General features: G+C 47.0%; 1 protein-coding gene across 3 annotated transcripts; it reads right to left on the reverse strand.

Moving 5' to 3' along the window:
- Positions 1–1,970: 1,970 nt before the first annotated feature.
- Positions 1,971–74,866, reverse strand: MACROH2A1 (macroH2A.1 histone). 3 transcript variants are annotated; one of them, XM_088475081.1, is made up of 10 exons: positions 74,736–74,866; positions 74,144–74,226; positions 55,956–56,147; positions 46,462–46,568; positions 36,540–36,737; positions 34,004–34,114; positions 26,293–26,392; positions 9,939–10,028; positions 5,440–5,614; positions 1,971–2,722 (listed from the first exon to the last, which is right to left on the reverse strand). In XM_088475081.1, exons 3-10 carry the CDS (start codon positions 56,125–56,127, stop codon positions 2,557–2,559), a joined length of 1,119 nt encoding a protein of 372 aa, XP_088331207.1. In that variant the 5' UTR covers positions 56,128–56,147; positions 74,144–74,226; positions 74,736–74,866; the 3' UTR covers positions 1,971–2,556. The 3 variants fall into 3 exon arrangements, with proteins under 3 accessions (XP_088331207.1, XP_088331208.1, XP_088331209.1); XM_088475082.1 differs by lacking the exons at positions 26,293–26,392; positions 74,144–74,226 and adding an exon at positions 21,985–22,075; XM_088475083.1 differs by lacking the exon at positions 74,144–74,226.
- Between the last annotated feature and the right edge of the window lie 69,313 nt (positions 74,867–144,179).

Raw genomic sequence — 144,179 nt, forward strand, 5'->3', positions numbered from 1 at the left:
AATATTTGTCTCCAATGTGGCTGAAACGTTCTCCTTGTTCCACATGAGAAATTTAGTCATAAATGTTCTTCTCCTTTTCCAACCACACCAAGCACCACTCATTAGACTGTAAACTCCACAAAGTGCGGATATTAAATAGAGCGAGGGTACCGGGGACGGGCAAAGCAGAAGTGGAACTTCAAAATTACTTTGCTGGAACTTTGCGCCTCTTGATTGTGCCACATCCATGATTATCTTTCGCCGTAACCCATGGAAACGGGAGTTGTTTCCCCCGAGTAGAGCAACGATCACCCACCTGGCCACCCTGAATTGTGCGAGCTGACCACTTGCTCCTACGGACACTTATCATTGGATGATTATTGTTCTACCCGTGAAACAACTACAGCATTCTCCTATCAATATGCTCTTTTACCTCCTATGCCTGGTAGGAAGAAGTGACTTTTAACCGTGCACAGCGACTTCATGCTATATGGAATGGTTTTTATATCTGCAATAAAAGGTTTTGCATGTTTTAGGGATAATGCACCTTCTATTTTTGCCTGAGCCCTATGTGATGATGGAAAAAAATTGGTGGCAATCAGGATTAGTGGAAGCTATATAAAGACCTTTCAACATGTACCATTTATTCTATGGTCTAGTAAGCATATTTTCTTAAGGGGCTGTGGGGTATATGTAACAAAGGGGTCTATTTACTAAGCAGTGCGAGGAGACAGAGTGAAAAGTGATAACGTGCCAAATCAGCTCCCAACTGTCATTTTTCAAACACAGCCTGTGAGATGGCAGTTAGGAGCTGATTGGCTGGCACCTTATCACTTTTCACTCTGTCTCCTGATACTGCTTAGTAAATAGACCCCAAAGCCTTGGAGAGAGATAAAGTGGAGAAAGATACCAACCAATCAGTTTCTGTCATGTTACAGGCTGTGTTTGAATAAATGACAGCTAGGAGCTGATTGGTTGGTACTTTATCTCTCTCCACTTTATTTCCCTCTTAGTATAACTACCCCTCAGTCACAATGGTCATTGTACTGCAAAACAATAAGCCTGGTAATAGTGTTGTACATAGTTCAGAGTATGTACCATACAGTGTCTCTCAGACAGATGACAAGATATCACTAAATGAGACTAGTTATTGTGTCCTTTGGACAGACATCGTAAGCATGAACACACCAGATATGTATATAATAATCAGGGATGATCTTCCCGTCTGCGACATACGCAGTGGGAGCCAGGGGGCCCCCCTCCCCCCACTAACAGCTGGAGATGTAATAAAAGGACAGCGGCTAGATCCGTAAGACTGGCCGAAACATCAGGCCTGATGCAATGCTGAACGCTATTCCGCTGTACACGCAGTTCAGCGGTTATCGCTAGTCTGCGTATGCATCCCAGCCGCATTGCGCTCACACTGCAAATAAATTGTGATCGCGCATGCTGTGAGGATTCATTGGCAATTGATTGACAAGAACAGACCATTGTGTGGTTGGTTACGGGGAGTTCCGGACAAAACGCAGGCGTGTTGGGGCTGTTTCCTGGGCGTGTACTAGCCAGCGTCTGCGATCGCGCACGCACAGAATGAACCTCCAGCATCTGGATTACCACAGCTATTCTGAGCATAGACAATGCTGCGTTTGTGTACACAATTACGGGCAACTACGAGGGCTCCGGTGGGTGTCTCAATACAAAATCTGCCGCCTGTGGCATTAGCATATTTTAGCTACTGCGATCCGTGCGAGTAATCAGTCGCCATGCATTACCGTCCCATCTATGAATCAGGCCCACTGTCCCCTGAGCCATTTGCAATGAATTTTAAATGAAATAGCATAAAATCTAATTTCACAGCAACAGTGTCTCTTCAAGTATATACTGTATACTGCCTTATTAGTTATACATTGCATCACTGTAGCTACTGCACACTTAAACTTACTAAAATCAGTTCCCTTGTGCTTGTAAATGATCCCTTTTAGACTAATGGGTGCAAAATATTGATAACTCTTTATTCAGTCAGGGGAAGTTACACAACAGTGAATCAAGCACTCTGCCACTGCTTTAATAGAAGAACATATTCATGTCCTACTGCAAAGATAATTGAAGACAACATTGTGTTTAAATCTGTGATTGTAAGACATTAGGTCAACACAACGTAGAGATCGTTTTTCTACAAAGAGGAGAAAAATATAGAACGCCACGTAATATACAATAAAAGCACCACAACACATTTACAAAATTGTTCTTTGTCTTGTCCACATACAAAAAAAACAAACAAACAATATACTCCCAAGAACAATCTGTATCATTTCATACCTCATTAAAATAAAACTATAAAAAATCTTCTAAATTAACTACGTTTGGACTCAGATATAGTGCATCAACAGAAGACATGTCGGCTATCGGTGCCGACGTAAAATATTTTATAAAGGTCAGGTGGAGTCCGCACTTTCCCCAATGAGCAGGTTTTTTTCAGATCATGGTGCAGTCTTGCAACAGAAGCTAAAGGTTGTGTTTTTAGCTGAAGGGAATAGTTGGGTGGGACTCTGGGAGGGGTTTGCTAGAGGGATAGGCCTAGTTGGGATCTAGCTTCGCCATTTCCTGCACATATATGCCTATGCTTTCGCTGTCAAAAAGCACAAAGTAAACGGTTTTGATTGAAGAGGACATCGTGGATACAAAATAGTTGGAAATAGCTTTCAGAATGAGCTGGGCAGCAGTCTGCTTCGGGAAACCGTTCCTGCAAGACATACAGTATAACATTAGTATGAAGAGCTGGCAAAAAAACCCAAAAACTAATAATTACTGAATAAACGAGGACTTTAACTTTGCCCGAGATAAATTGTCAGGAAAGAGTTGTACAGTCTGCTAAGGCAGAACCTACATTCTGTATATACCATTAATTTTGGTGGCTGACGGCCCGATTTAGAGATGGGCGCAGTGGCACAGCTGTATATGCAAAAGCCGCAGAAGGAGTCTTGAGTTAAAAGACGCCCCACTGCTGGTATATGTGATCCACTGCTACGTCCGAGGACTCAGCATCGGATTAACTGCGTGACCATTGGACATCTCAGTAGCTCTCAGGTTACTCAGGATGTCCGGTTAAATCGCGCTACCCGGGGCCAGTGAAGCTGCGTCCTCTGGCTTTGGCCTGAAGGGTAGACACCTCGTTTTCTGTTTACGCTTCCTGTATGGTGTGGTTTTTGGGGTACTGCGAGCAATATCGCAGCCCCAGATCTGCACATTTGCAGTGCGACTTCTGCACAGATCTGAAAACATTGGAGATGTGCGTAAACATAGGGCTTATGTCCATCTCTGAATTACATAATATCGTATTAATATCAAGCTCCCTGGTGTTACTAAATTACTAAATTGTATAATATCTATAGTGAAAATAGCAAACAATATGATTTACCAGATATGTTACATTAGCCTGGGTGACATACTATTTTGGATGTAAGCGGGTATTTTGTAGCATATACTGTAACATCACTGATATTATTGATACAATAAGTTTTGTGTTCCTAAAATAAAAACCCAGCAAATGAAACACATTCCCTCATAGTTTCCTTGGTGTAACTGCCATCTCTTTTTTTAGGTGGCAGTTACACCAGGACCAGACCACAAACAGAATACTGTAAGTAAAAGGCACAAATAGTCTTTGCAGTTATTATATTCCACTAATATTTGGGTTATCGTTAATTAAAACAATGCAGTGTATAATGTTTTTAGACAAGGGACTCCTTTTAAGATGTTGACCTTAGATTCCCAAAGCCGCTTACAGCTCCACCAGATTTGGAGAGTCACATTTATGATACCGCGGCATTAACACAGGAGGCCGCACTCAGACAGGGAAACTGCACCTGCCTTAGGGCTGGTGCAAGTTTCCATGGTGCGACCGATGGTGCAGTGGGCGTCTCAGTTTTTAGAAAATTGGCCGTGCCTTCAGCATAATACTCCTGAGCGCCTGCGTCCGACTCGGAATCAGGCACCAAATGTGCAAGTGGAGCTCTCTAGTTCAGCAGCAATAGGAGTCTTGCTCCACTCCAGGCGGGGGCTATACGTAATAACCTGCAAGTTGCAGATAGAGGTCCAGCAGAGAAGGGCCCGTAAGTTCTCAACAATTTAGCCTGCAGATTTAAAGTGGCAATAAATTAAAAAACAAAAAGGTTATTTTTGATTTTTAAATTACTGTTGCTATAAATCTACAGGCTAATTTGCTGACATCCTGCGGCTGCCTGCAACTCGCCTACGCTTATTTTGCAACAGAGCAGAGACCTCTAGGCCAGCTAGTCTCCACAATATTAAAAAGTGACCATAACATGAACCAGAGGTTCCCAAACTTGGTCCTCACAGCATCCTAACATTTCAGGTTTTAAGGATATCCATGCTTGACCACAGGTGACTTAATTAGTACCTCAGTAGCGATTTAACCGCCTGTAATCAACCATGGAAATCTCTAAAACCTGAACTGTTGGGATGCCTTGAGGATAGAATTTGGGAACCTCCGAGATAAACTGAGGTTGGTGGCTCCAATTATGAAACACAGTTCACACATCTAACCTGTTATCTATCAACTGAATGTTTCCATTTATTTAAAACAAATACATGTGTGAGAGGTGTGAGAAACATGTCAGGGGAGGTGTGATTGGCAAGTGGGGAAGGTCTGAGTGGCATGTGGGTCTTTTGGAGGGTATACAATCGGGAAACCGGCTGCCTTAATACCGACAGCCGGCTTCCCGACTGTCATATCCCGGCGAGGGTGAAATGCCGGGCGTCTAGATGTATTCCGGGAGCCACGAGCGGACAGCCGCGGGTGAAGGAATATTAGGTTTAGGGCACCCGGGGTGGGACTTAGGGTTAGGCACCCCCCCTGGGGGACTTAGGTTTAGGCAGCGGGGAAGGTGGGGGTTAGGCACTTGGGGGGGAGGTTAGGGTTAGGCACCCCTGAAGATGGTTAGGGTTAGGGGGTTAGGTTAGGTTAGTTTATACTTGCCTTAGCGACGATCGGGATTTCCAGCGCTGTCAGGCTTCCGCTGCCGGGAACTCTGCTTTTGTCGGTCAGGCGCTGCCGGGAATCCAACCGGCCATGCGGCCGGCGGTATTTCATACCGATTCTCTTTCGGAGGCACCTATGGGGAGGTCTGAGGGGCATATGGAGGGGTATTGGAGTACAAGTGGGACCTGAGGACTTTTGAGCATCAGAAAGTGTCTGGGGAACATGTGGAAGGCCTGATTAGCATGGGCTGTAATTTTAGCGCAGACGTGAAGCAGTGATTGGTGGGTGCACACATAATTTTGTTGTTGCTTGTCATATTCTTGTAATGAGTAATGTGCTGGAGGTCAGAAGTATATCAGGTTGCCAATCACTGTCCTACAACAACGCCACATTCATTCCATGCCAATCTAACGCTTGAGTGTGACTGGCACCAGTTATTACCAGTACATATTACCCACCTTCCGCTGCCGATGGAAGGGAAAGCAATGGATTTGATTTTCTTCTCGTCGGCCAAAGCCAGGCAGTTCTTAACGGTCTTTTCCAGCAGTTCTTCGCACTTGTCTGAACCCCAGCTGGGGCTGTTGCAGTGAATGACAAATTTTGCTGGCAATCCATGGCCCGAACTCACTGCGGCTAAACGCAAGTAGAAAACAAACACATCGGTGTCAGACAGTGAAATCTTTCATCTTGCTGTACTACCTCGTGGGCGTTCCAGGAGCATTTCACTATCGGCGAGCATTTACTAACTATATTATAGTCCTTAGTTGTATAACTCTGTTCTTCGACATATAGACAAACCGCACATAACATCTTTTTCTAAGCAGAAGTATGTTACCATAAAACTATAAATACTTTTATTCTATGAGCAATATCACTAAATACATTAATAAAAGTAGGGTGCATTAAAAATATTGAAATGAGGTATTTGTATGATGGGGTCTCTCTACTGACACAGACACGGAAACTCTATTTCCTGCTCCAGAGAATAGAAATGATCGAGATCTCTCCCCTGACGGACCCAAGATGTAATACAAAAACAGGGTGGATTGTCGCCATCCCAACTTCCTGCATATCAACCATTTGAGGTCCCTACTTTTGTAATAGCGCTATCTGGATGGCATGTTAGCTGGATGATACAATGATTGCTTGGGTTCACAATGTGAGTTGTTGCTTAGCTCTTAATACCTGATTCATCACCGATTACGCATGCAATCGGCCGATTGTTGTGTTCTGCGCATGTATCGCAGTGCGCGAACACTCCGCTGCGATCGGGACTGCAATCGCAGTGACTACGCAGACCCATCGCAGAGTGATTGACTGGTAGTGACCATTTGGGGGTGATGACTGGCGGGGTTTGGTCGGGGAAATGCAGGCGTGCCAGTGCAATATAAACGCTGTCACAGGGGTGTGCATAAATTAGTCACTGCAATGCCATAGGCAGCATGGGCTCTCACTGCGTGCGATGAGGTTAGCAATTTATCAGTAAGGGCAGACCTTGTGCAAGTGTGCGTGAGGCTGCGATGGTACTTGATGTTACTGATGGTTTCGCAGACTTGCAAAGTATTACGGATGTATGTAAGGTAAAGTGAGCATCCTTGTGTTTAGCTGAGACACTGCGATTGCAATCGTTAGCATATCTTCGCAGTGGGACTGCGTGCATAATTGCAGTTGCAATCGCAATAGCGATCCGCAATGAATCGGCCCTTAGACTTCAGTCATCCAGTGTGAATCAATAGAACAATTTTATGTGCCACACAGAGTGCAAGGTATATCAGCCTATATCAAGTCACAATACAAGCTTCACCAAGGCTTGAAACAACCGTAGAACACAATGAGGTCTAGGTACTGGCTAGGGCAAACAAAAATGATAAAATAAATACCCTACCACATTATGGGTATTTCAGCAACGTCGGACGTTATAGTCTTTCGCCAAGGAACGTGGTCAAGTTTGCTACTGATTTTAACACACAGGGGGTCATTCAGACCCACTCGCGAGTGGCAGTACGCTCGCAAGTGGGTCGATGTTCCCCACTGCGCATGCGCACGACGGAGGGAGCTCCGTTGTGCGCATGCGCGAGACCCGGGGAGCGACGGGCTTTCCATCGCTCCGGGTCTCGCACCAAAGGGGGCGTGCTGTCGATGTTGATTGACAGCACGCCCCCTTTGGTGGGCGAGCCGGGGGCGTGGCGGCCAGACGGAGGTGTTCCCATGGGAACGCCTACCGTCTGAAGCCGGCCCCACTGACATCACTAGTGATGTCAGTGGGAGTGATTTTGGCTCTGATAGAGCCAAAATCACTCCAGGGCTTGTGGCAGGGAGACCCTACCGCAGGGTCTCCGTCGCAAGTCCGATGGTCGCGATGGTCAAGACCATCGCGACCATCTTTTTGGCCGCTCGCATATGCTGTGGGTGGTCACCCACAGCTATACGAGCGGCCAGGAGGCCGCTCCATTTTCATGGAGGAGGGCCCTGATTTAGAGCGAGCACTCTGGTCAGAGCGTTCGGCTCTGAATCAGGCCCCCAGTCACCAAGGTGAATCCAAATAAAAGATCCAAAAACGTCCCTTTTTAACCAAAGTTTATTTTCCCTTGTTCCATAAAGCATAAAGGGTCGCGCAGAACAGTGTTTTAGCAATGATTAAAAACTAGCGAGATTTGCTGCGCATGAAGGCTTCGACTTGCCATGAGATCTGTTTACACACACAGCAAACAGAGCTCCAGCAGCTACAAGGAAGCCTCGGACTTATCAGAGTGTGACAGATGTTCTTAAAGGTTTCTAGGTAGAAGAATCATATAGAATGATCGACTTTCGACGATCAAAGCAAAGTATTTTGCACAGTAATACAACGTATCAAAAGTGATTGTGTGACTTTAATGTCCTCTTAGCCTGCATAAATTTTTTTTTTTTTTATTAGTCATGCATCATTACTCGTTGGGAGTAATCTATCCTGCATCCGCAAGCATAGATGAAGTAGACTTATTGCAGCCTTACAGAGATCAACATTTAAATTTTCTTAGCAAACGCGGCTGTAAGATATGGTGGAAACAGCCATACTCGCGGCTACGCTTCGCTGTTGTGTGTCATGATACATCTGCAGCTTTAACGTTAAACAGTCCAAGGCACTGCTGTGCATTAATACTGCAATATGTGCAAGTAATTGAAAGCCAGTGTTTTTCAGATCAACATCGTTCAGGAGGTGACCGAAAAAAAAAACCCCTACTTTAATTTGGTATGAACACATACATTCCTCCTGGGTTATTACTTTTCTTTTGCTCAGCAGACATAAAAGAGCCATCGTCGAGGACCAAAACTGAAGTGATTGCAGGAAAAACCAAGGTCACCTATAAATTTCATAAGAGTACGGGAAGTACCAAGAACAATCTTGCACTTGGGCGTTGCTCCCGAACATATTGAAGAAGTTGAGCTCTGGACATTTGCAATTTGTCCTAATTTATGTTCCACTGTTTCATTTGGCATATGGAGAATGTTTCATAAATTCAAGAGAATCTAATAAAACAACCTGACATTCCCGTAATCAGATGGCGGATTATATGCAAAATGTGGCCGGAATGGCAACTTAAGTGTTTCACCTTAGCCCTGCACTTTTACTCTCCAATTAGACTGTAACCAGGGAGAACATCGCTGGAGTTTTTGATGTCCTTAACAAAAATAAAGTGCACACATTTGGTGAACTTTGCAGGGTAACACCGAGGGCTAGTGACTTACAAAAAAAAAAGCCATTATCACAACTATAAAATGACTTGGTTTAAAAGGTGCACATGTATTCCATTGCTTCAAAGGGAATTTCAAACTCTATTTAAGAACTTTACCAAGCCCCCTCTCTCTCCAATAACAGTACTTGTTATATTATGGGGGCCTGTTCCCTGAGACTTCTGCCATTCTCTCTATATACATTAACGGAACTTTGGCATCGACGCATAGCCGGGACCTCTACCAATCGCTACTGAAGCTGCTAGAGTCTCTCTGTAGCAGAAGAGATACAGGGGTATATATTTACTAAACACCAGGTTGTCAAAGTTGGCAGATAGATTTAAAACTGGAATAGAAATAAATGTTTGCACTTAATTATAATACCGTGTTAAATCTATTGTCCAAAAAAACCCAGCTTTGACTACCCGCTGGTTAGTAAATAGGCCCCACAGAGAGGAGACTCTGAATGAAAGACTTTAAGCTGCTGAGTCAGATCTGTTCTGCTACGGAGAGAAACAGAACAAAAAAAACAACTTTAAACAAATGTAACAAATATTGCTTTACATTAGTTTTCTAAAATATTGCTTTCAGGGGCTTATTTATCACATACATACTTAATGACTGTACGGTACTTTGGGGGACATGTATCAAGCCTGCTAAAGAGAGAAGTTGCCCATAGCAACCAATCAGGTTCTAGATAGCATTGTTTCAAGTAAATTCACTAAAATGATAGGTAGACACTGATTAGTTGCTATGGGTAACTCTTTAGGAGGCTTGATACATCTCCCCTTTTACTTTCTGCGCCACATTTGTACATATAACTCTTTAATTACATTATTTTCATATATATGTATCTGCATGCAAAATGCTACGTTACAGGGGCAGTGGCTGTGACACTGTAACGTAGCATTTTGCATGCAGATGCACCTGCAGTCACACACACAATATAGGCATGCCGCATATCATTTTAATCAGCAGAAGCTGCTTTTGTTGATAAGACACATGTGAAGGTAAAAAGTTGCACGTAAAGACACTCGGCGCTACCGAGTCACGAAACGGCATGACGCCACTAGAAGCTCTGTTTACTGCGCAAGGAAGTAAGATGTATGTGGACACATCTGTATGCGCAGATCCACTGCGTGCACAGAGGCGGCAGCAGCGGCGGCATTAGTGTACAACCGTGAACCAGGACTATTATCAGCTCTTTGAGGCATAGTAAAATAATCTATACGTGTAAAACACTTACCGCCAGCTATGTCTAAAGGGCCATTCTTCTTCTTCAGCTCAATAACCGCCTCCATGAACTCTTTTCCACCTTTCTTCTCTAAGGCACTGCCTAAATGAAAATAATAGATTTATCGTACACGTACAGTATACATTACTTACTGGCTCATCTTCTAAACACCTTCTCATTCACCTCATTCTTTTTCGCGTTTAAGACTTCAAGATAAAATCAGAGCCAGAATGGTCATTTTGGTTTCCCACAACTACTGGATATGGATGACTTCATGAACTGAATTTACCCCCATGGTGAGTTTTCACAGGAATAACACAAAAAAAAAAAAAAAGATTTATTTGGGAATTAATGTGGAAGCTGCAAAGCTCTAAGGCTGGTAATTAAACAATGACAATGGCTGAGTAAGCGGGTTTAGTTGGTTTTGTGAATATGGTCAGAAGACTGACATGCTTTGCATGTCGATATTGACCACATAAACATTCCTCATGTCAATACTGATGAAATGTTGACTTAATTAGAATGTCGACAAAATGTTGCTGGTGGGCCAGCGGTGTCTTCTGGGTCCGGGGGTCAGCTGATGAGGACTTCCGGATGATCCTGCTGTGAGTAACGCTAACCCCTAACCCTCCCCCTAGTGCCTAACTTTAACCTCCTCACGCACACCCTAACCATCCCTATAGTGCCTAACCCTAACTATGCCCCTAGTGCCTAACCCTAACCTCCCCTCCTGTAGCCTAACCATCCCCTAGTGCCTAACCCTAACCTCCCCTCCCACAGCCTAATCCTCCCCATAGTGCCTAACCCTAACCTCCGATAACGTAGTCTAACCCTCCCCCTAGTGCCAACTCTAACCTGCCGCAGCCTAACCCTATCCCTCCCTCTAGTACCAAACCCTCCTCTCCCGCAACCTAACCCTAACTGTCGGCATTCTGAGAATATCTGTATTTCACATGTTAACATTTAAACAATGTCGACATCATAACTGTCGACGTTCAATATCGACATAATGACTGCATCCTGGTTGCAAGTGCAACCAAAATGGAACAAAAAAGTGACACTTTATAGGCAACAACCAATATTTAACTATTTTTGTTATTCTTACTCACAATTAAATAATACTTATATTAACACTGGTATGCCAAACTACAGAGGTATGTACTGTGTATGGGGGACTGTACCCTCTACTAGGATTGTTATAACTGATATAGCGAGTGCGTTATTAAAAATAATTCACCAGTCTTCCCAAAGGACACTGAAATGATGATATCAGGAATCACCAATTAAAAACACTGACATCAGAACCTAACATTTACACATATATTATATACAGGTCTTTGTAAAATACATAATTGGCGCTAATAAAGGTATATAGTATAACCTTACATCTGATTTATAGATGTGTCCACATACATCTTACCTCCGTGTGCTACAAGTCGTGTTAAACATTACGCCTGGGCACCATACAACTCAGTGGCGTCAAGCAGCTTTTCGTGCAACTTTCTTCCTTCAAATGCATCTTATCCACAAAGAGATGTGAATAGGACACACAAGCAGCTTCTGCTGATTAAAATGATATGCAACATGCCTATGTTCTGTGTGCGAAATGCTACATTACAGTGTCAGCGGCTGCGACACTGTAACGTAGCATTTTGCATGCAGATACAGCCGCAGAACATAGCCATGCCACATATCATTTTAATCAGCAGATGCTGCTTGTGCGTCCTATTCTAATCGCTGTGTGAATAAGACACATTTGAAGGTAAAATGTATCACGAAGAGACGCTCAGCGCTACCAAGTCACGCCACGGCACGACTAGAAGGGCTGTATAACCCGCGAGGAGGTAAGATGTATGTGGACACATATGTAAATCAGAAGTACCATATTTTAAAAGCCAAACACACAAGTGTACAATATGGGTGTCTTATTCTTTATAAACTGGTAGTATTTCTAATTAATAATGAATGAATGACATCACTGAGCACCAAGTGCTTACATCATGAAGCAATCTTCATCAGGATACTAGATAACTACAGTGGGAAAAACCTTGCTTGGCTCAGATTGTATTTTGTCGTTGAAACTGATTACGTTATCGTCATATTAAAGATCAAATTAGCAAGCTGATAGACATGACACAGAATAAATAACATTCTTGGATTTCTGAGAATAATAAGCACAGAATTATCGGTACAGGGAACACTTTAAAGATTGTTCGACATTTTCAATATACAAAGTCACAAAAAGCTGAACCATAAGGCTTTAATAAAACATGCAGAGAATAATTAGTGCAAGGTTGATTATCTTTTTTTTCTTAAAATGAGATACTGATAGCCAAGTACAGGGTGTTTCACTCGCTATTGGCCCCAAAGTTTTTCTTATAACTTTTAAAGTAACTGACATCATTTAGTGAAATGTGACAGACATACCTTGGTCTATGAGAAACATGAGGAAGTCCTAGCAAGTGTTCGCCATTAGCATCCAGGCCGGCTGATCACGCATGCGCAAAGTGGAGGTCAGCTGTTCACCACCCTAGTTAGCGGCGCAGTGGAGCCGTGCCAACTGCCAGTGAGGATGACAGTGAGGATGGCAGTTGGTGGGGTTCCCCTATTTGAAATTGGACTGCGTTGCAGCCCCACCCCTGAGAGAAAACCTTCAACAGGAAGCTGAGACTGTGACTCCCAATATGCTGGATAAAACCTTCCATAACATGGAGCGACGCGTTCAAACTTTGGGCGCCAATAGTGAGTGAAACACCCCGTTGTAGTAGACAGAACAGTTATTTGAGAATGAAGTTCATGAAAATGCATTAAGCCATTTAAAATGTTAGATTTAGTTTTTGTACAGGCACACTGCAAGAGGCAAATTACACAATTATTGAAACAAAAAGGAAGCAACCACTGAACATAAAACGCGTTGGGTATCTTTAGTCCAAATCATGAACAAATCATGCACATTAATTATTGGCAGGCAGGCAACCAAAGATCAGGCTGTATACACTACTATTCATCATCTATCATGTAAACGAAGAAACTCGTCCAACTACTAGACTTGAGATCAGCACATTCATTCGTAACCAGGAACTGCAATGGTGTCTCATTCAGAAAGCCAATGGCTGATAACTTGTAATGCAGAATTACCACTGGATACTTTGTCAGTGGGGAAAGCCAATTGTTTTTTATAAAAAAAAAATTAAGTGTGTTGAAATAATAAAATATCCATTTTACTAAAAAAAAAATGTGTGAACATTGTTCTAGTTTGAAGTAATTATATATTAGATAACTGGAACATGTTGAACAGATAAATCAGATCTCCCAACAAATTCAGGTTAGTAGTCACAGCACTGTTTGCATGAGAAGGGTGCAAGGCTCTGCAGAAGAGCTGGGCCACCCCCAGTCCCTAACCTCATAACACCCCGTAATTGCTGCTTGCTCTTCAATTGAACAACATTAAAAGGACATCAAATGCCCAACTGTCCCTGATTCAGGAAAAAAGTCCCTATAACCAGGAGGACTGCACCTAAACCATGACTGACAATAGCTTATTTGGGTGTAGTAGGTATTACCGCCGCCCGCAAATCCTGACAGCGGCAGCCCGGCAAGGGTGAAGATCAAGATGGTCCCTAAGGTAAGTATCGCTAACCTAATTCTACCCTCTAACCCTCCCTTAGGGGTGCCTAACCCTAACCTCCCCCCCAAGTGCCTAACCCTAATCCCCCTTCTAAGTGCCTAAACCTAACCCCTCCCTTCCCCACTGCCTAAACCTAAATCCCCGAGGGGGTGCCTAACCCTAACCTCCCCTTCCCCTAGCCTAAACCTAACCCTCCCAGGGTTAGACCGTCGGCTTCCAGACGACATCCCGATTATTTGACGTTACTTCCTGATGCAACAATAGCTGCAAATTCTGGATAAAATACTATACAGGAACCTTAAGCTGTGGTTTCAGTTTTGGACAGCTGCCTTCTCTGACATGTGCATAGCACAGGCTACATGCTGTCTCATTAAGGGGAGATTTATCAAAACCTTCTAAATGGAGGGCGGTCCATAGCAAATCAGATTCTGGTTATCAATTGATGGACTGTACTAGATAAATGATAGCTACAATCTGATTGGCTGTGACTAGCAACGCCTCCATTTGTCCTCTTCAGAAGGTTTGATCCATCTCTGCCCATGACATGAGGCCAGAGTTCCCTATCTGAATGTTACGATGACTGCGGCATTTATTGTATTCCTATTAAAAAGAGCTTTTCCACTTACAGGCCAAATATTTTAAAAGAAAAAAAAAGGGTCATCCGCAGCTGATTATCCTGTAAGTGGACACACGTGTGTTTATGACAGTCACTAAAAAAAAAGAAAAAAATAAAGACACCTCGTTGCTATTCATGATATGTATGTATTGACAGATAGGCACATTTCCCTTTAAAAATAAAAGTAATTAGAAAAGAATTCCTAGTTTTGATTTTATCTGTATATTTTATTTGTTATGAGGATAGCGATATATACAGTATGTCAATATATATATATATATATATATATTTATTTATTTATTTTTTTTTTAACAGTATGGGCACCTCCCACTATTTGATGTTTGCAGAATGATCGAATAAGGGGAAATGGACAAGTTAAAATCTAGCAACCAATCGGCTTCTAGCTAGCATTTATCAACAACATTCTATAAAATCATAGGTAGTAGCGGATTGGTTGCTACGGTCAACTCCACATGTTCACTTCTCCACCCTTTAGAAGGTTTGATAAATCACCTCCTAATAAATCTGGTGCACCAAGTACTTTGTTAGAAAAGGGATGTGCTTACGTACTTGCCTTGTATAGCAGCTGCAAGGACTTGTATCACCGTGGAATATACATTCCTACTCCTTTGAGAACATCAACATCATCGCTTATGTAAGAAACTGCTTTCAAAGGTTACTGTTGCCATTGAAATGTGGTGCAGACAAAATTTACAATGTACTTTGGGAAAAGTGGACACCTGCTCTTTCTATATTCTCGGCAAAATAGGTTTAACACTTGTACGGGGAATTATTTTTAATTACTATTACTGGTGCAGGGTTTTTTTTATATCCTTTCATTAGAAACTCTAAATAAATATAATGATTTATTGGAAAACCCACCATGGTGAAAATAAAAGGGGTTGTCAATAATTTAAGTACAGTATGTATTTATATAAATGAATAAAAGCACAGACGTGAGTAAAGAAAACAGCTGGGTGAATGACCCTGTTTTATACGGAGGCAGCAGGTCACACACAAATAGCACTGAATTTGTTAATTCAGAACAAAATTATCAAAAATCGCATTGAAACCTGCAATAAAAAATTTTAAGCAATTTCATGCACTAAGAAGAATTCATGGGGAAATGTGTATATCCAGATACTCAATGCAGAGAGGGTCTGGAAAAGCCTTGCAAAAACTGGCTTAACCTCTTTTTCCAGCCAGTGCTTTTATCTAATAGCTCAGATTTTCCTAAACTCCGCTATTACAGTCCAGATGCTAATAAAGTCACCTGTGCTCAAGCATGGATATCCTTAAAACTTGTACTGTAATGGCAGGGTTTGGGAACCTCTGCAATAGGTTCTTCAAGCGTAGTTATCTATGTAACATGTTGGCTGGTGTTAGGGCTGCTTATTCAGTTTGTTGGGTGGCAGGGAGCATGACGCCCAATTTTATTGTATCTTTTATATCGCTCATAGGGCCTGATTCAGACCCGTTCGCAATCGCTATGCGCTCGCAAGCGGGTCAATGGCCGGTCAGTGCGCACTGTGCGTGCGTGAGCCCTGGAGCCAGTGAGAGATCACTCGCTCCGGGGCTCGCAACAAACGGGGCAGCTGTCGATGTTGACAGCTCGCCCCGTTTTGTAGGCGGGGAGGGGGGGGGTGGCTGGTCAAATGGAGGCGTTCCCGAAGGAACGTCTGCTGTTTGAGGGCAGCCCTACTGACATCACTCGTGATGTCAGTATTTGAGCAGGAAGCTCACTGGGGCTTGCGGGAACGAGACCCTACCACAAGGATCTCGTCGCAAGCCCGATGGTCGCGACCATCACCTGGCCGCTCGCAAAAGCTGTGGGTGGTCACCCACAGTTTAGCGAGCGGCCAAGAGACCGGCTTGAAAATAAAAAATGCCCTGATTCAGAGCGAGCGCTCTGAAAGAGCGTCCGGCTCTGAATCAGGGCCTTAGTGCGTGATCTGTTAAACTAGACAAAGTATTACGGACAGGGGAGAGTTTTACTGCTTTTTGATCAAGTGTTTTATAAAAAAAAAAGTATAATAACGTCCAAACGCAGATTAGTGAAAGGCATAAGGCATAAAGATATCACTGTATAAGGATATGTTTATATTAAAACAAAATTGTTTATTAATGCTAGCTTAAAATGTGACAGGTTTCTGCAGTCAAAATATATTTAAGAAATAAAATACAGCACATTACAGCGGCTAATGATACAGTGTAATACCCCGAGTGTATTCAGGCCCTGATTCAGAGCCGGACGCTCTGACAGAGCGCTCGCTCTGAATCAGGGCCGTCCTTCTCTTTTCTTAGAGCGGCCTGCTGGCCGCTCGTATAGCTGCGGGTGACCACCCACAGCTATAGCGAGCGGCCAAAAAGATGGTCGCGATGGTCAAGACCATCGCGCTTCCGACGAGACCCTTGTAGTAGGGTCTCGCTGCCTCAATCCCTGGAGTGCTTTCTCTATCAGAGCCGAAGGCACTCCCACTGACATCACTTGTGATGTCAGTGGGGCCGGCCCCAGACGGTAGGCGTTCCCATAGGAACGCCTCCGTCTGGGCAGCCCCCGGCACGCCCAAAAAAGGGGGCGTGCTGTCACTCACCTTCGACAGAACGCCCCCTTTGGTACGAGACCCATAGCGACGGCATGGCCGTCGCTATCCGGGTCTCGCGCATTTGCACGACGGAGCCGGGTCCGTCGTGTGCATGCGCACTGGGCCACCATCGACCCGCTTGCGAGCGATTAGCGCTCGCGAGCGGGTCTGAATTAGGCCCTCAGAACAAACATACAGTAAATGCAAACTACTTTTTACAATCGTAATTTACAAATTCTAACGTATTAACTTTAAGCAATTTGTATTCTCTACATAATTATGATACTCACTCTGCCATGGCGATTCTGTACACAAGCCCTGCACGGGGTGAAACGCGCGTCAGAAGTCACCGCAGGACCCGGTTTGCGCACACAGGACTGCACTTCTTTGACACTTTCTGAACATCCAGGTATTCTAGACACTCTCTCATCTGGTCCCCTGGGTCACCCTGCAATGCTACGCAACAGGGGACTCTAAGGGGTTAACTTTTATACAGACAGCAGAAGTGTCTTTTATTTCTATACTTCTTGCCCTGAAAAAGCATTAAGAATTCTCTCATCCTTCATTCACTGTCCATGAGGCAAATGAATGGAAAGCAGAAATCCTTGGTAACCTAGAACAGGACACTCTTTAATCGACTGCAGATACACTTATACACTTTGCATGGAGGGGATGTTTGTCATTATGCAAAACCTGTATTGAGAGGGATCTCAATATCAATGAAGGGCTTTAGGTATTGCTTCTTATGATATGTGTCTTTCGTACAATTGGTTAGACACATGGATTTGTACTGTGGAATCCCTATGTGTCATTAGGGGAGATTACTATAGCTTTGTTTTCTTATTGTTCCCTCTCTTATAGCAAATTATCACATTAATTGCAAAATGAAGATGATGTTTTGTTCCATGGAGGTACCTATTTAAACACACGAGATCATATTATGGGTTGTTTGACATTGTTCACATAATCTTAATTTCTGTGTACATTGTTTAAAGCAGTGGTCGGGGAACAGGGGTAAATTACCCCACATGGGGTAAAAATGAAATTCCTGGGGGTAATGGACGGACTATGCATGCCCAGCTGTGCCGCAGGGAGGCTCTAAGCCAGACGCCCGCTGAGATGTTATTACCATTACTATAGGGGCATTATATGGGGGCACTACTACAGGGGCATAACTATGGGGGTACTGCTACAGGGGCATAACTATGGGGGCACTACTACAGGGGCATAACTATGGGGGCACTACCATATGATTTCCTTCCTTTGAAATCAAGGGGGTAACGTTGGCGTATCTAAATATATTTTGGGGTAAAAGGTAAAAAAGTTCCCTGACCCCTGCTTTAAAGGGATGCAGTCAGGAAGCCGACGGTCTAAATGCCGAAGCCCGGCATACCGAATGAAGGCAAGCCGGGCGCCAGACGCGGTCAGCCGTGGGGGGGGGGGGTTAGGATAGGGGCTCCCAGGGGGGACTTAGGGTGAGGCACCCCCCCGGGAGGGTTAGGGGAAGGCTAGGGGAAGGGGGGGTTAGGGTTAGGCACGCCCGGGGGAGTGTTAGGTTTAGGCTGCGGGGTAGGGGAGATTAGGATTAGGCACTTACAGGAGGGGGTTAGGCACTAGGGTGGAGGTTAGGCACCCCTAAGGGAGGGTTAGGGGGGGGAAGGTTAGTGATAGTGGGGTACTGACCTCCGTCGGGATCCTCACTGTCTGCTTTCCAGCGTCGGTATGACATCCGCCGGGCTAACGTCCGGTGTTATATCATACCGATTCCCGTTTAAAGATGGGAACTATACATAGGTATCTAGGAGGAAACACATATTTCTCTCTCCCATAAGATTTGACAAGCTGTTTGACAAGTATTACAAGTCTTCTCCTTCTAATCATCTTAGTTTTCTTTAATAGTTGATAGCAAGGATGTTCAGTCTCCTGGATTACTTTATATTTAAAAATGTATATTGTACAGGAGTAATTTTACAGTGTCAGATACATTGTTTTGAGTATTTTCACCCTTAGTTATTGAATACAGCATAGTCTGTTTCATTGTGTACATTGACCAGATATTAATTATTTCGGCTCTGGCTAAATGAACCAGCCATGAATAAGATTGTGCGATTGGTCCACTACACGCCCGGCGAGGCAGAGTAATAGATCTTCTTTTTCTAATCCTTATACATGGATTAATCATATTGATTGAATTGGCGATTATTGCTGGAATTAAACCCCTTTTTTTAAATGATTGGCATTGCTGGTTCACAGCGCTTTGTACATTTGTACCAGGCCCCAAGCTTCCGAGGGACCCTGGAGGCTCTGGTCAGCCTGAGATGCTAGACAAACATTCGCCATACTGAAGGGTGGCTGGCGGGGCAACTGGCGAGATGCGCAGAGCTGGAGGGCTAGCGTTCATGTGCAGGAGAAGAGCCAAGAGTGGCACAAATGAGACTGGGGAAGCGAGCAAAAGGGGGCTGCTGAACAGAGGAGAGGAACATGGTATTAGGAAAGACAAAAAGGAATAGCAACGTGGAAATACCAGTAAGAGAGAGTTGTCGGAGCAGCAGTGGGATAACTAAGCAGAAACAGAGCATATATTGTAAACTGGTGCACAGTGTGGCACACAGTATGAACTAGGGGTGCACAGTGTGGCACACAGTATGAACTAGAGGTGCACAGTGTGGCACACAGTATGAACTAGGGGTGCACAGTGTGGCACACAGTATGAACTAGGGGTAACCAGTGTGGCACACAGAATGAACTAGGGGTGCACAGTGTGGCACACAGTATGAACTAGAGGTGCACAGTGTGGCACACAGTATGAACTAGAGGTGCACAGTGTGGCACACAGTATGAACTAGGGGTGCACAGTGTGGCACACAGTATGAACTAGGGGTGCACAGTGTGGCACACAGTATGAACTAGGGGTGCACAGTGTGGCACACAGTATGAACTAGGGGTGCACAGTGTGGCACACAGTATGAACTAGAGGTGCACAGTGTGGCACACAGTATGAACTAGAGGTGCACAGTGTGGCACACAGTATGAACTAGAGGTGCACAGTGTGGCACACAGTATGAACTAGGGGTGCACAGTGTGGCACACAGTATGAACTAGAGGTGCACAGTGTGGCACACAGTATGAACTAGGGTTGCACAGTGTGGCACACAGTATGAACTAGAGGTGCACAGTGTGGCACACAGTATGAACTAGGGGTGCACAGTGTGGCACACAGTATGAACTAGAGGTGCACAATGTGGCACACAGTATGAACTAGAGGTGCACAATGTGGCACACAGTATGAACTAGGGGTGCACAGTGTGGCACACAGTATGAACTAGGGGTGCACAGTGTGGCACACAGTATGAACTAGGGGTGCACAGTGTGGCACACAGTATGAACTAGAGGTGCACAGTGTGGCACACAGTATGAACTAGGGGTGCACAGTGTGGCACACAGTATGAACTAGAGGTGCACAGTGTGGCACACAGTATGAACTAGGGGTGCACAGTGCGACACACACTGAAAATGTGGCATACAATGCAAACTTGGGGCACAGCATGGTAATCAACGCAAACTGGGGGCAAAACATGGCATACAAAGCAAACTGGTGGTACAGAGTGGCATATGTGAACTGTGGCATACAATGTGAACTGGGAGCACAGCATGGCATGTAACACATACTATGGGCAGAGAGCAGCATAACATATAAACTGGAGGCACAGTGCAGCATACAATGTGAACTGGAGGCCCAGCTTGGCATATAATGTGAACTGGGGGCACAGTGTACAATATATTGTGAACTGGGGGCACAGTGTGGTATATAATGAAACTGTGGGCACAGTGTGGCATAGAATGTAAACTGTGGGCACAGTGTGGCATAGAATGTAAACTGGGTGCACAATGTGGCATATAATGGGAAATGGGGGCACAATGCGGCATATAATGGGAAATGGGGGCACAATGTGGCATATAAATTAAGGCATGGGGGGGGTAAAAACATGTACCAGGTGACTGGTTGCCGGATCTGCGTGTCTTAATATTAAAATCTAGAGGAAATGTATGCTAAATATGTTCTCTTAAAATGACATGATTACAGTACGGTGTATTATAACATATATACTGAGAAATTATTTTATTCTACTCTTCTCTACTGCGTTGGCTGAACTTCTCCACAACAACACAAAACAAATAATCAAACAACATGACTAACACAAACATAACTTGATCCATTTATTTTCAATTATATTTCATTTTAGAAAAAAAAATTAAGTTATTTAAAATGAAAACAAACACACACATGTATAATAAAGCATCATTTAGAGGCATCCATTTATACATTGGAAAGTAAAAAATGCATAATATACTCCAATTAAACATCAGTTCTACAATCTCGTTTGTTGTAAATGATTTACCATAAAGTAATTTCTCTGTGATAATATACATAGTTTGCTTTAATTATCTAATTTATATTAAATGCAATATGTAAATGGCATAGGATGCAGCATATGCGGAATACTTTCTTTTGATTGGTCCAAAGTCAGTGACTTAGGACTTGGGACAGACTTTAACAGAAATATGACAGCATGTGGTGTTAAACCTATAAATGATTTCTCTCTAAAAGGAGCTGTTCTGACATTCAAGAACCATCAAAAAAGTACAGTTCCGCTAATACACCATATAAAATGTTTTTTGTTAATTTAATCTAAAGTAAAATAATTATTCATTGCAAAGCTAGTCTACTGCAAGGATGTACTAGAGATTGTAAAATTGGGAAATGATTAGTTAATTAGTTAGTTAGAAAGACAAAATTGAAGTTCACCCTTCACCTACATACAGTATACTGAAGGCAGCCATTTTGAAGCAATCCTTCAATTTTCACAAGCAACCATTAACATCACTGAGGTGTTTTATGAGGCACACATACAATAGAAGGCAGCCATTTTGTAGGCTGAGCCATTATATCCAATTGCTGTCTCTAATATTGCTTTAATTACCAACGACACAAAGTGATGTCTCTGGCTCGAGGGAACTGAAAGGTTGAATTCGCATGAGTATTGGTTCAGCCCACAAACAGGCTGCCTCCATTTTGTCCTTTAATGTGATCACTGCTGGATTAGGTCAAATGATCTTAAATGCATCAATGAAATGCAGATTGGATTAGCCTAAAAATAAAGCAAGATTTTGCTCTGAATTGACCATGCATACAAATAAGAAGCGCTGCATCACTAAACTTTTCATTACCTACTTCACCACCGGTGTAGATGTCAGAGCCTGTCGGATGAACGACAGCATCGCTTTCGAGGGTGGCAATGTCAGCCTTTACAACTTGCAACTATAATAGGCAAACACATGTACGTCAACCATGTAGGATAAGGAACACAATGCAACATAAATGATTTCACCTCTTGCCGTGTATTCCTACCTGGAAGTCTCAGGTGGGGAAAACTTGAGATATAAGAATGAGCAGAATTGGAATCCATGGCAGCCATTTATACCATTTTCATGTCCATTTGTACATAATAGTTTGATTTATTTTTTATTGTTATATTGATAAAAAGAATACAAGTATTGATTGCCATGTTGGTCCCGGAGAAAGGTAAGGTGGTTGTAGCATATTATTTTGATAGAACACATGATTTTTTAAATCTTCTGTTTCCCGTTAAGGTGAGCCAGTCATCATATATGAACAAGGTTTGTTACTCAACAGTACATCACACATTAATCATGTGTTAATCTACCAATTAGTTCCAGAAATGTTTAATTTTCTATAGCTTCCCCTAGTTCCTTACCAATAAGACAGGCAGGCTGAGGAAACCGTAAACGCGCTGTGTTTTTGGAGGGGCAGCAAGTATAAGGAACTAAGGTGTCTATGTACTAAGCAGTGATAAGTGACAGAGTGAAAAGTGATGTCTGTGATAAGTGCCAGCCAATCAGCTCCTAAATGTTGCACTAAAAAGAGGCGTGCAACATTTAATATAGTCATAAATCAGGAATTTCAGTGGGCAGATGCACTAAGCTCGGGAAAGTGAAAAATTGGAAAGTGATAAACTAACAACCAATCAGCTCCTAACTGTCATTTTTCAAACACAGCCTGTAAGGTTTTTAAAAAGTGGAGATTTGCCCATAGCAACCAATCAGATTCTACTAAACATTTATCTTGCACCTTCTGAGATAATAGCTAGCATCTGATTGGTGGCTATGGACAACACCTCCACTTATAAAAACCAGCACTTTAGTAAATATTCTCCTTAGGAGCTGAGTGGCTGGTAGTTTATCACTCTCCAATTGATCACTTTCCAGAGCTTAGTACATCTCCCCCATAAGACACAGTTTTATAATGTAATGGAAGCCGGCAAGGGTGTCCGTTCTAAAACTTGGCACAACCCGCATGGGCCAATCAGATCCCGTAATTTTAGTTGTATATGTTAAAAAATGAAAGCAAATTACTTCTAGGGTTTTATTATTCAGTAACAAATCTTACGTATTACTCCAAATCGAGGTACCATGGATTGCGTCCTCACCAATAGAATGTAGGAACGCTTGAGCTTGAAGGCACAATCAGAGAACCATCCACTGGAGTATGACCCCTGGTTAGTGCTCATTAGCGCCTCTTGTAAAAATGCCGCTGTCTAAGGGATCATTGATCCATATGAAAACCGCGTTCCCTAGTTCACAGCACACTGACTATTAATCGTCAATGCTTTTGAAATACTCCATGTTTAGACTTGTTAGCGTTTTACTGCGCGGCAAGTTGAGAACAAAGAATGGCGAAGGCCATATGGAACAATGGTCCCTCAGAGAGCCAGACATTACAGGCGGTATTAATGAGCACTGGTCGTGGTAATTCTCCAGAAGCCTGATGCCTTGTAAACGGTCCTTCTGCCTACTGAGAGTTGGAGCCAGGACCGGTGCAGTACAGCACTGCATAAAGAATTACCGTATTTTGGACATAACTGAAAAATTAAGCTTTTCTAGAACAAATAGCAAGTCTTATATATGTACATTTATTTATTATCGATCGAGTAAATCTTAACTATATGTGACTGGCTTCTTTAACAGTAGTGGGATTTAACACAGTTTTTGACCGTTATATTGATAACCTAAAGGCACCGCCAAGTACAACCACCTTTGTCAACGCAGTTAGAAAGGAAAATTAAGATAAGAATTGAGTCAGTGACCTCATCAGAAGATGTTTCTCAATGTTCCTCATTACATGTCATTTATTAAAAATAAGTAAAATAATTATAGATTCCTCTGATATTGAGGAGACTATTCAAATGTTTATACCACAAACGTCTCGTGTTTCTCATTATAATGGCCAAACAATAAGTGGAGGGGCCTGATTACTGAGTACTTAGTTTACAAACCAATAAGTTATTTGATTTTTAATAGAGATTTCCAGACACTGTTTAATGAACATGATCTTTTATATATTCACATTCATTATTCATATATTTGGTTTATACTTTACTTTTACGATAGTGTCACAATTTAGAGTCGTTTTTAGGGCAGCTTTCTGACCCTTTCTGGCATTACTTTTATACCATAATTATAAATAATGCTAAATGTATGCAATGAATATTGGTCACAATACGTGTGGTCTACCTGTCCATAGCGACATTATTCTGACATAATGTATAATTCTGTACATGTACTGCATCTAATCTTACCATGTACCAAATACATGTAAGAACACACCAACTGGGGTACACTGGAGATACCGCCACTACTGGGAGGCGTTATTAAATTAAATAATTTAGGGGGACATGTATCAAACCTTCTACAGAGGACAAGTGGGAAAGTTGCCCATAGCAACCAATCAGTGTATAGCTAGCATTTATAAACTACAGTCTCCAAAATAGTAGCTAGAAGCTGATTGGTTGCTATGAGCAACACCTCTACTTGTTCTCTTTAGAAGGTTGGCTACACCTCCCCTACAGAGCTTATCAGTAGGATGAGGAACCCACCCATTCCCCCAAAATAACTTCTATTTTGATGCCTGAGGAGGTAACAAATTTGGGGAGATATACTAAACCTTGGAGAGACATAAAGCAGATGGAGATAATGTGCCAGCCAATCAGCTCCTCACTGTCACCTTACAGGCTGTGTTTGAAAAATGACAGTTAGGAGCTGATTGGTTGGTACTTTATCTCTGTTCACTTTATCTCTCTCCGAGGCTTAGCACATAGACCCCATGGGGTTCCAAACTATGAAAATGTATTAACAAACTAATTATTATTAGATATGAGTTTGCTACATCATATTGGGGGAGATGTATCAAGCCTTGGGGGTCTATTTACTAAGCAGTGTTAGGAGACAGAGTGAAAAGTGATAAGAAAGTGATAAGCTACCAGCCAATCAGCTCCCAACTGTCATTTTTTCAAACACAGCCTGTGAGATGGCAGTTGGGAGCTGATTGGCTGGCACCTTATCACTTTTCACACTGCTTAGTAAATAGACCCCTTGGAGAGATATATAGTGGAGCAGTTTCCCAAAGAAATTAATCAGCTTCTAAAGGTGGGTATACACCTGAAAGATATATCTGCAGATGATGGTCGTTCATACACACTGAATGACCATCATCTGTGCTGCAGCGGGTCCCGGTGACTTGGGGGCGTGGCCTAATCGTGGCATGCGTGTCCACGCCCCTTTCGAGAGGAAAAATAACAACAAAAAAAATAAAAATATTTGCGGCGCTGGGGATGGGGGCGCTGTGTGCCCCTCAGCCCGGAGCACAGCCAATGGGGGGCGCGATCAGCGTGATCGCTCCCCCCTTTGTCATAGGAGACTGCTCGGGCTGCTGCTTTAGCAGCCTTGGACAGTCTATCAGGGCAGCCCAGCACACAGTAGCGTGTGCTGGGCTGCTGTGGATAGGGAGCTGTGCCGGACCCGGGTAAGTAGTACCCGCTCGCGGCTCCCCCCCCTCTGCAACCCTGTGTACGGGCAATTGGCTGAATTATGTTGTTCACAGACATATCGTCTGTACACACTGGCCGACGGGGGCACGATATATTGGCCGATCTATTGATCGGCCAATATATCGGCCAGTGTGTACCCAGCTTAACTGTCATTTATCTAGCAGAGACTTAATGGCTCATGAAATGGTCATTTCCTGCTTGGAGAGCTCAATATGTTATACCAGGATAGTTTATATAGATAAATTTGTAGTTGCTACACTTCTGTTTTATTAATCGTGAAAAATCTATTTATTACATGGCTGTGCACAATTTATTCCCAATGGACGGATTCATTAGAGCGCTCCGAGTTATGATAGCGGCCAAATCAACCTTCCTGGGTAAGAATAATGGACGTTTGCTATGCCTCTAGTAATAGCAGCATTGAGAAATCATCTTCTGAGAGACAGAGGCTGCAAACACATAACATAAAAAAGACAGAACAAAGCCGCTAACGGTGTGAGATAATTATAGAAGGAGAAAAGCCCAAATGAAAAGGTTGGAATTGATTTTTTAAATTTATATTTTTATTTTTTTTTGGAATCTATAATTATCGCTCAACCATCAGCTATGACAGAAACCGAGCCCCATTTACCTATATCGTCTTTGAGGTCAATGTCAGCATTGGTAGGGTTGATAACAGCCTCCACCTCAAATCCGGCTAAATTACTGATTTCGCTGTGAATAAGGTTCAGCTGCAAAGAAAAGCACGAGCGGGGGAAGTAGTACAGCAGCGGGAAGAGATCAGGACAGCAGCAAAGTGGCGAGACACAGAGCTCGATGCAGGACCATCAAAATTAAAATGGAAATATTAAAATACGAGTATAAAATAACAGGTTACACATACAAAGCTGTAGTAGTTAGTGCTCTCTGTTTAAAAGCAAGTAATTCCCCCATGCGTGTGCTTATACCTTGATTATTATTTTTTGTAAAACAGTTAATCAGACCGTTAGGGGTCCATTTACTTAACTGCAGGTTTTTAAAAGTGGAGATGTTGCCAATAGCAACCAATCAGATTCTACTTATCATTTATCTAGCACCTTCTAGAAGATAATAACTAGAATCTGATTGGTTGCTATGGGCAACATCTCCACTTTAGTAAATTTACCCCTTAAAGTTTTCCTCATTATTATCAGTTTTCCACAATGCACCCATTTATATTAATACTATTATTATTGTCTACAGCTGAACTTTACATATTCTTCATATAAAAGCTTTTAATGAACAGTCAAGATGCCTGGAACTTTCATAGACCCGTGCCCTAGAGAGGACCTCATTCAGAACTGGACGTAAACGCAAGTCCATACTTGCCGACTTTTTCTATGTCCTCTCCGGGAGATACCTGGAGAGGACACGCATTTGGCCACTACGGGGGCCGGGCTCCTGTGTCATTAGGTCCCGCCCTCGTCATGGCAAACTGCCACGGATTGCGTGATCGTGAGGAGGAAGAGGGGTTAAAGGACACGGTTTAGCAACATTTAGCCCCGCCCCCTCAATCCGGACCCGCGATTCCCGGCAATTGTCTCCCCATCCTGCCTACTACACTGGGAAGTGGGTGGGATGCAGGAGATCGGGACACTATTCTGGGGGTGTGGGGGGACTCCCTGAAATTTTGGGAGAGTAGGTAAGCATGCGCAAGTCGCAGCATCTTCCTGCAACGCAGGTCTTTTGCACTGGTGACTTAGCCGCAATTTGCACTTAACGCACCCTGCGCCGAGGAGGCCGGGACAGCGGTTGGAAGGAGCGTGTAGATGCAGCCAAATAATAACGGCATGGTGGAGCAAAAATGCATCCCAGGATGTCGCAAATACGGCTGTTAGGAGAGGAAAGACTTGTGGGTACTCAACCCCTGGAGCAAGTTGCAAGCTGATAATGATGTCACCCGCTGCCCTCATCCGATTTGACAAACCCGTCTAAGACACACCCAATTATGCAAATATAGAATAACTGCAGCTGCTGTGATCTAGTAGCAGCATTGTAGTCTAATGAACATGATTCAGCTTTGGAAATAGAGTGAGACATAGCAGTTAACTGATCACCTTGGTGACACCATGCTGCCCTGCAGGTGGGGCAGATTTAAAATGTGCAGAGAGATTTAGATTTGGGAGGGAGGTGTCAAAACTGACATCTAAATTGTAGTGTAATAATAAAGCTGTGCAGTATTTGTGGGCTACATGCAAAAGCAGCCAGTATTTACCCCAAATGCAAAAAAATGAATGTATTTACACCCCTTGCATTGCAACATGGTTTGTTCCGGTTCACAGTTAAGTGCTATTTCTCACTCTATTCCCAAAGCTGAATCAGGGAATGGAAGGCTGCTGATATGATTATTAGCTTGACTTTAAAAAAGTTAACATTTTACATTTGCGTCTTTGGCAATTTGCATATAAAAGTCTGCATGCGACTGGTGTGTACATATTACCTACACTGTGATGTGTAGGAGTAGTGTACTGTGATTTTGCCCATATTTTAAACTCACAGTGAAGCCACGCCTCCTGTCTGATTCCGACGCATTTACTCCTGTGGGGGAAGGAGGCGTCTTTACTATCTACGCAGAGGTGGTCTCACATTTGCAGCAATCTCTGCATCGGCAGCAAAGTGCAAACCTTTTTCCCAGACGCATGTTACATTTGCGATTAGCTGCATATTGCGTCCAGCTCTGAATAAGGCCCTGAAATGAAGCTATGCAGTATTAATGGCTGCATCTGGATGGCTGTGAGGCTTCAACAAATCACGGGTAACCATGGATAGTACAATACCAATACCATGCATTGGTCATATGTAAGGACAGTAGGTATAGGACAGGTGTGGGAGAGGGGGTAGTTGGATTAGTGTTATTCAAGGTGAGAACGCTTAGCCTGATCTGACTGGAAAATGGAGGGAGTCTGATAACATGAAATGATTTAAAGTCTGCTGTCTGACTAGCTGCCTATGTCTGCTGTCTGACTAGCTGCCTATGTCTGCTGTATGACTAGCTGCCTATGTCTGCTGTTTGATTAGCTGCCTATGTCTGCTGTGTGACTACAGTAGCTGCCTATGTCTGCTGTGTGACAACAGTAGCTGCCTATGTCTGCTGTGTGACAACAGTAGCTGCCTATGTCTGCTGTGTGACTACAGTAGCTGCCTATGTCTGCCGTGTGACTACAGTAGCTGCCTATGTCTGCTGTGTGACTACAGTAGCTGCCTATGTCTGCTGTGTGACTACAGTAGCTGCCTATGTCTGCTGTGTGGCTACAGTAGCTGCCTATGTCTGTTGTGTGACTAGCTGCCTATGTCTGTCGTGTGACTACAGTAGCTGCCTATGTCTGCTGAGTGACTAGCTGCCTATGTCTGCTGTGTGACTACAGTAGCTGCCTATGTCTGCTGTGTGACTACAGTAGCTGCCTATGTCTGCTGTGTGACTACAGTAGCTGCCTATGTCTGCTGTGTGACTACAGTAGCTGCTTATGTCTGCTGTGTGACTACAGTAGCTGCTTATGTCTGCCGCGTGGCTACAGTAGCTGCCTATGTCTGCCGCGTGGCTACAGTAGCTGCCTATGTCTGCCGTGTGCCTACAGTAGCTGCCTATGTCTGCCGTGTGACTACAGTAGCTGCCTATGTCTGCTGTGTGACTACAGTAGCTGCCTATGTCTGCTGTGTGACTACAGTAGCTGCTTATGTCTGCCGTGTGACTACAGTAGCTGCCTATGTCTGCCGCGTGGCTACAGTAGCTGCTTATGTCTGCCGTGTGACTACAGTAGCTGCCTATGTCTGCCGTGTGACTACAGTAGCTGCCTATGTCTGCTGTGTGACTACAGTAGCTGCCTATGTCTGCTGTGTGACTACAGTAGCTGCCTATGTCTGCTGTGTGACTACAGTAGCTGCCTATGTCTGCTCTGTGACTACAGTAGCTGCCTATGTCTGCTGTGTGACTACAGTAGCTGCCTATGTCTGCTCTGAGACTACAGCAGCTGCCTATGGGGGTCATTCAGACCAACTCGCGAGCGGCAGTACGCTCGCAATTGGATCGATGTTCCCCACTGCGCATGCGCGCGACGGAGGGAGCTTCGTCGTGCGCATGCGCGAGACCCGGCGAGCGAAGGACTTTCCTTCGCTCGGAGTGTCTCATCAAAGGGGGCGTGCTGTCGATGGTGACTGACAGCACGCCCCCTTTGGTGGGCGTGCCGGGGGCGTGCCTGCCAGACGGAGGCGTTCCCAAGGGAACGCCTATCATCTGACGCCGGCCCCACTGACATCACTAGTGATGTCAGTGGGAGTGATTTTGGCTCTGATAGAGCCAAAATCACTCCTGGCCTTGCGGTTGAAAAACCCAACCGCAGGCTTTCACTCGCAGTTCCGATAGTCGCGATGGTCAAGACCATCGCGACCATCTTTTTGCACGCTCGTATATGCTGTGGGTGGTGACCCACAGCTATACGAGCGTCCAGGAGGACGCTCCATATTAATGGAGGTGGGCCCTGATTCAGAGCGAGCGCTCTGGTCAGAGCGTCCGGCTCTGAATCAGGGCCAATGTCTGCCGTGTGACTACAGTAGCTGCCTATGTCTGCTCTGTGACTACAGTAGCTGCCTATGTCTGCTGTGTGGCTACAGTAGCTGCCTATGTCTGCTGTCTGACTAGCTGCCTATGTCTGCTGTCTGACTAGCTGCCTATGTCTGCTGTGTGACTACAGTAGCTGCCTATGTCTGCTGTGAGACTACAGTAGCTGCCTATGTCTGCTGTGTGACTACAGTAGCTGCCTATGTCTGCTGTGTGACTACAGTAGCTGCCTATGTCTGCTGTGTGACTGCAGTAGCTGCCTATGTCGGCTGTGTGACTACAGTAGCTTCCTATGTCTGCTGTGTGACTACAGTAGCTGCCTATGTCTGCTGTGTGACTATATTAGCTGCCTATGTCTGCTGTGTGGCTACAGTAGCTGCCTATGTCTGCTGTGTGACTAGCTGCCTATGTCTGCTGTGTGACTACAGTAGCTGCCTATGTCTGCTGTGTGACTACAGTAGCTGCCTATGTCTGCTGTGTGACTACAGTAGCTGCCTATGTCTGCTGTGTGACTACAGTAGCTGCCTATGTCTGCTGTGTGACTACAGTAGCTGCCTATGTTTGCTGTGTGACTACAGTAGCTGCCTATGTCTGCTGTGTGACTACAGTAGCTGCCTATGTCGGCTGTGTGACTACAGTAGCTGCCTATGTCTGCTGTGTGGCTACAGTAGCTGCCTATGTCTGCTGTGTGACTAGCTGCCTATGTCTGCTGTGTGACTACAGTAGTTGCCTATGTCTGCTGTGTGACTACAGTAGCTGCCTATGTCTGCTGTGTGACTACAGTAGCTGCCTATGTCTGCTGTGTGACTACAGTAGCTGCCTATGTCTGCCGTGTGACTACAGTAGCTGCCTATGTCTGCTGTGTGACTACAGTAGCTGCCTATGTCTGCTGTGTGACTACAGTAGCTGCCTATGTCTGCTGTGTGGCTACAGTAGCTGCCTATGTCTGTTGTGTGACTAGCTGCCTATGTCTGTCGTGTGACTACAGTAGCTGCCTATGTCTGCTGTGTGACTACAGTAGCTGCCTATGTCTGCTGTGTGACTACAGTAGCTGCCTATGTCTGCTGTGTGACTACAGTAGCTGCCTATGTCTGCTGTGTGGCTACAGTAGCTGCCTATGTCTGCCGTGTGAATACAGTAGCTGCCTATGTCTGCTGTGTGACTACAGTAGCTGCCTATGTCTGCTGTGTGACTACAGTAGCTGCCTATGTCTGCTGTGTGACTACAGTAGCTGCCTATGTCTGCTGTGTGGCTACAGTAGCTGCTTATGTCTGCTGTGTGACTACAGTAGCTGCCTATGTCTGCCGCGTGACTACAGTAGCTGCCTATGTCTGCCGCGTGGCTACAGTAGCTGCCTATGTCTGCCGCGTGGCTACAGTAGCTGCCTATGTCTGCTGTGTGACTACAGTAGCTGCCTATGTCTGCTCTGTGACTACAGTTGCTGCCTATGTCTGCTGTGTGACTACAGTAGCTGCCTATGTCTGCTCTGTGACTACAGTAGCTGCCTATGGGGGTCATTCAGACCCACTCGCGAGCGGCAGTACGCTCGCAATTGGGTCGATGTTCCCCACTGCGCATGCGCACGACGGAGGGAGCTCCGTCGTGCGCATGCGCGAGACCCGGCGAGCAAAGGACTTTCCTTCGCTCGGTGTCTCATCAAAGGGGGCGTGCTGTCGATGGTGACTGACGGCACGCCTACCCAAGGGAACGCCTACCGTCTGAAGCCGGCCCCACTGACATCACTAGTGATGTCAGTGGGAGTGATTTTGGCTCTGATAGAGCCAAAATCACTCCTGGCCTTGCGGTTGAAAAACCCAACCGCAGGCTTTCACTCGCAGTTCCGATGGTCGCGATGGTCAAGACCATCGCAACCATCTTTTTGCACGCTCGTATATGCTGTGGGTGGTGACCCACAGCTATACGAGCGTCCAGGAGGACGCTCCATATTAATGGAGGTGGGCCCTGATTCAGAGCGAGCGCTCTGGTCAGAGCGTCCGGCTCTGAATCAGGGCCAATGTCTGCTGTGTGACTACAGTAGCTGCCTATGTCTGCTGTGTGACTACAGTAGCTGCTTATGTCTGCTGTGTGGCTACAGTAGCTGCCTATGTCTGCTCTGTGACTACAGTAGCTGCCTATGTCTGTTGTGTGACTAGCTGCCTATGTCTGTCGTGTGACTACAGTAGCTGCCTATGTCTGCTGTGTGACTACAGTAGCTGCCTATGTCTGCTGTGTGACTACAGTAGCTGCCTATGTCTGCTGTGTGACTACAGTAGCTGCCTATGTCTGCTGTGTGGCTACAGTAGCTGCCTATGTCTGCCGTGTGAATACAGTAGCTGCCTATGTCTGCTGTGTGACTACAGTAGCTGCCTATGTCTGCTGTGTGACTACAGTAGCTGCCTATGTCTGCTCTGTGACTACAGTAGCTGCCTATGTCTGCTGTGTGACTACAGTAGCTGCTTATGTCTGCTGTGTGACTACAGTAGCTGCTTATGTCTGCCGTGTGACTACAGTAGCTGCCTATGTCTGCCGCGTGGCTACAGTAGCTGCCTATGTCTGCTGTGTGACTACAGTAGCTGCCTATGTCTGCTGTGTGGCTACAGTAGCTGCTTATGTCTGCTGTGTGACAACAGTAGCTGCCTATGTCTGCCGTGTGACTACAGTAGCTGCCTATGTCTGCCGCGTGGCTACAGTAGCTGCCTATGTCTGCCGCGTGGCTACAGTAGCTGCCTATGTCTGCTGTGTGACTACAGTAGCTGCCTATGTCTGCTCTGTGACTACAGTAGCTGCCTATGTCTGCTGTGTGACTACAGTAGCTGCCTATGTCTGCTCTGTGACTACAGTAGCTGCCTATGGGGGTCATTCAGACCCACTCGCGAGCGGCAGTACGCTCGCAATTGGGTCGATGTTCCCCACTGCGCATGCGCACGACGGAGGGAGCTCCGTCGTGCGCATGCGCGAGACCCGGCGAGCAAAGGACTTTCCTTCGCTCGGAGTGTCTCATCAAAGGGGGCGTGCTGTCGATGGTGACTGACGGCACGCCTACCCAAGGGAACGCCTACCGTCTGAAGCCGGCCCCACTGACATCACTAGTGATGTCAGTGGGAGTGATTTTGGCTCTGATAGAGCCAAAATCACTCCTGGCCTTGCGGTTGAAAAACCCAACCGCAGGCTTTCACTCGCAGTTCCGATGGTCGCGATGGTCAAGACCATCGCAACCATCTTTTTGCACGCTCGTATATGCTGTGGGTGGTGACCCACAGCTATACGAGCGTCCAGGAGGACGCTCCATATTAATGGAGGTGGGCCCTGATTCAGAGCGAGCGCTCTGGTCAGAGCGTCCGGCTCTGAATCAGGGCCAATGTCTGCTGTGTGACTACAGTAGCTGCCTATGTCTGCCGTGTGACTACAGTAGCTGCTTATGTCTGCTGTGTGGCTACAGTAGCTGCCTATGTCTGCTGTGTGGCTACAGTAGCTGCCTATGTCTGCTCTGTGACTACAGTAGCTGCCTATGTCTGCTGTGTGACTACAGTAGCTACCTATGACTGCTCTGTGACTACAGTAGCTGCCTATGTCTGCTGTGTGACTACAGTAGCTACCTATGACTGCTGTGTGACTAGCTGCCTATGTTTGCTGTGTGACTACAGTAGCTACCTATGACTGCTGTGTGACTAGCTGCCTATGTTTGCTGTGTGACTACAGTAGCTGCCTATGTTTGCTGTGTGACTACAGTAGCTGCCTATGTCTGCTGTGTGACTACAGTAGATCGTACCTTTTGTCCAAGGAATAGACTTTTGGTGGACAGCACAGTGAATCCGTCGGCCGGTGTGCCTTCTGTCGTGCTGTCTGCACTCGCTGCTTTGCTCAGTTCTCCCTGTTTCTTCTGAGCACAAAGAACAAGAATAAAAACCCAAAGTTACAAAACTTAAAAAAAACCTGCAACATAAATAGTAAATATAATCACTAGGTGCCACGTGTTATTATTGCAGACAAAAGCTCTCAGTCTGCGTGCCATTCCTTTGTCTCTTCTCTGTATCCCCCTTTTATATGTACAGTAGCATTTGTCCCGCAATTGGATAAGTGCTCGTTTTATGTCACTTTCTCCGAATTTCTATTTCTTACAATCTATTATATTGTCTTTTCTATAAAATACCTTTCAAGGGTGTATGGAGTCCATGTCACCACTTATTATAATAGGGTAAGAGTGCGATCTTCTGACATTTATAATAAACTAAATCAAAGGAATTAGTACTGTAATTTTGGATGCCCTCAGTCAGGGTGGTTAATTGTTTGTACATTTTCTTTTGAACATAAAACACTGTGGCCCAACTGTAAAAGGCTCCGATTGACTGATCCCAGCGTGATTTTGGTGACATAGCTGCTAACTTTAAGCGTCAGTTAGGCAAAAACAACCTACAGTAGCTTTGCCTCATAACTAATTGCCTCTTTACACCTACCGGCTTGATCGCCGGAAACCAGCAGGGACTAGCCCATTATATTTGGGCCTATTTCTCTGTTTGTGATGGTTTTACACCTATCTCTGAAGACAGACCATGGTGAGCATTCAGAATATAACTTTGAATGGCATTTGTATTTGTGCATTAAGATAGTAATATACTAAAAAAAAAATGGATTAAAAAATGTTTTTGCAATGGCGTAATATAAAGACCACTGGGGTCCAGTGCAGCATCAGTCTGGTGTACACATGTGGATGTGAATGGCCAGTTTTGGAAGTCCTTTTAAATAATAGTTATAGTTCCTTTTCAAATCATTGTGCAGTATGTCGACATTCAGAATGTTGACAATAGAATGTAGACAGTTATGTCAACATAGTTAAAATGCCGACATCATAATGTTGACACCTGAAATCGTCGACACTGCCAAAAAATAGATATTAACATTAGGGTAAGTGTTGGGGTTAGGCTTAGGGCTAGCGTTAGGGATAGACTTACCGGAAAAGCAAAACAACAACATTCTGAACAAGTCAATATTCTCATTGCCTTCCTAATGAACGGTGTTCAGCAAGTATACCGAACCCTGATCGGAAACATTTTACCCATAGCAAATAAAATACAGTGACTGAGGATCCCGGTTGGCTGTGTGTACAGGGTACAGTGACAGAGGATCCCGGTTGGCTGTGTGTACAGGGTACAGTGACAGAGGATCCCTGTTGGCTGTGTGTACAAGGTACAGTGACAGAGGATCCCGGTTGGCTGTGTGTACAGGGTACAGTGACAGAGGATCCCGGTTGGCTGTGTGTACAGGGTACAGTGACAGAGGATCCCGGTTGGCTGTGTGTACAGGGTACAGTGACAGAGGATCCCGGTTGGCTGTGTGTACAGGGTACAGTGACAGAGGATCCCGGTTGGCTGTGTGTACAGTGTACACTGACAGAGGATCCCGGTTGGCTGTGTGTACAGGGTACAGTGACTGAGGATCCCGGTTGGCTGTGTGTACAGGTACAGTGACAGAGGATCCTGGTTGGCTGTGTGTACAGGTACAGTGACAGAGGATCCCGGTTGGCTGTGTGTACAGGGTACAGTGACAGAGGATCCCGGTTGGCTGTGTGTACAGTGTACAGTGACAGAGGATCCCGGTTGGCTGTGTGTACAGGGTACAGTGACAGAGGATCCCGGTTGGCTGTGTGTACAGGGTACAGTGACAGAGGATCCCGGTTGGCTGTGTGTACAGGGTACAGTGACAGAGGATCCCGGTTGGCTGTGTGTACAGGGTACAGTGACAGAGGATCCCGGTTGGCTGTGTGTACAGGGTACAGTGACAGAGGATCCCCGTTGGCTGTGTGTACAGGGTACAGTGACAGAGGATCCCGGTTGGCTGTGTGTACAGTGTACACTGACAGAGGATCCCGGTTGGCTGTGTGTACAGGGTACAGTGACAGAGGATCCCGGTTGGCTGTGTGTACAGGGTACAGTGACAGAGGATCCCAGTTGGCTGTGTGTACAGGGTACAGTGACAGAGGATCCCGGTTGGCTGTGTGTAAGGGTACAGTGACAGAGGATCCCGGTTGGCTGTGTGTACAGGGTACAGTGACAGAGGATCCCGGTTGGCTGTGTGTACAGGGTACAGTGACAGATGATCCCGGTTGGCTGTGTGTACAGGGTATAGTGACAGAGGATCCCGGTTGGCTGTGTGTAAGGGTACAATGACAGAGGATCCCGGTTGGCTGTGTGTAAGGGTACAATGACATAGGTTGCAGACAACAAGACAAAGCGACAAGAAAAGACAGTTCATTGAGACACCCAGAACCCACAAATGAAAACAACAACTATATAAACACTGTAACATACCTTGGATTTCCTCACCCCCTTTTTGGCACCCGGTTTCTTAGAAGTGGATTTTTTTTGTGAGGTAGCTTTGTTTTTTTTGGCTGGCGGCGGTGTGATTATAGCCTCCAGTTTCCCTTTGGATCCGCGTTTCTTTGCCAGCAGCTCAGGGTGGATATTTGGTAACACACCGCCACTTGCAATAGTGACGCCTTTTAGCAGCTGGAAACGCAAAAAAAACACCACAACTGATTCTGAGTCACAAATAAAAGATATTTTATTCTAAAGTAACAGCTTTATTATGAATATCTTTTCCTAGTAAAACTGACTGCAAAATATCCTGCAGCTTCCGAAATAATCACTTTCTGTGTTATACTATAGAAAACAACACAAATGGGGGAGATTTATCAAACCTTAGAGATAACGTGGAGACATTGCCATTAACAACCATCCAGCTTCTGTTATATTATAGACTTTGCTAGATAAATGCTAGATACAGATATGTCCTCATATATCTTACCTCTGTACGCTACAAGTCGCTTTAAACATAACACATGAGCGCAGTGTGACTCAGTAACGCCAAACGTCTCTTCGTGTGACCTTTAACTTTCAAATGTGTCTTATTCGCAAACGCTTCTGCTGACTAAAATGATATGCGGCATGCCTATGTTCTGTGTGTGACTGCGGGTGTATCTGATTGCAAAATGCTACGTTACAGTGCCAGTGGCTGCAGTCGCACACAGAACGTAGGCAAGCCGCATACCATTTTAACCAGCAGAAGCAGCTTGTGTACACTATTCGCATCACTTTGCGAATAAGACACATTTGAAGGTAGAAAGTTGCAGAAAAAGACGCTCGGTGCTACAGAGTCACACCACGGCATGGCGCGACTAGATGGGCTGTTTGATGCGCAAGTAAGATTAATGTGGACACATCTGTAGATGCTGATTGGTTGCTATGGATAACTTCTCCACATTATCACTCTCTAAGGTGTGATACATCTCCCCCAATGCAAGGCATGAGATCGTTTAGTATGATCATCCAAGTATCACACCGGGTATTAACTCATTTTGAGTACACTTCGGAAGTCGGACAATATTTAATAGGGCTTATTTTTTTCCTTTCACATGTGGATCCCTTCGGGCCAAGGCAGGGTGATGTCAGGACGGATACGTATTATTTATATTTATTTTTTTAAATGTGGTGCAAAACAAATCATACATTTCAGGGGAATTCTTTTTTAATGTTTTAGGATCAGGGTTAATAATATTTATTTAGCTAGGATCAGGGGCGCAATAAACTATTTAGGATCAGGGCAACACTTGGAGCATTACTATTGATAATATACACTGGCTCCCATGTGTGCGCTGGCACTTGTAGCACACATTGTTCCTGTGGTACATCCAGCCCTGGGTACTAGTGGGTCCCTGGTGCTATTCTCTGGATATAGACGACTGAATGTTAATAAAGGTCTCTGGATATGGTGGTGTGTTGACCAGCCCTGGGCTTGTCGAAGTGGAAGGGAAGTTTTTATCTTCTTTATTGTATACACACAAAATAGGTCAAACAGTATCAAGGTGCTGAAAAGCCTCAAAAGTCAGTAAATCTACCCCAGAGACTAATTAAAAAATCCTGCTATAGTAAAGGCCATGTACAGTAAATTATCATCATTTATTACAAATGTGTCTTTTATCAAGATTAGATACATTTAGGAAGAAAATAAATGTTGCCGGTTTTAAAGTATATTAAGAAAAATATAACAGGTTGATAAATTGTACCACAGCGCCCTCTAGTGCTCAATAGTCAATAATACATAGTGACTTAAATACTGTTGGCACGATTTTGACATGGAAGTGCACTCGCATCACAAAAAAAAACAACTTACGCTCATATATAATTCAGTGTATCTTATACCTGCACTTGGCGAGATGGATCAGGGGCATTCAAAAGTACATTCGGTAGAGTAAGGCTATGGAGGTTCCCCTCAGAAGCACTTACAATTTTGGCTAACATTTACCTTTTATATACGTCATTTAGGAAAGTGTATTTTGGGGCATTTCATAAGCCTGGTGCCAGCTTACGATTTCATGACGACGGCAACACGTTTGTGCCAGACTTATTTTTACTCTACATTTAAAGTTGCCCGTAAGTTATGTAACTCAAAATACCAAAAACACAATACCACTTAAACAAGACGCTTTCAAACCACTATCTAGCCCAAGGGATAAAATCTAAATTCTGTTTGCTGCAGGTCCAAAAGAACCAACTGCGAGGGTTGAACATATACTGTAGACAACAAAAAATTATATATAGGACCTGCGCAGTGGAATATAGCACATAACGAGAGTGTCTCATATATATGATTTAATAAATAACAATTAAAAAAAAACACTGTAACTAAGCATCTAATTATGGATAATCACAAAAGAAATACACATTTGGGTCAGGAATAGTCTATTCCTTTGCACTTTGAGAGAACAAAATGAAAGGGGGCGAGGGAAATGTCCGGAGTTAGTGTTGAATAGGTAATCCACCATAAAGGGATCAAAAACAAGGTTCCAAAAAAGAGAAAGGTGCAGCAATCTGCTAAAACAGGGATATCCCTTATTCCAGTATTCAAACGCCTGTGAACCAATTGTTAATAAAATGTCATGAAACCATCCAAGGCAATGATGAAAATATAAAATTCCGCCTTTAGATTAGGAGGTACAAATTCGTTGGTCTGTAGCAATGGGGAGATCTAAGCTCCGTTTGTAATCGAGTGACGGCAGGTAGCCGATAACTCACAGTTCCTCCGTATGATCCCGGAGTCCCGGTACTTGCGGCGAGCAGCCCGGCACTTGCTGTGACAAGGAGAAGAGCCAGAGGGGTAAGCACAGGTAAATATCCAGTCCGTCCGAGCGTCCTCGGAATCTGTGCTGGCCGGTTCTCCCACTGACAGTTTAAAAAGCTTGGAGGTTAAGATAAAATACAGTCTGGTTCTCCGGCGTGTGGGGTAATTAGGTAGTGGGGCCCTTAATGCGTTTCGCCACGCTCATGTAACATTTTCAAAAGGACACTGGACATTTCCCTCCCCCCTTTCCTTTTGTTCTCTCAAAGTGCAAAAATATGAGATATGGTAAGAACTTACCCTTGTTATCTCTATTTCTACGAAGTCCATAGGGTTCCACAGGATACCTTGGGGGTATAGGTGTGACGTCAGTCGCAGGGCACCAAAGAGTTAAGCTTTCAGCCTCCCAGGATGCACTAGGTCCCCCTCCTATACCCCGCCCCCGGGCCAAGGCACCTCAGTTAGTTACCAAGCCATAGGCCGGAGGAGGAGAAGGAAGAGAGAGAACAAAGATCTGGACACATACAAGAATCACATTCTCACCAGAGGGAGACGGAAAACCGGTGACCAGAGCAAAGCCCATCTGCAGCACAGGTGCGACAGGGCGGGAGTCCTGTGGAACCCTATGGACTTCGTAGAAATAGAGATAACAAGGGTAAGTTCTTACCATATCTCATATTTTCTACTTCAGGGTCCATAGGGTATCCACAGGATACCTTGGGGATGTCCCAAAGCAGTATCCTTTAAGGGTGGGGACGCTCCTGTGCAGAAAGGAGAATCCGCCGCCCGAAGGAAGCATCCTGAGAGGCGAAGGTGTCAAACCTGTAATACCTCACGAAGGTATGGACAGAAGACCACGTAGCAGCCTTGCAGATCTGAACTGCCGAGGCACCACGTCGAGCTGCCCACGAAGGACCCACAGACCTAGTGGAATGAGCCTTCAGAGAAGGAGGGACCGGTAGGCCTTCATGAAGATAAGCTTCAGAAATAGCCATACGGATCCAGGCTGCCAAAGTTTGCTTTGAAGCAGGCCAACCCTTTTTACGGAAGCCAAAGAGGACAAACAAAGCGTCCGACTTCCTAAACGAAGAAGTGCGGTCAACATAAGTCCTTAAGGCCCGCACAACATCCAAAGAGGCCTCACCCACGGAAAGACCCGGTGAGTTAAAGGCCGGAACAACTATTTCCTCGTTAATATGAAACTGGGAAACAACTTTGGGAAGAAACTCGGGCCGAGTGCGGAGCACTGCCCTGTTCCCATAAAAAAAACCAAGAAAGGGGGTCTACAAGCAAGAGCCCCTAACTCAGAAACACGTCTGGCCGAAGCAATGGCCAGAAGGAAAACAGTCTTAGCTGTTAACCATTTAAGATCCACTGAGCCCAGTGGTTCAAACGGCGGTCCTTGGAGAGCCCTCAGGACCACAGCCAAATCCCAAGGCGCCACAGGTGGAACAAAGGGCGGCTGAATGCGGAGAACACCCTGCATAAAGGTGCGCACATCCGGGATTGTAGCAATCCTACGGTGAAACCAGACAGATAGGGCCGAAACCTGTACCTTCAAAGAAGCAAGGCGAAGCCCATGATCTAGTCCCGCTTGCAGGAAGGCGAGAATCCGAGACAGACGAAACTCCCGCGGTGCATAACCTCTCGGTCGACACCACTGGAAGAACGTATGCCACACGCGATGGTATATCCTTGCGGAAGACGGTTTCCGAGCTCGTAACATGGTACGCACCACAGAGCTGGAAAACCCCCGGGACCTCAGCATGGCCGTCTCAACAGCCACGCCGTCAAAGACAGCCGAGTCAGGTCCGGGTGAAGGCAAGGACCCTGAGACAGAAGGTCCGGTCGTAGCGGCAACCGCAGAGGAATGTCCACGGACAGACCCTGAAGGTCTGAGAACCAGTGCCGTCTGGGCCACGCGGGAGCTATCAACAGGAGCGTCCCTCCTTCCTGTTTGAATTTCCGGATTACCCGTGGAAGAAGGGAGACCGGAGGGAACAGGTATGCGAACCGGAACGTCCACCGGACGGACAGAGCATCCACCAGAGACGCCCCTTCGTCTCTTGTGCGAGACCCGTACACCGGCAACTTGTTGTTGTGCCGGGACGCCATGAGGTCGATTTCTGGAAGACCCCACCTGTCCACCAGTAGTTGAAAAACGTCCGGGTGCAGGGACCATTCCCCCGGATGAACGTCCTGGCGACTTAGAAAGTCCGCCTCCCAATTGAGCACTCCCGGGATGAAGACCGCTGATATGGCCGGAAGATTGCGCTCCGCCCAAACCAGGATCCGAGAGACCTCTACGAGAGCCGCCCGACTGCGAGTTCCTCCTTGCCTGTTTATGTAGGCCACGGTGGTAGCGTTGTCCGACTGGACCTGCACCGGGCGACCCTGGAGAAACCGCTGTGCCTGCTGGAGAGCATTGAAGACCGCACGGAGTTCCAAGATATTTATTGGAAGCTCCGCTTCTGTCGGCGTCCACCTGCCCTGGAACAAGTGTGGACCCGAAACTGCTCCCCAGCCCCGAAGACTGGCGTCCGTTGTCAACAGGACCCAATTTGGAACCCAGAACGGACGTCCCTTGTTGAGGTGGGTCGTCTGTAACCACCACGTAAGGGACAGGCGAACCTCCTGGGTGAGCACAATCGTCTGGGACTTCAGAGACTGAGTCAGCCCGTTCCACTTGGACAGGATCAGGTGCTGCAGAGGTCTGGAGTGAAACTGGGCGTATTCCACCATGTCGAACACCGACACCATGGAGCCCAGTAACCTCATCGCCGAGTGTAAGGACACCCGGCGGCTGTGCAGACAACTGCGCACCCTTGACTGTAAAGCAGAGATCTTGTCCTCCGTCACGAAGATCCTTTGCTGTCCCGAGTCCAATAAGGCTCCAAGATGCAGAATCCTCCGAGACGGGATTAGAGTGGACTTCTGCCAGTTGATTAGCCAGCCGTGCCGTTGCAGCAGTGCAATGGTCAGGTCCAAGTGGCGTAACAGGAGCTCTGGAGATCCTGCCACCAATAACAGGTCGTCCAAATACGGCAACATGCGGACTCCCTGCAGCCGCAGAGAAGCCGCCATGACCGCCATCACCTTGGTGAAAACACGTGGTGCTGTTGCCAGGCCAAAAGGTAACGCCCGAAACTGGAAGTGGTCGCTGCTGATTGCAAACCTGAGGAACTGTTGATGGCGCCAAAGAATAGGGACATGCAGGTAAGCGTCCTGTATGTCCAATGACACCAAGTAGTCCCCAGGTTCCAGCGCCAGAATGATGGACCGTAGGGTCTCCATCCGAAACTTCGGGACCCGCAAAGACTTGTTGAGTGCTTTGAGGTTGAGAATCGGACGATATGACCCATTGGGTTTCTGTACCAAAAATAGATTTGAATAGAAACCCTGGCCCCTCTGGGAGAATGGAACCGCCACTATAACTCCAGCCTGGAGCATAGTGTGCAATACCTTCCGCAGCTCCGTAGCCTTGTTCCGGTCTGATGGGAGACCCGTGGTGAAGAAGCGAGCCGGGGGTCTGTGCCGGAAGGAGAGGGCGTATCCGTGGGAAACCACCTCCAGAACCCAAGTGTCTGTCGTAGTGGTCGACCAACACTGGGCGAACTGTAGCAGGCGGCCTCCCACCCTGGGATCCCCCAAAGGGAGGCCCGGACCGTCAGGCCGCAGGCTTGTCATCTGGCTTGGGGGCCGGACGTCTGGTACTCCATGCCTGCTTCCGGGGCTTGACCGATTTCTTAGGGCCAGCCTGTCGAGGAAACGACTATGGTTTGGGCCTGCCCTGGGCCCTAGATGACCGAAAGGACGATGGTCCCGAACCAGAAGGAGCAGCGGCCGACGGGAGACAGGCAGATTTGTCTGCCGCCGGCGTGGCCACAATCTTATCCAGATCCGGACCGAAGAGAACTTCTCCGGTAAACGGCAACGCTTCCAGACCTTTCTTGGAATCTGCGTCCGCCTTCCAGGATCGCAGCCACAAGGTGCGACGAGCAGCTACCGCTGCTGAAGAAATTCTAGACACCAGAGTACTAATGTCTAGAGCCGCCTCGTTGATGTAGGTGGCCAAATCACGGAGATTGCCAATCAACTCCGCCTGATCGGCCGGACAGTCGGATTCAAAAGAAGCCTCTAATGAATCCGCCCAGCGCTCCATCGCTCTGGCAACCCAGCAAATGGCCATAGCCGGCCGTGCTGCCCCCCCTGCAAGGGAATAAGCGGACTTCAGGCAGATTTCTACCTTGCGGTCCGTAGCATCCTTAAGGGAGGACATGGATGGCATCGGCAATGTGGCACTACGGACAAGACGGGTCACGTGAGAATCCACCTGTGGAGGGGATTCCCACTTCGCAAAATAATTATCCGCGAACGGATAAGCCACCGCCAGGCGTCTCTGCGGCTGGTATCTTTTGCCAGGTTGTTTCCACGCCTCCTCTAAATGGTCCCCCAACTGACCCGAAAGAGGAAAGACTGTGGCATCGCCCTTCACATCTTTGAAAAAGGCATACTTAGATTTAGCCGCTGGGGGAACTTCGTCCTCAATCACCAAGGCTGTGCGGACCGCCCGAATAAGTCCAGGAATATATACTTTGGACTTAGCATCAGCGTCCTTAGTATGGAGAGGTTCCTGATCGTAAGGATCTAGAATCTCCCCATCATCAGACGTCCCTTCGTCATCCTCATAAGGAGCGGACAGAGACGCCACCGGCCTTTTATGAGACCGCATCACAGACTCCCCTTGCAACACATCCGACAAGTGCTGTACAGAACTCGTCAGGGAGTTAACCCACGCTGGCTCCTGAGAACCCGGGAGCGGGGAAATAGGGAGACTGTGGGGTACCACCAATTGTCGTGGGAACCCCTGCATGGGTGACGACACCACAGACTGCTGGGACAAACCCATCGGAGTAAACGCGGGCTGCGGAGCTAACTGGCCCACTAAAGCTGTTAACGCCTGAGCGAAACAAGCCCAGGGCGGCTCCTGTACCGGTGCTGTAACCGTAATAGGCCGTGCCATGGACAAACACTGCCGGCAAAGGCCCTCCGCGCTACCCTCCCCCTCCGCTAACGGTACTTTGCACGTGGTACACTGTAGCCGGAGGGGAAAATCACTTTCAGACATGATGGCACCACGTATGTGACCTCTCTCACCAATTAAGTATTAAATAGGCGAGAGACCACCCTGCAGCACCGCACCGCAAGGGCTTTAGCAGAAAGAACAGGGACAGTAATAAAGCTGACAGTTTAGAGAAGAAAAGATTACAGGCAGCAGCGCTAGCACAGTCACATACAATGCAGAAAAATAACAATTCCTGCACTAACAGCGCTGATCACTCAACTACACAGACACAGGGCCTGGTAGGACACAGCGCTGCATACACAGACCTGACCACAGCGGAGGAGAGGTATGCGGGGGGACCCAGACCACGATGCTTCCGTCCAGCGCTTCCAGCAGCGTTCACCATGCGTTCTGGAGAAGATGGCCGCCGAGGAGCAGAGAGGAGGCTGGCCTGGGGGAGGAGCGCTGCCACAGGACCAGTCGGCAGCATGCAGAGAGGGCTGTGTGCAGCGGGGGAGGCGCCGGCTGTGAGACAGGGAAGGCGCGCTCCCCTGGCATGCATTTAACCCCTGGGACGCCGCAGCGCTACCGCTCTGCTGCGGTCCGCTGTCCCAGGGGGTAGTGGAAGCGCAGGTTGGTCGCCTGGCTCCACGCTGCAGCCAGTCCCCAGGGAGCCCCCTGCCTGGGGACTTAGGACCATGTGATCAGCGGGGACCCACCGCGGGACCCCGCTGCTTACCTCTGTCCCCCTTGAATCCGGCCATGGTCCGGAGCATCTGGGGTCACCGCTAGCTGTGACCCCAGACGCCCACCAGCATCCCCGGATCAGTACCGGCGTTCTGGTACCGGCGGGGTGTAGGGAAGACAGCATGGACGTCAGGACTGACTGTCCATGCTGTTCATCCAGTTGTGCAGCCACAGCTGCATGAAGAATAAGCTTCAGGGGCTCTTCTAGCCCCCACTCCAACAGGTGCACCCGACTCCGGCCGGGCACCAAACTAAACTGAGGTGCCTTGGCCCGGGGGCGGGGTATAGGAGGGGGACCTAGTGCATCCTGGGAGGCTGAAAGCTTAACTCTTTGGTGCCCTGCGACTGACGTCACACCTATACCCCCAAGGTATCCTGTGGATACCCTATGGACCCTGAAGTAGAAAGGAATAGACTATTCCTGACCCAAATGTGTATTACTTTTGTGATTATCCATAATTAGATACCTTTTTAGTGACAGTCTTTTCCTTAGCAATTGTAGCAATATGCAAATGCTAATTTCAGCCTTCCCCTTGTGTACCAGCGTGCGCCGGAAAGTGCAAGCTCTGAGATGCCCACTATCAGTGCCCGTGCATGCTGCAACAGCGTCAGGGAGTCCTGGATAATCCCCCATCAGCGCACCATAGTGTACACCATAGACACTTGGAGCAGCGCTATGGCACCTTCGGTGTCTCCATACATGGCCTCTGTGGCTGCGGCTCTGCGTCTTAGAACGCATCCACAATCACAGACACTTCCATAATACGCCCACCCAACTGATTTTTTTGGCATTCACTTTTGGTCACCTCCATGTCACCACCCAGCAACGCCCCCGTGGTTTTCCCTGACCAGTTCTGATACCAGCGGTCCCGTACGCAACAGCGCATTTGCGCGTAAGAGTAATCCATGCACCGTAGAAATTTTCAGAATATTTTGCATATGTGCAGTAGCAAATAATTGCTCAACTACGGGAACATCGGCAGTTAGCGTGTACTTCTGAATCAAGCCCAGTAGCTCATGATCATATTTATATTAATGTAACAATACATACCCGAATCCATTGGAGATGTAGCTAGGTCTGCACAGAGCCAGCGGTGACCAATCTGCTGTCCTAGGCCAACGTTTAGCTGGTGCCCCTTAATCGTAGTCGATCCCAAACCCCCAAAGAATTGTGTTGCCTGCTACCCACCACCCCCGCCCTCCCGGAGCAATGCTCTAGGTCTATACACATTCTAAAGTCAGTCTTGGTTTAATCAATGTTATAATACAGAAGTCACATTACAAATGTTGGGGCAGCCACCTACCTGATTCAGTTCTTCATCATTGGCTATAGCGAGAAGGATGTGCCTGGGCGTCACTCTGCCCTTCTTATTATCTCGTGCAGCGTTTCCAGCCAGCTCCAGGATCTCCGCTGGAATAACAAGGTTTATTATTAGTGCAATCCAGCAATACACTTATTTTCCCTACTCACTGAAGTAGCTTCCAGGCAACATGCCCACAACACCCTACACAGAACCATCATCTTTCATGGGCTTTTATATTCCTTTATATGGATGTCATGGCTCCAGAGACGCAGCCTGCAAATATCCATACAGGAGAAAGAGAACAGAAAGTGTTGTATATAGAATTACATGATTCAGCAATTTCGGCTTTTTTTCTTATTCAGTTACAGTTTATCTTCTCTCTCCATTCTGTGTGTATCCCTGGGAAGTCCCCTGTTTATGTCACAATATAAATAGCTTTCTTTTTAACTGACTTAAGTCACAGTTTGGATACAGTATAAATGCAGGTAGGCCTGTGTGCTTTGTTACTATTATTACTAGTATTTTGGTCCCGTCATTCGCTGGTTCACTAATGTAGGGGCTGCTACAGTATTTTTCGCTCTTTTCCCAGCTCTATCCCCTCTCCCCCTATTCCTTCCATCCTTTTCTCCCATTTTCGCCTACTCTCACATCTCTTTCTTTCCTGTCTCCCTCTATTCCTCCCATCACTCTCTCCTGTCTCCCCTATTCCTCACATCACTCTCTCCTGTCTCCCCTATTCCTCCCATCACTCTCTCCTGTCTCCCCCTATTCCTCCCATCACTCTCTCCTGTCTCCCCCTATTCCTCCCATCACTCTCTCCTGTCTCCCTCTATTCCTCCCATCACTCTCTCCTGTCTCCCCGATTCCTCACATCACTCTCTCCTGTCTCCCCTATTCCTCCCATCACTCTCTCCTGTCTCCCCCTATTCCTCCCATCACTCTCTCCTGTCTCCCCTATTCCTCACATCACTCTCTCCTGTCTCCCCTATTCCTCCCATCACTCTCTCCTGTCTCCCCCTATTCCTCCCATCACTCTCTCCTGTCTCCCCCTATTCCTCCCATCACTCTCTCCTGTCTCCCCGATTCCTCACATCACTCTCTCCTGTCTCCCCTATTCCTCCCATCACTCTCTCCTGTCTCCCCCTATTCCTCCCATCACTCTCTCCTGTCTCCCCCTATTCCTCCCATCACTCTCTCCTGTCTCCCTCTATTCCTCCCACCACTCTCTCCTGTCTCCCCCTATTCCTCCCATCATTCTCTCCTGTCTCCCCTATTCCTCCCATCACTTTCTCCTGTCTCCACTATTCCTCCCATCACTCTCTCCTGTCTCCCCTATTCCTCCTATCACTCTCTCCTGTCTCCCCCTATTCCTCTCATCACTTTCTCCTCATTCCTCCCATCACTCTCTCCTGTCTCCCTCTATTCCTCCCACCACTCTCTCCTGTCTCCCCTATTCCTCCCATCAATCTCTCCTGTCTCCCCTATTCCTCCCATCACTCTCTCCTGTCTCCCCTATTCCTCCCATCACTCTCTCCTGTCTCCCCTATTCCTCCCATCACTCTCTCCTGTCTCCCCTATTCCTCCCATCACTCTCTCCTGTCTACCTCTATTCCTCCCATCACTCTCTCCTGTCTCCCCCTATTCCTCCCATCACTCTCTCCTGTCTCCCTCTATTCCTCCCATCACTCTCTCCTGTCTCCCCTATTCCTCCCATTACTCTCTCTTGTCTCCCTCTATTCCACCCATCACTCTCTCCTGTCTCCCCTATTCCTCCCATCACTCTCTCCAGTCTCCCCTATTCCTCCCATCACTTTCTCCTGTCTCCCCTATTCCTCCCATCACTCTCTCCTGTCTCCCCTATTCCTCCTATCACTCTCTCCTGTCTCCCCCTATTCCTCCCATCACTCTCTCCTGTCTCCCCTATTCCTCTCATCACTCTCTCCCCTATTCCTCCCATCACTCTCTCCTGTCTCCCCTATTCCTCCTATCACTCTCTCCTGTCTCCCCCTATTCCTCTCATCACTTTCTCCTCATTCCTCCCATCACTCTCTCCTGTCTCCCTCTATTCCTCCCACCACTCTCTCCTGTCTCCCCTATTCCTCCCATCAATCTCTCCTGTCTCCCCTATTCCTCCCATCACTCTCTCCTGTCTCCCCTATTCCTCCCATCACTCTCTCCTGTCTCCCCTATTCCTCCCATCACTCTCTCCTGTCTCCCCTATTCCTCCCATCACTCTCTCCTGTCTACCTCTATTCCTCCCATCACTCTCTCCTGTCTCCCCCTATTCCTCCCATCACTCTCTCCTGTCTCCCTCTATTCCTCCCATCACTCTCTCCTGTCTCCCCTATTCCTCCCATTACTCTCTCTTGTCTCCCTCTATTCCACCCATCACTCTCTCCTGTCTCCCCTATTCCTCCCATCACTCTCTCCAGTCTCCCCTATTCCTCCCATCACTTTCTCCTGTCTCCCCTATTCCTCCCATCACTCTCTCCTGTCTCCCCTATTCCTCCTATCACTCTCTCCTGTCTCCCCCTATTCCTCCCATCACTCTCTCCTGTCTCCCCTATTCCTCTCATCACTCTCTCCCCTATTCCTCCCATCACTCTCTCCTGTCTCCCCTATTCCTCCGATCACTCTCTCCTGTCTCCCCTATTCCTCCCATCACTCTCTCCTGTCTCCCCCTATTCCTCTCATCACTCTCTCCCCTATTCCTCCCATCACTCTCTCCTGTCTCCCCTATTCCTCCGATCACTCTCTCCTGTCTCCCCTATTCCAACCATCACTCTCTCCTGTCTCCCCTATTCCACCCATCACTCTCTCCTGTCTCCCCTATTCCTCCCATCACTCTCTCCTGTCTCCACTATTACAACCATCACTCTCTCCTGTCTCCCCTATTCCACCTGTCACTCTAGCCTGTCTCCCCTATTCCTCCCATCTATCTTTTCTGTCTCCCCTTATTCCTAACATCTCTCTCCCTTACCTCCCCCTATTCCTCCCATCTCTTTCCTCTCTCCCCCTACTCCTCCCATCTCTTTCTTGTCTCCACCTATTCCTCACATCTCTTTCCTGTCTCCCCCTTTCACGCTCTCCTGTCTCCTTCTATTCCTCCCATCACTTTCTCCTGTCTCCCCTATTCCTCTCATAACTCTCTCCCCTATTCCTCCCATCACTCTCTCCTGTCTCCCCTATTCCTCCCATCACTCTCTCGTCTCCCCTATTCCTCCCATCACTCTCTCCGGTCTCCCCTTTTCCACATGTCACTCTCTCCTGTCTCCCCTATTCCTCCCATCACTCTCTCCTGTCTCCCCTATTCCTCCCATCACTCTTTCCTGTCTCCCCTATTCCTCTCATCACTCTCTCCTGTCTCCCCCTATTCTTCTCATCACTCTCTCCCCTATTCCTCCCATCACTCTCTCTTGTCTCCCCTATTCCTCAAATCATTCTCTCCTGTCTCCCCTATTCCTCCCATCACTCTCTCCTGTCTCCCCTATTCCTCTCATCACTCTCTCCCCTATTCCTCCAATCACTCTCTCCTGTCTCCCCTATTCTCCCATCACTCTCTCCTGTCTCCCCTATTCCTCCTATCACTCTCTCCTGTCTCCCCTATTCCACCCATCACTCTCTCCTGTCTCCCCTATTCCTCCCATCACTCTCTCCTGTCTCCCCTATTCCTCCCACCACTCTCTCCTGTCTCCCCTATTCCTCCCACCACTCTCTCCTGTCTCCCCTATTCCTCTCATCACTCTCTCCTGTCTCCCCTATTCCTCCCATCACTCTCTCCTGTCTCCCCCTATTCCTCTCATCACTCTCTCCTGTCTCCCCCTATTCCTCTCATCACTCTCTCCTGTCTCCCCTATTCCACCCGTCACTCTCTCCTGTCTCCCCTATTCCTCCCATCACTCTCTCCTGTCTCCCCTATTCCTCATGTCACTCTTTCCTGTCTCCCCTATTCCACATGTCACTCTCTCCTGTCTCCCCTATTCCACCAATCACTCTCTCCTATATCCCCTATTCCTCCCATCACTCTCTCGTCTCCCCTATTCCTCATGTCACTCTCTCCTGTCTCCCCTTTTCCACATGTCACTCTCTCCTATCTCCCCTATTCCTCCCATCACACACTCCTGTCTCCCCTATTCCTCCCATCACTCTTTCCTGTCTTCCCTATTCCTCTCATCACTCTCTCCTGTCTCCCCCTATTCTTCTCATCACTCTCTCCCCTATTCCTCCCATCACTCTCTCCTGTCTCCCCTATTCCTCCCATCACTCTCTCCTGTCTCCCCTATTCCTTCCATCACTCTCTCCTGTCTCCCCTATTCCTCTCATCACTCTCTCCCCTATTCCTCCCATCACTCTCTCCTGTCTCCCCTATTCCTCCCATCACTCTCTCCTGTCTCCCCTATTCCTCCCATCACTCTCTCCTGTCTCCCCTATTCCACCCATCACTCTCTCCTGTCTCAACTATTCCTCCCATCACTCTATCCTGTCTCCCCTATTCCTCCCATCACTCTCTCCTGTCTCCCCTATTCCTCTCATCACTCTCTCCCCTATTCCTCCCATCACTCTCTCCTGTCTCCCCTATTCCTCCATCACTCTCTCCTGTCTCCCGTATTGCACCCATCACTCTCTCCTGTCTCCCCTATTCCACCCATCACTCTCTCCTGTCTCCCCCTATTCCACCCATCACGCTCTCCTGTCTCCCCTATTCCTACCATCACTCTCTCCTGTCTCCCCTATTCCTCCCATCACTTTCCTCTCTCCCCCATTCCTCACATCTCTCTCCTGTCTCACCCTATTCCTCCCATCACTCTCTCCTGTCTCCCCTATTCCTCTCATCACTCTCCCCTGTCTCCCACTATTCCTCCCATCACTCTCTCTTGTGTCCCCTATTCCTCTCATCACTCTCTCCTGTCTCCCCTATTCCTCTCATCACTCTCTCCTGTCTCCCCTATTCCACACGTCACTCTCTCCTGTCTCCCCTATTCCTCCCATCACTCTCTCCAGTCTCCCCTATTCCTCTCATCACTCTCTCCTGTGTCCCCTATTCCTCTCATCACTCTCTCCCCTTTTCCTCCCATCACTCTCTCCTGTCTCCCCCTATTCCTCTCATCACTCCCCTATTCCTCCCATCACTCTCTCCTGTCTCCCCTATTCCACCCGTCACTCTATCCTGTGTCCCCTATTCCTCCCATCACTCTCTCCTGTCTCCCCTATTCCACCAATCACTCTCTCCTATCTCCACTATTCCTCCCATCACTCTCTCCTGTCTCCCCCTATTCCTCCCATCACTCTCTCCTGTCTCCCCCTATTCCTCTCATCACTCTCTCCTGTCTCCCCTATTCCTCTCATCAGTCTCTCCCCTATTCCTCCCATCACTCTCTCCTGTCTCCCCTATTCCTTCCATCACTCTCTCCTGTCAACCCTATTCCTCCCATCACTCTCTCCTGTCTCCCCCTATTCCTCTCATCACTCTCTCCTGTGTCCCCTATTCCTCTCATCACTCTCTCCCCTATTCCTCCCATCACTCTCTCCTGTCTCCCCCTATTCCTCTCATCACTCTCTCCTGTCTCCCCTATTCCTCTCATCAGTCTCTCCCCTATTCCTCCCATCACTCTCTCCTGTCTCCCCTATTCCTCATGTCACTCTTTCCTCTCTCCCCTATTCCACATGTCACTCTCTCCTGTCTCCCCTATTCCACATGTCACTCTCTCCTGTCTCCCCATATTCCACCCATCACGCTCTCCTGTCTCCCCTATTCCTCCCGTCACTCTCTCCTGTCTCCCCTATTCCTCCCATCACTCTCTCCTGTCTCCCCTATTCCTCCCATCACTCTCTCCTGTCTCCCCTATTCCTCCCATCACTCTCTCCTGTCTCCCCTATTCCTCCCATCACTCTCTCCTGTCTCCCCTATTCCTCCCATCACTCTCTCCTGTCTCCCCTATTCCTCCAATCACTCTCTCCTGTCTCCCCTATTCCTCCCATCACTCTTTCTTGTCTCCCCTATTCCACCTGTTACTCTCTCCTGTCTTCCCTATTCCTCCCATCTTTTCAGTTTCCCTTTATTCCTAACATCTCTCTACCTTATCTCCCCGTATTCCACCCATCTCTTTCCTGTCTCCCCCTTTCCTCACATCTCTTTCCTCTCTCCCCCTTTCCACACATCTCTTTCCTCTCTCCCCCATTCCTCACATCACTTTCTTGTCTCCCTCTATTCCTCACATCTCTTTCCTGTCTCCCCCTATTCTTCACATCTCTTTCTTGTCTCCCCCTATTGCTCCCATCTCTTTCCTGTATCCCCCTTTCCTCACATCTCTTTCCTCTCTCCCCCTATTCCTCACATCTCTTTCCTGTCTCCCCCTATTCCTCACATCTCTTTCCAGTCTCCCCTATTCCTCACATCTCTTTCCTAACTCCCCCTATTCCTCCCATCTCTTTCCTGTCTCCCCCTATTTCTCCCATCTCTTTCTTGTCTCCCCCTAATTCCTCACATCTCTTTCCTGTCTCCCCCCATTCCTCACATCTCTTTCCTGTCTCCCCCTATTCTACACATCTCTTTCCTGTCTCCCCCTATTCTTCACAGCTCTTTCCTATCTCCCCCTATTCCTCACATCTCTTTCCTGTCTCCCCCTATTCCTCACATCTCTTTACTGCCTCCCTCTATTCCTCACATCTCTTTCCTGTCTCCCCCTATTCCTTACATTTCCCCCATCTCCCCCTATTCCTCACATCTCTTCCTATATCCCCCTATTCCTCACATCTCTTTCCTATCTCCCCTATTCCTCACATCTCTTTCCTATCTCCCCCTATTCCTCTCATCTCTTTCCTATCTCCCCCTATTCCTCACATCTCTTTCCTATCTCCCCCTATTCCTCACGTCTTTCCTGTCTGCCCCTATTCCTCCCATCACTCTCTCCTGTCTGCCCCTATTCCTCCCATCACTCTCTCCTGTCTCCCCTATTCCTCCCATCACTCTCTCCTGTCTCCCCTATTCTTCCCATCACTCTCTCCTGTCTACCCTATTCCTCCCATCACTCTCTCCTGTCTCCCCTATTGCTCCCATCACTCTCTCCTGTCTACCCTATTCCTCCCATCACTCTCTCCTGTCTAACCTATTCCTCCCTTCACTCTCTCCTGTCTAACCTATTCCTCCCTTCACTCTCTCCTGTCTCTCCTATTCCACCCGTCACTCTCCTGTCTCCCCTATTCCACCCGTCACTCTCTCCTGTCTCCCCTATTCCTCCCGTCACTCTCTCCTGTCTCCCCTATTCCTCCCATCACTCTCTCCTGTCTCCCCTATTCCACCCATCACTCTCTCCAGTCTCCCCTATTCCACCCATCACTCTCTCCTGTCTCCCCTATTCCTGCCATCACTCTCTCCTGTCTCCCCTATTCCTCCCATCACTCTCTCCTGTCTCCCCTATTCCTCCCATCACTCTCTCCTGTCTCCCCTATTCCACATGTCACTCTCTCCTGTCTCCCCTATTCCACATGTCACTCTTTCTTGTCTCCCCTATTCCACCCATCACTCTCTCCTGTCTCCCCTATTCCTCCCATCACCCTCTCCTGTCTCCCCTAATCCTCCCATCACTCTCTCCTGTCTCCCCTATTCCTCTCATCACTCTCTCCTGTCTCCCCTATTCCACATGTCACTCTCTCCTGTCTCCCCTATTCCATCCGTCACTCTCTCCTGTCTCCCCTATTCCACCCGTCACTCTCTCCTGTCTCCCCTATTCCACATGTCACTCTCTCCTGTCTCCCCTGTTCCCCCCATCGCTCTCTCCTATTCCACCAGTAAATATCTCCTGTCTTCCCTATTCCACAGGTCACTCTTTCTTGTCTCCCCTATTCCACCCGTCACTCTCCTGTCTCTCCCTATTCCTCCCATCTCTTTCCCGTCTCCCCCTGTTCCACACATCTCTTTCCAAGCTCCCCCTATTCCTCACATATCTTTCCTGTCTCCCCGTATTCCTCACATCTCTTTCCTGTCTCCCCCTATTCCTCACATCTCGTTCCTGTCTCCCCCTATTCCTTACATCTCTTTCCTATCTCCCTCTATTCCTCACATCTCTTTCCTATCTCCCCCTACTCCTCACATCACTCTCTCCTGTCTCCCCTATTCCTCCCATCACTCTGTCCTGTCTCCCCTATTCCTCCCATCACTTTCACCAGTCTCCCCTATTCCTCACATCTCTTTCCTGTCTCCCCATATTCCTCACATCTCTTTCCTATCTCCCCCTATTCCTCACATCTCTTTCCTGTCTCCCTCTATTCCTCACATCTCGTTCCTGTCTCCCCCTATTCCTCACATCTCGTTCCTATCTCCCCCTATTCCTCACATCTCTTTCCTGTCTCCCCATATTCCTCACATCTTGTTCCTGTCTCCCCCTATTCCTCACATCTCGTTCTTGTCTCCCCCTATTCCTCACATCTCTTTGCTGTCTCCCCCTATGCCTCACATCTCTTTCCTGTCTCCCCTTGTTCCTAACATCTCTTTCCTGTCTCCCCTTGTTCCTAACATCTCTTTCCTGTCTCCCCTTGCTCCTCACATCTCTCTTTCCTGTGTCCCCCTCTGAGCGGTGAGATCTGGAGGTGTCCGGGGACATGGAGCAGAGGGAGCCTGTGGGCAGTGTTAGATGGCTGTGTGTTGGGGGTCTAGTTGTAGATGGTAGGATGGTGGTTGTGGTCGCTTGCACTGTAATAGTGCTGAAGAGATTAGAAAGGCTGCGCCTGACTCCAGCCGTTAAGCATTCCAGTTAGAGCTGTGAGCGGAGGAGGGGGCCGGGCCTTCCTGCAGATCTCTGATTAGTCTACGCTATATGGACACTAGGTCCTTTGCAATATAGATTTTAGGATTTTTAGTTGCCACAGTGCTCTGCAGGGACAGATAGTAGGGAAAAACATGGTATACAGAATACAGGCATATACAAGATAAATGCAGACCTGAATATAAAGGCAGTGAGGGTTCTGCCCACAACATTCTAATTGAAGGATGGCACAGCCGACACAAGAGAAGTGATTATGGTGAGTGTGGCTCAGAGTGTAAGATGGGACAATTGTGAAGGTGCATTAGTATTGGTAGTACAGGTGGGAGTATAGTAAGCTTTAATAAAGAGATGCGTTTTGGAGAGTGGGTGACACGGGGAGTCAGTATAGGGATTTACTAAATGGTGCAGCAGTGGAGGAGCGGCAAGAGCAGTAGATCCATCTTGCTGCAGCATTTAGGATGGATGGAAGCAAGAATAGATGGGTGAGGGGGAATGCAAGACAGCAGGAGGTTGCAGTAGTCAAAGTGGGAGATGATGAGAGAGAGTGTCAGTGGCTGGAGCATTGTGACTTACAGAGGGATGGGTGGATAGAGAGCAAGAGCAGGTAGATGCCAAGAGTGACATGGGAAGCTTGTCTTATAATAGAGCCACCTGAGAGGAGATTATAACTTTACTTTATGCCAGTAACAGCCCTGACACAAAGACAAACTATCCCGACATAGCAATGCTCACCAGTCAGATATTCCAGCACCGCAGCCATGTAAACAGGTGCCCCAACTCCAATCCTGTATTTGGGATGTCCTTTCTTAATGTAACGTAGCATTCTTCCAACTGGGAATATGACACCTGCCTTTGCAGACCGGGAGGTCTTTGTGGTCTTCTTTTTACCTCCTCTGCTTGACATCCTGGCTGTTTCGTATCAAACTGTTAAGTGAATTCAAAGAGATATAGTTACAATACACCTACATGAGGAATAAGTTTTTTAAGCAAATACTGCAACTAAATAGAAAATATAATCACAAATAAATGCTCACACTAATGTATGAAAACATACTGTTTACTGCTAGAACAGGACAATAAAACAGAAAACCAAGGCCATACATAGAAAGTTATATTACTTAAATGAACTCACTGAAATATATATTTGTGTGAGAGCCTGACTGGGTCAGACAATAGCCACAAGGCAGTAATTCGGGTTACCACCCCTGCAAACATTGGGAAACAGTTGTCTAACATCGGGAGGGGTGCTGGGTCCCGCTCCCTGGTTGATCAGCTGATCAGAGGGAACCTCCCCACACTCACACACACCAGCCAAATCAAAAAATGGCTTGACACGCGAGGAGCACAAGATACAGCTTTTGAAGAGACTGAGATGGGATTGTCCATCGAAGGGGTTGCCGGAAAATCACTGATATTTTAAAACATCGATATAGATGGACGATCCCTAGTGTAGCATATACTGAAGGTGCAGTGTGAGCTAAGGAAAGGCTGGACAAAACCTTGCGCTGAGGAGACTGGAAACACCTCCGTGTGTACAGACTCATGTGCTGTGGGAACCTTTCCCTCTAAGAACATCAGAGCACATCCTCATTTTACATTTTCTACAGCACCTATATTGTTTATTAACTATTACTTAAATAGTGCCAGCATTGTCCATTGCATTTTACAATTTGGAGTTACAATAAAGAGCTAGGGGCCTGATTCAGACCCGCTCGCGATCGCAAGCGGGTCGATGGCTGGGCAGTGCGCTTGCGCGAGCCCCGGAGCGAGTGAGAACTTCACTCGATCGGGGCTCGCATCAAAACGGGAAGGCTGTCGATGTTGATCGACAGCTCGCAACGTTTTGTAGGCAGGTCGGGGGAGTGGCTGGCAAAACGGAGGCGTTCCCAAAGGAACGCCTGCCGTTTGGGTGCGGCCCTACTGACATCACACGTGATGTCAGTAGTGAACTCTCTGCTCTATTACAGCAGGAAGTTCACTGGGGCTTGCGGTGAACGAGACCCTACCACAAGGGTCTCGTCGCAAGCCCGATGGTCGCGACCATCGCGACTATCACCTGGCAGCCTGATAAAGCTGTGGGAGCGAGCACTCACAAAGAGCGTCCTGCTCTGAATCAAGGCCTAAGTGCCATCCCCACTCAGGGGTCTCCTCTTCCTCCCCATCTCCTGCAATCCCTCCTCTGGCTGTTCTGGTTCAATGACATTAGTACATGTGCGCCAATGTGCCTGTATGTGAAAGTGTATGTGTCTGTGCTCTTGCACACTAATAAGCAGATGCATGCAGTCTCAGTGCCGGGACAGCTGATCAGAGAGTAGGAGACTAAGGGTCTGAGGGCCTGATTCAGAGCCGGACGCTCTGACCAGAGCGCTCGCTCTGAATCAGTGCCCTCCTCCATTAAAATGGAGCGTCCTCCTGGACGCTCGTATAGCTGTGGGTCGGATTTGCGACGGAGACCCTGCGGTCGGGTCTTCCTGCCACAAGCCCTGGAGTGATTTTGGCTCTATCAGAGCCAAAATCACTCCCACTGACATCACTAGTGATGTCAGTGGGGCCGGCTTCAGACGGTAGGCGTTCCCATGGGAACGCCTCCGTCTGGCAGGCACGCCCCCGGCACGCCCACCTTTTGGTGCGAGACCCGGAGCGACAGCTTGGCTGTCGCAGTCCGGGTCTCGCGCATGCACACGACGGCGCTCCCTCCGTCGTGCGCATGCGCAGTGGGGAACATCGACCCACTTGCGAGTGTACTGCCGCTTGCGAGTGGGTCTGAATGACCCCCTGATTCAGCAAGGATCGCAAGTGCTAAGACGCACGTAATCGGCCAATTGCTGCGTACTGCACATGTGTACGAACTAGCCACTAGGTTGGGTAATGAGATCGCAGTGTGTGCGCAGACCCATGGCAGAGTGATTGACAGGAAGTGCTGTTTGTTTGTGGGTGGTGACGAGGTGGTGGTTGGGCGAATGCAAGCGTGACAGTGCGTTTTAACGGCGTTGCATGGGTGTGCGTAAATTAGCCACCGCAATACCATACACAGCCTGAGGCCTCATAGCGTGCGCTGAAGTTAGCAATTCCTGACTGAGGTCTGACCTGCCTTAACTGAGCATATGGGTCTGATGTTACTCGATGTTACCGATTGTTCGCTATTTTGACAAAGTATACGGATTTGAGTAAGGGGAAGTGGGTGTCCTCATGTTAGGCTGCGATCGCACTGCGAATGCTATAATTTACATATCACCGCTGATATTAGCAACTGCATTGCGTGCGTATAAGCAGAATTGCGATCCATAGTGAATCAGGCCCTAAGGGGCTGATTCATGTTTGGACGCATTTGTGGATCCTAACGCAGATTCCCAATTATCGGAAATCTGCGCATGTGCAGAACAGGTCTGCGATCCCGCAGGCATACTGGCAGCAGACTGTTATTGACTGACAGTCTGCTGCCGTTTGTGGGCGGGGAGGGGGCGACGACGGCCTCCGTTTCCCAAAACGTTGGCGTGTTGCCGCCGTTGGTGGGGGTGAGGGGGGGCGGGGGGGGGGAGGGAAGAGGCCAGATTTCCTGTCTTCTTTCTCTCATCTGTGGTGGCCGGCTTGCATGACCCCATAGGTCACTCAGCTGGCCGAAGGGATCGCAGATGATCTGATGCTCCATTGTACAACGCAGCTCGGATCGGTAATGCACGCAGGAAGCGCGACGCCTCCTCCTACATTACCATAATAGTGCTATCGCAGCTGCTACCAGGTTAGCAGCTGCGGTAGCTCTTGCGACCAAAGCTGAATCAGCCCCTGAGCCTGTACCTAATGTGGGAGAGCCGCCAGGGGTGCACGTAGGACGGCAGAGTGGATGCAATGTATAGGATGCTGTCTACAGTAACCCTTTGGGTGCCAGGCTGCTGACAGCTGATGCTTGTATACCCCCAAGGTCCTCAGCAGGGGAGGAGACTGGAGGCTGGGGAGGAGCAAGGAGCACAAGCAAACGTTTGTGTACCGTGTGTGTTTGCCAGTCTGGTACATTGTAATGCTGCTGGGTGTATTATGCAATGCATCCGATTTCCATGTATCTTTGGGGGGATCGGTATGGATCCCGAAGCCGGAAGACCGGCACCAGTGAAGATCCCGACAGCTGTTTTGGTAAGTACTAACTAACCTAACCCCACCTAACCCTCCTTTAGGGGTGCCTAACCCTAACCTCCCCCCCCAAGTGCCTAACCCTAACCCCCCCCCCTGTAAGTGCCTAAACCTAACCCCCCCTTACCCGCAGCCTAAACCTAAGTCTTCCAGGGGGGGGGAGCCCCTAACCTGTGACCCCCCCCCGCACGGCTGTCCTCGCCCGGCTTACCTTCGGTCGGTATGCTGGGTGTCGGGCTCCGGCGTAGGTTAAATGACAGGCGTCGGGATTTCGACGCCTGTCATTAGACCCCTGCCGGGATTAGACAGCCGGCGAGCCGGCGGTTGGCATTTCGACCGTCAGCTTCCTGACTGCATCCCATCTGCAGACAGGTGCACATTTTTGCACCCATACTATGCAACACTGCCCAATATGTATGCCTGGGGTAGGGTCGCTAGTGGGTCGCTGCTCCCATTCATAGTGGTGTCACTGGCTGAGCATTCAATGTAGTATAAGGGAATGGGAGGCCAGGAGAACTAGATTAATTAACATCACTTCAATACGAGCCGTGCTGGTAAACCATTGACCTTCTACCATCGAGGAAAACCCCATCAACCATCAAAACACTGATGTTTGCTAAACATCGATGGTTGATGGACAACCCCAGGCTGAGAAAAATTAGAGGAGAGACGAGAAGAGTGTTAAGGAGAAGACAGGATGGAACCAAAACAGCTGAGAGAATGAAAGAGTAAAGGGCAAAAGTGTGTGACAGAATAAGGGGGGAGATGTACTAAGCCTTGGATCAAGTGGAGAGAGATAAAGTACCAACCGATCAGCTCCTGTCATATTTACAGGCTGTGTTTGAAAAATGGCAGTTAGGAGCTGATTGGTTGGTACTTTATCACTCCCAAAGGCTTAGGACATCTCCACCTAAAGGAGAGAGATACGAGTGAATATGACAAACAGGAAGTGAGGGGGAATAATGAGCAATAGGAAAAAAAATTTAAACTACTGGAGAAAACAGAGGTTGATAAATTAGGGGGATGAGGGATAGAGTGTATAAGCAAATGGAGATGGATAGTGAGACATAAGATTCTACAGAGACAAAATAAAGAACAGAGAGAAAATATGAGATATGGTAAGAACTTACCCTTGTTATCTCTATTTCTACGAAGTCCATAGGGTTCCACAGGATACCTTGGGGTATAGGTGTGACATCAGTCGCTGGACACCAAAGAGTTAAGCTTTTCAGCCTCCCAGGATGCACTAGGGTCCCCCTCCTATACCCCGCCCCCGAGCCAAGGCACCTCAGTTAGTTATCAAGCCATAGGCCGGAGGAGGTGAAGGAAGAGAGAGAAAAAAGATCTGGACACATACAAGAATCACATTCTCACCAGAGGGAGACGGAAAACCGGTGACCAGAGCAAAGCCCATCTGCAGCACAGGTGCGACAGGGCGGGAGTCCTGTGGAACCCTATGGACTTCATAGAAATAGAGATAACAAGGGTAAGTTCTTACCATATCTCATATTTTCTACTTCAGGGTCCATAGGGTATCCACAGGATACCTTGGGGATGTCCCAAAGCAGTATCCTTTAAGGGTGGGGACGCTCCTGTGCAGAAAGGAGAATCCGCCGCCCGAAGGAAGCATCCTGAGAGGCGAAGGTGTCAAACCTGTAATACCTCACGAAGGTATGGACAGAGGACCACGTAGCAGCCTTGCAGATCTGAACTGCCGAGGCACCACGTCGAGCTGCCCACGAAGGACCCACAGACCTAGTGGAATGAGCCTTCAGAGAAGGAGGAACCGGTAGGCCTTCATGAAGATAAGCTTCAGAAATAGCCATACGGATCCAAGCTGCTAAAGTTTGCTTTGAAGCAGGCCAACCCTTTTTACGGAAGCCATAGAGGACAAACAAAGCGTCCGACTTCCTAAACGAAGAAGTGCGGTCAACATAAGTCCTTAAGGCCCGCACAACATCCAAAGAGGCCTCACCCACGGAAAGACCCGGTGAGTTAAAGGCCGGAACAACGATTTCCTCGTTAATCATGAAACTGGGAAACAACTTTGGGAAGAAACTCGGGCCAAGTGCGGAGCACTGCCCTGTTCCCATGAAAAACCAAGAAAGGGGGTCTACAAGAAAGAGCCCCTAACTCAGAAACACGTCTGGCCGAAGCAATAGCCAGAAGGAAAACAGTCTTAGCTGTTAGCCATTTAAGATCCACTGAGCCCAGTGGTTCAAACGGCGGTCCTTGGAGAGCCCTCAGGACCACAGCCAATACCCAAGGCGCCACAGGTGGAACAAAGGGCGGCTGAATGCGGAGAACACCTTGCATAAAGGTGCGCACATCCGGGATTGTAGCAATCCTACGGTGAAACCAGACAGATAGGGCCGAAACCTGTACCTTCAAAGAAGCAAGGCGAAGCCCATGATCTAGTCCCGCTTGCAGGAAGGCGAGAATCCGAGACAGACGAAACTCCCGCGGTGCATAACCTCTCGGTCGACACCACTGGAAGAACGTATGCCACACGCAATGGTATATCCTCGCGGAAGACGGTTTCCGAGCTCGCAACATGGTACGCACCACAGAGCCCCCGGGACCACAGCATGGCCGTCTCAACAGCCACGCCGTCAAAGACAACCGAGTCAGGTCCGGGTGAAGACAAGGACCCTGAGACAGAAGGTCCGGTCGTAGCGGCAACCGCAGAGGACTGTCCACGGACAGACCCTGAAGGTCTGAGAACCAGTGCCGTCTGGGCCACGCGGGAGCTATCAACAGGAGCGTCCCTCCTTCCTGTTTGAATTTCCGGATTACCCGTGGAAGAAGGGAGACCGGAGGGAACAGGTATGCGAACCGGAACGTCCACCGGACGGACAGAGCATCCACCAGAGACGCCCCTTCGTCTCTTGTGCGAGACCCGTACACCGGCAACTTGTTGTTGTGCCGGGACGCCATGAGGTCGATCTCTGGAAGACCCCACCTGTCCACCAGCAGTTGAAAAACGTCCGGGTGCAGGGACCATTCCCCCGGATGAACGTCCTGGCGACTTAGAAAGTCCGCCTCCCAATTTAGCACTCCCGGGATGAAGACCGCTGATATGGCCGGAAGATTGCGCTCCGCCCAAACCAGGATCCGAGAGACCTCTACGAGAGCCGCCTGACTGCGAGTTCCTCCTTGCCTGTTTATGTAGGCCACGGTGGTAGCGTTGTCCGACTGGACCTGCACCGGGTGACCCTGGAGAAACCGATGTGCCTGCTGGAGAGCATTGAAGACCGCACGGAGTTCCAAGATATTTATTGGAAGCTCAGCTTCTGTTGGCATCCACCTGCCCTGGAACAAGTGTGGACCCGAAACTGCTCCCTAGCCCCGAAGACTGGCGTCCGTTGTCAACACGACCCAATTTGGAACCCAGAACGGACGTCCCTTGTTGAGGTGGGTCGTCTGTAACCACCACGCAAGGGACAGGCGAACCTCCGGGGTGATCACAATCGTCTGGGACTGAGGCAGCCCGTTCCACTTGGACAGGATCAGGTGCTGCAGAGGTCTGGAGTGAAACTGGGCGTATTCCACCATGTCGAACACCGACACCATGGAGCCCAGTAACCTCATCGCCGAGTGTAGGGACACCCGGCGGCTGTGCAGACAACTGCGCCCCCTTGACTGTAAAGCAGAGATCTTGTACTCTGTCACGAAGATCCTTTGCTGTCCTGAGTCCAATAAGGCTCCAAGATGCAGAATCCTCCAAGACGGGATTAGAGTGGACTTCTGCCAGTTGATTAGCCAGCCGTGCCGTTGCAGCAGTGCAATGGTCAGGTCCAAGTGGCGTAACAGGAGCTCTGGAGATCCTGCCACCAATAACAGGTCGTCCAAGTACGGCAACATGCGGACTCCCTGCAGCCGCAGAGAAGCCGCCATGACCGCCATCACCTTGGTGAAAACATGTGGTGCTGTCGCCAGGCCAAAAGGTAACGCCCGAAACTGGAAGTGGTCGCTGCGGATTGCAAACCTGAGGAACTGTTGATGGCGTACAAGAATAGGGACATGCAGGTAAGCGTCCTGTATGTCCAATGACACCATGTAGTTCCCAGGTTCCAGCGCCAGAATGATGGACCGTAGGGTCTCCATCCGAAACTTCGGAACCCGCCAAGACTTGTTCAGTGCTTTGAGGTTGAGAATCGGACGATACGACCCATTGGGTTTCTGTACCAAAAATAGATTTGAATAGAAACCCTGGCCCCTCTGGGAGAATGGAACAGGCACTATGGCCCTCATTCAGAGCCGTACGCTCTGAGCAGAGCGCACGCTCTGAATGAGGGCCGGGCTCCATTTTCATGGAGCGTCCTCCTGGACGCTCGTATAGCTGTGGGTCACCACCCACAGGCTATACGAGCGTGCTTTGTGATGGCCGAGATGGTCGAGACCATCGCGACCATCGAAATTGCGAGCCGGAGCCTGCGGTTGAGGTTTTCAACCGCAAGCTCCGGAGTGATTTTGGCTCTATCAGAGCCAAAATCACTCCCACTGACATCACTAGTGATGTCAGTGGGCCGGCTTCTGACGGGAGGCGTTCCCGTGGGAACGCCCCCGTCAGGGAGGCACGCCCCCGGCACGCCCACCAAAGGGGGCGTGCTGTCAATCAACATTGACAGCACGCCCCCTTTGATCGGACACAACGAGCGAAGGACTTTCCTTCGCTCGTCGCGTCTGGCGCATGCGCACGACGGAGCTCCCTCCGTCGTGCGCATGCTCAGTGCATAACATCGACCCACTTGCGAGCGGACAGCCGCTCGCGAGTGGGTCTGAATCAGGCCCTATAACTCCAGCCTGGAGCATAGTGTGCAATACCTTCCGCAGCTCCGTAGCCTTGTTCCGGTCTGATGGTAGACCCGTGGTGAAGAATCGAGCCGGGGGTCTGTGCCGGAAGGAGAGGGCGTATCCGTGGGAAACCACCTCCAGAACCCAAGTGTCTGTCGTAGTGGCCGACCAACACTGGGCGAACTGCAGCAGGCGGCCTCCCACCCTGGGATCCCCCAAAGGGAGGCCCGGACCGTCAGGCCGCAGGCTTGTCATCTGGCTTGGGAGCCGGACGTCTGGTACTCCATGCCTGCTTCCGGGGCTTGGCCGATTTCTTAGGGCCAGCCTGTCGAGGAAACGACAGTGGTTTGGGCCTGCCCTGGGCCCTAGATGACCGAAAGGACGATGGTCCAGAACCCGAAGGAGCAGCGGCCGACGGGAGAGAAGCCGATTTGGCTGCCGCCAGGGTGGCCACAATCTTATCCAGATCCGGACCGAAGAGAACTTCTCCGGTAAACGGCAACGCCTCCAGACCCTTTTTGGAATCTGCGTCCGCCTTCCAGGATCGCAGCCACAAGGTGCGACAAGCAGCCACCACTGCTGAAGAAATTCTAGACACCAGAGTACTAATGTCTAGGGCTGCCTCGTTGATATAAGTGGCCGAATCACGGAGATTACCAATCAACTCCGCCTGTTCGGCCGGACAGTCGGAATCAAAAGAAGCCTCTAATGAATCCGCCCAGCGCTCCATCGCTCTGGCAACCCAGCAAATGGCCATAGCCGGCCGTGCTGCCCCCCCCCGCAAGAGAATAAGCGGACTTCAGGCAGATCTCCACCTTGCGGTCCGTAGCATCCTTAAGGGAGGACATAGATGGCATCGGCAATGTGGCACTACGGACAAGACGGGTCACGTGAGAATCCACCTGTGGAGGGGATTCCCACTTTGCAAAATAATTATCCGCGAACGGATAAGCCACCGCCAGGCGTCTCTGCGGCTGGTATCTTTTGCCAGGCTGTTTCCACGCCTCCTCTAAATGGTCCACCAACTGACCCGAAAGAGGAAAGACTGTGGCATCGCCCTTCACATCTTTGAAAAAGGCATACTTAGATTTAGCCGCTGGGGGAACTTCGTCCTCAATCACCAAGGCTGTGCGGACCGCCCGAATAAGTCCAGGAATATATACTTTGGACTTAGCATCAGCGTCCTTAGTATGGAGAGGTTCCTGATCGTAAGGATCCAGAATCTCCCCATCATCAGACGTCCCCTCGTCATCCTCATAAGGAGCCGACAGAGACGCCACCGGCCGTTTATGCGGCCGCATCACAGACTCCCCTTGCAACACATCCGACAAGTGCTGTACAGAACTCGTCAGGGAGTTAACCCACGCTGGCTCCTGAGAAACCGGGAGCGGGGAAATAGGGAGACTGTGGGGTACCACCAATTGTCGTGGGAAACCCTGCATGTGTGACGACACCACTGACTGCCGGGATAAACCCATCGGTGTAAACGCGGGCTGCGGAGCTAACTGGCCCACTAAGGCTGTAAGCGCCTGAGCGAAACAAGCCCAGGGCGGCTGCTGTACCGGTGCTGTAACCGTAAGAGGCCGCGCCATGGACAAACAGTGCCGGCAAAGGCCCTCCGCGCTACCCTCCCCCTCCGCTAACGGTACTTTACACGTAGTACACTGTAGCCGGAGGGGAAAATCACTTTCGGACATGATGGCACCACGTATGTGACCTCTCTCACCAATTATATCTTAAATAGGCGAGAGACCACCCTGCAGCACCGCACCGCAAGGGCTTAGCAGAAAGAACAGGGACAGTAATAAAGCTGACAGTTTAGAGAAAAGTTACAGGCAGCAGCGCTAGCACAGTCACATACAATGCAAAGAAATATCAATTCCTGCACTAACAGCGCTGATCACTCAACTACGCAGACACAGGGCCTGGTAGGACACAGCGCTGCATACACAGACCTGACCACAGCGGAGGAGAGGTATGCGGGGGGACCCAGACCACGATGCTTCCTTCCAGGCTTCCAGCAGCGTTCACCATGCGTTCTGGAGAAGATGGCCGCCGAGGAGCAGAGAGGAGGCTGGCCTGGGGGAGGAGCGCTGCCACAGGACCAGTCGGCAGCATGCAGAGAGGGCTGTGTGCAGCGGGTGAGGCGCCGGCTGTGAGACAGGGAAGGCGCGCTCCCCTGGCATGCATTTAACCCCTGGGACGCCGCAGCGCTACCGCTCTGCTGCGGTCCGCTGTCCCAGGGGGTAGTGGAAAGCGCAGGTTGGTCGCCTGGCTCCACGCTGCAGCCAGTCCCCAGGGAGCCCCCTGCCTGGGGACTTAGGACCATGTGACCAGCGGGGACCAACCGCGGGACCCCGCTGCTTACCTTTGTCCCCCTTGGATCCGGCCATGGTCCGGAACATCTGGGGTCACCGCTAGCTGTGACCCCAGATGCTCACCAGCATCCCCGGATCGGTACCGGCGTTCTGGTACCGGCGGGGGTGTAGGGAAGACAGCATGGACGTCAGGACTCACTGTCCATGCTGTACATCCAGATGTGCAGCCACAGCTGCACTGAAGAAAGCTTCAGGGGCTCTTCTAGCCCCCACTCCGACAGGTGCACCCGACTCCGGCCGGGCACCAAACTAAACTGAGGTGCCTTGGCTCGGGGGCGGGGTATAGGAGGGGGACCCTAGTGCATCCTGGGAGGCTGAAAAGCTTAACTCTATTGTGCCCAGCGACTGACGTCACACCTATACCCCAAGGTATCCTGTGGATACCCTATGGACCCTGAAGTAGAAAAAAGATAATAGTGAGGTAGAAGAGACATTATAGTGGAATAGTGCAGGGGAAAAATAGAAATGGAACAGTAGACGGACAAATAATTATTGTTCAATTATCAATTTTTAACATTAATTAATTAAACCATTGTTAATAAATAGCGTAATATTACTGATTTTTGGGCCTGGCTCATTACTGGTCGCAAAGGGGTGGTCGGCCAAACGCAGGCGTGCCAGTGCATTTGAACGCCATTACAGGGGCGTGCATAAAGTAGCCACTGTGATGCCATACGCATGTTGGGCTTTCACAGCGTACGGTGAGGTTAGCAATTTATGAGTAAGGGCAGACCTTGCGCAGATCTGCGTGAGGCTCCGATGGTACTCGATGTTACCGATGGTTTCGCAGACTTGCAAAGTATTACGGATGTGTCTAAGGTGAAGTGGGCGTCCTTGTGTTCGGCTGCGAGGGCATCGTGATTGCATTCATTAGCGTATTTACGCTGTGGGACTGCGTGCGTAATACCAGCTGCGATGGCAATAGCGATTTGTAATGAATCAGGCCCTTAAGTCAACAAGTTAGCCATCAGGTGATAAAGCTGTCAGAAAGTTCAAACATTTTAATTTCAGTCGGTAATATGGCAGTTACCTTAAGTGTTAATAAAGTCGGTTTTGATAGCAGAGTGGTAGTTATTGTGTACAGTGCAGAAGCCAGAGCAGGCAGCAGTTACAGCAAGTGAGGCGGCCAGGTTAGGACAGGCAAGTGAAGTCACAGGGGGTAAATATAAAAAGCTGCGGCTCCTTAGCGTGTTCAAGCCTGAAATGTAAAAATGCTAATGATGTTAGAAGCAAAACGTGTGTTGTTTTGCCTTTAAAATCAGTGTGTGGATAGCTTGTGATTGTATTTAGCAATAAGCAGTCATGTATGTACAGAATGGGTGTGGAGAAGCAGGCCAGCCATGGCCCTAGGACATTTATTCCATTGTGACTTACACTTACATTTATGATACACCATATAGAAGGCGTGTTCCAGAGTCCATGACTTCCACATTAAGGTATGGACATATCTGTATGCTAGATTTAAGACTTTACCATGTGTCATTCAAGATGTCAACGTTCAGAATGCAGAGATGGGCAGGAAGTCGACATGCAAATGTCGACATTTACAGTGTTGATATTGGTATAATGTAGGCACTGCCAGAACATCATCGTTGAGTCGACAGTCGGCATGCAGGTTTACATTGGTAGAGTATCTCTAACCCTAAACCTAACCCTTATAGCAGCTTAACCTTAACCCTAACGCCAAAATCATGAGACGTTCTTCTGTCAACATTGTCAGGTTGACACTCTGTCATTCCGGACACTGAATGTGGACATTATGAACGTATACCCAATACATTTACTACATATACACCTGCAGAAATGTGAGTGTAGGTACACCTTTCTGCATCTGTATTTCTAGCCCTCAGTGTTTATATTAAATGTATACAAACTAGCAGTACACTGAATGGCATACTAACATAACATAATGCTATTGCCATTCTACCAGTAAACCGGTGGATTGGATAGCTCACATGGTAACTAGCACGGATATACTTGTGGACACCAGTATCCAGGAGAACTGTGGGGCTTATGTAATAGGGTGCGATCTGCAGCTGCTGCAGGAACTCCTGCGAGTCTTCCTGTCTTTTTAAAGCGCCAATCATTTTAAAGGCAAAACCAGCTTGGTTGCCAATGAAGGAAGTCTACCTTAGAGCGAGATTTCCTCCACAATCGCTTGGCGGCATGTGAACATTTTTGTAGGTATCTGGTGCATTTCAAATGCCAGGACTGAGGTGTGGATCTGCAAAGTGAGCAGCGATTACCGGGGCAACAGGGTCCAGAGCTGAAAGTAAGGGAGGCATTATATAGGGAAGTGACTTGTTCAGCGCAGGAGAGAGAAAGAACAGGGGAGAGAAGAGAGTCGAGCAGGGAGGAGAAGGAGACTGTTCGCCCATCTGCGCATGCGTACGGTTTTTAATATGCATGCGCAAACCAGTCAGTGCGGCCGAAAATCGTTTGTTCGCTATATAGCGAATGCCTGCTATTTTGAGTGACAGAATGAGGCGTATGTGGGTGGTAACAGGGGAAGGTGCTTGAAAACGGGGAGTGGAGATCAGAACGCAGGCGTGCTTAAAGGTCAAAACGGGCGTTTTATGGGTGTGCATAATTAATACAGCAGCGTCATTGACCACGTCACTTGGTTGTTTTATATTCAGAACTGCTCGCAATATAGTGGTAGGAAAAACCAACCACAAGAATAGCGAGCAGTTCATACGCTGTTCGATGTACTCGATTAATCTTATAAATAGCGGAGATGACGTATGATGCGAGCGGCCAGGGGGCGTATTTTTCAAATAAACGTCCGCATGTTTTGTTCGCTCGTTCAGACATGGAGGCGGCAACAGACCGCAAAGAGCGAACGGTTCATTTGAATAGCCACCCCCTTTTTCTGAACGAGCGAGCGCTAATAGCGTCCGGCTCTGAATCAGGCCCTGTGTCACTAACGTCAATAGTACACTTAGTGATGGGAGCCTTAGGAGGCAGAGAAGGTGAGGAGGATAAGTTAAAAGACAGAAGGTGATGGTCAGAGAGGGGGAATGGGGAAATTCTGGGCCTGATTCAGACCCGCTCGCAAGCGGGTCGATGTTGGGCCAGTGCGCATGCGCACGAGGGAGCCGGCTCCGTCGTGCTTATGCGCGAGATCCGCATAGCGACGGGCAAGCCGTCGCTATGGGTCTCGCTACAAAGGGGGCGTGCTGTCGATGGTGAGTGACAGCACAGCCCCCTTTGGTGGGCGTGCCGGGGGCATGGCTGGCCAGACGGAGGCGCCTACCATCTGGGGCCGGCCCCACTGACATCACAAGTGATGTCAGTGGGAGTGCTTTTGGCTCTGATAGAGCCAACAGCACTCCTGGGCTTGCGGCAGATGAGACCCTACCACAAGGGTCTCGTCGCAAGCCCGATGGTCGTGATGGTCTTGACCATCTTTTTGGCCGCTCGCTATAGCTGTGGGTGGTCACCCACAGCTATGCGAGCGGCCAGGAGGCCACTCTAAAAAAGAGAAGGTGGGCACTGATTCAGAGCGATCGCTCTGAAAGAGCGTCCGGCTCTGAATCAGGCCCTCTGTAATCACAGATATCACAACGGTGAGTGAAAACCAGGTCAAGTGAGTGTCCACTCACTTGGGAGGGTGAAGAGGTCCATTGGGAGAGACCAAACGATGATATGAGGGTAAGGAGTATAGAGGCAGAGGATATCAATAGGGATATTAAAGTCATCTTTAGATATTATTATATTCAATAATATAATACAAGTTAGGTTTTAACATACATTTTTATATACTTTGTTTTATGCAAGAAGCACTGGTTCAGGCACCTGGGCACATTTAATAGTTGCCCAGGTGACAAGACAACATGTAACGTATCTGTCCAGCTTAAGGGCCTCATTCAGCTTGATCCGCAAGTCTGCGTTCACACGCACCAGTCGATGTTTGCGTTCTGCACATGCGTACGCACCGTTGCGATCGAGAAAGCGAATGCAGTGGACACGCACAGACTCTAAGAAACGATTGACAGGAATTGCCGTTTTGGGGTGGAGAGGGGAGGGGTGGTCGGGGAATCGCAGGGGTGCCTGTGCATTTGAGCGCCGTTACAGGGGTGTGCAGCATTAAGCCCCAGCGACAGCATACACAGCCAAAGTTCTAGATGGCGACAGGAAGCTTCGCAGTTTGTGAGTCAGGTCAAGCTCAACCACAACTGTGCGTATGGGTCCGATGTTACTCGATGTTACTCGATGTTACTGATGTTTTCGCTGACTTGAGGATGTATGTAATGGGAAGTGGGCGGCTTTATAAGCTGGTGGGCGTCTTGGTACAGTGCTGCGATCGCACTGCTACCAAAACTTATTATTTAGAATCATTATATCTTTAAAGTGTTAGTAATTTATACATGCTTAGGATGTATTCTCTCCCTGTTAAAATTAATAGATGTTTCAGTTACATGATATTTTTCTAATTTTTAAGGAAAACAAGTTATAGATGTGTCGACATACATCTATCCTCCATGCGCTACAAGTCGCGCCACACATAACGCAGGAGTGCCATGTGACTCGGCAGCGCAGAGCGTATTCATGAGCATTTTTTACCTTCAAATGCATCATATTCACACAGCGATGCGAATTGGTCGCACAAGCCACTTCTGCTGATTAAAATGATATGCGGCATGCCTATGTTCTGTGTGTGACTGCGGGTGTACCTGCTTGCAAAATGCTACGTTACAGTATCGCAGCCACTGACACTAACGTAGCATTTCGCATGCAGACACATCCGCAGTCACACACAGAACATAGGCATGCTGCATATCATTTAAATCAGCAGGAGCTGCTTATGCGACCCATTTGCATCACTGTGCGAATAAGACATCTGAAGATAAGAAGTCACACGAAAAGACGTTCGGCGCTATCGAGTCACGCCACGGCATGGCACAACTAGAAGGGCTGTTTAACGCACGAAGAGGTAAAATGTATGAGGACACATCTGTAAGTCATGAACTTGAGAAGTTATTATTTTCAGTAGACTAGCAAACTACCCTAGAAAAGTTTGGATATAGAGCAGTTCAAAAAATGAACAGAGTATTGGAAGTAGCGTCTGAAACCAGCGTCCCAACTGCGTACAAACACCTAACTGAAGCACTAAAGACGCCATGCACTCCCACGACACTCCCATCAGAAACAGCCGCTCCGTGCAACTTGATACTCGCTGCCCAGTAATGTTAGTCTCTGGTAGCACAAGATGCTTACACTGAAGCACCTATTGTTACTTAGAACGCGGCGCATGGGCACACAGTGTTCTCCGATTCAGACGCATGCCCAGTCGGCTCAAAATCGGGAGATGGATCCATTTTCGCAGCTGCGTCCAAACTCAGAATGGGCTCCTATGGGTGCAATACAATTAGAAACCACGTACAGGCGTTTGAATGCCGGCGATAGCATCATACATGGGTACAGATTCAGATTTGGATGCAGTACACATCGCTGTTGCATTCTTGGGCCCAGCAGCGACGTGGGGGAGTCTTTTGAAAATAGCCGCCTTCTGTCAGCATCTGCGATCCGTGGGCTGCGTCCGAAGATGCAGCATCGGATCACCTGCTCGCGATGGGTTGCAGCTTCACATCTGAGAAAGCCGAAGGCTACTGAGAACGGCCGTCTTATCTGCAGATCATCTGCTACTTCCAACGCAGAGCCTGGCCTATGCACTCTCAGAAAACATAGTGTCTTACCCCATTTCCCGTGAGCGCAGACCAGCGCCACCCCCTCCCTGGCTGTCGGGCACTGTGGGCCTGAATCAGAGCCGCTCGCAAAAAGCGTGTGCTCGCTCTGAATCGGGGCGTGTGGGTTTTTTTGTTGCGGCCTCTTGGCCACTCGCATAGCTGTGGGTTACCACCCACAGCTTATGCAAGCGGCCATGATGATGGTCACGATGGTCAAGACCATCGCGACCATCGGGCTTGCAACAAGACCCTTGCGGTAGGGTCTCGTTGCCGAAAGCCCCAGTGGACTTTCTGCACTATTAGAGCAGAAAGTCCACCTACTGACATCACTAGTGATCTATAATCTATAAATATGTCTTTGGAGTGTGGCAGGAAACCGAAGCACCACATAAACACAGGAAAAACATACAAACTTCACACATATAAATCTTTGGTGAGAATCAGACCCGTAAACCTCAGTGCTGGGAAGCAGCATGCTAACCACTGTGCCACTGTGCTGCCCATACATAATTAAACCTTGACTCCAACTTTCCATCCATTAATATGACCACCTTTTCATTTATTATATTTAGAAATTTAGCGGTGTATTTTGTGACTCTACTTTACTTACAAGGACAGTTTGTTCAATTAAGCTACACAAAGGCAGGATGTGGTGTTACATCCTGGATTAGACCTCAGGTGCTTATTATTTTCATATAATTAGAGGATTTCTGTGTGTGCGCCCTTGTAGAAATAAGGAGAGAGGGGACTGACACACAAATCTCATTTCTTAAATACCTGTTGCTATGTTACAACCTTATACACACATAGAGCAGCATATTTTCCATGTAATGCAAGCCGGAGTCATTCATTTTGTGCACGAGCATGTACTGACGTTAAAAGTAATGTTTGCGACTGTCAGAACTACATTTGTTCTATAGAACATAAACATAAAGACATTGGCCCTTTTGTGATTCTAAAGCTGGGTACACACTGTACAATTTTTATTTTCATATCGACAAACTCTCGATTTGTCCTTGCGAGGAATAGTTCCGATAGTGAAGTGTACACACTATCGGTCTGAAGGCTATATCTTGTCCCTGTACACACTGTACAGATTTACATTTGTACAGATTTACATATATGCACGCTCAGAACTATCTGCAAAATGTTTATGATACTATGACCAGATTTATTGCATTTTATATATTTCCTAGAATATGCTGGGTACACACTAGACGAATTTTGGCCATTTTCGATGCATCAGAACAACACATCTTGCATATCGCGCAGTGTCCACTAACGATAACGATACCGATGCGCGGTCCCGCGGGTCGTTGGTCGTTTACTCAGAACTTTCCCACATGCAGAAAGATCTGGGAGTCTCGTTAATAATCTGGCATACATCATTAGGTCGTTGGTCGCAGTGTTATGCGCGATATTGTTTGTCCAGGAATGCCGGGGAGTTCAAGGGAAATCGTTGACTACATTGCACCGTTTGCGAGTTGTCTAGAGTGTAGGCACCTTCAAAGGAGACACATTATACAATCCCTTGTCAGATCCTCTGCTAGATAATTGAACAGTGTGTGCCCAGCTTAACATAGCAATAATTGCAAATATTGCAATTCAGACTAAAGTAATTAAAATAGATAACTGTAACTAACTTGTGCACATAATGAATGTGTGTGGTGTGACTACGTTTAATCATTACCAAGTTATCTTACAAAACAATCTTGTTATTAAAGTGGATTCTGGTACCCACAACGTTATATACTTAGTAATTAGTATCTGCGATACCTGTCAGAATCCTGGCGCCAACATCCCGAAGGTAAGTAGCGGGGTTAGGTGGAAGGTTAGAGTTAGGCACTAGGAGGGTTAGACACTAGGGGGGGGGGGGGGAGGGTTAGGTTTATGCAATGGGGAGGGTTAAGAGAAGGGTTAGGCTACCTACCGACAGGTGTCGGTATCCTAACGTCGACATTTTGACCGCCGGGATCCCGAGCGCCTGAATCCCGTACCAACCCCACAAAACACCTGTCAAAACAAACAGTTACAAGGAAAACTTCTATTTTGTTTCCAGAGCACAGATGGCGGAATATAAGTGAACTAAACACAACTGCAAAACATTTTAACTTCAACCTATCACCTAAATAAATGTCAACAACAAGCGCAGACTATGCTGCACCATATTAGACGCTGGTAATAAATAAATAATAATAAACCACCGTGCAGAATAAAACAATATCTTCGATGTATTCTATAGCCGCAAACATTGCTGCTGGCTGGTAAAGGAATAGATAGGTACAGTGGCAAATGTAAACGTGTACACCAGAATAAAGTGCATGAACATAACTGGGGATTACAATGACAGCAGGTGGTATGACAGCAATACATGGCCATTCAGCCTGATTTCAATTTGATACCCCCCAATTACACCATGATTAAATGTCATTTTATTTATTTCACTGATTTTACCACCAAGACAGTTTATCAGCATTTTAAACATGTACAAAGGAAGCACTGAGTCCATGTCAGTTACTTACAGTACAGCTCCCAGCAATATGTCTACTCCTGTCTCTCTTTGCTCAGTCCCTGCATGAACTGGAAAGACTAGGCTGTGTCTGTAAGATCCCTCCCAGAAGCCACTGCGGCCAGAAGCGTCACATCCCATACTGTACAGTACACTGAGGCTGTCACTGGGAGCTCAGGCTTCACCTTGCTACAATGTAGCAGGAGATGGAACGCACACGTTCATTGGCTGGAGCTATATTCATTGTTGCAACGTTCTATCCTATTGGCTAGCAGCAGCAATGTGTCCTTGCCTTGTACATAATATCAGCCTGCGTATTCTTTCCAGTTTCCAGGCATCAACACAGCACAGAGAGCACACACACCCATAGGAAGTACAAACAGCACAGCTGTCACTCTAACAGTGTCTGAGCAACTTGGCAACATTACTGTAACTTGACAACTATCATGTCCTCATTTAGTTATTGGCTTCAACATCACTGTATGTGACTCATGTTTATAATTTATTTCCATTGTACTGACAATTTCCATTGCTAATCATTTGCACTGTCTGGCAGGCCTGGCCAACCTGTGGCTATCCTACTGTTGTGAAACTACAAGTCCCAGCATACCAACCACCGATCAGATGGTAAAGCATGCTGGCACTTATAGTTTCACAACAGCTGGAGAGCCGGACACGTCACTTCACTGCTTCAGGGTTTGGAATGGAATGCGTTCTCATAATGTCGGCACCATAATGTTGAATGTTGTTATAGTGACGTGGAAAATGTCGACATGTCATGTTGACATAGCTAAAATGTCCACATTACCGATAGGCTTAGGCATTAGGCTTACGGTTATGCTTAGGGTTAGGAGTAGATGTTGATATTGTGAACATTTGAGGTTACGGCAGTGTTGACATGTTACAACTCAACATCAGACATGGCAACATGAACCTGTTGACATGTACTTTGTCGTCATACAGTTTCTGTTGACATTATTTGGTCGACATTCTGTACGTCGACATTGTGACCACTGACCTAACATATCGCACGGGATGAGTGTTTAGAAATATGAATGACTACATGTGCCGTATTCAATGGAACACCCAATTAGACTGTAACTATCGTTCTCCAGTGCAGTTTAAAAATATGAAATGGTTTTACAAGCCCTTAGTGCACATGCTGTAGTATTTATATTTAATCAGTCAGTTACTGTCCAAGTCTAAGGCCGGGTACAAACTGGAGCGGTGTCGGCATGATATGTCGTTTCCAGCCGAATCTGAATGACATATCAGCCGCATCGCTCAGTGTGTACGGCCAATATGCGTGCTCCCGCGGGCACTTACGACATTGTCTGGTTGGCCGTGCTGCAAGTCCAACCAGACGATATCGCAAGTGGTCCCGTTCCAGGTTATGAGGGATGGAACGAGGTATCATTCCATCATTCTTTACCTCGTTCTGATGTATAGAGCCTGTCATACTCCTGAGATTTTATATAAAAATGATTAGAATAATACAAATGAGATATTTATAACTTATAAACATCTTCTTTGTTTATTGTAATCAGTTTTATAGTTAACACTCACCAGCTTTGTGGAGCTCCTTGCAGGGAAACGAGAGATGAGGCAGCAACAGCCCAGCCTCGCTTCTGTAGAGTCAGACACTGCTTGCAGAGCTGGGGGTGGGGCCACACCACGGGCAGTAAGCTGCACTTTAAGAGATCTCATAGAAGCATGCCTCTGAGTATGGGGTTGTGCCTTGAGCATCTTGGATGTGTCATGTGACCAGGAAGTGCACCATAGTGTTTAGAGATCGGACCTGAGCAGCAAGAGAAGACACAGAGATGCAGGTAGGAGAATCAATGGACACCGAAGCTTAGTGTAATGAGGGGAGAATTACTGTGAGTAGGGGGTGAGACAGGCTCCCAGCACTCAGACCCATCTCCATTTGTGCTTCCTCAGCCATTGACCTCAACACACATCACTGATGGACACGTACACACACTAGGGTTAATATTTTTTTGTCAGAAACCAAGTAATCTACCAGTATGTTTTTGGATTGTGGGATGAAACCGGAGCACCTGGAGAAAACATGGGGAGAACATATATTACCACAGTTTGCAAAAAGCCACCATGGGACTGATTCTGAGATGCACACAGGTCCGATCTTGTGATTTCTCAAACTGTCATGTACCAGTGCTGAGCATATGCAACTACAGGCAAGTTCAGAGTAATAAACGTCTCCACTTGAAGCCGAGGGGGGTAACTGGGTGGCAATTGGGCATTTTCACATAAGCTAAGTGTTCTGTGGGCATGTTGCGTGCATTTTGGCACACCCAGATGCTACAGCAAGCACAGGCTGGGGAAAATGTGCACTGATAATGGCTACCTTCGCAAGCTGATCTATTGGGAGGGGAGTGGCCTCATAGGTTTGCCCCCCTCTGGATAGAGGCAATGGTCCACATTTAGTTTTGAGGCTGCACTTGTGGCTGACTTAGACACAACTCTGAATCAGGCATGGTGTGTCTGTACTGCAAGCTTTTGGGTCAGCGGCGCGGCACTAGGTGCTGTGGTCAAGCATGTGGGAAAAAGGCTACGCATAGTTGGGCCCTCTGGGCCCGCCATATAGGCAGCATGGTCACACATAATGGTGACAATGCTACACCTCAGCAGCCTGAGCCAGTCAGGGGGTCTGACCCAGGGGCAGAACTATGGGAGACATTGGATGCAGGGTTGCATAAATTTGGATTTTTTTTTTAAAAAAAATCAAAAACTAATTTATTTGATTTAAATAGGATTTTTTATTAAAAAAATTTTGAAAATTGACCCTTAAAAAATTAAAACGTTTACTTAAAAAATATAATTTTATAAAAAATCCTATTTAAATCCAAAAAAATCTGCTTTAAATCAAATAAATCCGATTTTGTTTTTTGTTTTTTTTAAAAATCCGATTTTTATGCAACCCTGAATGGAGGCGCCTGCCGCCGGGTTCCAGGACTTAAGGGGCACCTCCTCCATTGCCCACAATATATTCACCCCACTTCGGGCTGTAACTATGTACCTGGAGTGTACAGTCACAGCCGCCCAATACATGGCACCTCTTCCTGGCACCTGAGAAGTCACTATACACTAGTGGAGAGCTCCATGTCAGACCATCAGCTGCCGCCTCCGTCTATCTACAGCCTGTCCATACGCATTGGTGTTGCTGCTCCTTAGCAGCTTCTTTTGTCAAAGTGATATGTCCAGCGAACCTCTCACCCACAACTCTCTATCTTACGGGGGGGGCACCAAATGATAGCTTGCCTCCGGGCGTCTGGGTTGAATTTAAGCCACTGGTCTGACCGTATAATAGTAAACATTCTTTACATATAACGCCATTGTGTTGTTAGTGAAACAACTCCCAACCTACCGTAAATGAAAGTAGGGACAGTCCTGCTGAAATCGGAGAGCGTGCGGTCGGTCTGAATGAGGGGAGGACCTCTTGAATTTTCAAGACGTCCTCCTTTGCGGTGGTAAGGCTGTGGGTTAACACCCATAGCCTTACGACCGCCTAAGGTGATGGTCGCGATGGTCAAGACCATCGCGACCATCGGGGCTTACGACGAGACCCTAGGGTAGGGTCTCCCTTGTCGTAAGCCCTGGAGAGCTTTCGGCTCTGTCTGAGCCGGAAGCTCTCCATTGACATCACTAGTGATGTCAGTGGGGCCGCCCCCAAACGGTAGGCGTTCCCATGGGAACGCCCCCATTTGGGCTGCCACCCCCCCGGCCCGCCTTCCAAAACGGGGCGAGCTGTCAATCAACATCGACAGCTCGCCCCCTTTGGATCGAGACCCTCTACGACCGGCACTGTCGGTCGTAGCGGATCTCACGCATGCGCGCGACGGCACCGGCGCCGTCGAGCGCATGCTCTGTGGGGGGCCAACGACCCGGTCCGAGCGCATCGGCGCTAATGACCGGGTCTGAATGACCCCCTGTATGCTATCCCAAACAACTGTTGTGGTGTTTTACTTTCAAACTGTCTCCGAGAATTGAGCCTATGTGGTTTCCCATTACATTTTTTTTATAATGCACTTGTCTAGTACACACACTGGAATGTGGCCCGTGTGGTGCCAGCTGTGTTAGTTGCCCATTATTAAACCAGACAGCTTGTTAAATGTAGGGCCTGTGTAATTGTGATAAAAGGGGAGTGGTTTATTTTGGATCTCACAAATACGGCATTAATATGTGTATCACTATGGACCAAGGAATGTTTTTCTGGGAACAAATATTGCTAATTAATGATGAGTGAGAATTTGACTGTATCACTTCATATAAGCTGGAAACACACTGGAGATACATTGTGAAATTATAGGATAAAAGTTTTAAAATGATGAGAAAACATGTAAGACAACTCTCTGAACAAGTGATTTTTGGACATTTAAATTGGTTACAAGGAAGCCCATGGGTATAAATTGTCAATATGGTGGGATTAATAAAACATATTATAAATGCTGGGTGTTCATGATTATTATTATTCTCTAACAAGGCTGTAACTAGGGCTTACTCACCTACTCTTCTGGAAGGTGCATGAGGCTCCCGAAGGGGGGAGATAATAACAGGAATCTCTGGTCTGTAGGGAGGGAGCAGGACTAAAATGGAGCGAATTGCATCATTTTAGCTCCTCCCTCATTTTAGCCCCTCCCCACGGACCGACAATTCCTGGTATTATCTCCCCATACTGCCCACTTCACTTGGAAATGGGCAGGACGCAAAAGAGCCACCCACCCTTCCAGGGGGTTAAGAGGACTACTGAAAAATGTTGCCACGACAGGGCCAGGGACTAGAAATGTAAAAATCTTTGCCGCGCCCGAAGAGGTCAGCTGCGTCTTCTCTCCGGGCATCTCCTGGAGAGGCAGTGGTGCCCACGCTGCCCACCCTGCAAGCATTTCTTCAATACTTACCTCTCTGGAGCACCGCGTCGGCAGCATCAGCACTGCTCAAATCACCGGGAAATTGGCGTGGTGGCCATATTCCTGCAGTTTTACATACACAGTAGGAAAATGCCTCGGAAAATGGCCGCTGTGCCATTTTCCCGAAGACATGCACATGCACTGTATACTCTGGCACAGGGTCAGAGGGCCTGATTCAGGTTGTTTTGCAAGGCTGCGTTTGCATGCATCCCGCTTGCTGCGAAAATATGCTAATGAATGAAATCGCACGGCAACCGCAGCACTACACCAAGACACCTATCACTGTATAATGCCGCCAACTTCCCATGACGTGCATCCGCAAGTCAGCGAAAACATTGGAACCATCCGGCACAGTTATGGTTGACCTGACCCTTCCGCAGAAACTGCAAAACTTCCTGTCGCCATCTAGACTTCTGTGTGAGGACACTGCGTGCTCACTGCGATCGCTTCCCTATCGCTGTGGCCGGTTCGCGCAAGCGCACTGCATCATACTCATGCGCAAAATATAAACATCGACTGGCTGCGTGTGAACGCAGCCTTGCAAACCAACAGATGCGTTTCTAGTGAGGAGGGGGCCCGTGTGCAGTCTCCGTCACGGGCCCCCTCTTCTCCGTTCGGCAGCCGGCAGCGCTCTGAGCTGTGCGCGGCCAGTGCCGGAGTTACAGACTCTGGGCACTAGAGTGTGCCCTGAGTCTATGCCATACTTGCCTACCCTCCCGATTCGGCTGGAAGCCTCCCGAAAATCGGGTGCCGCTCCCGGCCCCCGGAAAGGTAGGCAAGTCTCCCGGCCCCAGCGACCCACCTGCATAAACCCCGGCAGCGGGGGGGGCCGATGACGCGATTTGCGCTGAATCGCGTCATCGTAGTCCCGCCCCCTGCATCACAATGCCGATATTAATGGCATTGTGATGCAGGGGGCGGGGCTATGATGACGCGATCGCGCTGCCACGTCCACGCCCCACCCCCAATGGCGTGTCATCCTCATAGCCACGCCCCCTTTTCTCCCGCGACACGCCCCCTTTTTGCCGAGAGACTTTCCCCTGTGATTGCCCGACAGCTCCCTCCCGGAAGGAGGGAGTTAAATGTCAGCAACCCTGGTCTATGCGCATGCACAGGTCACCGGGAAAATGGTCGCTGAGGCCATTTTCCAGATATTTTTACAGCGCCGGACCCCAGCGCCGACGTGGGACTCCAGGAGAGGTAAGTATATTATGGGTGCAGGGCGTGCGGTGCGGGGGGCCCCTGGACCCAGGGGCGTGTGTGCCCTGCACACCCTGCACCCATTATAGATACGCCCCTGCAAACCAACCAGAATCAGGCCCAGAGTCTAATAGTGCTCACTAAAGCGCTGCAGTGCAGTGCTGGATAGAGAGGAGGGGGTCCACAGGGAGTGGCTGCACATGGGCCCCCTCCTCTCTTTATATGTCCCCAGAGAGGAGAGCCATAACAATTAGACTAGGGTTGTGCGAGCAGTGCCATCACTCAAGGCAGCACCTGCATTTGGCATGATGCACCTGCTGCTCACCTGCCTGCAGAAACCTGTACACACACATTTATATCTCTAACTATGTTTACTGCTGTTATTTGTTCTACCATAAGATATATTTACTTGTTTTCATTGTCATGCTATCTAAGTGGCATTCATTCTATATATTTATGAATAACACTCATTTAACTTGTATACTTAGTAAAACATACTCTTTTTTCATTGTAAACCAAACTTTCTTGCATTTTATGTGTTTTAATGTGGTACTGTGCTTTGCAAGAGCTATGGGCCTGATTCAGAGGCGCTCGCTGTATGCGCAGTGGGGGAACATCGACCCGCTTGCGATGCCGTGCAGTAGGGCAGATCTGACAATCTAGGAGGCGATGCACTGTGAAAGTCTGGATGCAGGAGAGATGTTTGAAGATTGGACACCAAATTGTGTGCAGATCGTGTGGAGATCGTGTGCAGAGCTGCCGGGGAGAGTTTCAAGGGAAATCGTACACATCGGCTCATTGTGTGCAGATCGCTATGTGTGTGGGCACCTTAAGTGATAAATTGTGCAAACCCCCAATTTTTGACTAAACATGTCAGGACTTGGTGCAGAACCACTGGGATTCAATGACTAATTAGGCAAAAATTATCTTTTTAATTAGCTTAATTTGGACAATAATGACATGTCATTTATGGGTTGAAAAAGTACAAAGTGTTGGAAAATGAGTTTAAAGTAGTGGGACAGGTATATGGGGGCGCAGTATGAATGGGACAGGTGTTTTAAACATTGTGGGTTGAAGTGACAGGTGTATTTACATTTTATTAAATGTCCTATAATGCCACAAAAATATACTTACACCCATTTTAGAGAAAAATGCATGCAACAGCCATTTGACACAATTTAAGAACTGCAAACCCTTGGATTATGGCCACTAACACACTTATACCACTTCCTTACCTTAGTGTAACTGTTTTGGGGGGTACAGGCTGATTTCCCCATTTTCACCTGTATTTATCGCCTGCCATCCATGCAAGAATTATCGTGCAAATTGGTTACCTCCGATTTTGCAATAGGATAGCACGATGAACGGGAGCACGCAAACATGCGATAAGCGGAAAATTTGGGCGAATGGTCCGAAAAGTTTTCTCCAGAGAAAACCTATCGTTATCACGGCTAATTGGATACCCCCCTTAGTCTAGACCCGGGTCTGTGCACGTGCACCGACGAAGGTATTTGGGCTACAGGTGAAAGGGGGATTTCTATTGTAAATAGTAAATATTGCAAAATCTGAACTCGTGCTATTTCCAAATCAGCAAGTTTTTCGGTAAAAAAATTGCAAATACCGGAAAGAAAAATTGAATACGGAATTTACTTTGCTGCCTGATACAAAATGTGTAAAGAGTATACTACGCAGAAATACAACTTGATAATGGGATTTGCCATATTTTCTTCATATAAGCTTAAGAGCTTCTAAAGCTGGCCACACACTAGACCATTCATCCAACCATCCAACTAGTTGATTGGTTGGAATGAAAATCTGGTAAGGAATGGGAGTAAATGATGATCAGTAATTTGCTCCTAAATGCCAGAAAACAGATGAAAATGGTCGTTCAAACAAGTTTGTTAAATGTTTGAGCTAAACAATTTGTTCAAACAAGAGTTTTTGTCCATTTTCCGGCGTTTGGGAGCAAATTGCTGATTGTCATTTGCTTTCATCCTTACCAGATTTTCATTCCAACCAATTAACTAGTTGGCTGCTTGGATGTAAGTTGGTCTAGTGTGTGGCCAGCTTTAGACTTTTCTTATGTGCTAATTATCTTTATCTTGTTTTTTATTTAAAGCTCAGTAATGGATCAGCATGAGCACCATCTTATTGTAGGCAGTGGGCTAAATCGTTGTATGTTTTGTTTTGTTACCACTTTCATCCACTTTGTGCAAAAGTCAGGTTCAAATCTGTGGCCGGGTCTTAACTAATGGAACTGTTGCAAATCATCCCGAATGCAGAAGTGTATGAACTGAATGGCCGAAATAAAAATAATTCATAGTGAACCTTCAGGTGGGAATTAAAATTTAATTTAAAGTGTAGTATCAATGTAATGGTGGCAACAGTGGTGAGTTACGTGATTAATTGCTATTTTCTTTCACCTTTGCAGGCATTCGGGTTTTACTGTTGGAGGAAATGAAGGCAGAATTGTAGCAGGAAATTCCTTGTTGCCAGGTGTTTCTGGTTATCAGACGCAGAACGTGACCAGGAGTCATCAGGGAGCGTTTAATGTTATGACGGGAAGATTTGCAGTCTACATGAATATGTAGCTCAAAGTATCATTCGGACAGCTGGGACATAACTTTATGGGAGAGGAGTAGAGAATTCATGTTGAGCTAAGTAACAGGTATAGCCAGCAGAGATAATTTTATTGCTATATTTTAAAACTGAGTGAAAGCTAAAATGGGAATTTTATTGGATTTTTATGAATTGAAGAAACCAATTTCATAAAATTGTAAAGTTCCATATGCCTGATACAAATGTGTCACTCTTAATTTAAAGTAATTAATTTTACTTTGGCTTTTGTGTAGCTCAAGTTTTACGGCGTTCAGTATTTATTGGGCTGTTATTACCTGAATACCCAATATTTATAAATTATTTTTAGTATAATATATCTTAAAGATAGTCCATGCTTAAAAAAAAAAAAAAACATTCTGGAGATAAGCCATTTATACAGGTAAACCATTGTATGGCTTTAATTGTTGTTGTGGGAAGGACTGTCCATTCACGGTCCTTTGTCACCATGCAAAACGGGAATCCACACAGTCCTACCATGGACGACAGATGGTTGGTATGGTGCAAATAATACTATAAAATAGGCAACAAGGAAGACGTGGCAGTAGTGTTAAAGGTCAAAAGTGTAAAAGACACAAAAAATTTTCAAGGAAAAGCTGCAATTCCATGTTTATGCAGCACTGAGCCAATGTTACAAGCAACTCAGCACACTATGTTAAATGTGCCTGATGCAAGAATATATTTAAGCATGCATCAGCACAGTATGTATATACAGTAGATATGTATACAGTATATGACTCTGGTGGGAGGGGTCAGAGTTCACATCAACTGTCAGTAACTGTAATGTAGCTGCTACTTAGCAACAGTGTTTTTCAATACTCCCTCAGCTTTGCATCCAACCTTTATTAGTACAAATCTGCAGAGTCAGGAGATAAGATGACAAAGCCCGAGGCTATCTCCCTTTTTTTCCGGTAATAACTTATCACCTGTAATTCAGTTGTCTGGATTGCAATAGCAGAGAGAGTGTTTCCCATGGGAAGTCACTCCCCTGCTATTACAGCAGCCCTATCTGGATTCTAGCGGCTGCAGCTGATGCAGTCCCTAGAAGCCAGCCTATTTGCTAGCAGCACCTGACTTAAGCCACGCCCCTTATTAAGGCTCCACCTCTTGTCACCGGATTTAAGACTCACTTCCCGGTGACATCATCTGTCTATCACCGGGATGGCAGGAAGGAGAGGGCTGCAGAGACTGCAGCCTATAATGTGCAGGTGCCCCAGCCAGACAGGCAAGGAGCTGCTGCTGGTTGCGAGCTGCAAAGAAAGATCCCTGATGGTAAACCCAGAGTACTGTATATGCCAGTGATTGTGACGCTGCTGCAGGACATCTGATATGTAACCTATTATTGCTGTGATTAAAAGCTGCGCTGGAAGAATAAGGAGTATGTTCATTAAAGAGCGAATAATATCTGCTAAAGCATTGTGCTGGAGGGAGGAGGTGTGCTTGAAACACTTATGATTTATGCAGGAGGATATTGGTGTTGAAAATATAAATACATTTTGTTACAACAAAGTGTGCGAATAACAGCTGTGTATTTTCCTAATTAGATGGTCCAGTGCCCAAAGCTTTGTTGACCATTTGCTCTTCACCACATGTCTGGTTTCAAAAAATAAAGGTGTAGATAGGATAGTTAAGTATCACAAAGTAATACATTTATTAAAAATATTTTCTATTAATAATCAGTTAAACGTCTGTATCAATAATACATATTTACTTATATACAGGCAATAGTACAAGACAGCACAATAGAGGGTTCTCATGCTCTTTGTGTAACTTCTCAGAAGGTCACAACATTTGACAGACAATTCTATAGCATCCTTCCAGCACATTCCTAGTATCAAGATAATAAAGTCATTATAATAATGCATAGGATTCTGCATGTGCTGGTAGAATCTTGAAAATGTTCTCGGTCCAGAGTGCGAAACGCGTTAATCTGTGAACTCCTATCAATCCCACACGCTACTGCCCTCTGCAAATTGTCTGCTTATTACCAGGAACCTTTCAGTGAGGGGCTCTGTGGCTGGACAGACCACTAAAACAGTGCGCACTGTAATTAAGCCAGTGGCAGTCAGGACCACCACTCGCGTGTGACCCTGAATCAAGCCTGGCATATCTCTTTGGATTGTGTCACATGGCACTTTTTTAGGGATATGACCAGATGCAAGTTCAAACCATGAATTCTAGGTGGGAGCTGTTTGGGAGTTAATGTGAGAATTTGGCACAAACCCTAATAGGCAGCAATGAAATGTAACAATATAATTTGCAGGGCAGACCAGAGGGGACAGTACTTTCCTGTTATCAAGCCCATCCCCTTCCCCATAGCAGGAATAACAGCATACCACTGAATTCTGATGGTGATTTTAAAATTAGATGGTGGTTTGCAAGAGGCAGTGTTAAAGATGGTACCCGTTCTCCATTCGGACCCTTAAAATTCAGTAATAATTACCCATAGAGTATAATAAATATTTGCATTACTTTTGAATGCTGCGATTTACTGACATATATTTTAAAATGTATATTTATTATGCCAGCATGCACTAGAAGTTGCAGGAGTTACAGTTACTTGCTCTCAGAGTCAGGCGCACAATGTTTAATGAAATGTGAGGTAAAGAAAATCCAGGTTCATGCCACCCAGCCCAAAATAGATATAATTGGATTTTCTTTACACCCTTGGAAAAATAAAACATGATCTACTTTAGTCTAAGCTCAAAACAGCCAAGGTTTCTGCTGTATGGTATAAATCTGAACAAGATCTCAGGGCATGGGTGCTGAGAGGGCGGTACTAATTACCTGGGCCCGGGCCTGTTGGAGGGGCCGGTGAGGGCCCGGGGCTAGCTTTCTGTGCAGTGTATGGTGCAGCTGCTCCTATTTTTTTCCGCATGGGGCGTGGCTTTGCTTCCTGGATTTGCCGACGCCCCCTTCAGTACCTGGGAACCGTGACTGTCTCAACAGCCCTGTCTCTGGGACATTGGTGTTGGTGATACAGGGAGAGAGTTACAATGTTGCCTGCTAGAGACGTGCAGTTAACTTTAGACCGATTCCTGAATCACTGGTTCTCTCAATGCCACCCAGATTTCCCCAGTTCTGGTGATCACAACAGGGCACAAGTGTTTATTCCAGCAACAGCTTCAATGACATAAACTGCCTGGTCATCAAAAGATAACGTTGGCACAGTCCCATTAAGCAGATGAAGCTCCCATTACTTTTGGCACAACTTATGTGTATTTTAAACAAGATAACATTGCGTTGCTGATAAAAACAACATAAGCCATTGTTTCTTAATTGGATCATCATTCTAGTTATTAATGGTTTGTGTCATCTTAAGCCAACCTGATTTGATTGTAAATACGGTATCCATCATTATGTTGTCCCATTCTTTCTTTACCATTGTTTTCTCATCATTACATTTTTTCCTCTGAACCTGAAACTGTAACATAAACAGATTTAGCAAGTGTAAAGACCAAGGGGTCTATTTACTAAGCAGTGTTAGGAGACAAAAGCAACCAATCAGATTCTGTCTATCATTTTCTAGTGTGCAATAGAGAAATGTTAGCTAGAATCTGAATGGTTGCTATGGGCAACATCATCACTTGTCTGTTTTAGAAGCTTTAGTAAATCTTCCCCTATGTTTCTCTATATGGATGTCTCAATGCATGTACACATGGCTTTTTTTTTTTTAGCACACCTTTGTATAACTGTGCTGCTTTTGGTGAGTGGGTCTGCATTGTTCTCCCCAGAGCCTTTTTAATGGTCACACCGCCCGTCACCTGGGGCTGTACGGACTTACTGAGAACTGCACAGAGCTGCCCCTACCGGAAAGAGGAGTACAGCTGCCCCCTCCGCCCTGGCAGGTAGAGATTTCACAGCACACGGACAGACGGAGCCCCAGGCAGGGGGAGGACGAGGCAGTGGCATCACTATGGGTGATGACAACCAGAGTGGAACCTTTTCGACTCCTCATGTGCATCTTTGACGTCACGGTGGGGGGCATGCTTAGTGCTTCGGGTGCTGTTGGGCAGCCCCCAGCTTCTCCCAGCACAGTGGATGATGTGCACATGCGTGCGTCATCCATCACCACTGCCTTGCTGCTCAGTGACACCATTCCCAGGAGATGATACCAAAATAGCAATGCTCGGCTCATCTTCACTCTCCAAATGTTCTACATCTGCCTCCCCTCTCCTACAAGCCCTACACTGGCTCTCCTTCCCCTTCAGAACCCAATTCAAGGTTCTTACACTCACTTACAAAGCCCTCACCCATTCCTCTCCCATTTACATTCCTGACCTCATCTCCCTTCACACTCCCGTCTGCCCTCTTCACTCAACAAATGCATGCCGCCTCTCTTACCAACTGATCACTTCCTCCCTCTCCCACCTCCAAGATTTTGTCCATGCTGCTCCCTACCTCTGGAACTCCCTCCCTCTCTCTATCAGAGTCTCCACCTCTCTAACAAATCTTCTAACGGGCACTCAAGACCCACTACTTCATCAAAGCCTTCCAGCTCTCATCCTAACCTGCTGCTCCATGGTGCTTCCTCACTGTCTATCCCATCTGTGTCACCCCTGTCTGTCTGCCCTCACTCTCCCCCCCCCCTTTAGAATGTAAGCTTTCACGAGCAGGGCCCTCTTCCTCATGTGCATCTCCTATCCTTACATCTACTCCTAACTCCCCACAAGGGCACCTAACCCTTGGTTGCTGATGACCTGCTACTTATTTGAGTGTTATGATCATTAATACTGCAATGTAAACTATATCTTTGTCCTGCATTGTTTTGTACTGTAAGTTGCTGTATTCTTGTTTGCTCATTTGTTTATGTACTTTGTGAGGTGCTGCGGAACTCTTGTGGCTCCATATAAATAAGAGATAGTAATAATAATAATAAAGATAAATGTTTCTCATTTTAAATAAACTTTGAAAAATAAGTGTTTTGTAATTAAAGGGCCTGATTCTGGTTCATACGTAGCTCCGTATGTGGCCGGCGTCTAGCGAGTTTTCAGCATACTACACCATAGGCAAACGCAGGGAGGGTTTCCGTCTGCCTGGAAACCCCCCTCCCCAGCACACACCATAGCCACAATAGAAATAGTAATAGAATACAATGTTACTAGTTCTGCAAGTTCTTCTCAGTATCATAAATGAAATGATTAGCACCACCTGTGGATCTTTTAATGTGTTAACCAGTAATAAATAACCTGTGCAGCAACTAGGAGATGTGGAAAACATGCACTGTTAGGGGTGCACTGCTATAGACCATCAATAGGGTTAATTATTAATACTGTATAATAATAGACTACCCAGTACATAAGGAGACCAATAGGTACATATATGTCCAGGGCAGTGCCAGGTTCTTCTGCTGCTACCCCAGACTCTCGGACTTGCACCAATGCTCTGGAATGGCGCCCACATCTGAAAAAAAACATTCTGCTCAGACAGGATGGCACTACTGCCATATCTAATGGCTTACTGTGATCGCTGGTCCTATATGTGCTGGGATTATGCAATGCAATATACTTTGTATGGCGCATATTAAAGCTGGATAAGTGCTAATTATGGTATACAATCGGGAAGCCGGCTGCCTTAATACCGGCAGCCGGCTTCCCGATATCCAGGCGAGGGTGAAATGCCGGGCGTCTAGATGTAGACACCTGACATTTCCCCGACGCCGTGAGACCGACGCCCGACATCCCGATCAAAGGGATGCCGGGCGCCGCGAGCGTACAGCTGCGGGGGGGGGGGGTTAGGTTTAGGGCACCTGGGGGGTACTTAGGGTTAGGCCCCCCCTCGGGAGGGTTAGGGTTAGGCTAGGGGGTGGGAGAGTTAGGGTTAGGCACCCCCGGGGGACTTAGGTTTGGCAGCGGGGAAGGGGGGGTCAGGGTTAGGCACTTGGGGGAGGGAGGTTAGGGTTAGGCACCCCTTAAGGAGGGTTAGGGGGTTAGGTTAGTCAGTACTTACCTATCGACGATCAGGATTTCCAGCGCTGTCAGGCTTCCGCTGCCGGGAACTCTGCTTTGGACGGCCAGGCGCTGCCGGGAATCGAACCAAGCGGCCGGCCATGGCCATGCGGCCGACGGTATTTCATACCGATTCCCTAATTATACCCTCTTCATGGACTGGCCATACACACTCTAAAATCAAGCATTTGGAAACCCCCGTCTAGAAATCCTGCGTTTGCCACTGCTACGCTGTAGATTATATGCCCATCTTTGCATGTCTCTGGGCGATCTCAGCCGTTCCTCCTCATCCATCAAATCTGCATTTCTGGATGCCAACTTGGCGGCAAACTGGGTGAACGCAGGGAAGAGAACCATCCCATAGAATAGTCATGCATATGATACCAGCATGGGTCGATGTAAGTTTAGATACTAGTAATGACGGATGTGCTAGCTGATGTGAAGGAGCGGGGTGGTGCAGTCACAGAGCTCTATGAGGCTCACAATACTCGCATTTGCTACTCACCTACATTCTGAATGCGCCCGCGGTCGTGCAAGTGAATCAGACATGAATCAGGTCTTAAACGTTCAGATGTTAGATTGTAGTTATACAGGAAAGTAGCAGGGCCGGCCTGAGTATTTACTTAATAAAGAAAAAAGCGATTTGTGATTCACTCAGTGATAGGCAATCTGATATAGTTCGGAGGCCACACTGGCCAGCCCTCTAGCCTTCAAAGGGGCCACACATTACTCTTAAACCAATGTAACATAGCCCTAGGCCTTTTAAACAATCATTAGATTTCTAACAATTAATTATGACAACAAAGTAGGAAGAAGCTGGAAGCTGCTAGTGAAGGCTCGGAGGGCCACTTGCCGCCCATTACTATCCTAACTTAATAAATGTTTGTAAAAGTATGGGGCTTACATAATAAGGAGCAATCTGTAGCCGCTGCGGGACATACTACAAGTCTTTCCGTATTTTTAAAGTGGCAATTATTTTAAAGGCAAAACCAAGCTATGGGAAGACTTGCAGTATGTCCCGCAGTGGCTGCAGATCGCACCCTATTACATAAGCACCTATTTCTTCCTTCCTTCAAAAATGCTCAGGAGGAATAGTGCCAATTACTCATAAAACATACCTTGGAATGGGATCGGTATGAAATACTGCCGGACAGTTAAAATCCCAACGCCGGAAGACCGGCAGCAGTGAAGATCCCGAGAGCTCAAAAGGTAAGTATTTACTAACCCCCCCCCTAACCCTAACCCTCCTTTAGGAGTGCCTAACGCTAACCTCCCTCCCTAGTGCCTAACCCTAACCCCCACTTCCTCTAGCCTAAACCTAACCCTCCAGGGGGGTTGCCTAACCCTCCCCCCCCCGCGTTCGGTATGCCGGGCGTTGGGCTCCCGGCGTAGGTCTAATGACAGGCATTGGGATTTCGACGCCTGTCATTAGTACCTTGCCGAGATTTGAAAGTCGGGAAGCCGGCGGTCTGCATTTCGACCGTCGGCTTCCTGATTGCATCCCCCTGGAATACGTCATGGTAGAATCACTTTAAGAAGTTCAAATTTTGCAACTATCCATTTTCAGCACATTTTACTTTATTCTTCACTTCACTTTGGGCCTGATTCAGCAAGGAACGCACGGATGCAGACGCACGCACCCGTCCGCTGTGAGTATATGCTAATAAATGCATACGCACGCAGAATAAGCAGACGCCTAGCACTACACAATACCTCCCACTTCCCTTAACGTGCGTTCTGTTATACCACGCAAGACAGCGGTAACATCGAGAATCATCGAACACAGTAGCATATTAGTGGTTGACCTGTCTCCACTCAGGATGTGTGCCGCTTCCTGCGTGCAACTAGACCTCAGGTTACGGCCGTCGCCGCAAGGGTTTAATGATGCACGCCCCTAAAACACCGTTCAAACGCACAGGCACGCCTGCGTTTGCCCGACCACCCCCACAAAGGGCACTTCCTGTCAGTCACTTTTCTCTGGGTCTGCGTTACCTCTGCACACGCATAACCCATCACAATAGCTAGTTCGCATACGCATGCGCAGAGCTAAAACATCGGCCAAGTGCGTGCATTCTCTCCTGTGCGTTCCTTGCAGAATCAGGCCCTTTGTCCCCTGGGGTCAGGTTTCTGCCTACATACTCTTGGCATTGGTCTGTGTCCTTTTTTTGCCCAAAAAGAAAATATTTGTTAGATGTACAGAAATGTCATTCAGCCTTATCAATGATCTTGCAACCTGAACTGAGACTTTAATTGACAAGGTCATGCCCTGTCTATATCAATAGCCCCTGTGAGCCAAAGGAGGCACTATTCACTGCTAATGGGCATGCCTTTAGACCTCCAGCTTTATTCCTGTGGGTTGAATAGATTGCCTTCAGGTGCGGGCAGATATCATACAGACAGACAATTGTCACACACAGCCATGGCTGAAAAACAGACCACATAATTGTCATTCAAAAGATCTTACATGCGACAGATCCCGAAATCTGAGTGAATAGATTTGCAAAAATAATTCAAGCAATATTCAATGGACTACATCAGGGATAGACAATGTATATTGCTCCAGCTGCTGTGGAACTACATATCCCAGCATACCCTGCTACAGTTTTTCTGTTAGGGCATGGTAAAACTGTGGCAGGACATTCTGGGATATGTCGCTGACATGTTACACACTGCCTGCCCCTGGACCAGGGACGTGCAGTCAGGGTCCTCCCCTGTCATACTCCTGAAATTTGATATAAAAATGATTAGACTATTACAAAGAAGATATTTATAGCTTATAAACATCTTTGGTTATTGCAATCATTTTTATAGTTAACACTCACCAGCTTTGTGGAGCTCACTGAGTCTGCAGGGAGACGAAAGATGAGGCAGTAACAGCTCAGCCTCACTTCTGTATAGTCAGGCACTGTTTGCAGAGCTGGAGGCGGTGCCACACCAATGGCAGCAAGCTGCAGAGAAAGAGAGTTAATAGAGACATGCCTCTGAGTATGGGGGCGTGCCTTGAGCACTGATGGACACCTTGGATGTGTCATATGACCAGGAAGTGCACTGCAGTGTTTAGAGATCGGAGCTCAGTCAGCAGCAGCAAGAGAATACACAGTGATGCAGGTAGGAAAATCAAGGGACATTGAAGCTTAGTGCAGTGAGGGGAGAGTTACTGTGAGTAGTTGGTGAAACAGACCCATCACTATGTGTGCCTCCCCAGCCATTGACCTCACCGCACATCACTGCCCTGGACAACGTTATATGGCACTGGCAAATACCAATCTGGGTCACTGATACTTGCAGTATGGGTTCATATAGTCAATTGTCAGTTTAAGGGTGAAAACTTATTGGTACCAACACTCCAGTACCCCTTTGGCTGCGTTCATGGGGATGCAATCATTGTACTCGACGGTGAACGAGATGTCAGCTCACACTCATGCTTTAACAAATTAGATCAAATCTATTGTGCAACATTGCAATTAGGGCCTGATTCAGAGCCGCTCGTAAGCGGCCGCTCGTTCGTTCCGAGCGATGTTTGCCCAACTGCGCATGCGTACGGATCGTAATACGCATGCGCGAACCAGTCAGTTTGGCCGAAAATTGTTTGTTCGCTAAATAGCGAATGCCTGCTATTTTAAGTGACAGGAGGAGGCGTTTGAGGGTGGTAACAGGGGAAGGTGCTTGAAAACGGGGAGTGGAGATCCGAACGCAGGCGTGCTTAAAGGTCAAAACGGGCGTTTTATGGGTGTGCATAATTAAAACAGCAGCGTCATTGACCACGTCACTTGGTTGTTTTATAGTCAGAACTGCTCGCAATATAGTGGTAGGAAAAACCAGCCACAAGAATAGCGAGCAGTTCATACGCTGTTCGATGTACTCGATTAATCTAATAAATAGCGGACATGACGTAGGATGCGAGCGGCCAGGGGGCGTATTTTTTTAAAAAAACGTCCGCATGTTTTGTTCGCTAGTTCAGACATAGAGGCGGCAACAGACCGCAAAGAGCGTACGGTTCATTTGAATAGCCACCCCCTTTTTCTGAACGAGCGAGCGCTAATACGTCCGGCTCTGAATCAGGCCCTTAGTTTGTACTGGCCTCTGAGACAAGACAGATTTTATTTCCTATTGTCCCATACACAGAATACAGCAACAGTAAGGAGTAAGTTTTCAATCATATAGAAATTAAATATCTTTCTAACAAGCATGGTCTGTACATAGAATGATGAAAAATTACCCTAAATTTACTTCACACGTCAACAGAATTGCTGCTTATAATAATAATAATAATAATAATAATAATAATAATAATAATAATAATAATAATAATCTAATTGGTGCATTAGAATCTTAAGAACATTCACTTACTTCAAAACTTCTGAGTGATAAGGTGCACTACTGTGAGCAATGTGACCCCAATCTATAGGGTGAGATATGGCAGTAGGGAAGAGGTATTGCTGTCATTGACGCATTACGACATTGGTTATGTAGCTGAACAAACATATTTAAATGAATTTTTTTCAAAGAGATACGGGTGATTGGTTTTCACACCTCATTACCCGGCACTCATCTAAGGGCCTGTGGAAGCTGCAGGAGTATAGCAGGGCCTTGGGCAGTGTGACCCTGTCACTTACACCAAGAGATGTGTGTGCTCAGTGCCAGGTAAGTGCTACATCTGTTGCTGACAACTACCTGACTTCAGTTCACCTGTATAAATAGTTCAACTCAGCTTCCTAGAAATCGTGGCAACTATCTTCATAGGTTTTTATAAATTACAAACTTCTTTAAATTGACAACACTCATGTACTATGTATTATAGTGCAACTACCCATGAGCCCTATGTGATGACAATTGACAAGCACTTATAGTGGATCTTTTTGCCAGGACACCAAGATTTGCAGGCTTTTTATTAGTTCATTTTATAACGCTGTGTCTCATACACCATCCATATCATACTTGCTGGCTCCCTGCATGTCTGGAAGGCTCCCAACAGTTGTCTTTTTGTCCTCCCATCTGGGATCTCTTAGAGAAGAGTCCTAAAAAATCAAAGGGATATATAATACCAGGGATTCCTCCTGTTTCATTTTTTATCTGGATACTCTGGGCCTGATCCAGCAAGGATCACAAGTGCCGATTACGCACGCCATCGGCCGATTGTCGCGTTCTGCAAATGCATATGCATCGCAGCGCGTGAACACTCCACTGCGATTGGGACTGTGGCCCTGATTCAGAGCCGGACGCTCTGAACAAGCGCTCGCTCTGAATCAGGGCTTTTTTTTTTTTTTTTGTGCGGCCTCCTGGCGGCTCGTATAGCTGTGGGTGACCCTTGTGGTAGGGTCTCATGGCCGCAAGCCCCAGAGAGCTTCTGGCTCTAATACAGCCGGAAGCTCTCTCACTGACATCACTGGTGATGTCAGTGGGGCCGCCCACAAACAGCAGGCGTTCGCTTGGGAATGCCTCCGTTTGTGAAGCCACCCCCCCGACCACGCCTACCAAACGGGGCGAGCTGTCAATCACCATCGACAGCTCGCTCCCTTTGGTGCGAGACCCGGAGCGACGGAGCACCCGTCGCTAGCCGTGTCTCGCGCATGCGCACGACAGAGCCGGCTCCGTTGTGCGCATGCCCAGTGGTCAAACATCGACCTGGTTGCGAGCGCTCAGCGCTTGCGACCGGGTCTGAATCAGGCCCTGTGATCGCAGTGACTACGCAGACCCATCGCAGAGTGATTGACAGGAAGTACCGTTGGGGGTAGTGACAGGGGGGTGGGTCTGACCTTGTGCATGTGTGCATGAGGCTGCGCTTGTACTCAATGTTACCGATGGTTTTGAAGTCTTGCTGAGTATTAGGATGTGTGTAAGGTAAGGTGGGCATCCTTATGTTGTGCTGCCACGGCATAGCGATCGCAGAGGATTGGCATATCCTAGCAGTGAGACTGCGTGCGTAATCGTACTGATGAATCAGGCCCTCTGGTTTTCAGATATGTTGTGCAGTTTTCAGAATACTGGGCCTGATTCAGACCCGCTCGCGAGCGCATAGTGCTTGCAAGCGGATCAATGGCCGGGCAGTGCGCACGCGCGAGCCCAGGAGCGAGAGAAATCACTCGCTCCGGGGCTCGCTACAAGGCGGGGCGGCTGTCAATATTGATCGACAGCTCACCCCGTTTTGTAGGTGGGTCGTGGGGGGGTGGCTGCACAAACGGAGGCGTTCCCTTAGGAACGCCTGCCGTTTGTGGGCAGCCCTACTGACATCACACGTGAGCTTCCGGCTCTATTAGAGCAGGAAGTTCACTGGGGCTTGCGATGGACGAGACCCTACCACAAGGGTCTCTTCTCAAGCCCGATGGTTGCGATAATCTCGACCATCGCCAGGCTGCCCGCTAAAGCTGTGGGTGGTCACCAGCTTAGCGAGTGGCATGGAGGCTGGGGTTAAAAAAAAAAACGTCCCGCCCTGATTCAGAGCGAGCGCTTGCAAATAGCGAGCGCCTCTGAATTAGGGCCACTGTTAAAGTTCCAGTCATTTTGTACACAGGGCACTCTAGAATGATGGAGTCATTTAAGATGGCCATTATAGATGTCACCCTCGATGGTGCTATCAGTGTGCTGCATCTTAGCATAAACCACAGGCAAGAAACCATAAATAATTGCAACCATCAATGGATATCCCTACTGAGGGACATAGCAGGCGGAGGGTAAGTCAGCAGGGGTGGGGGTACAAATCCAGACAGCGGAAGCCCGGCAGAGGTGAAGAACAAACTAACCTAACCCCCCCTAACCCTAACACTTTCTTAGGGGTGCCTAACCCTAACCTCCCCCCCAAGTGCCTAACCCTAACCCCCTCTAAGTGCCTAAACCTAACCCCCCCTTCCCCACTGCCTAAACCTAATTCTCCCGGGTGGGCGCCTAACCCTAACCTCTCCCTGAGGGTGCCTAACCCCCCCTTCCCCTAGAGTAAACCCTCCCGGGGGGCTGCCTAACCCTAATTCCCCCCCCCCGGGAGCACCTAACCTAACCCTCCCCACCCGCGGCTGTCCACGCCCGGCGCCCGGCTTACCTTTGAACGGGATGGCGGGCGTCGGGCTCCCGGTGTAGGTAAAATGACAGGTGTCAGGATTTCGACGCCTGTCATTAGACTCTTGCCAGGATTAGACAGTCGGCATGCCGACGGTCGGGATTTAGACCGTCGTCATCCCAACTGCATACCACTGAATGGCAGAACAGGGATTGGGGCAGTGCTAATTGTCAGACCAATAAGAGAATAGGCTGCAATAGGGGCGGAGCTAAGCACAGCACTCCTATAAATGAAGCTCTTTCACACAAGCATCCTATGAACGTTTTTCATAATATTTTGGCCTTATAGGTGTTAGTATTGTTGTAAAGGCAAATGGTCCGTGTGCTTCTAAAAGAATTGTCCTGAGCCAGCGTACAGATGTAATGATGTCATTATTTCTCAGTATCAGCACACCATGGGGTAAATTTACTAAAGGGCGGTTTTAATCTACTAAAATCGTTTCAAATTGATCAGCATCGATGCTGTATTTCAAGGGCTAATGGAGCATACACACGGTCAGATTTGTCAGACTTGTCAGATTTGTCAGATGAACGATTGAACGATTAAACGATTTGAACGATTTGAACGATTTGAATGATTTTACCAAAGTTTTGAACGATTTGAACGATTGAACGATTTTTGACTGCATTAAAATGAATGGAATCATCCAAGTCTGACTGCAAATACATCAGATGTCAGAAATCGTTATCTGACCATCGGGAACGCGCATCGTTGATCGTCCATCGTTCAGGCATGTCAGATATGAACGATTTTCCTTCAGAAAAATCTGACCGTGTGTATGCACCATAACTCACACATTTACTAACACTTGCAAATCGATAGAAAAAATAGTTTGTTAGTATATCTGTGATTTAGCATCTTAAACACAACATCAATGTTCATTGATTTAGATCGATTTTTAATCAATTAAAATCAACTAAAGTCAACCTTTAGTAAATTTAACCCCTACAGTATTACATTAAGGTTTTTATTATTTCATCAAATTTACTGTTATTATTATTATTATTATTATTATTATTATTATCCTTTATTTATATGGCGCCACAAGCACCTTACATAGTACATAGAACTAATAGGTGAACAAGAGACAAGTAACTTACAGTACATTACAGTGCAGGACAAGGACACGATTTATGTATATTGCTGCAATAGCGATTTAAGCACTCACAATAAACAGCCGGGAGTTGGCAGTCACGTGTTAGGTGCCCTTATGGGGAGTAAGGAGTAGAAGAATATGTAAAGAGAAGCACATGAGGGAAGAGGTCCCTTATTAAAGGGTTTTACTCACAAAGAGTTTCAATAATTGATAAAACCTATGACAAGTTGACAACATAATTAGTAACATCTCCCAATGCATCACAATGTGTTACATGACCTCACCAATGTCATCTGGATATAATATTTATGTTCATGTCAAAATAGCTTCATCAAAATAGGCAACATTTGGGGGTGATGTATCAATCCATCTAAAGAGTTGAAGTTGCCTAGAGCAACCAATCAGCTTCTATCACTTTATAGAATGTACTAGATAATTGATAGCTAGATTCTGATTGGTTGGGCAGTTTCTCCACTTGTTCTCTTTAGAAGATTTGATACATCTCCCCCTATATGACAATGAGCACATCACTAACATCACATCACAATGGGTTGAATCACTAACATCACAATGGGTTGAATCACTAACATCACAATGGGTTGAATCACTGATGGCACAATAGGTGTCAACATTAATTACAACAAAAGTACAGCACAACAGGTGATATCACTGATTACTGTATATCAAAATAATGGGTTGCATCAAAGATAACATTACAATTGGTGACACGACTGATATCCTGACGATAGTGGACACAACAGATAACCTCGATAGTGGACACATCAGATAACCTCACAATAGTTGACTGAATCAGTTGACATTATAGTGGGTAGTGTCACTGATGTCATCACAACTAGTCACCTCATCTCACTTCACAAGTGGCGATGGTACTGAGATGCATACGACGACATCAGCCATACTTGCGCCACACTTTTGTTTCTGGAGCATGTGCAGTGCCAAAGCACGCAAACGGGTGCAGGCTTCACTCTATGGGTCGGATTCTGTATCAGAAGTGGGCAAGCAAACATATTTTGCAGACTTCAGCATTACGCTCAGACTCGAAGGACTGCATATGCGCCAGATCAGACCTCCACCATCTGATGGGGTTCGCTCCTGCAAACGGATATTCCTTCTGTTGACAGCCCACACGTTCAGTTAACGGGCGTTGCTGAGTGGTAATTGGGCGGTGACCGTGTGCTCGCAAGTAGTGCCGTGGGCGGGTAATCCAACTTCCATGCATGATCGTAGCGTTCGGACGGAGATAGAACATCTGTTTTTGAGGGATCAAGTCCAGATATTAATGATGGTGGTTGCAGCTGCAGACAGATAGGCAGTGGGCGGGATACACTTTCAGCCGCACAGATTCTCTGTACACTTTGTTGGATTCTGTATTTGCATATGAAAGTAAGTAAAATTCCGCGGGTGTCCGGAAAAGTGGCTCACAATCAGGCCCTATGTGTCTGACATGACTTTCATTAGCATGTGAAAATTGAGTTTATTGGTGGCTTAGACAGCAATTAAGTATGGGCGTTACTTAAATATCTTTATGATGCAAACCGCAGACCTTACTTCCTATCCATGTGTGAGCATGGGCCCTGATTCAGACCCACTCGCGAGCGGCTGTCCGCTCACAAGTGGGTCGATGGTCTGCACTGCGCATGTGCACGACGGAGGGAGCTCCGTCGTGCGCATGTGCGAGACGCGACGAGCGAAGGACTTTCCTTCGCTTGTAGTGTCTGATCAAAGGGGGCGTGCTGTCGATGTTGATTGACAGCACGCCCCCTTTGGTGGGCGTGCCGGGGGCGTGCCTGCCAGACGGAGGCGTTCCCAAGGGAACGCCTACCGTCAGAAGCCGGCCCCACTGACATCACTAGTGATGTCAGTGGGAGTGATTTTGGCTCTGATAGAGCCAAAATCACTCCTGGCCTTGCGGTTGAGAAACTCAACCGCAGGCTTCTGCTCGCAGTGGCGATGGTCGCGATGGTCAAGACCATCGCGACCATCATCCTGCACGCTCGTATATGCTGTGGGTGGTGACCCACAGCTATACGAGCGTCCAGGAGGACGCTCCATATTTATGGAGGTGGGCCCTGATTCAGAGCGAGCGCTCTGGTCAGAGCGTCCGGCTTTGAATCAGGGCCATGGTTCATACTCACTGACTTTTAGAAAACTCGCTGGCAGGTTCAGGGGGCGGGGCCGTACTGTAGACATTAGGCCCCGCCCCTTTCCAAGAAAAAGTTTGATATTAGTGGGTCCTTGAGGAGGGGGTGGGGCTAAATGACTCGGTTTGCATCATTTTAGCCCCGCCCCTCCCTACGGACCCGCAAATTCCCAGTAAAATCACTAGGAAGTGGGCAGGATGCTGGAGATCTGCTGACTCTTCCGGGGTTCAGGGGGCTACCCGAAAAATCAGCCTCCCGCAACTTTCGGGAGTGTAGGCAAGTATGGCAATGATTAGACACTGCAACTTCTGTTGAGAATTTTTTTTTTTATTTGCCTGTCACATACTTTGCAACCTCTGCTTATAGGCATAACTCATCCCACTTCACTAACTGTTTTTACAGTACTTCGTCAGTGACAACACATTTGGATAGATTTACTAAAGTTTCTAAAAATGAAAAGTGGTGGTGTTGCCCGTAGCAACCAATCAATCAGATTCTAGCTATTATTTCTCATCCTAGAAAATGATAGGCAGAATCTGATTGGATGCTAATGGCGACACCTCCACGTTTTAGAAGCTTTAGTAAATCTATACCATTGCCCCATGTGATGCTGCCAGCCCGGGGAAAGTTGGCCTGTCTTCTGCTGGATATCAGTAAAAACATATATATTGTACAATAAATGCTGTACCACAGAGAAAAGACTTCCATGTTTAATATCAAATTTCCTTTTGGACTAAAAGAGTTCAATTAAATATAATCTGTTATTTTACCCATTAAAAAACCTTTCCTGACGCGGTCCAAATGGAAATATCAATTAAGAAATGTCATATAGGTGCCGCGGACTGATTAAGCGCTATCAGCTGGAGAGGTGAGCAGCCGCTAGTTATGATGACCGTTATAATGGTGATCATCATTGCTACAGCAACAGATACACCTAGAAATGTTAGCACCGCCAGTGGTCCAACGTTTTTCTGGTGCCAATGGCTCTCCCTGACATGAAAGCAATGCCGTGTACATTATCACCGCCTACCAATGACCCTGCTGTCATCATGAATAGAAAATCATCTAAGCGATGTTGCACTCTCTCTTTTTCCCATTCTGTCTTCACAACCCACTCTAGAAATGAGCTAAATGCTTCGAACAACTCACAGCATATCGCACAGCCCATGGTGAGTCATTGCAAAATATCCAGGCCCTTATCAGCAGTTCTACTTCCAAGTGTGAAACTCAGTACTGGCCAACATCAAAAGTAACCACCAATTGCCCTAAAGCCAGCATAACTCCTTCAACCCATACAGTACCTCCTTTGGCATCTGTGCTATATACCTAAAAAATAGTCCTGCCCTGTAGCCATGGCACCACCTTTGCCACCTGCACTGGTATCCAAGCCATTACCTTTCCTCTACTGCCTTATTTTTACCCAGGGCCGTAGCTAGGGTAGTGCGGCCGGTGCCATCGCACAGGGCACCACAGGTCAGGAGGCGCTGCTTGGGTCTGTCAAATTTCTGTTTATTATTAGTCTTGCTTGTAGCTTCCTCTTATTTCATCCCCAGCATCTCCTGGCCTCTCCTATCTCTTCCCTGGCCCTTCTCCATGAAGCCATGGTCCTTTTTTGGGTGCATTATTTCCCTTTAAAAAATGAGGGGGGCGCCAATGCTCTTTCTGGCACAGGGCACCAAAAAGTCTAGTTACGGCTCTGTTTTTACCTAAACATTATTGGACTGATGAGAACTGCTGCAAACAAAGCATTCATACATACAGTAAAGTGACAACCAGGGGTATATTTACTAAAGTGCGGGTTTTTACAAGCGGAGATGTTGCCCATAGTAACCATTCAGATTCCACTTAACATTTATCTAGCACCTTCTAGAAGATAATAGTTAGAATCTGATGAGTTGCTATGGGCAACATCTCCATTTCTAAAAACCTGCACTTTAGTAAATATACCCCCCATTCTCTCTTCTACACTGATCCTCATTGGTCGCCCACCCACACCATTTCCTGCAGCCGACTGCTTAGAACCTTGAAAGCCACCTGCCATTGTCTAAATGGTCTGTGACTGTTGGTAAGAGGATACCAAACCTCCTTTTCATCTCTTGTTCAGCCATTTCCTCATGTAGGATCTGTATTGTTTTAGACTGCTCCTCATGCACGTTGATAAAGTCATAATGAAATGGAATTATCACGGCCAGGGTTTCTCGGCATGGTACCCGCCGGGTATTACCTGTGAGGTCGTTGTGGTGGGGGGTCTCTGGCAGCGGTGCTGGTGTTTGGCGAGGGTATTGGCTGCGCGTGGTTCTGTGCGGGCACATTGTCACTAGGCCTGGTGAGGTCTGGCGGTGTTTCCGTTCCGTTGGCATGGGCGGAGCCATCTTACCTGCGGCCTACGCCCCCATTCTAAGAGGCATGCCTCTATTAGCGCTCCTTCTGTGTTGCTTATTGCCCTTGGTGTGGCCCCGCCCCAGCTCTGCAAGCAGTGTCTGACTATAAAGAAGCGAGGCTGAGCTGTTGCTGCCTCATCTCTCGTCTCCCTGCAGGGAGCTCCACAAAGCTGGTGAGTGTTAACTATAAATATGATTACAATAAACAAAGCAGATGTTTCTAAGTTATAAATATTTTCTTTGTGTTATTCTAATCATTTTTATATAAAATCTCAAGAGTATGACAGGGGAGGCTCTGCCTCCCCTGCCTACCCTGACTGCACAACCCTGCTAGATGATTTCTCGGGCAACATGCCGAATTGGACCGACATATCGTCCAGATCGTCTAGTATGTATGCACTATGTGCGCCAACTTTGGGGTCGTTCTATTGGGTGTGTATACACGGCCGATGGAGCGACCCAGCTGCCGACGCCAGGAAGGTGAATGATATATTGGGCGGTCATTCACCAGATCATTTAGTGTGTACGGACCCAATATATCGTTCCATCAGACCACCGGGCGTCGTATTGGCTGGTCATCTAGTATGTACCCAGCCTTAGATGTTATAGTATATATATATATATATATATATTATATATATACTCAGTGTAATGATACTAAGGAACTTGATTGGCCTATATTACCATAAACTAGTGTATTCAAGCTTTTATATAACTTTTAGGGCCTCATTTACCCTCACTTTTATGTGTTTGAAAAATGACAGGAGCTGATTGGTTGGAGCACCATTTAACATTAGTAATGAGTGATAACAAGAATATAACTCGTTGATAAATGAGGCCTCTAATATAATTGTATTTTCCTTTTGTATGAATCCTTTTCAAAATAAGTAAACATAGAAGAAAAACTGCTGCCCATGTAATAATGATAAATAGAAAACAATTTGTGTTATATTTAAACAGTAACACTAATTAATTTAAACTTGGGTAAAGTCAAGCAGAAATTTAATTTTTCATATTTTTCCTTAAAAAGTAATCAACTTATTGTATTTACTACCATTGAAAGCCCTATCTGTCCAATAAAAGCACATTATGGTAGTCTAAGAAATATATTTATTACAGAAAGACAGACATCAATAGGTGGGAACTGGCCCGGTCATGAAGGGGGAGGTCATTAAAATAATCATCCTTACTGTATGTGACAATTAGTGAACACTAGTTTTTCAATGATAATGAAATACATCATATATTATGCAACAATATATATTATAATAATAGATATTATAGTCACTTTCCTCTTATTAACATGTTCAGTAGATACAACATGACATGGGACATGGGACTTTGGCCCTCATTCAGAGCCGCTCGCTATTTGCGGTCGTTCGTTCTAAAACAAGGGGTGGCTATTCAAATGAACCGTTCGCTAATTGCGGTCTGTTCACGCCTCTAAGTCTGAACGAGCGAGCAAAACTTGCGGTTGTAATTTTGAAAAATACGCCCCCTTGCCGCTCGCACCATACGTCATGTCCGCTATTTATTAGATTAATCGATTACATCGAACAGCGAATGAACTGCTCGCTATTCTTGTGGCTGGTTTTTTCAACCGCTATTTTGCAAGCAGTTCTGAGTATAAAAAAACCAAGTGACGTGGTCAATGACGCTGCTGTATTAATTATGCACTCCCTTAAAACGCCCGTTTTGACCTTTAAGCACGCCTGCGTTCGAATTCCACACTCCCGTTTTCAAGCACCTTCCCCTGTTACCACCCACATACGCCTCCTTCTGTCACTCAAAATAGCAGGCATTCGCTATATAGTGAACAAACGATTTTCGGCCGCACTGACTGGTTTGCGCATGCGTATTAAAATCCGTACGCATGCGCAGATGTGCGAACATCGGTCAGAACGAACAAGTGGCCGCTTACGAGCGGCTCTGAATCAGGGCCTTTGACGTATTTATTTATTTGCTTGCTAAGCAAAAGGACAGTTTTATGGTTCTTTTCCAGGAGATGGCGCCAAACCCCCTATGTATTGCAGCAGGCTATAGGCTAGGCCTGTTTTCTATTCCCCTGATCTGATTTGCTGCACACCAGTTTTTCTCTCATTTTCTTAAGAGGGAACTCCATGACAGACAGGAGACATACCCCAAATCTGCCATTACACAGTGCAAAACGTCTGAGGTGCCAGATTCTCTCTTTAATGGTCTTACATGCCTTGCGCTTGTGTCTTTAATTCTCTAGCAAAGTACACACATTTGTGAGTTACATGTTTTGGGCTAAATCTGAGTCGCACGCTGTTCCGTATTTGGTTGCGTCTAGCGTATTTCAGCAAAACTGCGCATGCGCTGTGATGAACTTATGCATCTTTCCGTATCTGCGGCTGAATCTGTCTGTCTGATGCATCTTGGCCGCTTCTCTCCAAGGGGTAAATTTACTAAAGTGAGAATTTTTAGAAGTGAGTTTTAAAAGTGATGTTGCCTATAGCAACCAATCAGATTCTACTTAACATGTATCTAGCACCTTCTAGGAGATAATAGCTAGAATCTGATTGGTTGCTATGGGCAACATCACTTTTAAAACTCACTTCCAAAAACTCTCACTTTAGTAAATTTACCCCCATATGTGAAATGAGTATCTGGGTGTCAGCTGATCGGACACATGGAAGTGGTAGTGCCTTAGGCGTATAGCTGTGCGTCTGCAGAGGGGGAGCCTATGCCTGCACCCAGCATAAGATAGGTGCAAGTACTGATACTGATGAGATGGCTTCACTGATGTATGGAAAGCAGGGGGGCGGAGAGATATTTGTGCAAGATGACCTACGTACAGCGCAGTACTGCGGCATTACTATTGCATTCGCTATTTTTTCAAATGCAGCCGCCTTGATGGGATACCTCATTAGCAGTGGTCTGTGCAGGCATGAGAAAAAGTACAAAGTGCTCTGTAGCGATTATACACACTGGGGGTCATTCAGACCCGGTCGTGAGCGCCGATGCGCTCGGACCGGGTCGATGGCCCCCCACAGAGCATGCGCACGACGGTGCCGGCGCCGTCGTGCGCATGCGTGAGACCCGCTACGACCGACAGTGCTGGTTGTAGCGGGTCTCGATCCAAAGGGGGCGAGCTGTCGATGTTGATTGACAGCTCGCCCCGTTTGGAAGGCGGGCCGGGGGGGTGGCAGCCCAAATGGGGGTGTTCCCATGGGAACGCCTGCCGTTTGGGGGAGGCCCCACTGACATCACTAGTGATGTCAGTGGAGAGCTTCCGGCTCAGACAGAGCCAGAAGCTCTCCGGGGCTTACGACAAGGGAGACCCTACCCTAGGGTCTCGTCGTAAGCCCCGATGGTCGCGATGGTCTCTGACCATCGTGACCATCACCTGAGCGGTCGTTAGAGCTGTGGGTGTTAACCCACAGCCTAACGACCGCAACAGAGGCGGGCGGTCAGGATGCAAGCGGCCACCCAGTTTCTGAGCGACCGCTTGCATCCTCCGACAGCCTCTGAATGAGGCCCACAGTCTCACTGCAAAGACATGCTAATGATTGCAATCGCAATGCCATATACGCAGCACAACATAAGGACACCCACTTTACACACATCCGTAATACTTAGCAAGACTGCAAAACCATCAGTAACATGGAGTACAATGGCAGCCTCACGCACACTTGCACAAGCCCTGACCTTACTCAGGAATTGCTAACCTCATCACACGCAGTGAGAGCTCAGGCTGTGTATGGCATCGCAGTGGCTAATTTATGCACGCCCCTGCAACGGCGTTCAAACGCACTGGCATGCCTGCGTTTTGCTGCCCGTCACCACCCCCAAATGCTCACTACCTGTCAATCACTCTCACGCATGCACAGTACGCAACAATCGTCCGATTTCGTGCGTAATCACAGTTGCGATTGCTGCTGAATCAGGCCCTGTCTACTATGGGCCTGATTCAGAGCTGTACGTAAACTCTGATGGTTAATGATTGGCGCATGCGCGGGATCTGTACTGCGCCTGTGCCAATCACAGAATGCAATACACAGTCCTCCCTAAGCCGCAGTCTGATTTACATGCTGCGGCCGTTTGGGAACGGCGTTGCCTGAGTTTTCGGAAAACGGGGGCTTGTCGGCCCCGTTTTCTGTGAGTGCCGAGGTCAGTGTCTACGCCTGCCGACGCAGATTTACTGGCCTCACATCACAGCAAGAGATCACCAGTCTGATCTTGCGATGTTTCCAGCATCGCCCATCTCAGTAAACTCACACTTACTCAGATGGTCGATGCTGGAAACAACGCGGACCGATAGTCGCAATGTTGACACGATCCTGCGGCTTTTGACGCAGGCATTGGATCTGAGATGCCGACAGGCGGAGTTATTTTACTTCAGACGCCTCCTGCAGGCATTAGTATATTTCTTTACACAGCAGCTGGGTCCATATGCCATGGGGCAACGGCACCGCTCGCAAACCCCTAGCTACAGCCCTGATTTAGGATTATGTTTAGGGTTAGGCTTAAGGTTAGGATACTTACCTCCGCAATCGCAAGAACAACAACATCACAACAATGGCTAATGTCAACATTGTTAACATGCTGACATTTCATCAATATCGAGATGCTGAACAAGTGGACATGTTACATGTCGAAATTATGACCATGCTGACATTCTCATGTAAACATTATGACCAAATTCAACATTCTCATGTCGACATAATTAATGGCAACATTCTAACCAACAAAATATACCGAAGCAATGTTCTCAGTGTAAGTCATGCTAGCTCCTATACACACGTCAGATTGGGGAGCTAGCCGTAATGGAATGAGATTAACTCTGGGACTGATTCAGAGCCGGATGCTCTGAAAGAGCGCTCGCTCTGAATCAGGGCGTTTTTTTTTTTTTTTGGAGCGGGCTCCTGGCTGCTCGCATAGCTGTGGCTGACCACCCACAGCTAAAGTGAGCGGCCATGATGATGGTCGCGATGGTCAAGACCACCGCGACCATCAGGCTTGTGACGAGACCCTTGTGGTAAGGTCTCGTTCATCGCAAGCCCCAGAGAGCTTTCGGCTATAACAGAGCCGGAAGCTCTCCACTGACCTCACTCGTCGCAAGCCCCGATGGTCACGATGGTCTTGACCATCGCGACCATCATCCTTGTCGCTCGTTTAAGCTGTGGGTGGTAAGCACCACCACATCCTTGTCGCTGTGGGTCGTAAGCACCACCATCATCCTTGTCGCTGTGGGTGGTAAGCACCACCATCATCCTTGTCGCTCGTTTAAGCTGTGGGTGGAAAGCACACCCACTGACATCACTTATGATGTCAGTGGGGCCGGCCTCAGACGGTAGGCGTTCCCATGGGAACGCCTCCATCTGGGCAGCCACGCCCCCGGGCCGCCAACCAAAGGGGGCGTGCTGTCACCCAACATCGACAGCACGCCCCCTTTGGTATGAGACCTGGAGCGACGGCTTGCCCGTCGCTATCCGGGTCTCGCGCATGCGCGCTGGGCCACCATCGACCCGCTTGCGAGCACATAGCGCTCGTGAGCGGGTCTGAATCAGGCCCAGGGTTCCAATCCAGATCAGACCCGGAGTTTAGCCGGCGCCGTCCCAGGATATTCCTGAGTCGGCGTCATTCACACCGGAGTTGGGTCTGCATAGACCCGGCTTTTCCGGCGTTGAAGTGGACGCTTGAAGATAACATTATCTCCAAGCACCACTGAAGCCGGACCAAACGGCCGGCATGCAGCGCGCTCCAGGTCATCGTGACCCGTAGCGCGCCGTTCACACTGCAGGGTTTCACGAGTTACTCCTGTGTTAAACCCTGCAAGTTACCTGGGTTGGATTGCCGAGTCACTCGACCCGGCGATCCAACTCTCTGCCCTTTTACACCAAGGAGCTACCCGGGTTAACCCTGCAATAACCCAGGTTTTAGCTACGGTGTAAAAGGGGTATAAGACTATATGAAAAAAAAAAGCTGCAGTTGAAATTACAAAACAGTTCTGGAAATGAAATACACTCCAAGCTTTCTTAGTACATATCACATAACACCTTAATTGTTACCCTAATAAAATTAGAAACTCATCATTACATTAGCATGCTCAGAGATTCCTGCAGGTCACTGTTGAGCTGCACTTGGCAGATGGCGGCTGACATCAGTTATTTGCATAAACATGTCCAAATTAGTCTGCAAAAATTCCACTATACTCTCATGTGCATTACAGCTTGTTTTCATTTGTGATGTCAATTTAAACTTGGAATCCCAATGATAATTCCTATTTCTAATCATGAAAGATGCTTAAAATACTGGAAGCAGCGTTGCAAAATGCTGCAAAACAATATAAAATACAAGTAAACTGACCTGGCCCATAGGCTTCTATATGAGTTGTCTATTTATTTATTACCAGTTATTTATATAAATCCCTCACATATTCCGCAGCGGTTTAGAGAATATTTGGCCATTCACATCAGTCCCTGCCCCAGTGGAGCTTACACTCTATGTTCCCTATCACATGCGCATACACACTAGCGTTAATTTGTGTTGGGAACCAATTAACCTACTAGTATATATTTTTTTGGAGTGTGGGAGGAAACCGGAGTACCCGAAGGAAACCCACGCAAGCACAGGGAGAATATACAAACTCTGCACAGGTAGGGCCGTGGTGGGAGTCGAACCCATGACCTCAGTGCTGTGAGGCAGTAATGCTAACCATTACACCGTCTGTGCTGCCCTATCTATGGACGGAAACTACGGAAAGTTTTGCTTTATCATGTAGGATTTAAGTATTGTTTTTGCTGCAGTGTGCTTGCGGGCAAATCTCTCTTTTCTGTGTTCAGTGTAAACCCCGCACTTTACAAGCACCTGTGTTATGCAATTAAGCTGATTTGAGCAACTACCATATTTTTTTGCAGTTTGCATTCCAGGGACAGACTGGCCAGGCATGGAAGTAGGCATATCCTTGGTGGGCCCCACTACATTTGGGGCTGGGCTACTACGGGGAGCTATCCTGTGATTTGCACAGCTCCGCACGTCCACAAGCAGGGCACAAGTCACAGATATCACAGATGTATACTATTAAAAAATGTTGTAAAATATGTCAATTCAATAAATCCACTTTTCAGTAATGCCCAAAATGTGAATCCTTTCATAAGCAACAATGGAGTGATAGCGTTGTCTACACTAACAGCTCTGTAAACAGTCAGGACGAATAGGTGATATGTAATTTACACTCCTTCTTGAGAACCGAAGGTCCCAAATACATTTTAATTATTACAGCTTAAAAAAAATCTCACCAGCGTTTACAATTTAAAAGAGTCCCAATAATCAATTTGTGCAGCCACGTCCGTGATGCTCCTTCCAGCGTCCGTGGAGTCATTAGAACTCTTTTCTCTCTGCAAATGTGCACCAAGAATATTTGATTGTTTTATGCTTTTGCTAATGCATTTCTTTGCTCCAGGCAATTTCATCAGAGGGATAACCTCTTCTCTCCCCCAGCCCTTTATCCAATCTGGAGATAATATTGTTTCTAAGGAGCCTATTCATCATCCTTAGTGTGCCCGCTACACATGTGGAATTGCTAGCTTCCGCATGTTTTAAGTAAGGGGCCCATTCATTATTAGGGCCCCGATGGGACCACCTAGTATTCAGCAAACTCCAAAAGCTGAAAGTTTTCAGAGTTTGCCTGTGGGAACCAACTAATTGGTTCCCAGAGTCCTGCGCTTATCTATGGAAAGGAGGTCTGGAGTTGCGAAGAGGGATCCGATCTCCCGTGTGCATGCTAGAACTCAGGTTACGCATGTGCAGTTGGCTGGAACATCACTGGTCAGTATTACTGCTACTGAAGTAACAGTGTTAGGGATTGCGGGGATAGCTGCTTTTTCGGAGCAGCTGTCCCTGCACCAGAGCAATACTGAATTGATCCATTAATTAAGTATCCCCCTCCGCAACTTGCGGTGAGTTGGATGTAACTGTCAACATTTTAAAAATAATTATTAGCTTAGCAGCTCTTCCAACACACCCATGAGGAAAGTTCTGCCCGACGCACTCTGCTGTGAGATCCGACTTGGTCCCCAACCACTCCATTAGTCATCCCAGACCAATTGCTACCCCTCTGGGAAGTTTTCATCCAAATCCATCCAGTGGAAGGTCCTGAACAGGTTCCCCAGGTCTTCCCAGCGTACACCAACAGGAGGACCGACCAGCGTACACCGGCCGGGACCTGAACCCCCAGTATGTCTTTTGAGAACCAATGTTACCACTCTGTGAAGTTTTCAGAACAGACTACCCAGGTCAATGTTCTGCCCAGCCTACACCAATGTGATGTCCGACCAGGACCCTAACCCCCCTAAAACCTTGCCAGGATCCAACTGGACCACCTCACATTGGTTTCATCCCATTCTTTATAGGGGTGTCTGAATGCATAACCAGACAGACAAACAAACAGATCAATGAATTTTATATATACGATTACACCACGTGCAGTCACAACCCGGGTCTGTTTCCTCTGCCGCCGGGTCACTTACCGATTCTGCCAGTGTTCTCTATCACATACCAGACGCACAGGCTTTGCTGTTTCTCGGCCTGCTAGGCCTCAAGCAAGATCTAAGCCTGCTGCAGAGTACTGCAGTGACAAGTCCAGATCACCTGTCTGCAACAGCCAATTAAATGATAGCCTGAGCCTCACAGTACCACCTGTCTTTGCTCAGCCTATCCCAGGTAACCCAAGGGTATATATCCCAGCTGCTGACTCTACCTAATTGCCAGTACAATGTCTAATCTCAGTTCCTATTGAGTGAGCTACAGTATACTGAGCTCCTGTTGCTTACTTGTATCCTGTGCAGTTTTGCTTCCTTCTGCTACACGGACTCCTGCAAGTGATCTACACCTGGTGCAGCTATTCCACTGACTACACATAGAATCTCAGCCTTTTCCTGATATCCGAACCTGCCACTCACCTGTGTATACCATTCTCATTGCATGGTGAGCGTTCCTGGTTCCTGCACCATTGATGCCGTCCCTGGTATCATCATCCACTATCCATTCCGGTGTCCAGTCTGAATCCGGTTCTATCTATACCTGAGGCAGCTATCCCACTAGTTGCACAGAGAATACCTACCTGTTCCTGTTATCAGAACCTACAACTCGCCTGTGTATAGCATTTTCACTACTTGATGAGTGTTCCTGGTTCCTGCTCCATTAGATGCTGTTCCTGGTGTCAACACCTACTACCCATTCCGGTGTTTTGTTTGCATCCAGTCCTGCTACCATCTGAGTGCTCCTGGATCCTGGACTACAGTGACAACCCAGTTTCAGCCTGGTCAATACGTTGCCAAGATCTACCACTCCAGCATTCTGGTTACAGTAAGAAGAGTGTTTTATTATACTGGTTGAGTCTCCCATATCCGAAGTGCTCGGGACCAGGAGCATTTCGGTTTTTGGATTATTTCGGTTTCCGGAATACCTGAGGCTGGGATCCGATGGGTGCTGTGGGAGTGTCACGGGAGGCCCAGCGGGAGTCGCGGGGGGGGGGTCTGACGGGTGCTGCAGCGGATCCAGCCTGTGCTGCAGGTCTAACAGGAGCCTGGACGTATGCTGCAGGGTGTCAGAGGGATATCCGGCAGGTGTCGTGCAAAGGGGTCCAGCGTTTGCTGCGGATGTAACAGGAGGCTGCAGGGGGTCCAGCGGTTGTCACTTGGATTTCCGGCGAGTGCATTGGGTCCAGCGGGTGCTTCGGGTGCCACCGGTGGTCTGGCGTGTGCTGCGAGGATGTCCGTCGGATGTTGCGGGGGTCCGGTGAGTGACGTGGTGTCTGGAGTGTGCCGTGGGGGAGATTCGGCATGTGGAGAAGAAGAATCATCTTTTCTGGTGAGAGAATGCCTTTGAAGCAACACCCACCTTCTAGTTATTGGCCATTGACACTAGTGACGTCATGACATAGGGTCACGTCATGACGTCACGGCTGCCCCGAAATATTCAGTTTTTTGGAATATTTCGGTTTTTACAATATACGGTTATGGGAGACTCAACCTGTATATCTACAGTACTATTCCAGTATCAGCCCGGTCAATCTACTGGCACACTCTCCTCTGATTGTACATAACAACTTGTCTTCAACACAGCCGAGACCTGGGTTCGATTCCCGGTTAGGGAAATGTTCTTCACTACATGCCAGGAGGTCTCTTTAGGCCTGCCAGCTTTCTGTACACGCCTCCAGACACCAACACAGATGAATATCAGACACCGAATTCACAAACAAATACTAGTCTGACAGTTTGTACTGGCCACATGGATCCGGCCGAAAGTATTAGTCTTACACCGGACCTCCTCAGCAATATTGCAGGACGTCTGGAGGGTCTGGAAGTAACAAGTCGCCAGTTGGCGCAATGTCTTCAGGAAATCTACACCCATCAGGATATGATCCTAAATTCTACCGCAGGACCTGGTGTTACTACCCCTCCTGCATATATTGTTCCCCCAACACCCAGACAACCTACCAACTCCTAATAAATTTGACGGGAATCCCAAGTTATGTCGCAGGTTTTTAAACCAATGTGATGTGCACTTTACCTTGCAACCTGCAGTTTTCCATCTTACAAAATCAAGATTGCTTATATTGTATCCCTGCTCCTGGATCCAGCTCTGGAATGGGTATCCCCATTATGGGAACGATCTGACCCACTACTGTCTGTTTATACTGACTTTATTACCACCTTCCGTGAGATATTTGACGAGCCTGGAAGATCTACGTCAGCATCCAGAGACATATTACGGTTACACCAGGGCAGTAAATCTATGGGTCAATACGTGATTCAATTTCAGACTTTAGCATCTGAATTGCAATGGAATGAGGAAGCTTTTATTGCCACATTCTGGAATTGAGTTTCTGACCAAATTAAGAATGAATTGGCAACCTACGATCTTCCATCTAAATTGAAGGGCCTTATTTCTTTGTGCATTAAATTGACTCATGCCACCAACAGCGTTCTGGTGTAAGAAGCAAAAACAAGGGTATTTCTTCTACTCCTGTTAAAAATGTTACGCCTGATACGGAACCCATGCAAATTGGTAGGTCCCGTCTCTCACCTGAAGAACATCAAAGACGACATCTGTTGAAATTATATTTATATTGTGGTGAAGTTGGACATATGATTTCTTCCTGTACCAAACGACCGGGAAACGGTCGCTCCTAATCTCTCAGAGAGGGAAAAGATTAGGAGGAATACATCCCTCTTCTCAGCCACTTCACTCTGTGATTCCTGTGACTCTTATTCTTGATAATAAACGTTTTTCTCTCTCCGCTCTCCTGGATTCTGGTTCTGCTTATAAAACACAGCTATGTTATCAAGCATCATATTCCCACTGAGTTTTGGAGCTCATTCAGACCCACTCGCTAGCAATCGGCCACTCGTTGCAGACGATGTTCACTAATGTGCGCCTGCATGTAGTTCGCAGTGCGCGTGTGAAAACTAGTATGAGCGATCGGAATGTTCTCGCTCGCCCTGCCATGACAGCCCAGTGGAATGAGTGACAGGAGATGCCGTTTGTAGGTGGTAACAGGGGCAGGGCAGTAGTAACGGGGGAGTGGAGTTGCGGACGCAGGCGTGCCAAAGTGTTTTCACGACATTTCTGGGGCATGCATAATTAACAGGCAGCATCATTATACACGTCACCTGGTTGTTTTTTACACTGAAGTGCTCGCAATGCTTGCGGTAGGCTACAGTCAACCGCAAGCGCTGCGGTCAGATTCGATGGAACCCGATATACCGCTGGATGAATATACTTCCTGGAGATGACGTACGCAAGTGGGCAGCTAAAGACACGTTAAAGTAGCAAATTTTAAGAAATATCACAAGTCGTGGCTAAGTCGCGGATTCAAAGGCATGGCACATTTGGCCACATGGCTCGATTTTAGGAAAGTTGTATGTGGAGACATCTGTATAATGAATTTATAGTGACTTTTTCATGTATAAGGATAAATAAATAGATGTGCCCCATGGGTGGAGTTAGACATACCCCTTGGGCGGAGCATTACATATACCCTCAGTGGCGCAATACGCTACGTGTTCTCATGTAAATGAACCCAATATAGTACAGCATGTGAATGAATTCCATATAATGAAAGCAAGTGAATGACCCCTGTATAATATAGAGATCAGGTGAATGACCTCCATATAATGCACAGAGCATGTGAATGACCACTATACAACACAGATTAGTACTGAGGCTGCCACACAATATTATCCCCTCATCCTAAAAAAATCCATCCGAAAATATCATTAACCACTTCAGGATGATTATAGCAGCCCCATTCACCATAACTGACCACCCCTCATATAGACAGTCCCTTATCCACAACAGTGATTCCATTCTCAGTCATTACTGTACCTCCTTCTATCTAAAAAAAACCCCTTCATATTAATTAACCTCCAAAAAGCATTAACCCCTTCACCATAACTCACCCTCAAATTAAAACCCACACACAACTTACTTATAAACTTTCCCCAACTATACCAATTACCCAACCCCCTTCATCCCATCCCCATCTCCCCCTCCCCCCTGCTCCACTCACCTGTTACTGTACTGTTCTCACTCACTGTGAATCTCTCATGTGGCTCCTCCTGCTGATCTTCACAGGTTAGAGGATGGGCTCCTCCAATCAGAGATTAGCACTCACATGCTCTAAGTTCTGACCCCTCTGCAGCATCTCATGGGATTTACCCTGTAGTGCAGCACCGCTCCCACTGTGCCTGTCCCTGCCCCCAGTGCCCGGACTGAGAGACTGTCTCTGTCACTCACAGACAGTACCTTCTTTCTGAGTCTGTGACTGTCTGTGAGTGACACAGTCAGACTCTACTCAGGGTCTCCCCCTCCCAAACTGATGCCCGTTATGGAATGGGTATGAAATACCACCGGCCGATTCCCGTCAGCAGCAGCCCGACAGGAGCAGAGTTCGAAGCAGCGGAAGCCCGACAGCGCTGGAAATCCCGATTGTGGATAGGTAAGTATAGACTAACCTAACCTAACCCCCCTAACCCTAACCCTCCTTAGGGGTGCCTAACCCTAACTTCCCCTCCAAGTGCCTAACCCTAACCACCCCCTTCCCCGCTGCCTAAACCTAAGTCCCCCGGGGGGGGGGTGCCTATCCCTAAGTCCCCCGGGGGGGTGCCTAACCCTAAGTCCCCCCTCGGGGGTACTTAACCCTAACCCTCCCTCCCCCTAGCCTAACCCTAACCCTCCCGGGGGGGTGCCTATCCCTAAATCCCCCCCGGGAGTCCTAAACCTAACCCTCCCCCCCCGCGGCTGTCCGCTCGCGGCGCCCGGCATCAGTACGATCGTGATGCCGGGCGCCGGTGTTCCGGCGTCGGGGAAATGCGGGCGTCTACATCTAGACGCCCGGCATTTCACCCTTGCCGGGAAATGACAGTCGGGAAGCCGGCTGCCGGTATTTAGGCAGTCGGCTTGCCGATTGCTTCCCCCCGATACCCCCCCTCACCCTCTTGTGGCTGGACCCACCTTCCCTGAATGTAGCTGGACCCCCCTGCTCAGCACCATGTGGGTTTCTAGGTCCTACCGGGCTCTAGGCAGCCGCCTGTATCACCTTGTGCTCTGCACCCAGTTTAGATGCACTAATGACTACAAGTGTTTTCCCATAATAAATGTCAAAGTAGTGCCCCCGCTGGTATACAAATAAATATTAGTGCCCCTGCACTAATAAATCATTAGTGCACCCATTAGTATACAAGTAAATATTAATGTCCCCAGTCCTACACATTTCAATAATTGTGCTTCTAATCTATATAAATGTTAAAATATAGAGTATGCTACTGTGCTGCCTCCATGAATGCTTCTTATTTGAAGCATTCTACCTAACCAAGATGGCCGCCATTTTGTCTTCTGCGCATGCGCAGCACCATCTTGTCACTCTGTATGAGCGCTACGGTGGGACATTGATGTGTTCCACCAAGCTCCAGAGACCCTGCATATAGGCCTGTATATACTGTATTCTCTGTGTATATTTGCAATATCAGAGTAAATCCCATTACCACACAGTGGCGTCCCTCCATGAGGTGACACCCGGTGCAGGTAGGGGCAGGGAGGTAGTTGTGTGCGCTGCTATGCCATGTGCCGGTAAAAAGGGTTTGTGGCCTTGCCGGACAGTGGCATGGCCTCGCTCCCCGAACCCTCCCTTTTAGTCACTCCGGGGGATCGGGAGATGTGGGCTGCCCCCGAGGCCAAGTCTGTTTCAACGTGCCGGCTCCCTCACTGTGTCAGGAGTCAAGTGTTGCACGTAATGCTACAGTGCAGCACCCGGCTCCTGTCACTGAGGGGGAGTCGGCAGGGGTGCCGAGAGGGGGGGGGCGGGTACAGATTACCGGGGCCCGGGCTTCCTGAGGGGCCCGGCGGGGGCCCGGGTCTGGCGCCGCTCCCCCTCCCTCACAGCAGCACAGCTGAGCTGCAATGGAGACTGCTCGTGGCTGCTGAGCAGCAGCCACAGCAGTCTCCTATGCCTGTGGGGGGGAGCGATCACACTGATCACGCCCCCCTAGCGGTGATGCAATTTTTTTTTTCCGGAAAGGGGGCATGGCCACGCCTCCCGCGATTAGGCCATGCCCCCTATTACCCGTGCCCGCCGCGGCTCTCAGCGGGCCTGGGAGTCGGCACTTTGGTGTCACCCCTCGGCGGGTGACACCTGGGTGTGGCCCGCACGCCCCTTGTGACAAAGCTGTTACCGCATCCTTTCCAACTCTCCCTGATTGCTACTATTTCAGGGAGTCTCCCTGACAATCTCCCTGATTCCTTGAAGAGTCTAGCAAACTCCCTGATTGCACCTTACCCCCATTATAAAGCTGTTATACTGTATATAAAAAACAGATATACAGGTATACATTCAAATGGGATCATTAGTATAATTTCCCTGCATTGGTTATAAGGCACAATGGCCCTGATTCAGAGCTGGACGCTCTTTAAGAGTGCTCGCTTTGAATCAGGGCGTTTTTTTGTTTTTTTTGTAGCGGCCTCCTGGCCGCTCACTAAGCTGTGGGTGACCTCCCACAGCATTTGTGAGCGGCCAGGTGATGGTCGCGACCATCACGACCATCGGGGCTTGCGACAAGACCCTTGTGGTAAGGGTCGCGTCCGTCGCAAGACCCAGAGAGCTTCCTGCTCTGTTAGATGTGATGTCAGTGGTGCCTCCCACAAATGGCAGGCATTCCTTCAGGAACGTCTCCGTTTGTGTAGCCACCCCCCCTCCCCTCCTACAAAACGGGGCGAGCTGTCGATCAACATCGACAGTCGCTCCTTTTGTAGTGAGTCCCGGTGCGAGAGAATTTCTCTCTCACTCCGGGGCTTGCACATGCACGCGGCGCGCCGCTCATGTGCAGTACCCCACCATCGACCCGCTTGCGAGCGCTATGCACTCGCGAGCGGGTCTGAATCAGGCCTAATGATCCCTGTGGCTACATGCATTTTCATACATGCAAGTATCAGTGTATTTTCATCAACAGGTAGATCTTACTAACTACTTTGAGGCTTTTTTACATTTAGATGTAAGTCAGGTTTATGACGTGCCTCTCAGATGTAGCAGTACACGTCCACTTTACCGCTGCATTCATAGGCATTGCTTTCGCAATCTCTGTGAAATGTTACTTCAAAAGTAGGCAAGTATGGTTTACTGGCTGGTGCTCTGTATGTTCAGCTCAAGCTCCGCTCCATTCAGATTAAACAAGTGTGTAACAGTGAGTACGGCTGTACCAGTAACTACTAGAGATGAGCGGGTTTGGATTTCAGAGATCCGAACCCACCCAAATTTAGCAGATCCGAGTCGGATCCAAGCAGTGTCTTTTTGTGTAATATTTTTCTGTGTGTGCGTGCATTTTGATCTTTTACTGTCTGTGTGTGTGCGTGTGCATGCGTGTTAGGCTTAACAACACAAGATCCAGCCAGCAACACAAGTTGCAACCTAGAACTGCCCAACTCCAGTCATGATCAATCGGTGCTCTGGGCTCAAGTTCTGGAGCTGAAAAAAAATAAAAACCAATTGTCTTTTTTTGTCTAATATTTTTGTGTGTGTGCACGACTGCACGTGTGTGAATTTTGTAAACCGCACCTTGGCTATGCTATTGGTGCTTGTGACACTGCTTCAAGACTGGAGAAAATATCGAGAACTGTCACATGAGAGGAGAGCAAGGCCAAGAACCACATGTTGTAGCTGCAGCCAGCAGTGCAAGGCCGTAAACTTCCTCGTCCTCTATGAAGGCCCATGCCCCAGGGCTTAAGTCACGCCATCGATATGGTAAAGCTACTTGTACTGAAGTTAAGAAAAAAAAATTGAAAGGAAATTTGCCTTTAGATAAACAAAAATTGGCAATATGTCCTTTACTACACGAAGTGGCAAGGAAAGGATAAGGCCTTGGCCTTTCTTTAGGAAGACTGCTGATTCTGATAGCCCTTCGGAAAAAACAACTGTGTGCCCTGAGAAATCGAAATCACAAATCCCAGAGGAGAGTGCAAGTGTGTCCGAGGTTGCCATGTGTGAGCTAGACCTAAATATTAGTGTACTGGAGGATCCTCCAAGTTTCAACATTTGTGTGCCCTCTGTAAATGTGGGGAAAGGCAGTCAACATCTTGCAGACGTAGTCATTGAGGATGCTTCTGTGGAATTGCACATGGAGGAGGAGGATATTTTGGTAGTTGAAGGCGCTAAGGATGATGAGGATGTTGATGATGAAGATGTTGGTGAAGAGGATGTTGATGCCGAGGATGTCCTTTGTGTAAGGCAACAGCTGTTGCCCATGGATTGAAAAAGCCAAAGCCCATTGTTGTCATGCCGGAACAAAAGACAAAAACATCTACTTCTAACATGTGGAATTATTTCCACCCTGATCCGGACATCAGTTGTCAAGCCATATGTGACCGTTGCCATGCAAGAGTGAGTAGAGGGAGGGACCTAAACCACCTAGGAACCTCCTCCTTGTTATGTCACTTGGAGCGCATTCATCAAATATCAAAATGTACGTCACCAAGTTCCAAAACTCAAAAAGTAACAAGTCCTGTATCACCTACCTGCTCGCTCTCTGTGAGTGCCAAGCGCCTTCGATCTCCAACATCGGGAGTAGTCCTGCTGCATCCATTGTTGGCATTCAAAGCATAATTGACTCCTCTCATATCCGTGATTCCTCAGAAGGATCCTTGTTGACTATGCCTGTTGCTGCTGCTGTTGCTGTGACTGGATCTTCATCCCAGAAGGAGACCAGGGGACTACTTGTAGCGTATCCTCAAAAAAACAATTAACTGTCAAACAAACGTTTGCAAGGTCAAACAAGTTTGACAGCAACCACCCAGTTGCACAGCGGCTTACTGACGCCATAACAACTATGCTGGTATTAGATGTGTGTCCAGTATCCACCATTACTGCAGTGGGTTTTCAACAGTTAATTAAGGTCCTGTGTCCTCGCTACCAGATCCCTTCTAGATTCCACTTCGCTAGAACAGCAATTCCAAGTGTGTACAAGGACATTAAAAAAAACCTTACTAATGTCCTCAGAAATGCCGTTGTACCCACTGTCCACTTGACCACTGATATGTGGACAAGTGGGACAGGGCAAACTAAGGATTACATGACTGTGACAGCCCACTGGGTAGGTGTATTGCTTACAACAGCAGCAGCAACATCTACCAAAAGACAGCTAAAACAGAGGCAGGCTACTCTGTGTATCACCGGTTTCACTGAGAGGCATACCACTGAGAACCTCTTAGAAAAACTGAGGGAAATCATTGCAAAATCGCTTACCCCACTTGGACTCTCCTCAGGATTTGTGATTTTGGACAATGCCAGCAATATTGTGAGAGCATTACATGTGGGCCAATTCGAACATGTCCCATGTTTTGCTCACACAATTAATTTGGTGGTACAACGTTTTTTCAAATCTGACACGCTCGTGCAGGAGATGCTCTCAGTAGCCCGCAAAATATCCCGAGATTTTAGACATTCGGCAACCGATTCTCGAAGATTGCATGACCAGCAGGTACTGTTAAATTTGCTCTGCCATCAGCTGAAGCAAGAGGTAGTAACTCGGTGGAATTCTACCCTCTATTTTACTTCAGCGGATGGAGGAACAGCAAAAGGACATCCAGGGGCTATACAACGGACTATGACATAGGCCAGTGTTGGCTAACCTTGAAACTTCAGCTGTTATGGAACTACATAACCCAGCATGCACTGCTACAGTTTTGCTATTAGGGCATGCTAAAACTGTGGCAGGGCGTGCTGGGATATATAGTTCCACAACAGCTGGAGTGTCAAGGTTAGCCAACACTGACATAGGCTGTGGAGGGGGAATGCACCTTACTAAAGCGTATTAGAGAATTATTTCCGTGTTGTGCAAGGTTCTCAAACCCTTTGAACTTGCCACACATGAAGTTAGTTCAGACACTGCCAGCTTGAGTCAGGTCATTGCCCTCATCAGACTTTTGCAAAAACAGCTAGAGAAACTGAAGGAGGAGGTGAAACAGAGCGAATGCGCAAAGTATGTCAGACTGGTGGATTGAGCCCTTGATTCACTTAACCAAGATCCACGAGTCGCCAATCTATTGAAATCTGAAACATATATTTTGGTGACCATTCTGGATCCTAGGTTTAAGTCCTACCTTGTGAGTTTTTTTCCAACAGACCGAAATCTAAAACTGTGCAAAGAGATGTTGGTAAAAAAATTGGTAGCTGCAGCCGCAAGTGAAATGCCTATCTTCTCCTCCTTCAGTTTCTGCAGCTGCCAGGAAAAGACTAAATTTTCCTTACAGAATGCCTGCTGGTCATGCAGATCATTCACCAAAAAATGACATATGGTCGGGCCTGAGAGAACTGCCTACTAGTGACATGTCTTCTACCGTGACTATGTGTGATACAGTCTTCATTCACAGAATGGTGGAGGACTATTTCAGAGATAACATCCTAATAGACATGTCAGACAGTCCCTGTCAGTACTGGCAGGAAAAAGAGGCAAGTTGGAGTCCCATACACAAACTGGCTTTGCATTGCCTAAGTTGCCCACCCCCCAGTATGTACTCCGAAAGAGTTTTCAGTGCAGCTGGCAACCTTGTCAGTGATCAGCGTAGGAGGTTACTTCCTCAAAATGTGGAAAAGATGATGTTCATTAAAATTAATTGCAAATTCCACAAGGAAGACCTCTACCAACAATTACATCCAAAAATTACAGAGGTGCCTATGGTGGATTCCAGCGGGGATGAATTCATATTGTGTGAAGAAGAGGATGTACACACTGATGGGGATGATGACAACAACGACATCTGATGTTGTAATGTAAAGCCAGTTTGTGTATGGGATCATTTCCATGTCCAATGCACATTGACAGCTTGTTTTAAGGGGGTCCAAACAAACCAATCATTTCAGCCACAATTGGTAGTCCTTGTCGCTGAAATTATTGGTTTGTTAAACTGTGAATGTCCTGTTTCGCATACAACATAAAGGTGGGTGGGAGGGCCCAAAGACTATTCCATCTTGCACTTTTTTCCTTTTCATTATTAATGTTATGGTTGTTTTAGGAACCAATGATTTGTTTTTAAATTAATTTATTATCAATTTTATAGCCAGGGTCTGCACCAATGAATTGTTTTTTGTTAATTTTTCAGCCAGGAGCTGCACCCAATGAATAGTTTTTTAATCAATTTATTATCAATTTTACAGTCAGGGGCTACCCCAACTATCAACTATCAAGTCTTCAATCCTCAAGGGTATCCCAACCATCATCTTTGCACAGTCCTCAACTCTATTAATAATTATATCAATCAGTTTTGAGCCAGTAAGCTGCATGCAACCTTTTGGCCCTTTAACTAGATGAAAAAATCAATATTGTGAGCTGTGAGGTGGTCAAAATTTACTGGAAACGAGTGGTAATAAATGTTATTGAGGTTATTAATACTGTAGGAACAAAAAAGGCCAATTTTTTGTGATTTTAGCTGTTTTTTTATTTTTAAGAAAAAATCCAGATCCAAAGCCAAAACACGAAAACAAAACACGGAGGTGAGGTTTTGGAAAAACCAATCCAGATCCAAAACCAGGGAACATCCAGATCCAAAACCAAAACACAGGGGTCGGCGCACATCTATAGTAACTACTACTACACTTCAATAACCCTGACACCTGGTTAAGCCCCTGGACTGTTTGGTGTATCTGCAGTTCCGCTGGTGTTGCTATCTAGTTCTGTATACCATCGAAATATATCACACATATCAACAATAAACTATTTATTGGGCCACCGGTTCTATTACACTATATAATCGAGCGTTCACATTAAGGGAATTTCAGAATCACACCCATTATGAGAAAAATGAAAACATCTGCAAAATGTAAAAAAAAAAAACCTAAGCCAAACTTTTGAGATAGACAGGTATATTTACTAAAGTGCAGGTTTTTAGAAGTGGATGTGTTGTGCATAGCAACCAATCAGATTTCACTTAACATTTATCTAACACCTTCTAGAAGAAAATAGCTAGAATCTTATTGGTTGCTATGGGCAACATCTCCTCTTCTAAAAACCCACAGTTTAGTAAATATACCCCAGAGAATTTGAGACTATAAACAAGGAGAGATGAAAATCGCAGGCCTTTACTCACCGCAGCCAGACAACCATCCGCATTGAAACGCCATTGGCAAATTCAAGTTCATATCCTCAAAAACGAGGCTGGAAGTTGCCGCTCAGAGTAGGAATAACACTGGCATACACTATGATACAGTGACTGATAACATTTTGGAAAGGGTCTGCCTATAACATGAAGTAGGCTCTATCCTGGAAAATAATCCAGGATGCACAAAGTTGTTGCAAACAGAGAAATCAACCCAAGTACTAAAGACATTAATGTGTAATCCTGCATAATTAAAATAGGGATGCGCTAACCAAGACTTTACTCCCTCTATGCCACATCCCATTTCTGCTTCTTTGCTAAAGACACATCTATCTATTGAAATACACTTTTGCGGTAAGCAGGAACTGGTTGCACTGTTACATAATGTTAACTGGGGAAACTGAGTGGCATAAAATTAACTAGGGCACTACTGCGGGGTGTAAAATTAGCTTGGGGCGCTACTAGGGCACATAAAATGAACAAATGCTGCAGAGAGAGGTATTTCTCTAGAAACAATGTGGCTGTAGCCCTTTAAAATGTTGCTTTGGTGCCCACAAAGTTCTAGTTACACCCCTGGATGTGAGTGACAAGGGGTATTTAAAGAATTTCATTAAGTTTCAAGTTTTCAACAAGTTTCCGTCACAAGCTGGTATGGTTGAAAGCACAGAAGTAGAAGAGATCCTAAACTAGCCCAAAAACTAGCAAAAGTGCAAGGGCTCATAAGCAGTGCCCTTATTGTTTGGGAGATACTCAATGCTCCTAGTATAATGGCTGGTAACACAAGAGAAAAGATTTAGTATAATTGAGAGTCAATTCAACCGTTGGCCAATTAGCTGCAATAATCAGCATCAATTACAGCAGAATGTTACTCATGTGGTGTTGGGCATCAATCTGAGTTTTAAGTGTCAGGGAGATGAGTAATTAAAGCACAAGGGTCCTTGTTATAGATGGGTCTGAGGGAGAATTTTATTTTTATGTTTTGCAACACATACAGTCAGGTGCATAAATATTGACAGAATTTTCATATTTTGGCCTCTATTCACCACCACAATGGCTTTGAAATGAAACAAACAAGATGTGCTTTAACTGCAGACTTTCAGATTTAATTTGAGGGTACTTACATCCAAATCAGGTGAACTGTGTAGGAATTACAACGGTTTCTATATGTGCCTCCCACTTTTTAATGGGCCAAAAGTAATGGGACAGACTAAACAATCCTAAATCTAACTTTCACTTTTTAATACTTTGTTGCAAATACTTTGCAGGCAATTACAGCCTGAAGTCTGGAACGCATAGACATCACCAGATGCTGGGTTTCACCCCTGGTGATGCTCTGCCAGGCCTCTACTGCAAATGTCTTAAGTTCCTGCTTGTTCTTGGGGCATTTTCCCTTCAGTTTTGTCTTCATCAAGTGAAATGTATGCTCAATCGGATTCAGGTCAGGGAATTGACTTGGCCATTGCATAACATTCCACTTTTTAGCCTTAAAAAACTCTTTGGTTGCTTTTGCAGTATGCTTCGGGTCATTGTCTATCTGCACTGTGAAGCACCATCCAATGAGTTCTGAAGCATTTCACTGAATATGACCATATAATATTGCCTGAAACACTTCAGAATTTATTCTGCTGCTTTTGTCAGCAGTCACATCATCAATAAATACAAGGGAACCAGTTCCATTGGCAGCCATACATGAACACGCCATGACACTACCACCACCATGCTTCACTGATGAGGTGGTATGTTCCTTTCCTTCTCCATACTCTTCTCTTCCCATCACTCTGGTACAAGTTGATCTTTGTCTCATCTGTCCATAGGATGTTGTTACAGAACTGTAATGGCTTTTTTAGATGTTGTTTGGCAAACTCTAATCTGGTCTTCCTGTTTTTGAGACTCACCAATGGTTTACATCTTGTGATGAACCCTCTGTATTCACTCTTGTGAAGTCACCGATGTCTCAAAGCCATAGCCTATGACATTTACCCCCTGATCAGAGTTTACTAATTAGCTTATACCAGTACTATATAATAAATGGGCAGAACTCAAAGGTATACTGTACTGTAACAACGTAATTGTCCTATCATGCCTACTGATTGTAAGCTTGCGAGCAGGGCCTTCCTACATCTATGTCTGTCTGTTATTACTCAATTTTATTCTATTAATGATTCCAATTGTAAAGCACAATGGAATATTTTGCGCTATATAACAAACTGTTAATAGTTAAATAAATAAAAACAAATGTCTGCACAGTATTCAGGCAAAAAAGCTGTCAGATTATGGGCCATATTCAATTTGAGACGAAAAACGGGTTATCGGCGATTTTTGCCTGTTTCAATTATCGCCGTATTCAAGTTCAAAGACTTTTCGCCGGTGCGAAAAGTCTTTGTTAAAAAACGGGGATACATTTTCTCCATGTAATAAATGGCGAAAAAAAGTGCAGAATTGGGGTTTAGGGGTGCAGGCTTAAAAAAATTAGCCTGCAGCCCTGGGAGGATCCCCTAAAAGTAATCTGTGTCAAAAATTTAAAAAAATAATCCTCAGGACACCCCAAAAAATGTACTTTAATTTTGGGGTTAAAAAAAAAAAATATTGGGGAACAAACTTTTAAACTAGCAAAATTGATTCACCAGGGGGTCCCCAATTATGTGGCAGGTGTTTTCTAGAATGCGGCTGGTAGCGGCAGATGCATTTTTGAAGATTTTAAAAAAATAACTTTAGGGACTTAAAAATACTCCCATTTTCATGTACCCCAAATTTGATGGCCAAAGTTATTTATAAAAAAAAAGAAAAGAAAAGTGCTATTCTTCAACCCCTATTTCACATATATGCACCTGCCGCGGCTATTAAAAAACCCAGATTACCTTCTGTAGGCAAAATTGGGGGTACCCATAGTGATCCCCCATGTCAGGACATCTTTAGGGGGTGCCAGGAAGAATTCCCGAAAATTGACAGGACTTTTCGCCACTTACCTTTCCACCTGGTCCCGATTTCGCAGCTTCTGAATTGAAAATGGGGATACACGGGCACGCGCCCAATACTTTATCCCCTGTCAAAACTCCGATGTGGTGCGAAAAGTCCGGCATGCGAAAAGCCCGGACTTTTCGCACCTAATTGAATATGGCCCTATGTATCACTTCATAGTAAATTTATATATATTATTATTATTATTATTATTATTATTATTATTTTCAATAGTTATCTAGATAAGCAGTTTCTTGGCATTTTCCCTAATGTTTTCATAGTCATAAGCTCTGTATTTATAATAGCAAACATTTGTTGTAAGGTTTAGGGGTAAACTTCCAACTGCAGCACAAAGTAGAAATCTCCTATCATCCCACAGCACTTACTCCCTTCCTCTCTCCTTCCTTGCACTTACTGATACTGCTACTTTCCTTTTTCGTTACCATCCAAATTCCCTGTTCTGCCCCTCACTCCACTCATCCACCGCTGCTTCATCACCCTCACCCACCTATACTCCTTACATTGGTCCCTCCGACATTATCTTCTGTCTCTGCCTACTACCTTTCACCCTCTCAATGTATTGTTCCATCCCTTTCATATTTTCATCACCACCCTCCACATCATCACATAAAGTTGGCACTCCCTGTCTAGCACCACTTCCCCTGCTTCTCTTTCATTTGGAGACATCTCTCTATCCCACACTTCTTGCCCATACCTGCAAGGTGTGGGCAAGAGATTTTTTCCCTTGGCACTTTCTGCATCCTGTCCCCTGAACCGTCCCTTTACGTCTCCTACAAAGTTCACTCTATCTGCAAAATCCACCTCATCCACCTTTGCATTACAGTCATCTACCATTCCCCTGGCCATTCCTTGCATTCCCTAGACAACCTGGATTCCTCAATTCCTCTATCTTTTCATGGATGACTTAAATTTTCCACTGAATATTCCCTTGGATGCTTCCAAGCTACTCTATTTCTTCCTCTTTTACCCTCACCCAATGGACTTTCTACTGCTGCCATTCCAATAGTCTCTTGCCAAGTCTGCTATGGAATCTCTAATTTCTCTAACCTCTCCCTCCCTCCCTCTTTCTGACCACCCTATTCTCTCCTATTGCCTCTTCTTGCCACCATCACTTCTCCCCTCACAAGGTTACTGTTACTAAACGCAACACTGATGCTCTTGACCCCACCATATCTCCTCTTTTAACCAAGATGTTTCACTCTACAACTCCACCTTCACTGGTCTTGACCATCGCGAACATCTTCCTGACCGCTCGCTATAGCTGTGTGTGGTCACTCACAGCTATATGAGCGGCCAGCAGGCCGCTCTAAAAATTAAGAAGGACGGCCCTCATTCAGAGCGAGCACTCTGTCAGAGCGTCCAGCTCTGAATCAGGGCCTATATCCCAACTCAGGCATTCAAAATTCACAGACTACCTTCAGAAATGTTCCAGCACTGCCTGCTCTCCCACCCCAGGGAATGAGGACCACATCCTCCTTATTCCCCCCCCACCTTCCCCTGCCTGTGGATCCTATTCCGTCCCATCTCCTTGACATACCATTCTCTCACTCAAACTCGAGAAACACTTCCTTGACTCTCTCTCTAAGTATTGATCTACATATCTCTTCTCCCCTTTGCCTTCAAGCCCAGTGAGAGGGTTATCTACTATTGCCTCACTACACTCCTATCATTATCCCATGCTCTTCTCAACCCTCTTCAATCTAGTTTCTGCCATTGCCATTGCTAACAGAATAAAATAGTACCATTGTAAACTATAACTGGATGCTCAATTACATCTGGCCTGGTGACAATGGTTTGCCTCATAATTTCTTTCAGACCATTCATGGCCACCAAGAAACTTTCATTCCCAGTTGACCTACAGTAGTCATGGCTTGTGAAGGACAACCCTATCATCGAAACCAAAGAGATAAAACTCCAATCATCCACCTGTGTACAACAAGCGATGAGAACTACTCTTGTGTCTGAAAAAGGAAAGGTGCCTGAAATTTATGCTGTCTTTTTGGACATTTTAAACAAGAAACAGACAGAAATACTTCTTCCTCGTCTGCAATATGATTATTCTATCGATTTAGTCCCCCGGGTAATGGTACATTTAGGAAGAATGTATTACCAGACCCTTCAAGTATGAATTAAAAGTCTAATATTCTCTAATTTTGACTCTGAGGTCTCTTCCCAGTTCTGCTGCTCATTTTCATGATAAATAAATTGGTTCCAGTGTCTGGGCCGCTGGTATGGATCATGAAAGTTTACCACCATTGCCCGCCAGTTCACTGGGTAGACTCTGGACCTGTTTCAGAGATGTACGCAATGGCGATTTTTACGTAGGCAGAGCGATTTTTCTGCCTTTGCGTATAAGCTGCACTGCGCACGTGCTGCATTTGTCTTGTGATTCCGCATGCACAGAGAACCCATTCGGAGTTTGGGGGAGGTAATGCGGGGTGCTTGGAAGTTTGCAGGCGTGTCTCACCTTTAAATGCCAAGTGCATAAATTATCCATTAATTTCATATGCACAAAGAAAATGGGCCTCAGACTGCACACCCTGAACATATATTTATATATATATATATATATATGTATATATAATTGGAGGTGCTGCCTGTGGAGACAATTGATATATACACAAAAAGAAATACAGGTGCTCAACTCCAAATTAACTGATTGTATATAAATAAATATATTTTTGCACTGAATAATTGAATAGAGGTTTTTGCCATAATCTTGGCCAAGGTTATGGGCCTACCCACCACATCCGGGTAATCTCTGTCGGGTACGTAAATATTTGCAGGACTTAGCTATATTGTGCCTCTGACTGGTGTGCATATTACAATGCCAGACTTCATGCTCTAAACCAATGTAGTAGGGGTGCTAGTTTAAATACCCTACAGAGGTTACCCGCAGTAAGCAACAGAGCAGCAGCACAAACGCACGGCAGTTTAAAAAAATATAGGACATCTATGAAACATTGCCACACAGCAGTGGCAGACAGGATGGCAGTTTAATAAACTATAATAATGTCAGTTGGCAATGCCCCAAATTGTGCCAAATGTAAAGGAAAGAGGTGCAAGATGGAATTGTCCCTCCCACCCACTCTTATGTGGGATATTAAAAAGGACATGCACAGTGTAACAAACCAAGCACTTTAGCCACTAGGACTGACACTTTAGTGGCTGAACTCCTTGGTTTGTTTGGGCCCCACAAAACATTTTTTGGAAGGACTACCTTCAATTATTAAGGAAGAGGTTGATGATGAGGGTGTTGGTGGTGGAGATTGCATGTGCTGGTCCAAACTGCTGGTAGCTGATACTGGACTGCTTGTTATTCATTTACAAATTATAATTTTGTTAAGCATATTGCATGAACTCGCTGCAAATGACGTAACAGGGAGGAGGTGCCTAGATGGTTAACGTCCCTTCCCCTGCTAACTTTGGCTTTACAAATTGAACAGTTGCCTTCATAACTGTTGTCAGAATTTAGATTAAAATAATTCCACACCCAAGATGTGGCTTTTCTGGCTTTCTTTTTATCATTAGCAAGAACTGCTGCCACTGGTGGCTGATTTACGCAAGCCACATCCTTATCATCAACATACACATTAGCGTCAGATAGGGCACAAATTTCCCCCTCATCCTCCTTTTGCACTTCCTCCACAATATCATCCTCATTTTTTATTATTTCACCACTGTCAGGACTTGATTGGAGTTTGGATCCGGAGTGGACATAGGAGTAGTACGTGGGACCGTTTGCTGGTATTGAAAAGATGCTGGCCTTAATGGGGTGTGTTTCATGAATGGAGGCAGGTGCAGGAGGTACAAACTGTGGCAACCGAGGGAGACAAGGTATGTCGGACACTGGAGCTGGAGCTGGAGGCGTACAAGGACACAGAACCCACAGGGACGGCAGGATCCTCTATGGGAGAGGCTACTGGAGCACACAATCCGGACAGGAATCAGAGGTGGAATGAGCTGGAACACGGACTGAGAGTCAGCAGGCTTACTACGATAGACTGCAGCAATACAAGCAAGGGAGCTCAGGAACTAACACACAGCTAAGATGTGTAAAACGTTGCACTGGCAATTAAAGAGCCTCTTGACAACTCTTTAATACCCTCAGGTAGTGCAGGATTGGTTGCTAGCTCTCCAGCCCAAGCTGCAAGCTGATTGGTCCAATTTAGACATGTGACCTGGATCCAAGATGGCAACGCCCAGTGGTCACCAGCACTGCTCAGGAATACACAGCCTGCTGTTCTGCCAGTTACTACACCCGATCTCCAGGGCCAAGATCACCTCCAGAAGCCAGAATTCCTGCAGGAAGGACCCTGCCAGAGCGCCCTGAAAGGTAAGGTCCGCGCCGCCCATGAACCCGCGGTCCTGGTCGTGACAGTACCCCCTCCTTTAGGAATTGCCACCGGACAGCTTTTAGGTTTCCCTGGATTTTTGGAATGGAAATCGCGGATCAGACGAGGAGCCTGGACATCTTCTGCTTTCACCCAAGATCGTTCCTCAGGAATGCAGCCTTTCCAGTCAAGAAGGTATTGTAGATGACCATAACGGAACCTGGAGTCCAAAATTTGTTTAACCTTGAATTCTACTCCTCTCTCTGTCTGAATTTTAGGAGACGAGGTAAGGACTTGAAGAATCTGTTGAGAATTAAGGGTTTCAGCAGGGAAATATGGAACAAATTAGGAATTTTAAGGTACGGAGGAAGTTTTAACTTGTAGGCCACAGGATTGATGACATCGGTGATAGGGAAAGGACCAATGAAGTGAGGAGCGAACTTCATGGACGGAACCCTGAGTCGCAAATTGCGGGTAGACAACCATACTTGATCTCCCACCTTAAGACTTGGAATGGCTCTTCTCTTTCTGCCTGCCCCGAGTTTGTATCGGTGAGATGCTTTCTGAAGAGAGGAATGCACTCGAGTCCAGATTTTAGAAAAACTTTGTAAAGTTGTAGTCACGGCTGGAACATTGAAGATGGGTAAGTCTTTAAACTCGGGTACTCTGGGGTGAAGGCCGTAGACAACAAAGAATGGAGTTTGTCCAGTGGAAGTGTGGTAGGAGCTATTGTGTGTGAATTCCGCCCATGGAAGGGAATCGGACCAGTTATCTTGAGATGAAGCCATATAAATCCTTAGGAAGGTCTCTAAGTCCTGATTTACTCCCTCGTTGGGTCCGTTGGTTTGGGGATGTTATGCTGTAGAGAATTTTAATTTAACCTGGAGCACGGAACATAAGGATCTTCAAAATTTGGCCACAAACTGGACTACACGGTCCAAAACGATCTCTGCAGGAAGTCCGTGTAGGCGGAATATATGAAGAACAAAAAGTTGAGCTAATTCAGAGGCCGTGGGTAATTTTTTCAGAGGAATGTAGTGTACCATTTTTGAGAAGCGGTCAATGACTGCCCAGATAGTGGAGAAGCCATTGGAGATGGGTAAATTGGTGACAAAGTCCATTGATAAATGAGACCAGGGTCGAGTCGGAGTGGAGAGGGGAAACATAACCCCTGCTGGAGGTTGCCTGGGTGTTTTATGTGCATAGGGTACAGGAGGAAATTAATTCATAAACTTCGGACTTCATGGCGGGCCACCAATAGAATCGTCGTAGAAATTCCAGAGTCTTGCAAATGCTGGTATGCCCAGCAAAACGAGATGCATGTGCCCAAGTGAGTAGCCATTTATGCAGGGTAGGAGCAACAAAGGTTCTCCCGGGAGGTGGCTGGATCTGGATGGCAGCAAATACCTTGGATTCCAGGACGGTAGTCTCTTTTAAAGCTTCAGAGAGGGCTCCAGAGGAAAAGGAACGGGAGAGAGCATCTGTCTTCTGATTTAGAGAACCTGGACGAAAGGTTAGGACGAAATTAAATCTGGAGAAGAATATCGCCCATCCGGCCAAACGAGGACTGAGACACTGGATGTTTTTTAAGAAGAGTAGGTTCAGATGATCGGTGTAGACAGTAATGAGCTCCTTCGAGGAGGTATCACCACTCAGTAAAGGCTGCTGTAACTGCCAATAGTTCTTGTTCCCCGATTGGGTAATTCCTCTCTGCAGGCAAGACTTTTTTAGAGAAGTATCCACAAGGATGAATTTTGTTATCTTCAAATTTTTGCGATAAGACTGCTCCCACAGCTTCGGATGATGCGTCTATTTCCACAAAGAAAGGACGATTAATGTCGGGCTGCCTCAGGATGGGTGCAGAAATGAATGCCTGTTTCAGCATCTGGAAAGCCGTTTCAGCTTCAGGGAGCCACTGTGAGGGGTTAGCACCTTTACGAGTCAATGCTGAAATTGACGCTACTAGGGTAGAAAAGCCTTTAATAAACCTTCTGTAGTAATTTGCGAATCCTAAGAATCTCTGTACAGCTTTTAATGAGTTAGGATGGGACCAATCCAGAATGGCTTGCACTTTCTTGGAATCCATCTCCAATCCAGATACGGAGATGACATACCCTAGAAACGAAATGGAGGGTACTTCAAATACACATTTTTCCAGCGTGCAATACAAATGATTCTCCCTTAGGCATAGTAGGGCCTCCTTCACATGTATGCGATGTTGAGAGAGGGAAGAGGAAAAGATCAGGATTTCGTCCAAGTATACCACTACCGACACATACAGTAGATCTCTGAAAATTTTGTTCACGAAGTTCTGGTAATCCGCAGGTGCATTGCAGTGTCCGAATGGCATTACCAAATACTCAAATTGTCCGTCTCTAGTATTGAAGGTGGTTTTCCATTCGTCGCCTGAACAAATTCTTATGAGGTTGTACGCCCCTCGTAGATCCAATTTGGTAAACACTGTAGCACCCATGACACGGTCAATTAATTCAGTGATGAGGGGCAACGGATATCGATTTTTCACCGTGATGTCATTAAGGCCCCGATAATCGATACAGGGTCGGAGGCCCCTATCCTTTTTAGACACAAAAAAGAAGCCAGCTTCTGCGGGGGAAGAGGAAGGGCGAATAAAACCCTTTTGGAGATTTTCTTTAATATATTCGGACATTGCTTGAGTCTCAGGCAACGACAGTGGGTATATCCGACCATGAGGAGGAGTCTTGGCTGGAATTAGGTCAATGGGACAATCCCAGTCTCGGTGTGGAGGTAATGTGTCAGCCTCGATTTTACAAAACACATCAGAGAAAGACTTATAATAGATGGGAACCTGTGAAGTTTCAGAGATTTGAACCTTTTTAATGGGTTTAATACATGGCAGGCAAGAAACATAACAGGAATTCCCCCAGGACAGAACTTGCATGGACCTCCAATCCATACGGGGGTTATGCTTACATAACCATGGGTATCCCAGAATAACTCCATGGGAAGCCTTGAGAATAACTAAAAAGGAAATGAGTTCGGTATGAAGGGCCCCCACACGAACACGGACAGGGTGGGTTTGTACGGATACTGTGCCGTTGACAATTTGACTGCCATCTACTGCCAATAAGGTGATGGTCCGGGTGAGAGATCTGACAGGAATCTGAAGTTCTTGAACCAGGTCAGCGGTAATTAAGTTTTCTGCTGCTCCTGAATCAAGGAGAGAAGAGATAGTTTGAGATCCTTGTTTTAATTCAAATAGAATAGACAAAGTAGATTCGTTCGAACAAAAAAATGACAATTGATTTTTTTTTTTCAGCTCCTGAACTTGAGCCCAGAGCACCGATTGATCACGACTGGAGTCGGGCAGCACTAGGTTGCAACTTGCATTGCTGGCTGGATCTTGTGCGGTTAAGCCTAACACGCACGCAAACACACAGACAGTAAAAGATAAAAAAAAAAGGCAATTGATTTTTTTTTTTTCAGCTCCAGAACTTGAGCCCAGAGCACCGATTGATCACGACTGGAGTCGGGCAGCACTAGGTTGCAACTTGCATTGCTGGCTGGATCTTGTGCGGTTAAGCCTAACATGCACACACAGAAAAATATTACACAAAAAGACATTTTTATTGTTTTTTTTTTAAAATATATTTTTTTTGTTTGAGTCCAGAACTTGGGCCCAAATGGACACAGCAGAGCCCAGATGTATTATGCACCAGCCCAGATGGACACAGCAGACAGTACCAGCCCAGAATGGATCAGCAGCACCCAGGCCCGCCAAGAGCCGTGGCGGGCCCCGGTAATAGGGGGCATGGCCTAATAGCGGGAGGCATGGCCATGCCCCCTTGCCGAAAAAAAAAGATTAGCCGCTGTGCGCTGGGGAGGGGGGGCGCTCTGATCCCCCTCAGCCCGGCGCAAAGCCAGGGGGGGCGCGATCAGTGTGATCGCTCCCCCGCACAGGCATAGGAGACTGCTGTGGCTGCTCCTCAGCAGCCACGAGCAGTCTCCAACTTAAGCTGGGCTGCTGTGGGGGGGGGGGGCGGCGCCGGACCCGGGTCCCCGCTGGGCCCCTCAGAAAGCCCGGGCCCGGGTAATCTGTACCCGCTCCCCCCCCTCTTAGCGCCCCTGGCAGCACCAGCCCAGGACACAGCAGACAGCATGACACCAAACAACACCAGCAACTCTCCCAGCCCTACACTACCCACCCTTCCTGTTCAGTCTCCACAGCCGGAGTGAAATGGCGTCCGCCGCGTGGTCCCTATATACTACATTGATCATAGAGACGTAAGCTTGCAAACCGCGAGATTTCCGAGTCTATGGTTTTGCCTTGGTTTTGAGATCCGAGTCAGGCGGGAAACCCCGAGCCTGCTTGGATCGGACTCGGATCTGCTAAATTCGGGTGGGTTCGGATCTCCGAAATCCGAACCCGCTCATCTCTATTTAGAACCAGACACATGAATCATTGCATTACAATAAATTCAAATGCATATTTGCATACCAGGGGCCGTAACTAGGGGTGTACGAGTGGTGCCACCGAACAGAGTGCAGAACCCTGTGATTACCAGGGTGCCTGGATCTTCACCCTGCAGTCAGAATATCTGCAGCCAGTGCCACCACAGCGTCCTTAGGACACATCAGACATGCACACCGCAGCCTATACAGCCCCTGAGGATGCTCTGGGCATAGCTATCATTCCCGGTGATAATAGCCCCATCCCCTACGCATGATGTCATACGGTCAGGGGGCGTAACTGCGTGGCCAGCACAGGGCATCAGGGCACACAGTTACGGAGCTGTGCTGTTATGGGATAGACCTAGGAGAGGAGGACCAGCCTCAAGGGTAAGTATGGGAGCAGGGGACGGGCACGACGAGAAGACCAGAGGGTGGTGATGGAGCAACAGTGGGGGGGGGGCGGGGTACAGCAAGAACCGGTGACGGCCAGAGTGGAGGTCGGGGACTGAGGTGACCCGGCATATGCTGGGTCACCTGAGTATATTAGTTATCATTGATAATGAAAATAATAATAAAAATAATTTTATGAAGTGTAGTATATAATCATGTTCTTCTAGTGTGTTGGGTTCGGTCAAAATCACAACGTCGGCATCCGACAGGGTTAGAATACCGACACCTGTCAGTCGGTATCCTAACTCTCCCCCTCTCCCTATCCCACTCTTCCTGGTACCTAAACCTAACCTCCCCCGCTAGTGCCTAAACCTAACTTACCACACCCTAAACCTAACCTTCCCCCCCCTAGCGCCTAACCCTCCTCCTAGTGCCTAACCCTAACCCCACTACTTACCTTCCGGATGTTGGCGGTGGGCTTCTGACAGGTGTCGGGATTCTGGTGCCGGTATTCTAAGCGCCGGCATCCCGCACGCCAGGGTATTGACCGCATCCCCTTCAAGTTTATTACTCCCATAGTAATCAGGTGTTGGTAAAATACAAATATGAAGAACATACTACTGATTATTTAATTTAATTTAATTATTTAATTATTAATTTATTTATTTACTTTTACCTAATTCAATGAAACAACATCATAGCCCAGCAATATGAATTTGTTATGTAAAATCTTGCAGCTTTTGAAGTTTAATGACAAATATTAAACAATAAAAGCAATCATGCGAATAAGCTGCCCTTCACCATTGACCTTTCGTTTGACTTTACACCCTGGGACTGATGCAGAGGTGGAGGCAATGCTTATGTTTGCGGAGATTAATGATTTTTTCTTTGTACTGTGCATGCGTCAGAGTCGCAATGCGCTCATGGCAAGTTTAATTATCGGTGATGGTCTCGGTGAGGACTTGGACGCAGAGTGATGGACAGTCAGTGACCGTTTGTGGGAGGTAACTGGAGGGGTGACGAGTCAAACGCAGGTGTCTTATGACCGCTGCGGGGGCGTGTCTCAGCCTGCGACTGCATCTGTTTAAGCAGTTGCAGAGGCTCCAGGGCAACCCATAGGGATGCTCAGAGCATCGATGGTGAGGCCGATGTGCGACTTTGTACGTAAGCGGCTGATCAGAGACGCTGCCGATGGCTTCTCTGCACAAATCTCAGTGGCTGCGGCATTTGCACAATTTTGTAGAAGCGCTGAATGCGGAAATTACCTAAGACACCACTGGGCACACTTATTACACAGATAGACAGGTAAAAGACAACCAATCACTGAAGAGCTAAAACTATTGCAGCAAAACAGCTGAAACAGAACTATTTTGGTTTTACAAAGAAAAAAAAAAACGCAGAAATCATATACATTGTTGTGAGTGCATAAAACACAGTCAGCCTTCCCCATAGCCGTGACACATTAGATTATTCTACCGCAAATTATCCCATCTGTCCCTTAGTTTCCAACTTTTCTTTGGCTCTTCCAGAATCCACCCCCAGCCTTCGTCCCCTGCTTCAGCTATTCTTAGGGCTTTAGACTAAGTGTAAAGGTGGCAGGGGGCCCTTATTAAAGGCTGCCCCTCCTTCGTTCCCTTAGCAGCGGCCTTCCAGCCAAACTGGTCTTGTATTACTTTTTGATGAGTTTTCAATTTAGGCCTGCAGACAGGGGGAGAAGGCGACTTGAAAAAAAAAAATGCAACAGATGGGGCCGATTGTGTTCTATAGGCAAATTAAGGATGACATCTGTAGCTTCAAAATACTGGTGGTCTAAAGCAATTAGTCCACTGTGAAAAGGGGCCTCTCAGTGCCTCCTCTATCCAATCGAATCTGAGGGAGGGCTCACATTACAATGGCCTTGACCACAATTCAATGAGCCAAAAAAGATTAATTTAAGAGGAGCTAGCAGCAAGGAAGGAATTGGGACGCTGGCAAAGGGCAGGGTTACTTCGGTTTCTGCATCAGATCTCAACACTCAGTTTTATGCAACAATTTTTTTTTTTACTATTAGCATAATTTAGAGTGTGTTTGTGTCATTTTATGTTGGCTTTCTTTGCTTGTTTTTTTTTTTTTTTTACAGTTTAGAAACTGCACGTGACGAAACTTGTCTCAGCGGTCAAAAACTCCCGGCGTTGCAACCGAGAAAACAGCCGGCTATACTGGACCATTCTCAGGAGAGTAATTACAATGATTTCTATAATTCTGAAGTGTCACATTTAACACAGGAATGATGGACACCCGGCTGGGTTAATCCAAGGAGTTAATCTCTAAAATTCAATCTAACTCTATATTGGGAACATTTTCTAGGGGCAAAGGGGGCTTAATGCTATTGATCGATGCAGTATTCCAATTTATTCATGCACTCGCCTGAGGAAGAACCTCTCCATTACACCTACTTCCATTGTCCACCTGAAAGCATTACAGCTGGCAGAGTCCAGTTGTATTTTTTTTTTTCTTATGTAATTGGTGTTTGTTTTGAATAGCGTTAAATGCACATTTCTTCCTGTTTATGTATGTTGCAGTATTAAACTTAATGGAAGATAATTTGTGGGTATACAGAAATAAAATATAGAACACTTTGACGCTTGCAGTGCTGGAAAATACTTAGCGATCGCGTTTGCACACAGTCACGTGGAATTTGCACCAGGCTCAAAAATATTCAGCCAGGTATCGCAACGTGCAAGTTTGTTGAACAGTAGGTTACAAATCTGCCTTCGGATACAGTACTAACAATCGAATAAATTTGATTGCGCTTTCAAAATTAGGGTGAATTAAAGACATACAGTACTAGACTTGTCTTAGGATACAGTAGCACCCAACTTTGACTAATAGAGTTTTACAGCTGTCAGGTGATATTTATTTGTCCACTTTGCTGTAGTCAAATCTGTAAACCTTTAATGCCAGGTACACATTACCCGACCCGCCATTCCGACACCTGATGGTCCGATGTAACGATATATTGGGCTGTCGGTACACACTGCACATTCGGGGTCCGACCGGCCGATGCATTGTTCACCTGCACCATTCACCTTCCTGGCATCAGCAGCAGGGTCGCTCCATCGTCTGATGGGACAACCCCAGTGTCGCAGTGCAGAAGTGCGCATAGTACATACACACTAGACCAGGCGTGTCAAACTCAAAATACCAACCGGCTGAACATTCAAGGTCTAAGACCTTGGGCCGCAAAAAAAAAAATTATATGCAATTTTGAAAGGGTTATTATTAATAAAAACCAATGCAGTGCCCCCGTAGTAGTGCCCCTTATGCCATGCCCCCTGTATTAGAGCCTCTTATGCAATGCCACTGTAGTTGTGCCCCTTATGCAATGCCCCCTTTATAAGAGCCCCTTATGCAATGCCCCCTTTATAAGAGCCCCTTATGCAATGCCCCCCTGTTTTAGAGCCCTTTACGCAGTGCCCCCAGTAGTGCCCCTTATGCAGTGCCCCCAGTAATGCCTTATGCAATGCCCCCAGTAGTGCCCCTTATGCAATGCCCCTGTATTAGAGCCACATACGTAGTGACCCTCATGCAGTGCCCCCAGTAGTGCCCCTTATGCAGTGCCCCCAGTAGTGCCCTTTATGAAGTGCCCCAGTAGTGCCCCTTATGCAGTGCCCCCAGTAGTGCCCCTTATGCAGTGCCCCCAGTAGTGCCCTTTATGCAGTGCCCCTTATGCAGTGCCCCCTGTATTAGAGCCCCTTACGCAATATCCCCTGTATTAGAGCCCCTTACGCAATGCCCCATGTATTAGAGCCCCTTACACAGTGCCCCTTATGTTGTGCGCCCAGTAATGTCCCTTATGCAGTGCCCCCAGTAATGCCCCTCATGCAGTGCCCCCTTCCAGTAGAGAACAGGTCCCACACCCCTGTGCAGTACTTACCTCTCTCTTACTTACCTCTCTTCATGCTGGCCACCGGGCACCGCTGCCACGTAGACTCTGCCGCTGACTGGATCTAACTAGATCCAACAGGGCAGGCTCCTCTCATTGCTTGCGGGTGACATCATGACATCACCCGTGCTCCCGCAAACTGCGTCACTGGGAAGGCTGGCCTCTGAAGTGATCAGAGGTCTCTGATCGCTTCAGAGACCAGCGTTCCAAGTTTTAAATAGAGTAAACACATATATTATATGGCCCAGTCACCCCTGCTGCGATCAGAGCTCAGCTCAGGAGTGACTGGGCTGCATAATACATGTATTTGGGCACACACTGTTGGGCCGCATAAAATGTCTATTTGGGTCGCATGTTTGACATGCATGCACTAGACGATCCGAACGATATGTCGGTCCAATTCACCATATATAAGAGAAATTGTTTAATGTGTACACAGCTTTAAAATTTGCAAGGGCAACAGGCAAAGTAACTCGTGGGGCCCCCTACCAATAACATTTAAAAAATAATATTCTGGCAATGTCTTTGTTTCCAATTCATACAGACACAACATGAAATGGAATTCTTACTTTCTTCTGTCTGGTTGGCAAGGTTACCGTCCAGGTGCACTTGATGAAGAATGCTGTCCAGTCTCCATTGCTGCGCCGGGGCAAACGTTGGATTTTGAAAAAAACTAAGTGAAACAAATCTTGACAAAACAGCCAACAAAGGAAGTTTTTAGATTTGTTTGATTCCCTTGTCTATGTATTATGCACTTATCCAAAGGCACTGTGATATATCTGTATACAATGTCATTCATAAACCAGAGAAGTTGCTTCTCTACCCATTAGCTTTTTTCTCATATTCCTCTCTTCCCACCAGCTTTTACCTTACATGCACCTCTGCTCACCAGCTTTCCATCATATACCCATCTGCCCACCAGCTCTTACCTCAAATTCCCCTCTGCCCACCAGCTATTTCCTTACATTCCCATCTGCCATCCAGCTTTTTCTTCACATGCCCCTCTGTCAATCAGCTTTTCCATCACTTTCCCCTCTGCTTGCCAGATTTTTACTCACATTGCCCTCTGCCTGACAGCTTGTTCCTCATATTCCCTTCAGCCCACCAGTTATTTCCTCACATCACCCCTCCCCTCAACTTTTTCTCACATGTTAATCTGCCCACTAACTCATTCTTAAATACATGTTCCTGCTGCCATATGCATTTTTCTCATATGCCCTACACTGCCCACCAACATTTTTCACAACTGCTCCTTTACCAACCAGCTTTTCCCTCATGTAGCCCTTTGTCCACCAGCTTCATCTTCACATACCCATGTGCCTACCATATTTTCTACATGTCCCCTGCATACCATATTTTCCCTTACATGCTCTTCTGCCCAAAATACTGTCTCTCACATGCCACACTGCCACCAGTTTTCTATAACATGCCCTGATTCCCACCTACTTTTCTTCACATGCCCCTTTGCCCACTAGCTCTTTCTTACATGCACATCTGCCCACCAGCTTTTCTCTCATATGCAAAAAATGAAACCAAGCTAACAGTTTTAGGGAGCTTGGTTCCAGTGGCTAGCACAATCATCAGAAGGTGTTGTTTTCCAATCATTAGCTATACCTGAAAAGTTTAATGAGACAAGACCACCTACATCTAAAATGATCTGCACACAATATTATATTTACAAATTCACCAGATGATTAATTAATATAGGGCCATACCAGCCATGACTAAAGATAGGGAGAACTGACTAAGGGAGAGCTTAATCAAATCTTCTAAAGAGGAGTTATGGAGGTGTTTCCTGTAGCAACCAATCAGATTTGAGCTGTCATTTGATAGACTGTACTAGATAAATGATAGCTATAATCTGATTGGTTGCTATGGTTAACACCTCCACTTGTCATCTATAGAAGGTTTGATAAATCTCTCTAAGGGATATATTTACTAAAGTGAGAGTTTTTAGAAGCGGAGATGTTGCCCATAGCAACCAATCACATTCTACTTATCATTTAACTAGCACCTTCTAGAAGCTAAAATCTGATTGGTTGCTATTGGCAAAATCTCCACTTCTAAAAGCTTTAGTAAATATACCCCTAATAGTGGTCCTTATCTGAGAACTTAGTGTAGTGAAAGACTGTTCTTTTAGTGGTAGCTGCCTGTGGACTGTATTACTGTACCTCACCTATCTGAACTTTTGGACCTCCAATGTTAGCAATGTTAGCATTTGATCAGTGAATACAGTAACTAACCAGCATTCTGAAACCTCACTGATATACTATCAGATAAGAAGTCTGTGATGACATGGTTCAGAAGCAGTATTTTCAGTAGGAGAAGAGTACACATAGGCATTTGCACACCGCTTGGGCAACCCCAAACTATACCTAAAGCTTATCCTCAACCACATCTCAGCTGGCTCCCAGGGAAGAGACTACCACTGAATGGAATATGGCAAATGTGAAACCAGCATATCTGGATAGAGCAGTTTCACATCGGCCATCTAGGATTCAAAAAGTGGCTCCCTCTTCCCTGAGAGCAGGGTGAGATGTGGATAGGAGACAACAACAGTGACGGACACCGGGAAAGTAGTAGGGATGAACATTGACCATCCATAGTTAACAAACCTTGATGGTTAACTACTGATGGTCGATGGTTTTGCCATCAATGGCGGAGATCCAATGGTTCTCTGACATTGATTGCAGAGTAGGACCCAATGCTTTTATTTTCTTTTTTCATTGGCACAAAGTTTGGCCCAACTCTGGCGGATGCTAAGCCCCACCCCTAATCTGACTGGCCCACAGCCCACCATGTCCCCTAGCAGCAGTCCCCTAGCAGCAGTGGCCATCCAGGGGTGCAAACCATTGATGGTTCACCATAGAAGCTTAACATGTATGTTCCAGAGAAGGTTGGTCTATGTCCTGAGGAAGGAGGGGGTCGCTCACCGTTAAGACGGGCCGACATATCGGATCTTGGGTACACATCAGAACAAGGTAATGAACGACGGAACGATACCTCATTCCGTCCTTCATTACCTGCAATGGGGCTGCATGTGATATGGTCCGGTTGGACGTGCAGCATGGCCGACCGGATGTTGTTGCATGTGGCTGCTGGAGTGCGCATATTGGCCATACACACTGAGCGATGTCACCAATATGTCGTTCTCAATCGGCCAGAAAGCAACATATCATGCCGACATCACTCCAGTGTGTACCCAGCTTTACTCCGCACCTGTGCACGTCTATGGGAGTACTGCTGCATTTATTGTTTAGTTAGATCAAATTTCATATAACATGTTACTTCTTGGCTTGTACTGCCTTTTGAAAAATGTCAGAGGGGCTTAGCACTGAATGCACAACTTGTGGATTTATTTTATTTTAAGCTAAAGTGAAGTCTTGGGTAGTAAATTTACTAAAGTGAGAGTTTTTAGAAATGGAGATGTTGCCCATAGCAACCAATCAGATTCCAGCTATTATCTTCTAGAAAATGCTAGATAAATGTTAAGTAGAATCTGATTGGTTGCTATGGGCAACACCTCCACTTCTAAAAGCTCTCACTTTAGTAAATATACCCCTTGCTGTCTAAAGTAGCAGTGTGTTAAAGTAAGCAGTAAAAGGATTAGAAATTAACCATGCGTTGCTCCGCCATTGTGTAGCCTCAGCAGGGAATCCGCTGCTTACAGTATGTGTTACAGAGTATTATTATCAGTAGGGACTATTGTTAATGCAAACATACATTTTATAAGCTCCATAGCCTTGTATAACATGATGATGATCGTAATGCTGACATTTCTGTCATTAATACTTTCCTGCAGATGTGTGATTCTATCATTCTACGGATTACTGTTTTCTTATAAGAACTCATTGACCAGTAATCTCAGGCACCAACAGTGTAATGGTCCTAATTCAGCAGTGATCGCAAATGCAACTACGTACGCAGATGGAGCGATTGTTAGCCACTGCGCATGCATGTAAGCTGCACTGCAGGTGTGCTACGATCGCACTGCGATTACGCACACACAAATGAATCCATCGCAGAGTGAGTGACAGGCTGTGAGGGTGGTGACGGGGGAGTGGACGGAGAAACACAGGCAAGTCTGTCCGTTTCGCCATTTCATGGGCGTGCGTAAAGTAGTCACCGCGATGGCCTACGCAGTACTCGCTGCGTGCGATTAGACTTGCCTTTTCTGCGGTTGATCAGACCTGGTGTAAATGCTGCGTGACGGGCTGATGTGCGCCGATGGTACCCAGGTATGCGCAGAAGTGCGAGGTTGGACGGATATGAGAAAGAGCATCTTTATGCTGGCTGATCGCAATTGCGCACGCTGCCGAATCAGCTCCTAATAATAGGTTTTTCTAAAAAAATTCAATATAGTTCTTTGTGTTGTAATAACTATTGTGAGTCAATTTTCCCCAAAGTGAGGCATATTTTGTGAAAAAGTCATTGGCAGGATGCTGGCTCAGCTACAATAAGTGCTAAGTTTGGCACCATTTGAGGGTAGGTATGTGTACACATCTGTACATGAATGACTCCAAGCTCTTTAATTCACATTGTTTTTAGTAAGCAGATCGCATTTCCCATTCTTGTAATGGGAAATGCAATTTGCTTGAAATGTATCAAGGGGAGTTGTTAAAAAAATACCGGGGAGAGCCCTGCGATAACAACGCCACCTGGAGATAGCATTAGGTAGGGTTCTCCCCAGTTTACCAGACTCCTGCTCTGCTCAGACAGGCAGAGGAGAGCCTGTAGCCTGCCCCTGTGATCAGCTTTGTGGTCTAAACAGAGCAAAAGCTGATCACTGTAAAAAAAAAAAAACCATAGTGAAAAAAAAAGCAATTGGTGACCTCCTCTTACTGGTGGATCAGCTGATGACTGCAGCATCAGCTGATCCGCTGGTCAGAGGAGGTCACCGTTCAGCCCACAGTGCAGGTAAGTATTTTATTTTTTATTTTTTTACACCAAGGGCAGGGGGGGGGGGGGGTTACTAGGGTAGCAGTCACAGGGGTAGGCAGGGGCGTTTCTAGAGAGGAGGGAGCCCGTGTGCAGTTTCCGTCACGGGCCCCCTCCTCTCCGTCCAGCGGCCAACAGCGTGCTGAGCAGTGCGCGGCCAGCGCCGTACTTATGGACTCTGGGCACTAGAGTGTGCCCAGAGTCTATAGCACATGCGCAGGTCACCGGGAAAATGGCCACGGCGGCCATCTTCCCTGTACAAACAACAGGTAAATGTCCACAGCACACACAGAGACCGGCGCTGACGTGGGACTCCGGAGAGGTAAGTATAATATGGGTGCAGGGTGTGCGGTGTGGGCCCCCTGGACCCAGGGGCTCATGTGCCCTGCAACCCTGCACCCATTATAAATACGCCACCATGGTAAATACTTCCCACATGATAATAGGCGAGGCAGGAACGTTATTATC

Source organism: Taudactylus pleione, unplaced genomic scaffold (genome assembly GCF_031769625.1).
Source record: "Taudactylus pleione unplaced genomic scaffold, aTauple2 ptg000161l, whole genome shotgun sequence".
Lineage (NCBI taxonomy): Eukaryota > Metazoa > Chordata > Amphibia > Anura > Myobatrachidae > Taudactylus > Taudactylus pleione.

Coding starts and splice junctions, on each gene's coding strand:
- MACROH2A1 (XM_088475083.1), bottom strand. CDS start 56,127: ATGTCAAGCAGAGGAGGTAAAAAGAAGACCACAAAGACCTCCCGGTCT. Junction 46,569..55,955: donor GGTGCTGGAATATCTGACTG/GTGAGCATTGCT, acceptor TTGTTATTCCAG/CGGAGATCCTGGAGCTGGCT. Junction 2,723..5,439: donor CCTTCCATCGGCAGCGGAAG/GTGGGTAATATG, acceptor TATGTCTTGCAG/GAACGGTTTCCCGAAGCAGA.